This window comes from Melitaea cinxia, chromosome 25 (genome assembly GCF_905220565.1).
Source record: "Melitaea cinxia chromosome 25, ilMelCinx1.1, whole genome shotgun sequence".
In the NCBI taxonomy this organism is placed as follows: domain Eukaryota; kingdom Metazoa; phylum Arthropoda; class Insecta; order Lepidoptera; family Nymphalidae; genus Melitaea; species Melitaea cinxia.
In genome coordinates, this window is record NC_059418.1 from 5,796,809 (window position 1) to 5,940,987 (window position 144,179).

The window sequence follows — 144,179 nt, forward strand, 5'->3', positions numbered from 1 at the left end:
CAATCAATTAATCGCATTCATAGTATGTTTACTTTTAAAGAAAGCCTTATATATTAATTAATTCATTTTTTTTTGTTACAGTGATTCGTCCGGAAAAGCAGAAGAAGAAGAAAATGACGACATAGCGATATATGTTAATCATGATTATTTACCAAAAATTGATAAAATAGATGACATTCATGAAAGTAAAATTTTTAAAAAAGAGTATTTAATAAATGGATATTCTTTTAGTGAAGAATCTTTTGTAGATAGAAATATTTTTAAAGAATTTCAAATTACAGAAGATGATAATAAGTTTTCTATAGAAAGTGTAGATGGAAACGGTATCGATGAATCTAAGGATGACTCTATTAATCAAACTAAATATTATAGCTTCGTGGAACGCGTTGAAGGTAAATACTAGCCGACCCCACGAACTTAGAACGGCCATTTTTTTTTCCATTAATATTGACATTTTTTAAATAAGAACTTATTGTTTGATAACGAATGCCAAAAAATAATTACCAATATTAATACAACAACAGTCAACAGGTTAGTGGTGAAACAGGCCTTTACAGTAATTTTAACGTACATATTGACAGTCATCTATAAAATTGAAGTTTGTCTATGGATAAAAAAAGTTTGCTGTCTACCCTCCCTTTTCTTTGTAGGTTTTGTGTTCTGAACTGATGTAAAATAAAACAAAATGCAGTATTTTTTGTTCGCTGGAAAGACATAGTTAATTTTTATTTTAATGTGATATTAATAAAAAATGTGGTGTTTACCTGTTTTGTTATAGTTTAATATAGTTTTGTGATGTTTAAAACATGGTAAACCCAATCGGGCCTGTGTGTAAAAAATGTAAATATCTCTTGTTTCATTACCAACCTAGCTTTTTACGTTTTTTGTTACATGACTCAATTGTATATTACAATATTTACGGCATTATTTAGATGACTCACACAAGTTACAGGATCCACATCTTAAACGTTTTTTTTATCATAATTTTGGAGTCGTTTATGAGAGATTTTGTTTTCTCTAAAAAAAAAATGATTCCAAGATTTTTGATTTTTTATTATATCTTTTACACATCAATAAGGAAAAAAGCTTAACTTCCTGACATTATATTCTTTTATCCCCAGACGCGTTTCCGCAAAAAACTTTGGACGTTACCATTCAAGAAACGCCATATGGTTTAATAATTAACTCAACTGTATTAGTACCTGTAAACAATTGGCATTCCATTGTAACAGAAGAAAATCGCACGGAATGTATCGTCTGCGATTTGTCAGTGAGTATGCCTACAGATCACATCAAATTCGAAGCACACAACCGCAATTTGGACAATTGCAAGCCCTTGAAGAAATACGACTCTGCCCTCACGAGAAGGGTAAGTGCTAATTATATTTTTAAGTCTTAAAACAAAGGACGGTCCTCAATCTGATAGTACACTTTTTATGTTTGATACCTAATAAACTTTTTACTGGGTGCATTGATTTTGACGTTTTGCAAATATATTCTTTGTGTTATACTTTAAAATATGTATTTAGTTTTACGTTTTACGAAGTCAGATTTAGATTATAATCAATGTCCTGCTGTGCCCTAACTCATAAATAAAGATGATTAAATATATTAAAAGTACTAAAAAGTAAACTAAATAGCTATAAAAACTATTATTACCACAATACAGTGTATATAGTTATTTCAAATTAAATGTAATTTCAGCTTCCATCCAAAGATTGCCCGGTAGAAGTTGCTTTATGCGATAAGGCCGTCTTTTGTACTTTTCTCGTTTTCTAATTAATTTTATGTTATTTTTTTCGTTTAAATTTAAATAAATATATTTTTATTACTTTTCAGATTCGAAATAGCTATCACTGCATCATATGTAACGTTATTTTTAAGTTTCAAAACATTGATACACATTTTGATAGCAAGTATCATGAAGAAAATATGTTATATGCAATTAATAGAGCAGTAGACGTGCTCGAATGTAATTTAAAAAACGACAAATATATCGATTTTAATAATAGTGATGAGAATTCAAAAGTTATCGATACTCGAGATGAATATGTATCGATTAACTATGAAAGCAACATACACCCTGAGGACAACTCATACGCATTACCTGTTCGAGATAATTTTAATGGTGAGTCCGAATAAGTAATTTCATACTGAACCCCTGTAAGATGAAATGGTGTGTCCAGGATTGGAAAGACATAAAACATACACAAACTCCCAGAAAGATACACACTCGTGTGACTCACACAAGTATCTCTAAATTGGGGCATGTGTGCGAGTTAGGGGGCTGTGATCAGTTCATCGAATTCATTTTAATTTTAATATTTTTCTTAATGATTTCCTTCAATATTTGTAATTTTTGTTTCTTTACAAAAGGTTCCTTTTGTTATGTATTTTTTTTATAATTAAGAAAACTAATAAGAATTAAGAAATTAAAAATTGTTTAAAAACACAAACCTATAAAGTTTTCAATAATAAACAATTCATAATTAAGTAAAAAACACATGTTAAATAAAAATTCACCGAGAAAATGCAAACAGGGCTCAAAATACTTATGTAAAATAAGCTGTCCTCGCGACTACGTCCGCGAAGTATAGTGACTTAACATATTCAACGCGATTCTTTAAATTGGCATAACTTTTTTATTTATGAACCGATTGACATGAAACAAACAATAAATGTCAAGCTAAGCTTGCCGCAATATATTAATGAAAACCACATCTAAATCTGATAAGCGCTTGCTTAGCCTAGCGTGCACAAACAGACAAACAGACAACAATTCTGACAATCATTGTTTTGGGTCCTATTTGCGTTGATAAAGGTTCCAATAATATTCTTTCTCATATATCTTAAATGTACAGACAGCGACCCGTTACATTTTTATTATATGTATTGATTAGTAATAATTACGCACACGAAAATTTTCATTCAATTACTAAACCAAAAGAAAAAAACTAGCTGAACCATCAGACTTATCATCACTAACGAATCAAGGCAAGTCTATATACCGCGGGACCAAACTCTCATCAAAGGATTTGGTCAAATATCGTAACCAATTCAGAATGGAAGTTATAAAAAATAAGCGGATTTTAAATTTGAAAAAACGGAGGTATTCGATTCGATTGTTTTTTTTTTGTGTTTCATATCATCTGGATTTACGTTTATGATATATTTTTTTATCGAAAACTGGCGCTTGTCGTGTGGTCACATTAAAATTTGATTGAGATCTCACGAATGGTTTTTGTAAAATTGGCTACGTTTTTGACTTACCAATATATTACCAACACAAACTATAAACAGTGAATATATATATATATTAATAATAATTTATTGCTATACTATAATTTTTATTTCAGATACAAAACCTGAAATAACAGAAGATTCACGGCACATGATATTAGTTCCGAATGAAAGTAAATTTTACTGTATGGCTTGCACTAGCTCAGATGATTTGACGTACAAGACGTTACATTATTCCGATAGGTACCATTTGAAAAAGTTAAACGAATGTAAAGTTATCGAAAGATACGGAGAGTTCTTTGTGAGAGAGGTAAATATTATTTCTTTATTATATTTTTGTGTATTATTGGAGTTTACTCTCTATCTTAATGGAGTTATGAAAGAAATGTGGGGAGTGAAATAGTGTGAAGTGGAAACGTTTAACTGCTCTGAGTGACTTTTTACCGGGCAAGGTCTCTTACGAGAAAGATATAAATATATTTTTAATCATTTCAGCCTATTACAGTCCACTGATGGACATAGGCCTCCACAAGATCGAGCCAAAAATGGCGTGACCTAATTTGTGTTGCCCATAGTCACCACGCTGGGCAGGCGGGTTGGTGACCGCAGGGCTGGCTTTGTCGCACCGAAGACGCTGCTGCCCGTCTTCGGCCTGTGTATTTCAAAGCCAGCAGTTGGATTGTTATTTCTGGTTGGGTGGCAAATATATTTTTGGAAATTTTTGGAAAATATATTTTTAAAGATCGCGGTAATCGCTCTTAAGGACTAAATTTCAGTTGCGTGTCAGAGCTGATACACACACTTTTGTATATTAGTATTGGTACTATGTGAGCTTTTTTTTCCATCGAGGGAATTTCTATTTCCATGCTCACATTTGTGTGTGCATAATTCAAACGTAAAAAAATTAGTATGTGTGCAATTCACTCATTCATTTTCAGAAGTGAAACTTCTGAAAAGTCGTAGGAAGGTGGGCCGTTGCGATTTATTCTATTGATGATCGCGGTCTAGTGAAAAAGGTCGTAAGCGCCATGCAAACGCGTTTTGAGCAATAATGTATTCTATCTCATTCTCTCCTATATTATGTTTACTAATTTCTTTCTTTATTGTGACGCATTTACGTTTCATCGAGATTCAAATCCCAATAATTCTAAGAAGTTTCATTTTAAAAATGTTTTTTTTTTTTCAATATGTTTTCAATACTCGTACATACACGGTTGTCTATTGCAAAGGTAAAAGTAAAGTAAGTAACTTAACGCCTGTGTTTGAGGTGACAGCTGTCATTGCAAACTGCGCCAACGGGCTTGTCTATGAAAAGTTTATGGCTTTATGTTATTGATAAATAATACAGCGAGTACACAGAAAAACGTTTAATTTTAGACTGACTTATTGACACATATCGACTCTTAGCTAACAACACCGCTTAAGTCATTTTTAACAACTTTACAGGAGACGAAAAAACTGTCTATTTTATAAAATTAGTGAAATTTTTGTGTTATAAATAAGTAAAAATTTAATATAAATAGTTTTAGGTAATTATTATAAATAAGTAATATCACAAAAATTACACCAATTTTATGAAATAGACAGTTGTTTCTTCTCCTGTAAAGTTTTTAAAAATGACTTAAGCGGTGTTGTTAGCTAAGACACGATATACAACTTACGTATATACAGGAGATAGTTGCCACAGACTCTATAAAAACCATAGTTACATATATAACACCTCCAACCATAATAAACAATTATCCTAACCCAACAAATATAACAGCAAAAATATTTGAAACAAACTTATGACTAAATGGTTTTATTTATGACTCTTTGTTACAGGTAGGTGACAGATACTACCACTGCGGTGTCTGCAACAGTCTACAATACCCGTATAATATCGAAACTCACATGGAACTAGTTCATCATGTAGTTTTATCGGAAACAGACCACGATGAACTGCAAGGATACATAAATAACAAAAATCGATCAAACAGTAGTGATCAAGATAGATATACGTATAACGCAAATATGAATCATGAATCGAATGAAAGTCGAAGTTCTTCGTCGAATTATTATCCTGAATCGAATGAAAGTCCAAGTTGTTCGTCAGCTCATTTACATGAATCAAATGATGATCGACGTTCACCGTCGCTTCTTTGCAAGGAATATGTATATTTAAATCAATTTAATCAAATATTACGTGTTTCGTACATGTCATATCACTTTGTGACCAGACGCGAAGATGATTACTTATGTTGGTTATGTAACTTTTCGTCGAATGAATTTAAAATGATACTGCATACGAGTGAACGAAGCCATTTGGGAAAGTTGATTTATATGCATTTTGCACCAGATTTTGGTGTTAACTTAATAAGAGTGGTGAGTATAACTTCTATGTGAGTTAAATGAGTTTGGAAAATAACTAAATACAATCTAGAGTAGACGAAAAAATATAACAAACGCACTAGTCGTTACTACAATTTTCGAGGGTTTCCCTTGATTTCTCTGGCATTCCATCATCAGATCCTTCCATCAGGACACTTGAGATATCTCTTTTCCAACAAAAAAAGAATTATCAAAATCGGTTCATAAACGACGAAGTTATCCCCGAACGTACAAAATATACGGTCGAATTAAGTAACGTCCTTTTTTGAAGTCGGTTAGTAAAAGAAATCATGATATCTGCATAAGACGAGACATTTTTTGATTACAAGCGAACAATCGTCGCCTTTTAAAGGTTTTAGGGAAAGTATGTTGTATGCATAAACTAGCTGTGCCCGCGATTTCGTCCGCGTGGTATTTAACAAAAATTGTTATTGTTCAATTCGCAGTTATCAAATAAATAAATTTCTAAAATAAAAGTAGCTTAAGTTACTTGTTACATCAGCTATCTGCCAGTGAAAGTCCCATCAAAATCGGTCCAGTCGTTTCAGAGATTAGCAGGAACAAACTGGCAGACAGACAGACAGACGAAAATTGTAAAAAATGTTATTTTGGTATATGTACCGTATACATATGAATTTAGTAAAAATCGGTTATTTTAATATGACAAAAGACACTCCAGTTTTATTTATTTGTATAGATATAATAATAAATGTGTGTAACATACACATATGATCGTCTGCTCCTAACATAGACAAATAAAGCTAATCTCCTAATATAGATAAATAATTATTCGAAGACATAATCAGGGCAGGATATATAGAATACATGATTACATCAAAGTACTTATTCAAAAAATATTTTCTTACAGATAAATTCAGTAGCACATTGCGGGATATGTAATACATGTTTGTATGTATCGGTACTACACGAACATATACAACACGATCTGCACATTCGATTACTAACAGCAGCTATTATAAAATCGCCAAACTATATGGACAACGTGCCAAATCAATCACATTTGAATCAATTTACATTCGGATTACCATCAAACGCAACTCGAACGAATGCTAATATAAATGAACAAAGCGTAAATCAAAGCTACCTAGATGTGAATGCAATAAGTAATGATCTAACAGACACTGATTTAAAAGAATCAGATAAAATTTTTACAAATAATGGCGCGAATGAATCAAGCGCAAATTTAACGAACGTATACGTGAAAGAAACAAGTGAAAATCTAGAACCTGGGTTGAATGAATCAGGCGAAAATCTATCAAACAATGACCCCAATGAATGGAGTTCATATCTAATGAACAATTACGACGAAGAATCAAGCCTATATCTAACAGACTCTGAGTTGAATGAGTCAGGCGAAAATCTAACAGACCCTGAGTTGAATGAGTCAAGCGAAAATCTAACAGACAATGACTCAAATGAATTGAACCTAAATCGAACAAACAATTACGAGAAAGAATCAAGCGAAAATCTAATAAACTCCGAGTTGAATGAATCGGGCGAAAATCTAACAAACAATGACGCCAACGATACGAGCTCAAATCTAACCTATAATTACGATAAAGAATCAAGCGAAATTCTAATAGACCCTGAGTTGAATGAATTAGGCAAAAATCTAACAGGTCCTGAGTTTAATGAATCGGGCAGAAATCTAACAGACCCTGAGTTGAATGAATCAGGCGAAAACCTAACAAACAATGACGCTAACGATACGAGCTCAAATCTAACCTATAATTACGAGAAAGAATCAAGCAAAAATCTAATAGACCCCGAGTTGAATGAATCAGGCGAAAATCTAACAGGTCCTGAGTTGAATGAATCAGGCAGAAATCTAACAGACTCTGAGTTGAATGAGTCAGGCGAAAATCTAACAAACAATGACTCAAATGAATCGAACCTAAAGGGAACAAACAATTACGAGAAGGAATCAAGCGAAAATCTAATAGACTTCCAGTTGAATGAATCAGGCGAAAATCTAACAGATGTTCAGTTGAATGAATCAGGCAAAAATCTAACAGACCCTGAGTTGAATGAGTCAGGCGAAAATCTAACAGATCCTGAGTTGAATGAGTCAGGTGAAAATCTAACAGACCCTGAGTTGAATGAGTCTGGCGAAAACCTAACAATGAATGACGCGAATGAATCGAGCGCAAATCAAACGAACAATTACGTGAAAGAATCGAGCGAAAATCTAACAGACCCTGAGTTGAATAAATCAGGTGAAAATCTGATGAACAATAACGCCAATGAATCGAGCCCAAAGGTAACGAACCCAGACATGAAAGAATCGAGCAAAAATTTAATAGAAACTGATTTGAACGATGATCATGAATCATATGAAAATCCAACAAATATAGATATAAAGGAATCGGGTGAAAATCAAACGATACTCGAACCGTATAATTCCGATTGTATTTATTTAAAAGTTAAAGATACATATGTAAAAGTGAGTTATAAATCATACAATGGTCTTGTTTTTGTAGGAGATGGTACTCACTATTGTTTTTTGTGTTCGTTGCGTTTGTATAATTCATATCAAGAACATATAGAAGACGAAAATCATTTGATTCATTTAAAAAAGAGTCATTTTATCGATAAAAATATCAAGCATCTGCTACGACAGGTAAGCGGTATTTTTTATTTATTATTATTATATAGTTGCACTTAAAGTTATTTTTAGTGAAAATTTCTTGTGCGTTTTTATAATCTACAATATCCCTTTATATAACTAACCATGACTATAAATAGAATTTTTGTTGTTACAAAATATATTAATGTCACATAATAGGGGTCTACTCAGAGTTCCTTGGAGAGCACACTAAGCTTAGCTGAGTCGGTCCTGATTGTCTCATAGACACTTGACAGCGATTGTTACTTGTCGTGAGGAATATATCCGCTAACGCGCTGTAGAGCAGCTGGTGAATTAAGCCCTTCTCGTACCTGGAGAAAGACGCCTATGTTTAGCATCGAAATGTTACTGGCAGAATGAATTAATCAATAAAATATCCCTATTTTCATCTATTAGTTATATCTACCTATAGTTTAGAAAAAAATAACTGTTTTTAGAAATAAAATAATTAAATAAATACAATAAATTGACATTTTTTCAGAGTTCGACAGCATACCATTGCGTCAATTGCAACATATTATTTTTAAAAAGCGAATTAGAAACGCACATGAAATGGTCAGGATGCATTCTGAAATCTGACAAGAAAACTAGGAAATCAGACTTCAAATCGGGTATAAAACACGTTAACATAAAAACTGCACAGGAGTCAAGTATGCTCGATATTCCATCGGAGATGACTGTAGTAATTAAAATCGATGTTAAAAATTCTCGGGGTGATTTTGAAATTATGAAAAGTGATAAAATCGTTGTTTTTGATGACAAATTCGTCGAAATTCCATGGGATTCGTGGCATGGACTTACGAAAAACAAGAAAGGATACTACTGCGCCCTGTGTCAGGTTAATTTGAAAGAGAGCGTTGTTAACATGCACATCGCTGAAGGAAAGCACGCAACTATTCTACAAAATTCGATAGAAAAGAAATTTTTGCCTTCAATCATTAGGACGGTATGTATTTTTTCGTTTTTATTTTAATTTTTATTTGTATCCAAAAAAGGTGCCGAAAGACGCCGCGTTGGCGCAACGGTCACAGCTATGGATTGTACCTGTTGCGCTGGCGGTTGCGGGTTCGATCCCGCACACGACAAACATTTGTATTGGCCATATAGGTATCTACGATTTAATTATTGTGTTACCCACACATTAGGGATTCTAAACATTTTTGAATATCATATCAAAAATCGACCGCTCCAGCTTGGTTCGAACCTGCCTCGCCACGCCACGGTTCGCTTAAACCGAATATAAAAATCATCATATCAAAAATTTCGCTCTAGCGGGTACATCGTTCCATAGCTTAATTGGCTAGAGCGCCGGCACGGTCAGTCGGAGACGCGGGTCAGCTCCGACGCGCGACTGGAGTTTACTCCTTCAGATCCACTGTCTAAATAGGCACAAAAAGGCTTACTAGTCTAAGAAATAGATTAATACCATATCAAATGTATATAAACAAATCAATTAACGCCATCTTATCATGTGATCCACCACGCTGCTCCAATGCGGGTTGGCGGATATATTCCCTAGTAACGATCGCCATCAGGCGTAGATGATAACACGGTGGGGAGACCCACAAGGACTGCACAAACACATAGACCACGGCAAACACCTATATGGCCACTTGGAATATCATATCAAAAAATGACCGCTCCAGCGGGGTTTTACCTATTTATTAGTCTTGAATGTGTTAAATTTATTCTTGTTGTTAATTTTCAGATCAACGAGAGTGATATGCACTGCCTCACTTGTAACGTGGCGGTTTTGAACAGGAACAATGCATTTTCTGAACATCTTCAGGGGAAAAAACATGATAGAAACCTATCTGCAATCAACAAAGTCGACGTAAATAATGTTTCGCCTAGAAACATTTTATATCTATAGATATAATTTAAAATCTAAGAGATGAAAGTATGTAATACACATAATAATTTTTTTTGTAAATTTAGGTTATCATATCTGAGTTGGATTCATCCATCTGGCTATCAGTTACATGTACGTGGTTATACATTTGGGTACAAGCGAGGTGCTTTAAATCAAACCCACATATACTGTGTAATATTTCTAATCTGTGTACAAAAATTAATTTAAATAGAAGCAGTCGTTAAAGTTCAGTTGTAAAACTACCTTGTTTCTGAATTACTCTATTTGGCTGATTTTTGTACGTAATTATGTCATCTGTCTCACTGGCATCCATCGTGTATATACTATACTTATATAAAACCTTTTTAGAGGTAATCTTACCGGTTATTTTTTTTTTTAATTTTACTCTTGCAATTAACTGTTCCTCCTCAGTTTTGATCCTAAAGTGTCTGCCACTATAACAACGTTTTTAGCAAGCGCAAGTTAACAGTGATCCCAAACCCTTTCCAATTCTGAAACTTAATATCGTCTAATAAACCGGTGACCAATTTTCAGGGAAATTTCGTCATTTGTACCATTTTATCACTTAGATGTAATTACTGGAAATCGACTTGGTATCTCTGTAAAACTTTTAATTTCTCTAAGTTCCATTAAATAACAAGACAAGTGGCAGTACTCTTTTACTAATCTTTAGGGTATCATACCATGATGAGCTAAAAATGAAAATAGCTTTTAGACGCGATTCAGTACCTAAATCCTCGTATTATTTCCTTTATAAATCCAGTTTTGACGAGTTATCATGTTCAAGAGTAAAGCCTGTGGTGGTATTTTCTTATAAGTGCCAACTGTCCAATGTCAGACATTTATAGGATTGTCCATTAATCACGTGATTATTTTTGGCAATTTTTTTAACCCCCTCTCCCTCTGGTCACATGTGATGGGGTTTTAGACTACCCCTTCCATTCCCAAAAATTTGTGCGTATTTTTAGTACACAGTACTTCCATTCAAATTTTCAAAATATTGTGCATAATATTGGTTTGATTAAATTTTGCAAACGGTCTAAATTAACGACTTGCCAAAAGTATCTAATAGTATTGTTTTTAATATAGAAACTAAGTTTTATTTTGTCATTTCATGGTCTCACTAGTTACTTAGTGTATTTTAACGATAAACAAACGACCTTAAATACGAATTTACGCAAACTTGCGCGGTTTGCTTTAGTACCAAGAGTGGTATAAAAATGGCGGCCATATTGCCAAAGTACAAATTATGAAGAAGTTAGTTTATAAATAAATGTACTAATAATGTGTTTGTAATTAATCTTAGTTTGTAATAATGTTCCTATAGTTTTTAAGTTCTTTTTATAGATTTTGCCATTTTTTTTGTTCGCGAGGAAATCTTTTCCGCGGGAACAGCACATTTTTTTAAATTTAATATTATTATTATTATTTTAAACTGTATCTTAATTATGTATTAAATTTCAAACTGATCTGTTCTGACGGGATGGAGTAACATTCGTCCAAATGTTCATTTATTTTTAGTAAGGTTTTTTAATTCTTAAGACAAAAAATAGGATTATAAGTTTGTCAATGATTTTGATGTATTTTTATGTGTAAGTTCTTAGCTATTTGTGGTAAAAATCGATCCAGCTAGTATAAGCTCTTTCCCCAAAATGATAGCCATTTTCGGCATAAAATGGAATTACTGCGTTTTTTTTTTTTTTTTTTTTTTTTTTTTTTATATGTCACTAGGTCGGCAAACAAGCGTACCTGATGGTAAGCGATTACCGTAGCGCAAGCGCGTTGCCGACCCAATCCCCAACCCCCCAGGAGCTCTGGTCACCTTACTCACCAACAGGAACACAATACTGCTTGAAAACAGTATTATTTTGCTGTGATCTTCTGTAAGGAGCAGGAAATTCCTGCTGTGCCCTACCTCAGTTAAAATTACCTAATAATTTAATTTTATAAGTACCTCTCATTTATTGTAGAATTTATAAGAGGATCGATTTTTTTATGTATTTTGAAATATTTAATGTAGCTAGTAAATGAATGGTATACATTTTTTACATTTTTTCTATAATTTGGATTTATTTTTAAATAAATTTTTATGACATTGAAATGTGTTTTATTTTAATTTGTTATAACATTATTAGAATCGTCCCGTGGTTTCACCTGTGTAATATTCGGTCTCGTGGGAATGTCGGTATAAAAATTCATGATCATCATCACAGCAGCCTTTCGCAGTCCACTACTGGACATAGGCCTCCACAAGTTCCCGCCGAAAATGGCGTGAACTCATGTGCTTTGCCCATAGTCACCACGCTGGGCAGGCGGGTTGGTGACCGCAGGGCTGGCTTTGTCGCACCGAAGACGCTGCTGCCCGTCTTCGGCCTGTGTATTTCAAAGCAAGGTATAAAAAATTATCAATTTATTATTTTGAATCACACTCAGCTATCCACGTACTAAGTTTCATTACATTTTTCACTGGAAGAATAACAAAACTATCCAACCATCGTCACAAACTTTCACATCCCTGCTGAAAGTTCCAAATAAAAACGATATATTTCTATATAGAGATAGATCTAATAGGATCCAGATAGCCCAGATAAAAATTGTATGAAAATTTTGGGATCCCTGTTTCAAACTTAACAACAAGCTGTATTTCATGCAACATGTTTCTAATTTTGTTCTAAAACACAGTTTATAGATTATTTTCAAAAGAGTAACTGCGGAGTTTCTTGCCGATTCTTCTCTGCAGAATCTACATTCCGAATCGGTGGTAGCTTCACTTTTACAAAAATAATAATTAATTTCTAGTTTTAATTAGGAAAATGACGATTCGCAAGTGCCTATTTGAATAAATCTATTTTTGATTTTGATTTTGAAACACGTTCACAATAACCCCGTACAATCATCGCTTTTTATTTGGAACTTTCAGCAGGGATTTGTAAGGCGCCGAGGACATAAAATAAATGAATTTATTTTGAACCCTTTAAAAAAATTTAATATTCCTATAAAATCTTTTTAAATTTGAAAATTTAATTTTATAGTAGTAAAAAATATATGTCTGTTTCACATTAAATAGTAGGTTTGTCTACTTGAGCCGACTGGTATTGTAAGAGACGATGGCAAGAGACCGGACGGTATGAGTTTGATTCCATGGAAGATGGGTCGGGTGCTGGTATGGGATGCAACCTGTTCAGACACGCTAGCCCCTTCCCATCTACATGGAACAAACAACAGAGCTGGTGCGGCTTGTGAAGCGGCTGAAAAAACAAAAGTAGACAAATACAGGTGTCTAGGCTCCGAATATGATTTTGTCCCATTCGGTGTCGAGACCCTTGGTCCGTGGGGTCCTAGTGCTAAAACACTATTTAAGGAAATAGCAAAAAGGTTAGTCGACGTCACAGGAGACCGAAGAGCTGGCAGCTACTTCGGACAAAGAATTAGTCTAGCTATTCAAAGGGGGAACGCTGCCAGTATCTTCGGAACCTTGCCTAAAGGGACTCCTTTTAATAATATTTTTTAGTTATTATATTATGTGTATATATATACTTAAGGTTTTCTTTTTTTTTTAGTTTAATGTAATTTATCTGTTAAATATAGCTTAACTATTTATTTTTATAATTTATAATATTATATTTATAAAGGATTGTCATTGTCAACGGATTACGTCAAGAGGCTTAATAGGTTTCAAAGTACCTACGTGATGACATTCAATAGTAAAAAAAAAATCAAGTACTACTAAGTTATTAAAAAAAGTTATGAAGCGCGAATGTCACCTTTTCTAAGACAACCTATTTCCCCATTGTCACATTACATAACGATAAGCCCTTTCCCTTCTTATGTGTGAAGTTTTGCCACCGAGTCCTAGTTGTATTGATGTAATATTTATAAATAGTCCCGTAAAAATACATATTTTAATGCCAAAAATTTCGACAGAGCTGAATTTTGGTGCAGACTGGATAAAACAGTAGAAAAAGAACTAAAAGTCGCCATAGATTCCATATGTGCTAAAAGACATATTCGAGGTCAACGGTCGAAAATTTCATGTTTTTTTTTTTCGAAAGTGGTATTCTTTAAATTAAAAATATAACCTAGGTAAATACTGTAGAAAAAATAATAATAATTGGGCGACAAATTTTTGGTGGCCCCAAGTGGTAGAAACCCACGCTACGCCACTGGTGTGAACTGTGAACGTATTTCCACAAGACGACTCCTTTTATACATTATTTAAATGTTAAGAAAACAAAATGTCGTCAAAACAATTTATTTTATGCCACCTCCTCAATCTCTTCTTTAAGCATGCGGTAGACGGTTGCTGCTTTGTTGACGACATTGTCTGCGTACGTCTTGAGCTTCTTAGATGATAGAACATCTTTAAACGCGCGTAATATCGATTTTGTATCAATTTCGTACATCATCGAAGACTTTCCATCGCCATTTTTAAATTTAACTACTTCTGGTTCTGAAAATAAAGTTTTTGTTACCACATGGGTGACAAACAAGCGTCCCTATGCAAAATATCTTACACACTTCATTAAAACATGGACAAATGAACACCAAATTCTCGTAGATCTCATAGCCTCTCGTAGCTCCGTACGAGAATATGATCTGCATTAGTTCATGTTTTTATGAGGTTTATGACACGCAATTTCCGTAGATATACGCTTCACCTAATGGTAAAATATCGTCGAAGGCTATGGACGCCTATAACACTAGGATTATTGCAAGCGCATTGCTGACCCTCCCCAGGAGCTTTGGCTACCTTGCTTACCATAGGAACACTATTACGATACATTACTTGAGAGAAGTATTATTAAGCTGTAATCTTATGTTTTTTTAGCTTTGAGGTACTTCTCCCGTTAGACTGATTTAAATTTTGAGCATGATATTTCCTGCTGGGCTCTACCGCAATTAGAGATGTTAAAATATTTTTTTTATATCACTAGACAAGTGTACGGCTCACCCGATGGTAAGCGATTACCGTAGCTTATAGACGCTTGCAACACCGGAAGTATCGCAAGCGCGTTGCCGACCCAATCCCCCCAGGAGCTCTGGTCACCTTACTCACCAACAGGAACACAATACTGCTTGAAAACAGTATTAATTTGCTGTGATCTTCTGTTAGGTCGAGCTACTACCCCAGTCAAGCTGCTCCATATTTTGAGCAGGAAATTCCTGCTGTGCCCTACCTCAGGTAAAATAGTAATAGACGCATCACTCTTAGTCCCTAGTCAGACGAAAATCACGTGTTGGAGGTCTAGAAACGCACAAATAGGTACACACAATGATTGAAACAACGAAGTGGATTAATGGACGTGATAACTGAGTGTAGTTTTATATCTTTTTAATCTGTGTCACTATTTTGGTCATCTTCGCTCTATACTTAATGACATAACATACATACCTATCTACGAAAACTTAATTCATTAAATAAATAAATTTATTAACTTATATTATACTTTCGCAATTTCGCTCTGTAATTCGCCAGTTCACGCGAATCGGGCTTTTTGAATATATCCATAATTTTACGTATCACTTTCGACAGGGCGTTGTCCTCCATTTTGAAATTGCCACCATCTTGTCGACGATCGCCATTTGCTTTTTCATCAGTTTTAATTGCAAAAACTATACTTTCCAATTCCTTATCATTGGGTTGATTTTTAATAGTGTATTGCTTGAAATTTTTGAATTGTTTTTGTGCTTTTTCAGCTATTTCGTCGAATTTGTCAGCTGGTAAAACTTTATGTATAAGCGTGTCGCTATCATCTTTATTTTCTCCTTTTCGTACTTGTACTAGTACATAGCTTATAACTTCGTTCCAGAGTGTACCTATCAAGATCGAATTAATCGTATATCTACTTAATCTAGGCGATTTTTAGTCATGAATATTATATGTCAAAATAAGTATAACTTCATGTAAGTGAATCAAAATATAGACGTAGACATAATCATACTCGGTCTGTTTTTATTGGCTAACTAGCGACGCACCCCGGCTTCGCACGGGTGCAATGCTGGTACTTAATATACTACAGAATGTCTTTATTTATAGTGTGAAGCTAGCTTATAGTATAGCTATTAACATAATAACAACAACATTCAAATATGCGTCGTTAGATTACACGTTGTTACAGAATGCGTTAAAAGAAAGTTTCACTGCCCTTAGGTGATAGCGTGATAATATGTAGCCTATATGTTGACCCGACTTCTTCATAATATTCGTGCCAAATTTGAACTAAATCCAGGCAGTACTTTTTGAGTTTATCCCGGATATACAGACAAACAGACAAAAATTCTAAAAACTATATTTTTGGCTTCGGTATCGATTGTAGATCACACCCCAAGCATTATTTGTATGCAAGGTACAGTTTTGACTTTCCTACCATTTTATTATATGTATAGATATCGGTAACGTAATTTTATGATTGATAAAAGTATACCTATTTTAAATAAGTATTCTGGATATCTATAATCTGAAGACTGAAGGTAGGAAATGTTATTATTTCGCTTCGCTTCAGCCTGTAATATCTCACTACTAGGCATAGGCCTCTTTGCCCATGTAGGAGAAGGATCAGAGCTTAATCCACCACGCTGCTCCAATGCGGGTTGGCGGATATATTCTCTACTATGAGTAACGATCTCTATCAGGTGTACATGATGTAACCGGGACCAACGAGGACTGCACAAACACCCAGACCACGGCAAACATCTGTATGACCAATACAAATGTTTCTCATGTGCGGGGATCGAACCCACAACTACCAGCGCAACAGCCACAAACCAATGCGCCAACGCGTTGGGTAATTATTGTCTTCATATTAGTGTTTCAATTCAACCGTTACTAACGATACACAAAAAAAACTGTCGATAAATAGTTTCCGAATAAAAAAAAAAAAAAAAAAAAACTCATCATATGTTTAAGAAAAATATATTTAAGTTTGTATTGGTCTCATAAAGTTACAGTTAGTTTTTCATAAATATCTTTCATGTACAGACATTTAATTATTAATACAGATAATTAATAATAAATTTTACATACCAATAAAAATGAAATACAGAAGTTTCTTGATAAAAATCATTTTAGTTAATGAAAGTATAATCGATTATTTACAGATGTAATTATTACTAAATTTGACGGTTATTAATTTTATTAATTGATAAGGAACATTAAAAATAATCATTTATTATCGTTTTAGCAATAATGATAACCAATACAGTGTAGTGGTAAGAGTGGACGTCATAACACTGGCGGTTGTGGGATCGGTTCCCGCTCTTTTTAGATCTAAGTATGATTAAAAACTAGCAATAACCGTGCAAATAATTCTTAAATAAGTAAAAAATTACCGACCGTCAATCATGTTGACGTTATTTCAAAATTAAATCCGTCATATATATAATTTAAATAATTAATTAATTTATAAAAACAAAATTAATAATATTTTTTTAGTTGTGGATGCCGGGAGAGAAAGATCTATAAAATTATATATAATTTATGTGGAGTAATTGTTTTTTCAAAAAGGGAGGCAAACATTACCATAGCGTATTAATATATATGATATTGTATCTATCATAATCGATACTTATTCACGATATTGAAATTAGACTCCAAACCGTGGAGGTGCACCGTGTTTGATCATTTTGATGATGATTCAACCTATCTCTAATTTGGAAAAGAACTATGCCCTATAATGTCACGTTTACAGGCTGATTGAATCCAGTAAGTCAATACAAAATAGTAGCTCATATTTTTATTACGAAAATATTATAATTCCATAGAAATTATATCGGGAGTATATTGGGAGTTGGCGACTGGCGATATATCGAGGTACTAAAATCTATGTACGACGCGGCGACGATGACCGTTCATGTCAATGTCAATGACCAAAGAACAAGACCTATTTCCCTTCGGCGCGGGGTAAGACAGGGGGATGTAATATCACCAAAACTGTTTACCACTGCGCTAGAGGATGTTTTTAAGACCTTGGATTGGGGGGAACGGGGCATCAACGTCAACGGTGAATTCATCTCTCACCTTCGTTTCGCCGACGATATTGTCGTCTTTGCGGAGACGCTGGATGAGTTAGGCCAAATGCTGGCCGGCCTAAACGAGTCCTCCCGACGTGTCGGTCTCTGTATGAACTTGGATAAGACGAAAGTTATGTTTAACAACCAAGTCATACCGATATATCGGTCGATGGTACCCTTCTCGAAGTTGTTCAGGATTATATTTACCTAGGCCATACTATCCAACTAGGCCGCAACAACTTCGAGAAGGAGGCCGATAGGAGGATTCGGTTGGGCTGGGCGGCGTTTGGCAGACTCCGTCGAGTCTTCACTTCGAAGATTCCGCAATGCTTGAAGACAAAAGTTTTCGAGCAATGCGTCCTGCCTGTGTTAACATACGGAGCCGAGACGTGGACACTAACCAAGGGACTGGTCCACAAGTTTAAAGTCGCTCAACGTGCAATGGAACGGGCTATGCTTGGGGTCTCTCTCAAAGACAGGATTAGAAATGAGACTATCCGCGAGAGAACGAAGGTAACCGACATAGCCCACAGAATTAGCAAGTTGAAGTGGCAGTGGGCTGGTCATCTGTGTCGCAGGACCGATGGCCGTTGGAGTAGACGGGTCCTAGAGTGGAGACCGCGTCTTGGCAAACGCAGTGTGGGACGTCCTCCGGCCCGTTGGACCGACGATCTACGTAAGATTGCCGGTGTAGGCTGGATGAGGATTGCGGAAGACCGGGATGTGTGGCGCGAACTTGGGGAGGCCTATGTCCAGCAGTGGACTGCGATAGGCTGAAGTGATGATATTGGGAGTGCTTTCCAAAAATAGGTATGTTTTGAATTGCACATATACACACTTTTTTTATGAAATCGGTTGCTGACATTTTACAATATATTTTTATACAACACTAGCTGATTCGGCAAAAGTTGTCTTGCTGCTAAACGCTATTTAAAAATAGGGATTGGTGGTAGAAGGATGAAAATTTAGGGCTGTATGTATTTTTCAACGTCAATTTATAATAAATTAAAATTAAATAATTTATGTAAAAAAAAAGTTGCGGTGGACTACCCTTAACATTTAGGGGGATGTAAAATAAATGTTGTTCGATTCTCAGACCTACCCAATATGCACACAAAATTTCATGAGAAACGGTCAAGCCGTTTCGGAGGGGTTTAACTACAAACACCGCGACACGAGAATTTTATATATTAGATAATGTTTATCTTGTTCACTTAATTAGGACTGAATAGGCGCAACATAAAATAAAATAATAATGTCGTCAGATCTAGGGAAGCGTGACTATTCTTGATAGTCTAATTTTTACTTTCTTATATTAATAGAAAGACGTATTTAATGACTTGCCATGACAATTTTCATAGAATTTCCTAAAAATTGACGCATAGGTGATTGATGAGGGGGTAAGGTTTTTAAAAAAAAGATCATTAGGCTTAAGTTCATTTATTTATATTATGTATGGCGTAAGTATTACAATTCTTCGTCAGTGATGTTTATGTGTGTGTTGACGTGTATGTGTGTCTGTGTTTAATCTTTATGTGTGTTGTGTGTGTCGTTTACACATTTTTATCACTTCGTCGGTATCCGTGATGCATCGCCAGGACGCTCGCCAATGAAGTTACTTTGTTGGGTTCGTCAAAGCTAATTATCAGTCGGTTGAACAGACTGGAGAATGCCACGTTGGGATAATTATGGTTAATGGTACTAACGTTGACACAAACGAAGCTTATCATTTCGCTGGTGTCCTGGAAAAAATCACAGCCATAGTTGTAAAACGGTTAAGTGCAAATGGTCACGCTTTGCAAGCACGTTCCAGGCCCTATTGTAATTGTTAACATGTCAGATTCTCAGGAGCTCTGGCTTCTTTACTCATCACAGGAATACAATGGCTGTTGTACATTTTAAGCGAGATATTTTCTGCTGAACCCCACCTCAATAAAGTTACTCATAATTTTTACCGAAATGTGTAGTTTTATTAACAATGCTACTTTCAAAAATACGAAGTTGAAGAAAAGTTTTAGTGACTCAAGCACTTGTAAACTCAGTGGTGACAATCCGTACTATGACCCTGATTTCTAAGAACGTGTTGTTTACTCTGAGGTAATCTTGCTATCTTAGCCACATCTTAACTTAAGCAGGCTCATCATAGAAAATAAATATTTTAATATTATCAAAGTACAATTAGCAGCATAACAGCTAATGGCGACCTCTATCAACGGCCAAGTTCTAAAAGACATTATGAACGGTTGCTATAGGCATAAGTATAGCGTATAATCGTCACAGACATTGTACGCTAGGTGGAGATCGCTTTTCGCAACGTCCATGGTTCGAAAAGAGAAAAAAGTTTTGTTCAATATAAAAATATAAAACATTTCAAGATTTAGTCGTCAAAAACGTTCAATAAAGTTGAAGGTCAGCGCTCAATATCCGTGACGATAGCATAACAACATAGTCACTTACGAAATATATGACGAAAGTCTCCAAGTTCGCCGGGATGACGTGTGTCTTATTGTGGAATACAGTTGCATATTTCCAGCTTGGATCACCTGAAATTTTTTGAAATTGTATATTACTAGCTGACCCCGCATAATTCCCCCCCTCCCTTCCATATAACAGACCTACCCGATATGCACGCAAAATTACATAAAAATCGCTCCTGCCGTTCTGAAGCAGTATGATAACTAACATTGTGACACGAGAATTTTATATCTATACAAATAAATGAAATTGGAGTGTCTGTTCGTAATATTAATCGAATCGAGAATCGGCCAAAATCTATTTTTCATACTCCTAAGTTCTAAGGGGGGGATTTAGGGAGTTACTAACATATATGGCAAAGCAACGTTTGCGGGTTCAGCTAGTATTTTTTTTAAATTATGCATAAAATACAATTAATCAATAAAAAAGAAATTACACACACTACCATGTATTTGCCACACAAACGCATAAATCTTGTGTTTATTATTATAGAAGTAAAGTCTTTGACAACAGAAGCTTAATAATATTCAAACTTATAATTAAAATTAATTATGGTCGAATTTCGACCACTAGGCGACCACTAGTATAAGTAAATAGTGCCACAAACTACACTCAAATAAAATAAAAAGATATACAGACGAAAAACTATAAAAATTATCGTTTTCTATTATCTATCGTTAATGAAGTCCCCAAAAAAGTTTTACTAACGGCAATTTTCAGCATTCTATGTATCTCCGAATTTGCTTACTACTGATAGGATATTGACGGAGGTAAGTTCCATACAAATAGTGTCAAAAATCGATCGAGATAGATGATAATTAAAAACTGCCATATATCTTCCCTGTACAGACAGCGGTCAAATACATTTTTATTAGAGTTGATATTTGAAAGTACAGATACAACAGAAATCCGTCAGTAAAAACTGCAGTAAGTCAATTTAGTTAAAATATATATTTACCGAATTGATAGTCACAAGAATAATCATATTGGCAAAAAATATTTCCAATCGTATACAGAACAACAATTAAAACGTATTTCACTTCCATGTCGTGTCGATTCTTTCAATATTATCACAAGATTGTTTTCGTTACAATTCTAATATTAAAGATTAAGCTACTTACATATAATTTATTTTAAGAAGTTCGTTTGTTTATTTCTGTACTTTCATTGCAAGATTTAGGAAAAAGCAAGGAAAGTTTACCTAGAAGTAGTTACTATAATATTATATTTTATATATTTTTATTGAAGCACACAGGATCTATCCCGTACAAAATGTGGAGCTGCCCGTCTGGGGAAGTTCCTCGACCTTACAGAAGATCACAGCACATAAATAAATCTGCTTTCAAGCAGTGTTGTGTTCCTGTATGAGTAAGGTAGAGAGCTGCTGGACAGGGTCGGGGGTAAGGCCGGCAACGCGCTTGCGATGCTCTTGATGTTGCAGGCGTCTGTAATCTTCGCTAAACGCTTACCAACACGTGGGTCGTACGCTTCTTTGCCAACCTCATCATCATTACAGCCTATACAGTCCACTGCTGGACATAGGCCTCCACAAGTTGACGCCAAAAATAACGTGAACTCATGTGTTTTGCCCATAGTCAGCACGCTGGGTAGGCGGGTTGGTGACCGTAGTACTGACTTTGTCGCGCCGAAGACGCTACTACCCGTCTTCGGCCTGTGTATTTCAAACCCAGCAGTTGGATGGTTATCCCGCCATCGGTCATCGCCATCGGTTGCCAACCTAGTCGTATAAAAAAAAACTAATATATAAAGTGCAGCGCGGGGAAAACCCGGATACTTGGTTTGGTTTGGAAAATTAACTGATATTAAATAATTGCAGTAATTGATTCGCCACAATTAAAAGTAAATTATTAAAACGTGTATAAAATGTGTACTAAAACGATTATTAAGAATATTACGGGAACGATTACACCCACCAGTAATAAATACAACGTAGGTCGACAAAAAAAACGCCGACGTTGGCGCAACGGTTACAGCCATGGAGTGTGCCTGTTGCGCTGGCGGTTGCGGGTTCGATCCCCGCACATGACTAACATTTGTATTGGCCATACAGGTGTTTGCTGTGGTCTGGGTGCTTGTGCAGTCCTTGTGGGTCTCCCCACCGTGCCTCGGAGAGCACGTTAAGCCGTCGTTCCCGGTTGTTATCATGTACACCCGATAGCGATCGTTACTCATAGTAGGGAATATATCCACCAACCCGCATTGGAGCAGCGTGGTGGATTAAGCTCTGATCCTTCTCCTATATGGGGAAAGAGGCCTATGCCCAGTAGTGGGATATTATAGGCTGAAACGCAAAAAAAAAGTCTTGTCAGATTTCGATCAAATTTAAATGAGACCACATGACACGCACTAGTCTTCAATTAAAAAAAGGAATGTCGAAATCGGTCCATCCAGTAAAACGTTCTAAGGTAACACATTTTTAGTCCAATTGAGAACCTCCTAATATTTATAAGTCGGTTAAAACATAGCCTATGACGGTAATTAGGTAGTATTCTTCTGGTGAAAGGATAATGAAACTCATATCTCATAGTGTTTGAGTTTTTTTCACTCCAAACAAACGAAGAATCAAATCTTTCTTTATTTTGAAGAATACTTTTCAAAAATATTCTTACGGAACAAAAGTAAATATTTGGAACGATATGCTATTTTAAAGTAACTAGCTGTACCCTGCGCGCGTTGCTACGCTTTTTGGAACGAAGTTCCTTACGGCAGGCTTGAAATTTGGCTGGGCGAGCGTACTGAAAAAAATGTGGTACTAAAACCGTAAGAAAAATATATAACGGAAGTGACGTAATATCAGTCACACGACTGTATAATATGACGTTTGTAAAACTAAAATATTATTATTAAACTTTTTTTTAAATCATTAACGTAATTTTATACTGTCGACAAAAATAAATAAAGCCATATGTTTTTTTATTTCACTTAATAGTTTGAATTATTATTATTACTATTATTTTGTTTGATTTATTTTATTTTACGGTATTTGTTATTTTCTAAAATATTAAATTTCCTAAATAATTTTATGTACTTAATTAAAAACCAATCAAAAAAATTAAAAAAAAATCAATAACTAGAAAATATATATAAAATTCAACATTTTTTTTTTCAAATTGTGTTGCTTCTATACTATTCGAAGGAACTTCGTTCCTACCTGGTGTCCCATGACCTTTGTGGGCTCATGCCCAACACTTTGGAGAAGATCATGACACGATGATCAAGTGCATAGTTTACGATTCTATAAAGGACATACAGACAAACATTCATTTTTATGTATATCTAGATACAATTACAGAATTAATCACAAATAATAGAATTGTTATATTTATCTCAGTGAATAGCAAAATCACAACAACATACAGATAATAAAACTAGTATAGCTTAAATTTATTGTTTCTTTACTATAATAAATTGATTTACTCACGCTTGGGAAATATAGTAAATCATATATATTAATAATACGCTAAGGTTATGTTTGCTTCGCTTTTTAGATAATTGTGTTTGCTCGCAAACGAAAAAAAAACCGACTTCAATTACATCGACAAGTAATACAACGTAGATCGACGAAAAAATAGCCATGCAACTACGCATTATCATAGATTACTCAAAAAGTAGTTATCAGATCTCGATAAAATTTATATGTGACCACATGATAAACACCAGCTTTCGATTAAATCAAAAATTATCAAAATCGGTACACCCAGTAAAAAGTTATTGCGGATTTTCGAGAGTTTCCCTCGATTTCTCTAGGATCCCATCATCAGATCCTGGTTTCCTTATCATGGCACTAAACTAAAGATATCTCCTTTCCAACAAAAAAAGAATTATCAAAATCGGTACATCCAGTAGAAAGTTATGCGGTATAATACAACGTAGGTCGACGAAAAAAGCGTCAAGTAAAAACGCATTATTAGATATAGCTCGAAAAGTAGTTGTTAGATCTCAAATAGATTTAAATGGGACCAATTGGCACACACTACCTTTCGATTAAAAGAAAATTTGTCGAAATCGCTCCACCCAGTCAAAAGTTCTGATGTAATATACATTAAAAAAAAATACAGTCGAATTGAGAACCTCCTCCTTTTTTGGAAGTCGGTTAAAAAAATCTCACAATTACTCCGCATAAATTATATATCATTTTATAGATAATGGCTTACTCTACCGGCACGTCCGGGCTCCTAGCGAGATCGCACCTCGGCTTAGAACGTCGTCGGGATGGAGGAGGCGCTATGCGGAGCGCTGCGGCGAGTTGTGGACGGTCGATGCGCCTAAGCGTATCCGAGCCGTCCTAACGCGGGGGACCTCGTCTTCGCCGGCGAAGGCGGTGCGTGAGTGTTCGGTGTGTGGGTGTGTTATCTACGAGAGGGGCGTTGGCTGCGGTTATTCTATCATCGGGGTCTGTCAAGACGTGTTTAGGACGTCTAAGTCTCGTCTGTACGCTTCCTCTACCTAAGTAGGAGCAGGCCTCTGCTACAAGAGGGTTGGGGTGTCGGAGTGCTCTCTCAAAAAACTTTGAAGAAAGCTTTTTGAGATGCTTGTCAACATGATTTACGGTCTGTAAATTTTATAATCAAAATCTTGGCCTACGTGCATATTTAAACCCGAATCATATAACAGGACATTTTGTCCGTCACTAGTGCGATTCTTCGTGTTGTGTCTTTATTGTTTCGTTGGTCAAAGAAAAAAACATGTTTTGTGTAAACATTTCTTATTTCTTTGTTATTTAGTCATCAAGAAACCCAAGTTTTTTCGCCATGTTCGTTCGCCTGCCTGCCTGTTCTCGGCTTCACACAACGACTTTTTGTTAATAGTTTTATAGTGTGACTAGCTGTGCCCGCGGCTTCGCCCGCGATGAAATTAGTGTTTCACAAAGTTTTTCCGGCAAACTTCCAGTGAAACTCTCATCAAAATCGGCTTAGCCGTTCCATAAACTTTCCTCTTGCCAATGGTGGAGCCCTCTCTCGTATGGTGAAACCGCATGAAAATCCGTTCAGTAGATTTTGAAGTAATCGATCACATACACTTTTGGGGACTTTATTTTATAATACACTAACTATTGCCCGCGACTAAGTCCACGTGGTTATGAAGATATGCATTACTATTAAGATGTTTAACGCAAATTATTTTTTTATTTCAGTCACTTGAAATGCTTATAAACTGAGTAACTTTTTAAAAGGCACAATTTAGTATAATTTAATACTTATTTTTATAAAACCTTTCTAGACACCACATTTTTAGTTTTATTTTCAGGCTGTATATGTTTCATACAAACTATTAACCCCAATTAAACCCCCTTAGCGGTGGAATATCGTAAAATCCGTTCTTAGCGAACGTCTGCTAACTATAATCTACCTCCCTGCCAAATTTTATCTTTGTCCAACCTGGATGGATAGACCATCCAGCGGTTTTTGAGTTCTCGTGATGAGTAAGTTAGTGACCTATCTCTTTTAAACATATAGATTACGATGCATTATTTGGACATCTTTTCACCATCTATAGAGCTTACATTTTAAATTTCAAGTCTCTTACTTCAAAAACATAGGACTTTCATACAAACTTCTAACCCCCGTTGTACCTCCTTAGGGGTCGAATTTCGTAAAATCTGTTCTTAGCGGATGTCTACGCTTTATAAGGGGCCTATCTGCCAAATTTTAAGCATGTAGGTGTTATAGTTTTGGAGATTTCGTGATGAGTGAGTCAACCTACCATCCCCCATTTTAACCCCAAAAGGGACTTGATTTCTAAAGATACATTATTTGGACACCTTCTCATCATCTATAGAGCATACATTTTAAATTTCAAGTCTCTTACTTCAAAAACATAGGACTTTCATACAAACTTCCAAACTCCGTTTTATCCCCTTAGGGGTCGAGTTTCGTATAATCAGTTCTTAGCAGATGTTTACGTCCTATAAGGAGCCTACCTGCAAAATTTCAAGTTTGTAGCTGTTATAGTTTCGGAGATTTTGTGATGAATGAGTCAACCTACCATCCCCCATTTTAACCCCAAAAGAGAGTTGATTTCTAAAGGTACATTATTTGGACACTTTTTTCTTATCTATAGAGCATACATTTTAAATTTCAAGTTTCTTACTTCAAAAACATAGGACTTTCATACAAACTTCCAACGCCCGTTTTACCCCTTTAAGAATCGAGTTTCATAAAATTCGTTCTTAACAGATGTCTACGCCCTATAAGGAACCTACCTGTTAAATTTCAAGTTTGTAGCTGTTATGGTTCCAGAGATTTCGTGATGAGTGAATCAATTTACCATCCCCCGTTTTAACCCCAAAAAGGAGTTGATTTCTAAAGATACATTATTTGGACACCTTCTCACCATCTAAAGAGCGAACATTTTAAATTTCAAGTCTCTTACTCCAAAAACATAGGACTTTCATACAAACTTCCAAACCCCGTTTTATCCCCTTAGGGATCGAGTTTCGTAAAATCAGTTCTTAGCGAGTGTTTACGCCCTATAAGGAACCTATCTGCTAAATTTCAAGTTTGTAGCTGTTATAGTTCCGGAGATTTCGTGATGAGTGAATCAATCTACCATCCCCCGTTTTAACAACAAAAGGGAGTTGCTTTCTAAAGACACATTATTTGGACACCTTCTTACTATCTAAAGAGCGAACATTTTAAATTTCAAGTCTCTTACTTCAAAAACATAGGCTTTTCATACAAACTTCCAACCCCCGTTTTACCCCCTTAAGGGTCGAATTTCGTAAAATCCGTTTTTAACGAATGTCTACACCCTATAAGGAGCCTACCTGCCAAATTTCAAGTTTGTAGGTGTTATAATTTCGGAGATTTCGTGATGAGTAAGTAAACCTACCATCCCCCGTTTTAACCCCAAAAGGGAGTTGATTTCTAAAGATACATTATTTGGACACCTTTTCATCATTTATAAGGCATACATTTTAAATTGCAAGTCTCTTACTTCAAAAACATGGGACTTTCACACAAACTTCCAACCCCCATTTTACCCCCTTAAGGGTCGAATTTCGTAAAATCCATTCATAGCGGATGTCTAAACCCTATAAGGAGCCTTTCTGTGAAATTTCAAGTTTGTAGGTGTTATAGTTTCGGAGATTTTGTGATGAGTGAGTCAACCTACCATCCCCCGTTTTAACCCCAAAAGGTAGTTTATTTCTAAAAATACATTATTTGGACACCTTTTCATCATCTATAGAGCATACATTTTAAATTCCAAGTCTCTTACTTCAAAAACATAGGACTTTCATACAAATTTGCACCCCCCGTTTTACCCCCTTAGGGGTCGAGTTTCGTAAAATCCGTTCTTAGCGGATGTCTACGTCCTATAAGGAGCCTACCTGCCAAATTTCAAGTTTGTAGGTGTTATAGTTTCGGAGATTCCGTGATGAGTGAGTGACCTTTCACTTTTATATATATTATAGATTATAGATTATAGACTATAAAATTATACGTTTCAATAGCGTTTTACGTTGTACTTACGTTTTAATTATACCAAACAAAGTGCCAAACGGCTGCCTGCCTTTAGAGACGACTTTTTTTCATCCATTTCTTCGTTTGACGATACTTTCTCTTGTTGACTATGTCACAAACCATATTTCGTCGCAAATATTCAAGTGTTGAATAATAAGCTTACTTAGAAACGAAGGAACATTCCAGCACGTTGGATATTATGGCTGAATCGTGAAGCTTATAAATGTAAACTATTGTATATTGAAGTCCTAGATAACCATTTTATATTGAAGGAAAACTATCAAGAAAAGAAGAAAAGCTTGTATATGTTAGGTTTAAGTGTTTGTCGACCTTGCAGAGCACCTATACAGCCCTCGGTCCCGATCGCTATGATGACCTGATAGCAATCGTTGCAAGTTGTAAGGAAATTATCCGCTAACCCGCAGTGGAGGTACGTGGTGAATTAAACTCGAATATTTCTCGAAAAAAAAAGCTATGAGCCCAGCAGATTTTTACAAATTAAATCAATTTACATCACATAATATCTTAAGATTTTAAACAAAAAATTAAAATATATAAACCAGAAAATTTAAATAATTCTAGACGTAGATAAGTTGTTGTTGAAAAAATCTACAGATAGTTTGCTTAAGCAGTTCACGATAAGCCATGACGTCAAAGTCGTCAAAGTCTTGTAGAAGCCATGTCTTGATGAGCCTGCTTAGGTTAAGATGTGGCTAAGATAGCTTATAGATTAGCTCAGAGTAAAGAACACGTTCTTAGTAATCAGGCTCATAGTACGGGTTGTCACCACTGAGTTTACAAGTGCTTATGTCCCTAAAACTATTCTTCAACTTCGTATTTCTCTTTATGAAAGTAGCATTGTTAAGAAAACTACACATTTCGGTAAAAATTATGAGTAACTCCATTGAGGTAGGGTTCAGCAGCCAACTGATAGAGTATCTTACACAATATTGTAAACAAATAACACTAATTTCGTGCACTGTTGTATTCCTGTGATGAGTAAAGAGGCCTGAGCTCCTGAGAATCTGACAACAATACTGAGTTAACAATTACAATAGGGCCTGGAACGTGCTTGCAAAGTTTGACCATTTGCACTTGAATATTTTATAACTATGATCGCAATGTATTCCAGGAAACCACAAAAGTGATAAGCTTCGTCTGTGTTAACCTAACTGCCGGTAGAAATAATTATCCGGACATTTTATTTACGAGTCTCTCCAACCGACTGATATTCAACTTCAACGAACCCAACAAAATACCTTCATTGGCGAGTGTCCTGGCGATGCATCACGGATACCGACGAAGTGGTGACACACATAAACATTAAACACAACACACATACACGTCACTTACACACACACATTACTTACAACAAAAAATATAAAACCTACGTTGATTTAAGGACGTTACATAAAATAAATACATTAAACTAAGTGGTCTTTTATTTAAAAACCTTTATCCCTCACCAAGCGTATTACGCTTACAAATTCTAGGAAATCTAGTCAATATCGAATATTGAAAGTATTGAAATCAAATAAACCTTTAATCTTACTTTTTCTTTTTTTGAAGTCAAACTTCTTTACGCACGCTTGACTTGGGGAGTAAGGTGGTGAATGCGTGACGAGAACGTTACGAAAAGTGTGAGTAAGCGTGGCGAACGGAGTAAGAGAAGTGCGAGCACACATTTCTCTCTTTCTCTCACATAAGCCACAACATAGCCAGTTACATTTCGTTTATCTAAGACACTGGAGAAGGAAAACATCATTTGAAACCCGGAATGGGATCTCCGTCAAGCGTTCGTGGCATAGCTCTAAAATGCGAAAGACTCTTGCAGCCGAACTGGCTCCACACGTATCGACTCGTCGTTCCTGTGGGCCTAGCCAGTGAGCTCGAGAGGGTGGCGCAGAGCTTAGGCAACTCTGCGTTTCCCTGAAGAGTGACCTAGGCGACACAGTCTGTCTGACACTGTCTAAATCGTCTGCAATAGACGGACTAAGGCCAATGATGATGATGATCTAAGACACAGTGCAGTGCCTATTATGCAGAAATTTTACTTCAATCATGTGGTCTAAATCACACTCGTTTTTAATTTTTTTACTAATTTTTTCTTCGCATTTTGATCTCTTTCTTAGCGTCAAACTATTTTAGTACTATTCATTTGTACCTTTCTAGTTTTGGATACTTCGCCCTACTTGGTCAATATTTTCATTTATTAACCTAAAATACCGACGGTTTGCGGGTTCGATTCCCGTTCGGATTGGATATTTGTATTTAAATAAATATTTCTTTTCGGTTTAGATGTCTGTGCTTGTGGTTTTCCCCTACCTCGGAAGCACGTTAAGCCGTTGGTTCCGGTTTGTACCATATATAATATCGACACCAGCAATTTATACTAAGCTAACTCATAAAGTGAACTTTTGGCTTATAAAAGGGAAAAACGTGATACCTTTTATATTAATTAAGAAACTTATTTGAAATTTGGTATCTTTAATGGTTAATTTATTCATTGCAATTTCACAATTTTTATTATTACAAAAAAAAAAAACACATTTATTCAAGTTGCATTAAGAAAACCAACTTATCGGAAATTCGAGTTGGCGTAGTATAAATTGTTGGTGTCGATATTATAATCAGTATAATAGGAAGGAAGGGAGTTTAGGAGGGAAGGGAAGATATCTGCAAACCCGCAGTGGACCAGCGTGGTGGACTAAGTTCCAAACCTTCTCATATATGGAGAAAGAGGCCTACAGAAAGAGGCAGGTTAATGATATAATGAAGATTATTATTGAATAACAAAAAGGGAGAAAGAATTTTAAGTTTCTTACACATAATATTATAAGAAAATAATTATTAATTTTCCTAATCTATACTGACATCGGTCACCAACCCGCCTACCCAGCGTGGTGACTATAGACAACACACACGAGTTCACGCCATTTTTGGCGCGAACTTGTGGAGGCCTATGTCCAGCAGTGAACTACATTAGGCTGAAGTGATGATGATGATACTAAGATTATAGGGCTGAAAAGTTTGTTCGTTTACTTGTTTAAACGCGCTAATCTCGAGAAATTACTAGTTTAAATTGAAAAATTCTTTTTTGTCTTGGATAGCCGTTTTGCTGTGCTTTGCGTGTGTTAGGCTACATAGGCTATATATTTCCTCAACTTAACGCAGGTAAAACAGCGGGGACAATACTTAAAATATAAAACTGAAATTTGTTTAAAATATTTTTATTCATCAGTACAATTTTCGTTATCAATATCCACATTTTTTTTTCAAAAAATAAAATTTCTAAACGAAATAAAAAAAAAAAATCAAAATTGAACTAAAAATAAATTAACATTAAATCAACGAAGCACCATCACTTAAAACTATTTAAAAAAAATATATAACCAGCATTATTAAAAAAATACAGAATGACTACAAACGAGGCATTACATCAAACCACACACACTACATACCATTCACAAGATATACAGTTATCGCCACGGATATGGACCGCTGACCCAACTCTACTTCAACATAGAGAGATTAGTGAGAACTTGTAGCGACATCTATCGCGCAACATACAAACTACAGAAAAACTGACGTATCCTACATCGCGCTATCAAAGTTATCAAAGTGATTGAGTATATATACAAGATCCCGAAAACAACCGTGGGTCAGTAGCCCGCCAGACACAACATCCGTCTGGTTTGGAGGATCCTCCCTTTGCATTGGTTGATGAGAAATTCAATCACCATGTTCCTCATACTCCCAAAAACTAAATACTTTCACATTGTATTTATTTATACTGTCGTACTAAACAAAACTATTTGCGACCTCACTCCCAACCAGCGCTCAATATCCGCGCCGACGCCCATACAATAATCAGTCGAGTAGAGGCATTAGTTTGGTCACCAGATAGGTCTACAGCTGAACCTAAACTCCCGCTACTATGTGACTGATGTTTTGTACATATCTCGTAAATGGTATGTAATGTACGTGGTTTAATTTATTGCGTCTCGCTTGTATCAATTTGTTTATAGCATGATTTACACTCCCAATGAAAATAAATTACAAAATTAATTTATTAATAAAAAAAAATACGGTAAATTCGATTATATTTAATAAATTCTGATTATTCAACCATTATTCAAAAGTAGTACAACATTATTAAATTTTCATTGAGTGAATTTCACTTTTTTAATCCGTAAATAAAAACATTTCATTATTTATTTGTTTGACAATAAGGGCCAGTTTAACAATTTGTGGATAAATTTGATTATGGATTAGACTTTAATAGTAGGATGTGGAACAGGGCACTGGGACCTGTTTAACCTTAATTAATTAACTAAAAATGGGTTCGAATGGGTTTGTATGGAGCCTGGCATATCTAGCCGCCGCCATCTTGGTTTTTTTTTCAAAATTTCCGAGCCCGGTAAAATTGGTATATTTGGATATAGGACACTTATACAAACACAAAAAAATGTTATATAACATGTTATCTTAAAGTGTCACGTTTCCGAGATATTTAGAAGTAAAGATCGCCATATGAGTCCAAAGGCGATCATTGAAAATCGAGTTACAGATATACCAGATCATAGATAGATATGTCAAAAAGGTTCGTACCCCTTTAAAGTTCATTTTCATTAATAGAAATATCACATAAATACAGTGAAATTCGACGTTTAAAAAGAATAATACATCAAAATTTTTATCTGTTGAATATCGTCATACGTCAAATAGCGTTACACAAAACTGGTGAAGTATAATTTCTAATACTGATCATATATTTACATAATAAAAAAATTAAGTCAATATAAGTACAAATATAAAACAATTAAATAAAATATAGTTTTTTTTTTAAGAAAATAAATTAAAAGTATGGCATTTAGGTTTCAACTTACAATAGTAAATCTAGGTTACACAAATCAGTTACTACTCATTTCAATAATTTGAATCCATGTATCGATTATCATAGAAATCTGATAGTGTTAGTATTTATTATCATCACAGAAACCTGATAGCGATCGTTACTCAAAGTAGGGAATATATCCGCCGAACCGCAGTGGAACAGCATCAACGATTTAGCACCATTCTTTATCCTACACGGAGAAAGTGGCCTATGGCCCTATGCCCAGAAGTGAGATGTCAAAGGCTAAATCCATCAATGATACAGATTAGGTACGTATTCCTACAGTTAGAAGAAAAAAGGAATATACATTTGTTATTTTTATCAGTATTTCGTTAAATTATCATTTAGTAAAAATATAATATTATTGAAATGAGCTATAACAAAGACATAAGCAAAAGAATTCTGTTTTCAAGGTCCATGAAACCATTGACAGAATTTACGTTTTTGGAATTTACTCCTTATTAAACTATAAAAAGACTATGATATGAAACAAAGATAATTTAGTGACGCTGTATTTCATGTAAGGCATAACTAATTATATATATATATATAAAAAACTAATTGCGTTTTTTGCCGGTTTTCCTCTATAGAATCTATATTTCGAATCGGTGGTAGCATCACTTTTGCCGATAATTAAAATTGTAATTTGTAAAATGACGATTCGAAGGTGCTTTTGAAGCTTGAATAAAGTTATTCTTCATTTTAATATTACGGATAGTGAAATTATGAGAAACAGTATCGAATCCTGCTCTGAGAGAGATGTCTTACCACGCGATTTCTCTTGCGAGAAAGAGATGAATATAATTTTAAATATCACGTGAATCGTTGTTAAGGAGTAAACTTCGGTAGCATTTTTTATAAAAAAAAGTACTTGCGTACAAAGTACACGTGTCAGAAGTGAAACTTCTTTGGCAAAGTAATTTTTAAATCTCGTTTCTATTTATACATATCTAAAGCTTTAGATTTCCGTTGCAGCGCCATCTAGTTTGCAATGTAATACTATCGATATTAATGTAACAACCTTTGTAGTTATAGTACACGCTAGGTGGCTCTGTTGTTCGACAAAAACGTTGCACATCTTCGTGACGCTAATATTATTAAAAATTTGACCCTCATGCGCCTAAAGACGTTTCACTTCAAAAACATCTAGTAAAACTAAAACGTTTATAGATTTTATAACATAGATTTTTAATCACAAAATTTATATATATATTACCAATTACACTTAAACAACGCATTGCGTCACTAAAACAAAATCACTACACTCAAAATATCAGGCGAACGAGTCAAAACAAGTCCACTTTCACACAATTCTTTATTTTTCAACAATTTAAAGTAAATTATTTTGTAAACGACTATTTTTTTTTTTAGTACGGACAAATTTAAAAATATGTATGTTTATGTAATTTACCAAACTTAAAATATGTTTATGTAATTTACATTATATATGAAGTCGTTTGAAAATAAACAATTTGATTCTAATCCTCAGTAGAAGTGTAGTAAATTTTGTTTAAAACTAAACTGACTTATCTCATGGATTGTTTTTGTCAAAAACATGGTTTTTTTAACATATTTGAATGTCAAAAATTCATTTTTACATATTAATGGAATATTCCAAAACATTGACGTCCAACATAAAAGTTGGCGAATCTTAAAAATACTTTAAGTGTATTTTAGATACAATACATTCTGCCCTCTGGCACAACTGAAAGCCATCGAGCTCAAGAATTATTATTATTACACTACATTCTGTATGTTATGACACATACGGTCTTATACACAGGTCAGACAACTAGTGGTCGGGGTACGTCGGTTTAATGGTTTAGAGCCGCCAGAGGCATGACGATCGCTGGGTGTTCTGTGCAACGAACGAAGAGTTATGACATTATCGTACTAATTTCTGACGATCGAAATTGGACTTAGTTTCCTGACCTGTATATACGACCGCGATGACACATGTTCCTGACAGTGACAAATGTCAATGTGTGTAGCGAAAGTATGTCATGACATTATTATATACATAAATGTCAGACGCTGAACAAAGCTTTAGCGCGATAATTAATTTAATTAACTTATAACATAAAGCTAATATTTATTTAAAACAACTTCTAGCAATTTACGTTTAAAAATAATCACCGTTTATTGTAAGTGTCCAAAACATAAACGATATACCAAAATAAATATAATAATTATACTATCAGTATATTTTTTTTATAAATTTCAAATGTTCAGTCTGTTTCATTTAAATAAAAACTAATCATCAATTTTGTCAAATGTTGAAAGTACACAAGATGGCCGCTAGTAACATAATGAAGGTAGCTTTTACCGTTGCAGACTTACAGGCTAATACGTCGTTTGGGTATAAATTCGGTGGGGGGGCCTCTTCACCCCCTTTGCAATATTCTTTGCGGGACTGCAAATAAAAAACAATAGCATTAATAATTGTGTTTGCTTACAAACGAAAAAAAAACGACTTCAATTACATCGATCAGTAGGTCGTCGAAAAAAAAAAATAGTCAGGTAAAGACGCATTATTAGAGATAAGTCAAAAAGTACTTGTCAGATCTCAATCAAATTTAAACTATTATCTTATTCGACATATATAAAAAAATATCTGTTAGATACCGTCATCTGTCAAATAGCGTTATCCACAAACGGTGAAACCGGGCCTTAACGTATTAAATCATTACAAAATTAATTCAATTCCTTACCGAAAACTCTTGAGCGCACACTTCTTTACAGGGGGGACAAACCACGCCCCCTTTGTGCAGCCACTCCTTCTGAATAATCTTAATTTGTAAAACTTGACCAGCGAAGTAGCACGTGTAGGAGTAATTACCAACCTGTAAATATTTTATTTAATAATAATATTAACCTCTAACCGCTGCTACTGTATCGTGTCCAGTACCCAAAGGTTATCTGGAAGAAATCGCTATTTAGCGATAAGATCGCCTTTGTACATCTTGTATTGTATCTTTTTTTATATGTGTCGGTATTTCGATGTACATTAAGAATAAATAAATAATACTCTTTATTGTCCACCATTAAAAGACTCAACAACAAAAAAACAATCATAACATAAAATGAAAGATGTACAAAGGCGGTCTTATCGCTGAAAGAGCAATCTCTTCCAGACAACCTTTGGGTATAGGACACGAAATAGAAACTGCAGTTAGGAAGTAACCAAATAATTGGTGTGCGGTTGTTTTATTTATATGTATATGTATTTATTTATTGAAGTATAACTTCTTTACGCACGCTTGACTTGGGGAGTAAGGTGGTGAATGTGTGACGAGAGCGTTACAAAAAGTGTGATCGGGTGAGGCGAAAAAAATATCATTCTTCTGTACATGTGTTTCACCTAACTAAACACCATAATACTAATAGGATCATGGACGGTTTGGTAACAATCATTCCGGTAGGTGGCACTGTTGTCGGTAAGTCAGCGATCTAAATTTTTAGCAACTATTTTGGGTAGGACAATGTTTGCCGCATCCGTTTATTTATTTATTTATTGACACTTTATTGCACAATATATTACAGAATTGCACAAAAGGCGGGCTTAATGCTAAAGGCATTCACTGCCAGCCAACCTTAGGACGAACAAGAGCGAATGTTTGTAGGTGAGCAGAATTGGGTATATTTTGGTATGGGTATATTGGGTATGTTATAAAATGTATACCAGCATTTACTGTACTAATTCAAATTGCGAGCGATTAGTTTTATTGTTTGAATTAATTATAATTTGATTAGCATTTAATGGAAAATTTTAATATTTAAATATCACATAAGGAGTAAACTCCAGTTGTGTGACGAAGTACACTCACATTTTTTGTTAAATCACTTTTAATAACATATAATTAAACATTTATATTCTACTTACAACAATATGTAGTCGGCCATTTTCACATTTATATTTATAGCACCCGGATCCCCAGTGTTGCCATTCTCTTATCTGGAATTAAAAAAAAATGTTCTTTTCTAGACGATAGTCCTAATATCTGTGGCATGAGTAATTCTAATATTGATTATTGAGCATTGAGCGTTTTGTAATGTTGAGCGAATAATAATTGAGAAAAATATAAATTCCTTGGTTGTTTCAGCCTCTGACGTCCCACAGTTGGGCAAAGACCTCTTTAATTAATTAATTCTTGAGCTTAATGAAAGATCTCTTTTTTATTTAGTAGAAGGAAGACTCAATCCAACTTTTACATGAAATAATACGAATGTTAAATAAAATGACAAATACGACCATACTGATTTTTCTAAAAATAATTGGCGAACAATACATATATACAATTATAATTATTTAATACTCATTTAACCTGTCTACAAGACTTTTGCTCCCACACACGATCGCTGTGATCGAAACATTTAGAATGTTCTCCGTAATTCTCCAGCGCGAAATTGACGTCTTGCTCTGGAAAAAAAAAATTGAGTTAAAACGTATTTTTTTTTTTGTATTTTTAAATATTTTGAAGTGACACTTCTTTAGACGCACGAGGGTAAAATGTTTACGGATGAAACGTGCAACGTTCTGATAAACGGCAACGTTTTTGTCGAACAACAGTTAATGTTCTTTTTGGTAGATAGAGCCACCTAGCGTGTACTATAGAAACTACAAAGGTTGTTACATTAATATCGATAGTATTACATTGCAAACTAACTAGATGGCGCTGGAAAGGAATTCTAAAGCTTTAGATTTGTATAAATATAAACGACACTTAAAAATTAGTTTGCCAAAGAAGTTTCACTTCTGACTTGTGTACTTTGTACGCACGCACTTTTTTTTTTTTAATTATTTCCAGATCAATATTTACAATATATACAGAGCGAATACAAGCAAGATTCGGAGGTAATATTACTGCCATACCATGTTTACCTACATACAAAATATCAGTCCAAAACAAGCATTAGTTTAGTCACAAGATAGATTTACCAACTGAACTTAACGTACTGCCTTTATTTGAATGTTTTGTTAATAATCTTATAAATGTTCTGTAGTGTGTTTTAATTTCATGTCTCTTTCGCTCATAATTTACTGATGTAGAGCACAGCAGGAAATTTCCTGCTCAAAATATGGAGCAGCTCGACTGGGGTAGTACCTCGACCTTACAGAAGATCACAGCTAATTAATACTGTTTTCAAGCAGTGTTGTGTTCCTGTTGGTGAATAAAGTGCCCAGAGATTCTGGGGGAAATTGGGGATAGGTTCAGCATTGCGATTTCGATGCTGCTGGTATTGCAGGCGTTTATAAGCTACGGTAATCGCTTACCATCAAGTGGGCCTTACGCTTGTTTGCCGACCTAGTACCATTAAAAAAACATATAAAAATCACATATATATCGTAATTAATTATTTATGACTTACTAGGGGTATTCTCCTCATAGGAACATCGACTGCCTCTGATGAGAACAGTCTTGTGTTTCCAAGTGAACTCTTGTAAGTATGGACAGTAATCGGCGAGGGAGACTGAACCGCCGTAGTGGGCCACGTCTTCTGCTGGTATGTTCGGCAGTCTGTCGAAATGCTGAAAATAATATTTTAATAATAATTTCTAGGAATTTTTACAAAATTAACATTATTGAGAGAATCAGCATAGGAAATTGGTTGAAACTTCTTTACGAACACAGGCCGAAGACGGGCAGCAGCGTCTTCGGTGCGACAAAGCCAGCCCCGCGGTCACCAACCCGACACAACACACACGAGTTCACGCCATTTTTGGCGCGAACTTATGGAGGCCTATGTCCAGCAGTGGACTGCGATAGGCTGAGATGATGACGCGCGCTTGACTTGGGGAGTAAGCTGGTAAATGCGCGACGAGAGCGTTACGAAAAGTGTCATTGGACGAGGCGAATGGAAGTTGAGAGGAAGATATAAATTAGTTAAGATAGAAAAAGAAAGAGAGTTACGTTTCTCGTTTTTTTTTTTCAATTTTGATGTATGAAATAATTTTGTTGACCATGACACTAGGTCCTATCTTTACCTGATACTGCCTCGGCAATATGGTGTCGTGTCGTACTAGATTGCACAGGACAACGGCCGTGCGTCGCGGTGAGCACTCCGTACGCAATGGATCACCCTTGACGCGGTCGCAAAACGGTGCCAAACTTTTACGTCTGAAATATATAAATATACGTATAAGGAAGTGGTAGTTATGACTTTTAACATGATGTATTATATTAATATTAAATATAATATTGTTATTGTTTATTGTCCACCAAAAAAAAGACCAATAATAGAAACAAGATAAGAAGTCTGATAGACAGATACACAAAGGCGTTATCTTTGGAAGAGCGAAATCTGGCAGACGACCTTTAGGTATAGATCCAGGCATTAAGAATACGCAAATAATTATCCTGCATGGTTTTAACTGACTTCAAATAAAGGAAGAATAAAGGAGAAGATTCTCATTTCGACTGTAATTTTTTTATGTATCAGAACTTTTGACTGGATGGACCAATTTCGATGATTATTTTTTTGATCGAAAAGCGGTGCGTGTTATGTGGTCACATTTAAATTTAATTGAGCTCTAACACGAACTTTATATTTCGTCGACCTACGTGGTATTATACGCATAACTTCACTGGGTGAACCAATTTCAATAATTCTTTTTTTAATCGAAAGCCGATACTTGTCATATGGTGCCATTTAAATTTTATACAGATATGTCGAGTAACTAATGATTTATCTGTAATAATGCGTATTTACTTGACTATTTTTTAGTGTACCAACGTTTATTTACTGGTCAATTTTTTTATATATTTTGTCTAAGGGTAATCGTATTTGAAATTATAATTATAACTATCACTCTTTTAACATTTTTAATTTAAATATTTAAATTTAGTTAACATTCTTATTGATTGATAAAATTGTTTTATTTATTATATTTTTAATGTAATCTGTAAATTAAATAATTTCACACTCTCTTATCTCATTGACTCAAGTAAGTTTGCTTGGTTTTAAGGCGCATCTAACGCCACGTGTTATTGGTCATTGGAAACTGTTCTGGTGATGATTTTTTAAATGTGTGCTATTTATAAAAATTATTATATACTGTTTGTTTCCATTAAAAATAAATAAATAAAATAAATAAATGTAATTGAAGTCGGTTTTATTTCATTTGCATGCAAACGCAATTAGTTATAATACATATAAATAATAATAGTGGAATAAAACAAACTGTACAATACTGTGTTTTGTGATCAATTTACAAATTTACAATAAGGACTACGAGAAGACATTGTTACAATATTAGTAAAAGTTAAGTTAAAAAAAAACTTACTCGTCCTCCACGGTTCCGTTTTGATTGCTTGTAATTTAAAGTAACATTTAAACAAAAATACAAAAAAAAAAACATCAAACAATATATAATTTATTACAATCAATGTTCTTACTTTTACTGTATCGGGATTTATTTTAACTTTCTAATAACTTATAGGTATTTACAAAATAAAAAATTAGGGATATTGCGTAGAAAATTGTAAATTATCAAAAAAACGTTACGATTATTATGACTTCAAGCGTCTGACAGTTGAGTCAGCTAATATATTTGGATTTAACTCCTTAAGAATCGATTTTCATATAAAGCCCGGTATGAAAAAGATATGACGAGTAAAATCTACTGAACGAATAACTTCGTTACGTTTCTCGTAACGCCATCTATCGGAACCAATAGGGTCTCGAAGAAATGAAAACATTTATTTCGTCATAAGGTGATATACACACTTAACGAAAGTCAAAATAATGTCATTTACTAAAATAAAAAAACAAATAAATTAAAAAAGAAACAGGACTCGACAATAATAAAATAATGTTAAGGCAGCAAAAAAATCAGACAATAAAATAAAAATTTATATCTTAACATTGGGTACATTACAAACTTAGGTAATATACCCAGTATTATGTGCAACATTAACTTGGTCGAAATAGGCAAAATATTAAGTTGATTTAAATTTCTAATGTCTCGGTAGACATTACCTTCCTATTATGTCCTCGGCTTTACTAAATAGTACAATAAATAAGATAAACTAATGTCCCTAGTGTAGGCCGAGAGAAAAAAAAAAGCCGGAGGAAAAAATCTCTCGGTACTCTTTTAAAAATTTAAAGTCATATACAAGATATATGGCGTAACGACGTTTTCTAATAACTCCATCTTAGATAGATAGATGGCGTTATTTGATTCGTTTATTTATCATTTGATGTAGTATTAATCTTTTTCTTAGACTAGTAAGCCTTTTTTAGACCTATTTAGACAGTCGATCTGAAGGAGTAAACCCCGGTCGTGCGTCGGAGCTGACACACACACACACACACTTGTTTCGCATTCACGTTCGCATTGAGCCTGTAACATCCCACTGCTGGATATAGGTCTCTTTCTCTATGTAGGAGAAGGATAGGAGCTTAATCCACCACGCTGCTCTACTGTGGGTTGGCGGATTTGTTCTCTACTATGAGTAACGATAGCTATCAGGTATCTTAATGATAACAACGAGGATTGACGGCTTAACGTGCTCTCCGAAGCACAGTGAGGAGACCCACAAAACGGACAACCAAACCGAAAAGAAATATTTGTACAAGTACAAATATCCATCCCGAGCGGGAATCGAACCCACAAACCGTCGGTATTTTAGACGACTACTCGCACTATTACACCAGAGCGGTTGTTTTCTAATTATCTTTTGTAAAATAACAATTTGTTAGTGCTTTTGAAGTCAACACGACTCGCTGTTTATACAATTACGACTTCTTTCTCCTGTTTCTGACATAGTTATCTGACATATAACGGTATCCAATAGATAAAGTTACCTACATATATAGTTATTCTTACTTACTCCATAGTATTATTGTCATTAGGGCTGCGTGTAAAGTATAGACAAAAAAAAATGTTAGTTGAATTATTGTAATGTGTATTTAGTTAAATTAGTACCTGGAAATTAAAGCATTTGTACACTATCAAATTGTTTGTCAAATATTTGAAAAACATGTTCCAAAAGTCTATACAAGTAGGTAAAGATAACAAATTTAATACCATGTTTGACAAGTTTAAATGTTTGCAGTCATATTTGTCAAAGATACAATATCGATGTAAAAATATGTGACGAGAAAATTTGACAATTGTTTGTCAAACAATTTTCGAAAGTGCACAGCTAAATACTGTTAGAAAAGGGTTAAAGCATTTGATTATAGGCTCTCAAACTTTTCAGACTATTTTCAACAAAAAGAATAGTCTGTAAGACTAAATTTTATTTATATAATATATACATATCAATTTTTTATATTATAATGTAATTTTTTTTAATTAAAATTATGTAAGTCTATAAAAGTCCCAATAATATTTTTTCTCATATGTCTTCCGTGTACAGACAGCGGTCCTTTATATTTTTATTATATGTATAAAGTACACAAAAAGTACTTGTGACCAAAATTTAGTCAAAATTTATCTTACTTTTAAAATGGCTTCAAAAAGAGTAGGAGCTTCTCAATCCGATGGTATTTTTATGCGTGTTACCACAAAACTTTTTAGTGAGTGTAGCGATTTTGATGATAATTTTTCTATACAAAAACTGGTAATTGCCGTGTTTTCGCACTTAATCGAGTAGTGTTTGAGTAGTCCCTAATAATTAATGTGTATACAATTGACTTCTCATTCTATTATTTGTCATTGTATATCGCAGTTGGTTTTTTTATTTGAAAACAAATACAATTATATGAAAAACTATTAACTGTATTATATCTAGTCCAATATCGAGTGCTAGAATAACCCATTATTATGGATATCCTCAGTCTAAAATCCCCTGCGGGTCTTAATTAAAAAGTTTGAGAACCTATAACATTGAGCATGCCAGAATATTACATCGTCCCTGGAAATAGGGAATACCTGAACCTTTGTGCATTAAGCCACTGCTTGCAGGACGTCATCGCGAAGTTACAGCCCAGGCCCTTGCCCCAGTCCAGGGGTGCGGCGTGGGAGTAGTCAGCTCGGTACCAGCCTGTATCCTCCATCATTGCGAAGGTTATCCGACTGAAGACTGAGTTCTGTGTGTGTGTTCCTGTCATCGCTTCGTTCTGTGATAATCGTGATAAGGATTTTTTATTATCTATTTAAATAAAAAAATAAAAAATAAAACGTGCGTGCGTACAAAGTACACATGTCAGAAGTAAAACTTCTCGGGCAAACTAATTTTTAAGTCTCGTTTATATTTGTACAAATCTAAAGCTGTAGATTTCCGTTCCAGCGCCATTTAGTTAGTTTGCAATGTAATACTATCGATATTGATGTAACAACCTTTGTAGTTTCTATAGTACACGCTAGGTGGCTCTGTTGTTCGACAAAAACGTTGCACGTTTCATCCGTAAACATTTTACCCTCGTGCGCCTAAAGAAGTTTTACTTCAATTAAACACCGACACGTATTTACGTATTACTTCTATATGACTACAATGAATTGAACTTTTTTTTTTGTTTCGTTATTGTCAGGACATGGTTTCTATAAAAGTAACTAGCTGACCCCGCAAACGTTGTTTTGTCATATATGTAACCACCTTAATACTCCCCCCCGCCGTAATTTAGGGGGATGAAAAATAGATGTTGTTCGATTCTCAGACCTACCCAATATGCACACAAAATTTCATGAGAATCGGTCAAGCCGTTTCGGAGGAGTTTAACTACAAACACCGCGACACGAGAATTTTATATATTAGATTATATTTTGTAAAATGACAATTCAAAAGTGATTTTGTAGTCAACTTGAATATAGAATTTATTCCTTCTGATTTTAAAATAGTTTTCTTCACAATATTACGACCTCTTTCTCCTATTTCTGACATAGTTAACTGACATATTATAGCGATATCTATTAGGTAAAGGTGATATTTTTTGTCTTTCTTCGAAACCAGTTACTTTAAGAATACGAGATCTGGAATTTTCCATTAACTTTATAATATATAATGTACTTTACCTCAAACACCCTCTTCTCCCAATGCGTAAGAGCTGTCCCGTCTCCTCCTTGATCTTCCAACTCAGCTCCTTCTAGCAGAGAACAGTTAAAGTGATCCCGTACCTATAAGAAATACATCATATATTTATTTTTTTAAATATTTCTAACATATACACAGGGTCCTCTGTTCCTATGGTAAGCATCTTTAATGCTTGTGTTAAGGCCAATAGCCAGTACAATTTTAATTTTGTTTTAGAAGTAAAACTTCTCCACGCACGCTCGACTTGGGGATTAAGCTGGTGAATGCGTGATGAGAGCGTTACGAAAAACGTGATCGGGCAAGACGAACGGAAGTTAATAAATAATAAATAATATAATAAGTTAGAGAAAGATAGAAAGAGAGTTACGTTTCGTATATTACTGAAGGGGCAACTATAGAAGTTTTACTTCAGTCGTGTGGTCTAAAGCACAAGTTTTTTATTTATTAATCAGTACTTAACCGTGTTTAATAATAAAGATGGGTACCTATAATATCAAAAGCAGTCCAAAAATACAGGTTTATGCAACTTTAAAAAAAGCGCTTTCACACATAAAGTCAAGCCTTGTTTTCCCCTATTAGAGATGGAATTTCTATAATACTGAAATATATGTTAATGCATTTGGTCATCAAAAGCCTAAGGATAAAGTTTCATACTTTTAACTCTCAAAATGGCGCACTTTATTTTAACCAGAATGCTAATCATAAACTTATATAATACATATCAACATCTGTTATACACCCCTTTAGGGATAGAATTTCCAACAAGGCTAAAATGCATTTTTACTCATTTTGAATCAGTAAGTTTCTTATCTCTAACATTAAAACAATCGATCGGACTTCTATGAAATCTTCAACCCCTAATTCTCCCCCTTTAAGGGCAGAACTCCCGAAAACACTGATACATGTGTTCATTTATTTTTAATGACAGATCCCGCAAAGTTTTATTAACACTAAAAGTGACGAATTTCTTTACAAATTTTCACCCCCCGTTTCACCCCAGCAAAGATTGACTTTCCACGAACGCATGTAACACGTATTTAATCGGTAGACCAAAAATAAATTGTATATATTAATAAATTTAATTATTTCTCAATACAATGATGGATTTTCTGTAGAAAAAGTCAACACCTATTTTTACCCTTTTAGAGGTAGAATCTCCACAGATACTGAATCAAATATTTAATCATTTTTAATGACAGTTTTTTTGAAATCACATAAACAGACATCAATGTTATTTATGAGTGTGTTGTGTGAGTAGGTCGGCAAACAAGTACGGCTCACTTGATGGTAAGCGATTACCGTAGCCTATAGGCGCTTGAAATACCGGAAGAAACGTAAGCACGTTGCTGACCCTATCCCCAATCTCCCCAGGAGCTCAGGTCACCTTACTCACCACAGGAACATAACACTGCTTGAAAGCAGTATTATTTAGCTGTGATCTTCTGTAAGCTCGAGGAACTACCCCAGTCGGGCTGCTCTTGATTTTGAGCAGGATATTTTCTGCTGTGTCCTACCTCAGTCAATATTAATACATATATACATACAAATATTTAAATGACATAACTTTCCTTTAGTAGTTGAATATATTGTATTAAGTAGACTATTTTCAATCCAAAATCGTGTAGTCCCTGTGGCGCAGTGGATAGCGCGTTGGACTTCTAATCCAAAGGTCGTGGGTTCGATCCCCACCAGGGATGTCTCGTATATTTTTGTTACATTAAAAGTAAAAGACTGGGTTTATTAAAATTAAATTACATAGTTGAATCGCTGGCTCCTTTCTCCGAGGACTTTTTTTGAACTAATAAGAAAATTGACTTTTAAAAAATAAAAAAAATCCAGAAGTTAAAAATTTTTGATGTGATACTATATCTATAGGCGAGGGTAAACCTAATTGTTTGCGTGGCGATACAGGCCGTAGCGTCGCATCGCAACGCTATATGATGGAATATGTGCTGTACTATACTACATAATAATTGAGTTTTAACGATTTTAAAGAAATTTTTTAATATTTTTTTTTTTTTTTGTATAATATAAAGAAATTAAATTTTTAATTAATGTTTCACATCTGACAGCCGTCGCGTGACGGTTCGATAAAAAAAAAAAATGTGTTTTTTTTTTATATCACTAGGTCGGCAAACAAGCGTACGTCTCTGGTAAGCGATTACCGCAGCTTATAGACGCCTGCAACACCAGAGGCATCGCAAGCGCGTTGCCGACCCAATCCCCAATCCCCCCAGGAGCTTGCGTTCACTCACCTCCTTAACGACTCTCGGAGTGACAATCATGTGAAAGTTCCTCGATATGTAGCCCTCTCTTATCATCCAGTTGTTTCTTGTTACGGTTTTAACAACACGATCCGACCATTTGTGTATTTGAAGCCTGGAAATAAATCATCGCATTATTTTCGACTTTTTGGTATAGCCCTTGTGTATTTCTTGTCTATACAAATAAATAAAATTGAAGTGTCTGTTTGTAATATTAAAAAACCGTTTTTTACTAAATGCATATGTATACACGGTACATATACCAAAATAACATTTTTTTTATAATTTTCGTCTGTCTGTCTGTTTGTTCCGGCTAATCTCTGAAACGGCTGGATCGATTTTGACGGCACTTTCATTGGCCGATAGCTGATGTAATATGGAGTAACTTAGGCTACTTTTTTTAGAAATTTATTGATGTTATAACTCTGCAAACTGAACAATAACTTTTTTGTTAAATTCCACGCGAATGAAGTCGCGGGCACAGCTAGTAAATAATATAGACCACTACGTCCTTGTCACAGATGATCACATTCATGACCACCCAGTGTGACGTCACATATTTTGCAACTTTACACGTATAAATTGTTAGATTGTGTGTATGCCCCATAATATAATCTATAATCTGTGCTATTCATTATCTATGATAGTACTCTTCCGTCTTCCCTCTCTGTGACATGACTGTAATAAAGTGAACATATAATATTTAGTTTATAATATAATAAAATATACGCAGTGAACGTGTTCTTATTTCATAGCTCAGTGTCAGTAATTTTTGATAACAACACTTATTATAAAAATCTCAATATAAATTATTATTTTTTAATTTAATTTTTTTTTTTTTTTTTTTTTTTTTTTTGTTAAATTAAACCAACATTTTCAACATTCGTTTCATTTCCATTTAATGATTTTTCAATAAAAATTATTTCAATACTAACAATTACATATAAGTACATATTATATATTGAAATGTGACGTCACAAAATGTTGAACCCCTCGCCACTCCTTGTCACGCGTTTCGTGACCCCCCCCCCCCTACGTGTGACATAATTTATGGGGGGACCCAGTGTTATTTGCTATATCGCGCTACTGTACGACGTTTCCGTACTGTACCTACTTACTCTTCGTCTAATGGTGGGTTTCCTGTGTCCGGACGCCGGTCTGTCAGCGGTTCACCGTTTTCATCTCTGTAAAATAAAAAATATTTGTTAGCAAATATTGAAATTTCTGAATAATGAACTTTATTTTGTGTCTTCACTTGTCTCAATTGCAAGTTTTATTAAAATCGACCCAATAATTATAGCGTAACAAAAAAAAAACGACGTGAGGGGTCTATGGACCCACGGTCAGAACGAGGTTCCTTTCGCTTTTTGTTAGACGTTTGCTGTACAGCTAAAAAGTTTGTTTGTTTAATTGCGCTAATCTCAGGAACTACTGATTCAAATTCAAAAACTATTTTTGTATTGGATAGCCCATTTACCGAGAAGGCTAAAGGCTTTTTTCCTCAAATCAACGCGCGTCAAGTCGCGGGGCACAACTAGTATTACCTATAAAATCCGAAGAGTGAAACGCTGAAACCCAGAGCGTGGAGCATTTCATGTTTCACAGTCGACAGGACGGAGGGTAAGTCACGGTATTTTGTTGACAACTCGCCCGGACAGAAGTTTGCGTGGCCAGCTACCGGTCTGAAATAATGATATGATTAAATTTTGTTGTTTATGTGTATTAAATATTCTTTATTCCCCAAGTAAATACATTACATTGCAGCCTATACAGTCCACTGCTGGACATAGGCCTCCACAAGATAGAGCCAAAAATGGCGTGACCTAATTTGTGTTGCCCATAGTCACCACGCTTGGCAGGCGGGTTGTTGACCGCAGGGCTGGCTTTGTCGCACCGAAGACGCTGCTGCCCGTCTTCGGCCTGTGTATTTCAAAGCCAGCAGTTGGATGGTTATCCCGCCATCAGTAGCCCCAAGTAAATAAATGAACAAAAATATTGTAACATACCTATCTAATGCTGATTCTTGTTGACAATGGGATGCGTAGGCCACAGTCAGACCACGTCTGCACCTCTCAGTCTCGACCGCACTGACGTACAGGACGAAATCGGTATTCTCCACGCCGGTTCGATCTTCATCTAGTTCTTCGCCATCTGGAGGAGTTTCGGGTTCTGGAAAATAATTTTTATTGGAGAAGAAGATGAAAAGGTTGGTTAGGTACTAAGTCTTGTATCGAAACAGGTCTTATGACCTATTCTATCTCTTGCTGTTAAAGCCTATTCGTAACTTATTTACAGGATAAACTTTATCCATAACTGGCTAATAAGGTCCCAAAGATTTAGTAATTTACCTGGAGCATCAGAACCGTAGTTCAGAGCGTTGCCAGATATTTCAGTGGCACTCAGCTCATCTTCTAGATGAATCTTCTCGCGGGGTAACGCTCTGCAGTTATGTCCTGTACTGTTACAGACGTAGCACGGCTGGAAAGAGATATTGGAATACTTATTAACTATTTGACCCGTCAGACATTCCGACAAGTACGGTCTAAGTTTGTAACTTTACACGCCCTAACCCGTTTCTTTACGCTATGTGGGCTTTGAGTGAAAAATTTATCTACCGTACAATAATTTACCGTACAGTACTTTTTATATAGTTCTTGTAGTAACGAAACGGCCAAATCACGCACTTTGATTAACAACTATGTGTAAAGATTTGACTGTAAGTAATTACAACAAAAACGTAAAAAAAAAACCTCTGGATGTAAGTCGGACCAACCTAGTAGTACCTAGTACTTATAACCCAATTTATTCACAAAATACAATCGTCCGAAAAGATCGAAAAATACTTATTTTTTTATCCTCTTAATTTTTTCTTATAAGGATTTTTTGTAAATTATCACTCTACTACTTACTACAAGAGGACTCACAGACGCACACGTATTACTCACAGATTAGTATTAGTAGTAGGGTTACGATGTCCCAAGGATTTGGGTATGAACCCTTCATGAAGTAAAACTTCTTAAGCTGGTGAATCGGTGACGGGAGTGTTACGAAAAATGTGATCGAGTGGGGCAAACAGGGCAAGAGAGAACGGTTCGAGTGCACATTTTCTTTGTCTCTTTCCCTCATAGCCAGTTACGTTTCGTATATCTATGACACAGTGCAGGCTTATTGCTAAAGAAGTTTGACTTCGGTCGTGTGGTCTAAAGCACACTCGTTTTTTGTACAAAAAGATTAAATTTCTATAAGTAATTAGAAGCTTAAATAATGAGCGATTGTCACGAAAATTCGTGTTCAGATATTACCTAGGTCATACGTTCAATAGATTTTACTCTTTATATTTTTTTTATACCGCGGGCCTTGTATTCATATAATCGATAAATAATTGATTCTTAAAGAGTAAATTCCAAAGAGTTGTTAAACTCCAATCTATCTATGTAAGTATGTATGTATGTCTATTTATTGAGTTGTTTCACATTATTTTTTATAAAGTTCTTCTTCTTCTTAAAATGGCTTTCAATGGTGCCAAAAGAGCACAGATGATTTAGCCAATGTCACGTAGAATGGAGAATACACGAACGAGATTTATCGGTGCGTTCGAGATTACAAAAAAAAAATGTATACAATTAAACTGTTAAAAAAAACTGTTACAAAAAAAAAACAAAAACTGTTAAAAAAAAGTTAAACTGCTTAAAAAGTTAATCTTATAAAATTTTATAAAGTTAAACTGTACACCTACACCGTCAATATATCATCTCCTTTGCCCTAAGGTTGCCTGGAAGAGATTGCTTTTAAGCAATAAGGCCGCCTTTTGTACATTTTTCTACTAATTATTGTTAATGTTGCTTGTTTATTTTATTTCTTGTTTGGTGTACGATGAAATGTAAAATAAATAAATAAATAAGTTGCGCAAGGGAATATTTTTAGCTGGTATCATCAAGTTCAATATTTCCTTGACAACTATACAAATAACGAACTTTAGCTTTATTATATTAATTACAGCCGAACAGAATTTCTGGATTGTTCTGAAACAATATTATTAATTGTACTGTTCCAGTGCTAAGACCTGATCTTTTATCAAAAGAAACTAAAATTTAACACGCTGATTCGCTACAGATTAACAACTTCTTTTATTTATATATATAACTAATATACATCTACGGGCTTTTGAACCCCATGTCCTTTTTTATTTCTAAAACCTTCTATTTTTTTTTAAATTAAGGTAGTCGCTATTCACCAACATCATTGTTTAAGTTAGACTAACTCAATGTCTCCAACAGAGACGTGAGTCCACCGTCCGGTTCTTATTCTAACGTAAAATTCTTCTACTTTTTTTAGTAACTATTCTATTATTTATTCTAGATGTATAAATTTATCTATGATTTCTTTGTTATTATTTTTTTATTTTTGTTTTTGTTTATATATTTTTTATCTTTTTTGATTAACAACTTTAAAAAGATAAGCATATTTCGGAATTCTCTAGCCATAATGATTTTATCCACGAAATATTTTAACCGATACCAAAAAAGAGGAGGTTCTTAAATCGATTATATTTTTTATGTTTGTTACCTCATAACTTTTTAATATTACCGTCCCGTTTAAATTTGATCGAGATATGACGAATACTTATTGATTTATCTCTAATAATACGTTTCTAATTGTCTATATTTTCGTCCTAGGCTTATAATGTTCTTATTTTAGTTTATTACTTGTCGATGTAAAAAAGTCGTTTTCTTTATTTGACAACAAGCACAAGAATTTGGCAGTTGCGTAGCAGGGGGGAGGGGGGGGTGACAAGGGGGCCATCATGCCCTGGGCACTACTCACAAAGGGGCGCCAAATGGTCCGCAAAACAAAAACTTGCTGGACACTATATAGTTTTCGAATCTAGCAAAAAATAATTGTGTTTGCTCGCAAACGAAAAAAAAAACCAACTTCAATTACATCGACGAGTATACAACGTAGATCGACGAAAAAATAGTCAAGTAACTACGCGTTATCAAAGATTACTCAAAAAGTAGTTATCAGCTTTCGATTAAATTAAAAATTATCAAAATCGGTACACCCAGTAAAAAGTTATTGCGAATTTTCGAGAGTTTCCTTCGATTTCTCTAGGATCCCATCATCAGATCCTGGTTTCCTTATCATGGTACCAAACTAGGGATATCCCCTTTCCAACAAAAAAAGAATTATCAAAATCGGTACATCCAGTAGAAAATTATGCGGTGTAATACAACGTAGGTCGACGAAAAAGCGTCAAGTAAAAACGCATTATTAGATATAACTCGAAAAGTAGTTGTTAGATCTCAAATCTACTGTGCTCCGGGCGCGAGTGAGGCTCACTACGCCACTGGTATTTGAAAGAAGAAAGAAAGAAGAAAAAACGGTTTTTCCGTTTAAGCTCGGGACGGGTTATTGTGTGTATACACCTGATAGCGATAGTTAGTCGTACCAACTTGAATAGGAGCAGCGAGGTGGATTAATCTTGATCCTTCTCTTACATTGAAAAAGAGACCTACAGCAGGGAATGTTACAGGCTGAATAGTACTCACGTTTAAATGATGTTCCGGTACCCTGACTTCTCCGCACATCGTTTCAGCGCTGCAGGCATCGATGCAGTGAGATCTTCCCCCCCTTATGAATACTTGGCGCGTTGGGCACTTTCTGTAATAGATACATACAAGATTGTTACCGACTTTTAATATTAAATTATTATAAAATTATTTAAGTGATATATAGTTTTGATTTAGATTTCCATTTTAAGTATGAGAGTTTAATATTTTGAAAGAAAGTAATTAATTTCGGGCAATAATATAAGTCATAGACATCAAAATTACATAAACACCAAATACACAAAAATTAAAAGTTCTTGAGTTGATTTTTGTATGAATTTATGTTATAATATAGATATTTGATCAATCTTTTATCATTTAATAAAAACACCGGAAAAAGTTTGTTAACTATATTTGGATTCTTAGTTTTAATATTTGCTCTAGAGCGCCATCTTTCGGAGTTTGTGGACAAGTATCTGTACAGCGCCCTCTCTGTTTCCCGCTCCGTTTAAGGCGAACTTTATGGCAAGGTCCCCTAAAAAATATTCGCAGTACTCATCATCAGTACAATTGACGGCTTAGGATCATGTTTTCATGATGGTAAGCGGGTACCGTAGCTTATAGACGACTACAATATCAGAAACATCGCCACTACATTGTCTATTTTTTTTTACTTGGGGAAAATCCATCATGGATAAACTTTAAACAAGATTATATATTATACATAAAATTCTCACATCACAATGTTAGTTAACATACTTCTCCGAAACGGGTGGACAGATTTTTTTGAAATTTTGTTTGCGTATCGAGTAGGTCTGAGAATCGGCCAACATCTATTTTTAATACCCCTAAATTATAGGGGGAGGGGGACTAAGGGAGTTAATAACATATATGGCAAAAAAACGTTTGCGGGGTCAACTAGAAAAATTACATTGACAAACTTTAGAAAATGCCTGAAAATATTGCCGTTTTAGAACCATTACATCATCATCATCATCATTACAGCCTATACAGTCCACTGCTGGACATAGGCCTCCACAAGTTTACGCCAAAAATAACGTGAACTCATGTGTGTTGCCCATAGTCACCACGCAGGGCAGGCGGGTTGGTGACCGCAGTACTGGCTCTGTCGCACCGAAGACGCTGCTGCCCGTCTTCGGCCTGTGTATTTCAAAGCCAGCTGTTGGATGGTTATCCCGCCACCGGTCGGCTTTTTAAGTTCCAAGGTGGTAGTGGAACTGTGTTATCCCTTAGTCGCCTCTTACGACACCCACGGGAAGAGAGGGGGTGGCTATATTCTTTAGTACCGTAGCCACACAGTACAGTAGTTTAGAACCATTACGCTTTAACGTAACTTCGCTACGTGTCTGAAACTGTGAACTTTTATTATTGTAAATAGATTTCGAATTAAATTCCTAACGAAATTGAAATAATTAAAAGGAAAGAAAGTTAATTCTTCCCATATAAAATTAAATAAATGAATTAATTTTTGAAAAATATAATTGGTTGTCTGTAAAGTTGGTTTACGGATGATAGTTTAAACGTGACAACGTCATAACAAAACATCTCCTCGGACGCGTAGGCCAATCGAGTGGAAGAGAGATAGATGCGGCGCAAGCGTACAATGTGCGTAACGCTACAACGAGTCATCCTTTTTCGTGCGTTCAGCCGGTGTTCATCGATTTATTACACGTTGTCACGTAAAAAAATAATCATTAATCGATCCGCACAATAAAAAATTATTAGGTAAGACACACAACTATATACAGTCAATTTGAGAAGCACCTCCTTTGACGTCGCTTAAAAGGAGAATGAGAAAGAGTTTTGACAGAACTAAAGTTGCATTAGTATAAATTATAAATCCTACCATTGTATCATCCTACAAATTAGAATAATACTATCTCTCGTACTCGTATACATATCTAATCGTACTGATACGCTATCAGAATTCCGTCAGTTTTATACGCTAGAGAAAACCAATAACATATTCTGAAATATAAAAATATGTAGAGAAACTAATTATAAATTCTACGTGCCGAATGTGATATTTTGTGATATTTATTTTGTTTGTATATTGTGCTTTGTTATAGCTCTGGTAAGTTTATTATATTGTCTGTATATTGAATGAATCCTTCTTTTTATAAATTCGGCTTTTGTTTTTATGTCTGAGTTTTGGTATCTAATTTCTTTATAATTATTCAAGACTAACTTTAAGCCCTTTCTTCTGATTACACGATAGCTATTCTTTTACCGGTTAAAATGGTAGTTTCGTGAAACAATTTTTAAAAACGGTGTTAGTTCTTACTTTAGTCACAACTAAACAAAAAAAAATCAAAATTTTCACTCTCAAAAATAGAAGAAAGAAAGAAAGAAGAAAGAAAGACATTTATTTGAGACAAAAATAGGAATAGAAAAGAATGGAATAGGAATAGAAATTATCCGCGAGAGAACGAAAGTAACCGACATAGCCCATATAATTAGCAAGTAGAAGTGGCAGTGGAGTGGTCCACTTGTGTCGCAGGACTGATGGCCGTTGGAGTAGACGTGTCAGTGTGGGAAAACGCAGTGTGGGAAGTTTTCCAGCTGGAAAACTTCCCACACTGCGTAGTGTGGGAAGTTTTCCAGCCCACTGGATCGACGATCTATGTATGATTGCCGATGTAGACTGAATAAGGATTGCGGAAAACCGGGATATCTGGTGTGAACTTTGGTAGACCTATGCCTAACACAGCAATAGTCTGAACTAACTTGAATAAATTTTTGGTTCTGTAATTTAACTTTCTAAAGTGGGCGGGATTGTTATCATTTATCAGACGTATTATAGGTGTACTTTATCAAAAAGTTTATTTTCTAGTATGACATCATTATTCATTATCATCATTATCTAGAAATTTAAATGTATTCTGTTTATTTATACGGCTACACGGTTTGAAAGGACCGGTCAAGATCGTCTTCGAACACAAAAAAACATTCTGGTCGTTTTGTGTTTTTTCATAAAAAAAAAATATTAGAAAGAAAAAGAAAGAAATAAATACGTTTATTTGGGACATTACAGACAAATCGCAGATAGTTTTCACACAAAAAGAATAAAAATAATATTAAAGCTAATAGGGTTAAAATAATAAAATAAATTTAGACTTAAATATCATAATTAACAAAAATGAACATGGCAACTTGGTTTGTAGAACGAAACATAGATGGCGTTGATTGTACAATAGATCGCGCTATCGATGTGCCGTCTAAATTTATTTCGTCAAATATTGTGTTTATATACGGGACTGATTTTATTAGTGTTATATTGGTTATCATTCATTAAAGTTTAATTCCTCACATCAAAAAACTGGCAGTTTTATTAAGACGCCAGAGAGAGCTGAACGTTTCCAGGGTGAACTGGCGTGGTCGCTACAAGTACTACAGTCTTGTATATATGTAGTTTTTTTTATACAGTGATAGGCTTGCGTTTGACCAGCATTTAACTCGATGATAAGTAAAAATGCGGTCTAGGACGGAGCACGCTTACCTAGAAGTAACCTAAATAGGTTCTTAGTCACGACTAAAGATCTCCAGGTTATAGTTTTCCGGAAACACAGACGCTGTTAGAAAGTTCCATTTCTTGGCTGTACGTATCAAGAATGGAATAAAATAGTAATAACAAAATAACTTAAAATTTCTCCTAAATACACTTATACAAATGCTCGAGATATATACATGGAAAGAACGGACGGACAAACAGGGAACTAAAAAACAACTACAACATTAAAAGATAATACTAGTTCAAATAACTAAAAAGATAAACATCGGCGACGGATAAAGATAAGCTTGTGTTAGTCGAATAAAGAGTATCTATGTGACGTAAAAAATGCAGATATAATTAGTAAATAATATTACGGAATGAGTTTTGGGCTGTACCGTGTCTCGAGTTAAAATATAGCCTCACTCAGTAATAGGCGTAAATTCGTTTTTGTATACAAACAGTGTTAGTTACCATAATCCTCCGAAACGGTGAAATTTTGTGTGCATATCAATCAGGTAAGTTATAAAGAGGGGAATGGGGAATCCCCATTGAGGGGGTTTATAACATATATGGCAAAACAACGTTTGCGGGATCAGCTTGTATATGGATAGTAAAACGCGTAGTAAAACTAAAATCAACAAAAATACTAGAAAGGTTTTCGCAAAAGTTGCAGGAAATAGCGTAGTGTACCGTTCTCCTGGTGAAAGATTTTTAGTTAAAAATTACAATTTTACTAACTTTTACGTAGTAAAAGGCAATTATTTCCTTAAATTTCTTTAATTTATCCTATATCGACGTAATCCTGGTTAAGGGGTCATGTATTAATCACGTGATATTTTTTTTTATTTTTTTTGACCCCCTTTGTTAATATACAATGACAATGAGATCTGAGACTACCCCCATACCCAAAAATCGCGTGTATTTCTCTGTGAAAAGTGGGTACATTTAAATTTTCATTATATTATTTTTTAAATTTGTTTTCTTTAGTAAATAGAGTGATTCCAGAGGATGGTTTATATGTAGAAAACCGCATCAAAATCCGTTGCGTAATTTTAAAGATCTAAGCATAGCGACAGCGGGAAGCGACTTTGTTTTGTACTATGTAATGATTTATTTATACATATACATTCTAGGTGATGACTTCCCCGTCAAGTATGAACCAAGGACAACCATACCGGATGTATGAGCCATACGCAGCTATTGCGGCCCGAGCATTACCTATAGATCCACAGATTGCGCCGGGTTGGCCAGACTTAAGGAAACAAGCGGAGCCGGGCCGACAACCTACAGTAGAGAGGCCAGTTGTCTATGCAGATATACCTTCTGCTGGAGCAAGTGTGAGTACACATCATCTACCATAATTGTGATTATTCTAAAAAAAAAAAAACGTGTTTTTTATAGAACTAGGTCGACAAAAAAGCATACAGTACCTTTAGAAATCTGCAAAACCAAAAGGATCGCAAGCGTTTTGTTGACCCTTGGTGCTCTGGTCACCTTGCACACACAGGAAGAAAACACTGCTTGAAAGCAGTATTATTTGCTGTGATCATTTATAAGGCGGTACTACCCCGGCTGGATTGATCTAGATTTTGAGCAGGATATCGTGCTGTGCCCTACCGCAGTAAAAAGTTACATTGATTTTAAATCACATTGATTGATTCTAAATATATTCTGATTTTGATTTTGCTGATACAGCATATCCCTAACTTACGTAAAATAGATTCAAAAGTGATTCTTCTGATGATTTACAGGACAGCACATTAAAAATCTCCAGCGACACGAAAAATTTCGAACCAGACAACACTCCTGTTGTTTACACAGATCTACCAGAACAAAGTACATCAACAGCGATCCAAAACAGAGAAAACGAAATAAGGGGGACTGGTAGTAATGACACAAATGTTAGCCGAGTGAGTATAAATTTGAAGGTATCATCAATAGTAGCGTACTGCATTATCGGTATTCGCATGTGTAATAAAATCCCACAACTATACAAATACCACAACCATAGGATTATAAAATGCCTCTTGAAAAGTCGCGAATCTTTCGAGCGATTGTCTAGGAGCTATTGATTTTATTAATCTTCGTTACTTTAGCCTATCGCAGTCGCCTGCTGGATCTCATGTGTTTTTGCCATAGTCACCACGCTGGGCAGGCGGGTTGGTGACCGCAGGGCTGACTTTGTCGCACCAAAGTCGATCAAAAATGGGGGTACACAATTCGTAAGCGGAAATCCACTCAAACTGTATCTTAGCACAACGTGTCAACAGAGCGGTTCCACCGTTATGGACACGGTGGGCATGCCCACAACCTTCAATCGAAACATATTTAGCTTAACTGGATTATTTTATGGAATTATGGAAAGGACGGCCAAAAAACGCTAGCAAAAACGTATTCCTTTTTCCGTTTTCATGTTATGCGGCCGCATAACATGAAATGATAATGTGGCAATGTAGCTGCTGGGGATTCACCGGAACCAGCAAAATTTTGAAAGTTTTCTATGAGAAAAAAGTTTAGGTACCTCTGGTGTACAATAGAGAGTATTTATTATTATAATTATTTTAACCTACCTATATTTAGTCTTTTACTAATATAAATCGTCCATAATAAACATGAAAAAACGATCAATTTTATAAATAATGTTTTAATAACGTTATGTCATTATAACATTTTGGTATGATAATGGTCGCACCCTTGAACAAAACCGAGTTTATTTCGCCCATATGTAATAGACATAATTATTTGTTTCCAGGAGACAGCACCAGGTATCCATCAAATGTACCTGGATCAACCTTACCCAAAACCTATAGTAACAGACCCACACACTAACTCACAAAAACAGATTTTATCTGAGCGAAAACTTTCATTACCCGATACTGTGTATATCGACATACCTAATAATGGTTCTGCAGGTGTAGTAGACATATCCAGTCATGAAAGTACAGATGTAAGTACCTTTTCATTTTCGTTGCTCCTTTTTTTACTTGATACTACTACTAGGGCGGTAAACAAGCGTAGGGCCCACCTAATGGTAAGCGGTTATCGCAGACTATAGACGCCTACAAGACAAGGAGCATAACGAGTCCTTGTTGACCCTAGCCCCAACCTTTCACCACAGGGATACAATGCTGTGAGAGCAGTAATATCTAACTGTAATCTTCTGTTAGATCGAGGTACTACCCCAGTTGGACTGCTCCAGATTTTGAACCGGATATAGTTTGCTGTCCCCTTCTTCAACAAAAATAATCTATGTTCTATTTAAGTTTTTATCAGGAATTGTTATTAGGGATTAATTAATAAAAATTAGTAATTTAATATATCTTATTCTGGATCTTTGATTGATGGATTTTTAGTGGAGTAAATTTTAACGGTCACAATTACGTCACGGTCGCAGTTGGATCACGGGTGAATCGTCGAAATATCGGGAATTTACTAACTAATTAGTTAGTTTTCAAGTTTATATATTTCTAATAACATTATCATCCTAATCGTAAGTCTTACCTTGGATTGAGGAAAAAATAATTTAAGCTAGTTTTTGTCTGAAGTCTAATCATTTTAGGGAAAATTATTTACAATTTTTCGTACAGATCTATATATACATATAAAAATGAATGTTTGTCTGTATATCCTTCATCATGATATGTCACGATCTTCAGCCAAGTGTTGTGCATGAGCCCACAAAGGTTTCTGAGTTGGCATGACCAAACAAAAGTGTAGCATCGCGAGCAGGGTACAGCTAGTATTAAACAAAATAATTTATAATAATTTATTTATAATAAAAACCACACATTAATATTATATAAAATATTTCCACAGACAAGCACCACATCAAGACCGGAGCGATTAAAGTTAAGAAAACCACCTTTGCCACCAAACCTCACAACCAACAAGAACGACAAAAACGAAGAAGAGGAACCTCCTGTTGTTTATATAGACTTACCAGAACAACAAAATTCATTGACAACAGTCCAAAGAGGAACTGAAAGCCTTTGGGATGCCACCAACAGCAGTAACAGTGGAAATGTTACGAATGATCCTAACGAGTCTGATTTTGTTCAAGTTAGTTTTTACTTAATTTATAATTGGCTACCGTATTATATTATTACCGTTGCGCTGGCGGTTGCGGGTTCGATCCCCGCATATGACAAACATTTGTATTGGCCATACAGGTGTTTGCCATGGTTTGGGTGTTTGTGCAGTCCTTGTGGGTCTCCCCACCGTGGTTCGGAGAGCACCTTAAGCCATCGGTCCTGGTTGTTATCATGTACACCTGATAGCAATCGTTACTCATAGTAGGGAATATATTCGCCAACCCGCATTGGAACAGCGTGGTGGATTAAGCTCTGATCCTTCCCCTACATAGGGAAAGAGGCCTATGTCCAGTAGTGGGATATAACAGGTTGAAGCGAAAGCGTATTAGCACCTCAGTAGGTTTTTCTCCTGTACCGAGGGTTGTTTCCGGACACAAAACACAAGGACACTACACAAGCACAAACGCCCAGACCACAAGACCACGAGTTATTTTGTAACCGTCTATTTTTTGTTTATTTGTGACTATATTATTTTTGATTTCAGGAAACAATTTTCTATGACCAATTTAAGAACAGACGAATAGAAGTCGATCAGATTAGTAACGCTTCAAATCCTGAATCAACAAATATCCATTCTGGTAAGTGTAATAATAATTGTGTTTGCTAACAAACTAACAAAAACCGACTTCTATTACATCGACAAGTAGAAGAAATAGATCGAATGATACTTGGGATATCTCCTTAACAACAAAAAAAGAATTATCAAAATTGGTTACGCACTTGGCCGGTTTTTATTTATAATAGATTATTATTGTAAAATACCAAATCGTTGTTTAAACAAAATTTGAATGCAAACTCCATTTAAAATATTCAAGCAAAATTTACGCAAATGAAGTAAAACAACAATTTAATTTGAATATCTTTCAATCTCAGACAACGTAAATTTACAATGTATTCAATTTGATTATACAACGTTCAGGAAAGTTCCTCCCACAAAACCTTATTTCAAATGAAAAGGGTATGATTAAAATTTACATAATAATGTAACAAAGGAAGAAAATTATTTATATACTATCAATACATATAATAAAATAGTAAGGTCACTGTCTGTTCATGGAAGATATATTGATCAAATATTATTGGGACCTTTATCAACGCAAATAGCGACAATGATTGTTTTGTGCAAGCTAATCTCCAGAAACGGCCTATCCAATTTAGATTTGGTTGTCACTAATATATAGTTGTATGCTTCACTTTAGTGTTTGTTTCATGTCAATCGGTTCATAAATAAAAAGATCAACTTAGAGAATTACGTTGAACATGTAAATACCCAAATGATGGTGTCCAAAATAAACCAAAAGATATATCCAAAAACTACTGTCCAAAGTCACTATTCCACGCGGACAAAGTCGCGAAGACAGCTAGTACGAGATAAATTTAAAGCTCAGTCAGCTAAGCTTTACCTGAACCAGCTGAACCTTATTCGGTGCAGGATTACATAGATGATAAAGACGTGTGGACTTAGTGATGTTGTACCTCATGCAAGATGTTACCAAATTTGTATAAAAACATACTTTAAACATTTTTTAAGGGTAACTGCGGATTTTCTTGCCTGTTCTTTTCTGCAGAATCTGCATTTCGAACTGGTGGTAGCTTTACTTTTAAAAATAATTAAAATTTTAATTTGTAAAATTGCGGAACGACTGTACTTTTGAAGTCTATTTAAATAATTTAGAATTCGATTTCAAATTGTATTCCAGTAAATACTGTACCGATACGAAAAGAAATTTATTTATTATTTAAATCGTTAATTTTTGTTTTGATAACAGAATTTAATATTTTAATTTATTATATTTTGATTTTAATTTATTACTCACATTTTAACTTTTAAATATCACGGTAATTGTGTAGTAAACTCCCGCCGCATGTCGGAGGTGACACACATTTTTTGAAGTTATACTTCTTTTTGCGCGTTAGGAACAAGTGATGAAAGTAAATTTTTAAGACGCGCGCGCACACCGCCACAGTAAACCGTCATCCTGAAGTTAGCTAGTAAACGAAGAAGTTATTTATTTATTTATTTATTCTTAATGTACACCAAAATACAGACACATATAAAGAAAGATACAATACAAGATGTACAAAGGCGATCTTATCGCTAAATAGCGATTTCTTCCAGATAACCTTTGGGTACTGGACACGATACAGTAGCAGCGGTTAGAAGTGTGCACAAATTAAGGAGGAAAAATCAATAATAAATAGATAAAAACTACGATATGATAGACTTACATAATTATTAAAGAAAAAAAAAAACATATAAATAAGTAAATATTTTAATGTATACGATATAATATACATATACACACACATAAACATACATACACACATACATACATACACATATAAAAATATATACATATATACACACACACACATAAATATATACATATATGTACACAAAGTAAACTACAAATCGCGACAGTTATGACTTAATGAGCGACATATAATGCTTTTTAAGGCGTTGCTTGAAACAAGCTTGAGTTGGAGCTTGTTTTATTGAAAGCGGAAGAGAGTTCCACAGACGGGCAGCATTAACAGTAAATGAATTGGAGTAGAAGGAAGTAGAATGGGGAGGAATTTTCAGAAGCAAATTGGATTCAGATCTAAGGGAGCGCTCATGGGAATCGCAAAGAAACGTAAACCGCTCTTTAAGGTAATGAGGGGCATTAGGATTAAAAAGAACACAGTAGAGTAGAGTAAGTACATGGGTATTCCTGCGAAGGCGAATTGGGAGCCATTTGAGTTTACTGCGAAAATCGGAGATGTAGTCATATTTGCGAAGACCAAATATGAACCTTATACAGAGATTTTGAAGGCGCTCAAGCTTATTTAGTTGCTCCTCTTTGAGATCCAGAAAACACGTATCTGCATAGTCAAGGATTGGTAAAAGTAGTGATTGTGCCAGCGCAATTTTGGTAGGCAAGGGAAGAAAGTACTGGAGTCGACGGAGTGAACCGACGGCTGCAAACAATTTCCGGCTTAGCTCAGTTAATTGAGGTGACCAAGAGAGATGACGATCGAAAGTTATTCCTAGATTTTTCACTTTATCACTGACATTCAAAACAACTTTGTTGAAGAGTACAGGAGGTAAAAGTAACCAATCAATGCTACTGACTAGTTTTGGACTACCCACGATAATCACTTGAGACTTAACAGGATTAACTTTTAACCCGTATGCGTTACTCCATTTAAAAATAAGGTCCAAGTCATTATTTAGTTGGTGGATACTCGTGGGTAGATCAGCCAGCTTAGAGTGAGTGTATATTTGAAGATCGTCTGCATACAGGTGATAGAGAGAAGATAAGTTGGTAGTTACTGAATTTATAAATAAAGAAAAAAGAAGAGGAGACAACACGCCACCTTGCGGTACGCCAGCAAATACGTTAGCCCAGTCAGAGAAAGTATCTTGAACTTGCAAACGCTGCCGACGCCCATACAAGTAACTTTGAAACCAGTCAATTACTGGTGGAGATATGTTAAAAGAACCTAACACAGACAACAGTATATCGAAGTCCACAGTATTAAAGGCATTACTAAAATCAAGTAAAGCCAGAACCGTAAGTTTTCGATCGTCCATTGCGTGTCTGATGTCGTCAGAGATTTTGACAAGTGCTGTTACCGTGCTATGACCCCTCCGGAAGCCGGATTGAAATGGATTTAGAAGATTGTTTAAGGAAAGAAATGATGTTAACTGTTGGTGAACAAGACGCTCTAGAACCTTGGACAAGAAAGGTAGGATAGATATTGGGCGGAAATCGGAGAAGCCAGATGGATTGGATTTCTTAGGTAAAGGAATAATATGGGCGTTTTTCCAACAGGAGGGAAAAGTACTAGATGCGAAGGAATAGTTGAAGATATGAGTTAAGGCAGGAACGATGTCAATGATAGGAATGATCATTTTTCGGCTAATGGAGTCACAGCCCACAGCATTGGAGCTGACAGCAAGTACATGCTCTTTAACACCACACTCAGATAATTGACTAAAGTTAAAAGATGAAAAATCAAAAGGAGTACGTAAGGCTGAAAGTTTGGTAATAGTATTAGATTTAGTGGTACTATCGATAGTACATGAGTTAGTAAAGTAACTGTTAAGGCCATTAATGTCAATAGAATTTGTAGGCATGGATTGCTTGAATTTGCCAACTCCGAGTGACTTGAGGAATTTCCATACCTTGGCACAGTCTGCTTCCTCGAGGACAGATTTATGGATATGGCGTCGTTGTGCGTCTCTACAGGCCATGTTGCAGCGATTTCGAACCTTCCTATACCTCTCCAAATTTTGTGAGTTCGGATCGGACTTGTACCTCGCTTTAGCCCTGTTTCTCTACTCCTGCAAAGCTTTGATCTCGTCGGTCAACCAAGGAGCAGGAAGATGCTTGATACGAACAGGGCGTATAGGGGCGTGAATATCAAATAATTTGATGAGAAGGGAATTGAAATTAGATATTTTTTCATCAACCCCAGACGCGTTAAATACCGTCGACCAATCAATCCCGGCAGCATCCTCACGAAGTCTGTCCAAATCCATGCCACCAAAATTACGCTGCAGAAGGATCCTTGACTTTGCTCTAGGGGGTCTTAATTTATATGATAGATATATGAGATCATGGTAGGAGAATGCGTTGGCTGAGCATTGACCATGCTTTTCAACATGGTCAGGTGAAGAAACAAGGATAAGGTCTACGAGGGATGAAGCACAATTAGGAAGGTAGTGGGTAGCTTGCAAGGGTAGGATATGCAGATTGACGGAATTAACAAGGGAGTAAAGACGTGAAGATCTCCCGTCGCGTTTAAGGAGGCAGGTATTAAGATCCCCCATCACCACGGTATGGCTATAAAGAGGCGTATACATTTCCAAAAGGTTTTCAAATGAAGCAAAATAATCGACAGTGAAATCGAAAGTTAGCAACGTGAAGTTAGCTAGCAAATTTAAAAATTGCCATCAACGCCATCTGCTGTGACAATGTTGTACTTTTAGCAAAAATAAATCGCACTCCAACATTTTGACATTGTTTCGTTGTTTTTTTTATTGGGTTTTTAATTAATATAAATAAAAATGATTTACCGAAATGTATGTACACGCTTGACAAAAAACTTCAGTATATTGGATATATTTTTTGTGGACTATTTATTAAATTAAAAAGATGGCGGTAACAAGTTTGCCTGGTCATCATTACATAGTATAAAACAAAGTTGCTTTACGCTGTCTGTATGCTTAGATCTTTAAAACTACGCAACGGATTTTGATGCGGTTTTCTTTAGTAAATAGAGTGATTCCAAAGGAAGGTATATATAGTAGAGGAGCACTGATATTTTTTTCGATCGAGTGAAGCCTGGGCGGGTCATTAGTATACTATAAAAGAAATTCAAATCACAATACTTTTCGACAAAGATAGATTTCACTTCAATGTTTGAACAGAATACGAGTATAATCAATAATTTCAATCAACTTTCTAAAAATTATTCTAGTTAGTTCATGAAGAACACAAAAGCTTCTGTCAAGGGACGAGAAGGCTCGTTAAAAGCCATATCAAAAGACCGTTCCTATGGCAACGGTTGATCTGTTTCAATCTTTAAATATTGTTGATAATGTTTCATTGCCTTTTGCTATTTATGGTATAACTAGCTGTGCCCGCGACTTCGCGTGGAATTTAACAAAAAGTTAGTTTAGTTACTCCTTATTACATCAGCTATCTGCCAGTGAAAGTTCCGTCAAAATTGGTCCAGCCGTTTCAGAGATCAGCCGGAACAAACAGACAGACAGACAAAAATTGTAAAAAATGTTATTTTCATATATGTACCGTGTATACACATCCATATACATTTAGTAAAAAGCGGTTATCTTAATATTACAAATAGACACTCGAATTATTTATTTGTATAGATGTGAGTAGTTACCGGATTTTACTGTGCGTACCTCAAGTTATCTAACACATAAGTTAGTGATAGGTACTAATGTTTTTGGTCGCATTATCAGCAGGATGTAAAATAGCCTATTAGCACCTTTGCCAACAAACAAATTACAACTTTGAACTCGTAGGTTGCAAATAGAAATATGTAACAAATAAAGTGAAATGAAAAAAATGTATCCTAAATAAATTGTAAATAAAATGTATTGTAAATCTTTGTACACATATTCTTGGACGTATTAGAAGTAACATAGGATACTTTTTATATATAAAAAAAATCGATGCGAGCGAAGCCACGGGTAAAAGCTAGTATATCATAAACTTCTATTTCTTGAATATCGTTACATCTTATACATAAATAGCTAAAGTTAACGCGTAAAATATTACGCGAAAAATCTAGTAGGTAAATGAATTTATTACATACTAGCGATCCGCCCCGGCTTCGCATGGTTGCAAAAACGATCAGTGTTCCTCTACTATATTATGCATGTATTACACATATAAACCTTCCTCTGGAATCACTTTATTTACTAAAGAAGACCGCGTCAAAATTCGTTACGTAGTTTTAAAGATCTAAGCATACAGACGGCGGGAAGCGACTTCGTTTTATGCTATGTTTTTTTTGCAGAATTAACACCGAACCCAGTCCCCTATGCAACACGTTTGGGTTCTTTATACCCCAATCGTCTTCCAGCGGAGACTCAGCCACCTGTGATACCAATCACAGAATTTCCGAAACCCCCACCAGCTTACTCAGAAATTGATAGCACACCGGCACCATCCTTCCCAAGGACAGAAGTCATCGTACCAAGTAAGTCTTAAGTACAAAACATATGTAACTTTTTTTATACGCGACTAGCTCGGCAAACTTGATGGCAAGCAATTACCGTAGCTCATAGACGCCTGCAACACCAGAAGCATCGCAAGCGCTTTGCCGATCTTACTACTTATTCCCCCCGACCCTGTCTAGCAGCTCCTTATTCACCACAGGAACACAACACTGCTTGCAAACATTATTATTTAGCTGTGAGTGAAATCTGAGTAGTTTTTAATGATATCTAGTGATACGAATTGAATTGACTTCGACTTCGTAGATCATCAGATGTTGTTTTATTATTAGTTTTATGTAAATTGAAATCGGTTTTTGACGTGATAACGTTCTTATAAATCGATGGGCACACTCGAAAAAGTGTCACGTCCCGCCTGAGCCTGAGCGGGCAAGCGAGAGCGCGGAACAAGCGATAGAGTCACGATCGGCTCAAGCGTTGGCTTGTGACACATTTATTTCTCTTCTCGCGTAATATCAGAGCTAGAAATAATTCATTCATAATAATTCACATATATCAATAAAAATATTTCATTTTTCGTCGTTTCTTTATGACTTTATTACGTTAAACTATTGTCCGTCAGCCGACTTTACAGACAACCATTTTTTTTTAATACTTTGAGAGGAATAGGACACAGCTTGAAATTTTCAAATTGTTACAGATAACCGGGATCCAATAGGCATCGCAAGTTCTGAAAGGAAGCTGGTCTCATGTCCCCATTGCAGTCGCAGAGTTCATACTTTCACGGTCCGAGAGAACGCTTTGTTAACACATATCATGGCAATCATATTATTATTTTTGTAAGTATTATAAACATAATTTATAAATATTAATTATTTATTAATGTACAGCTAGCTTTAGTTAGTTTTCTTTATTAATTTTAATATATCCACGAGCTCGTAGAGTCGTAGTTGCCGTGCTTTTTTTAGAAACATCTAGAATTTTATTGCTTATATTCAAACAGTTTTTTTATTACACTGCCTAGAAAAGCTAGGACATTGTGTGAGTTACTGATTATAATCAAATTGGTGATTCCTAAGTACGTTTCTTTAAATGGGGGGTTCTGTAGGTGTAACTGATCGCATTCCACGATCGAAACGAATTTAACCAATGCTAAACCATCTGCGTATACGACTTTTCTCTGCCGCGGATTACAAGATTGAAGTTATTCTGTACTATTTCCTTATGTATTACTTAAATGCTGCTATCTAAAAAATTTTTTTAAATAATTTTATTTATCGGGTAACAAACAACGTGCAGTATTGTGCCAAATTATACATTAAAACATGGAGTAAAATTACAAAAAAAGGATATATTAAATAATTATTTAATAATAATTGGTAGAATATAAATCCCTGTTAGAGACATTTATTTAAACTAGTGGGACCCCTGTGGTCGAAATTCGACCATAATTAAAAATTTAAATTAAAAAATCATACAATAATGAAAATAAAAAACCTTTTTTAAAATTTTTCAATTTGTCTACAGATTTTAACAATTAACAAAAGAGTGTTATATGCGTGTGTCAAATATATGGTAGTGTGTGTAATTTTTTTTTAAGATTTAATATATTTTTATGCATAATTAAAAAAACTTGCTTTCTGCACTCCTTCTCTATATAAACTATAGGTGTACGAAATTTCATATTCTTCCAGCCGCGCAATATTTGTAAAAAGCTGTACAAAGTTTTTGCTTCACGTATTAATATACAGATTAACAAATATCTATATTAAATAATATATGTTTTTTACAGATTTTTACCCCTCATCATCTTGGTCTACAGCACGGATTACTTTAAGTACATCAATCATTACTGCCCCAATTGCAATAAGTTGATTGGGTATGAGATACCTATGTTCTGTCAAGGAATGACGTATACAAAACCTGTCTAATAACTAAATACCCCAAATACCTATGTTGGTAAGCGCAAAACTCGAAAACGGCTGGTTAAATTTTTGCAGCAATTTTTTTTTACATATAGGCTAAAACTTTGTTTTTTGTTTACTATAATATTACTAAAAACCTAAATAATATATTATGGGATAATAATTAACTTTTTGTTTTTACAAAATATGTTATAAAAAAAATCTATATAAAATTACGTATAGCTAAATATTTACACACTTAAAATGTTGAAAATCCGTTTCATTATTTTAGTAAATTTATAAAATTAAACATTGATATCACTTTTTGGTTTTATTTCAAAATATTCTGTAGTTATTTTCCTTATTAACCAAAAAAAGAGTGTGTGTTATCTTCGACGCACGACTGGAGTACTCCTTCAGATCGACTGTCTAAATAAGGCTTACTAGTCTAATAAAGAAAAAGATTAATACAATATCAAATGGTAAGTAAACGACTAAACGAATCATATAACGCCATCTATCGGCGTATCGTAGAGGGCGTTAACAATAATTGTGTTTGCTCGCAAACGAAAAAAAACCGACTTCAATTACATCGACGAGTAATACAACGTAGATCGACGAAAAAATAGTCAAGTAACTACGTGTTATAAAAGATTACTCAAAAAGTAGTTATCAGATCTCAATAAAATTTATATGTGACCACATGATAAACATCAGCTTTCGATTAAATCAAAAATTATCAAAATCCGTACATCCAGTAGAAAGTTATGCGGTATAATACAACGTAGGTCGACGAAAAAAGCGTCAAGTAAAAACGCATTATTAGATATAACTCAAAAAGTAGTTGTTAGATCTCAAATAAATTTTAATGGGACCAATTGATACACAACACTTTTCGATTAAAAAAAGTTGTCGAAATCGGTCCACACGGTCAAAAGTTCTGATGTAACAAACATAAATAAAAAAAATTCTTTTTTTGTTGGAAAGAGGATATCCCTAGCTTGGTACCATGATAAGGAAACCAGGATCTGATGATGGGATCCTAGAGAAATCGAGGGAAACTCTCGAAAATCCGCAATAACTTTTTACTGGGTATACCGATTTTGATAATTTTTATTTGATTTTGATAACAAAAAAAGAATTATCAAAGTCGGTACATCTAGTAGAAAGTTATACGGTATAATACAACGTAGGTCGACGAAAAAAGCGTCAAGTAAAAACGCATTATTAGATATAACTCGAAAAGTAGTTGTTAGATCTCAAATAAATTTAAATCCCACCAAAAACATTTTCATGTAAAATGTTGCCAAGACGAGATGGCATATGGCTCGCACTGTCAAAAAGTTATCAGATCGCATGTAGAGCCAAGCTTCTAACTCTACACGCCCTAACTCTACAAACCCTAACTTTACAAACTCTACACCTTAGTCAAAATATGTGGCTTGGCCGTTTCGCTACCGTCACGTGGGCCTAAGGTGAAAAATTTATTCACTGTTTATTACTTTTCTGTTATACAATAGTTCTATTAAAGAAAAAATAAAAAGAAGAAGAATAAATTGATATACATATAATACAAATAAAAATAAAAAGAGAAAATATGTTGTAAATGTTATATAATATATATAAATGAGACAGGAAAGTCGTCATCTACAAGGCTGTGTGAACTTGGCACCCGACTTTGGAAAAAATGTTTTTTTTTGGATTCATTTAATAGATATTGGTTAGTAGTTGATAGTAGTGACAACAACTTTTTTTGTAGTTGTACAAAAAAAAAATTTTTTTGGCACCAAAAAATATTGCATCCCCCCACATTTAAAATAAATTTTTTTTTCTTCGATTCTTATAGAGGAACGTTAATAGATGATTGTAGTGCATTTTGTTTTGTTTTTAGTAAGCTAGAAAAAAAATAATTAAAAATATAAAAAATAATAAATTGCGAGCAATTATCGTTATGAATTTTACCTCTATAAAATCAATTTGAAAGCCTCAATAATTACAATTACAGGTTAATTGAACGATAATTTCCGTAGCGATTTATAGTCATCATTTTTTTAGTTTGTGATAGAATTAATATGACATACTCGTAATATATAACAGTATCAGATGCAGTGAAAGTAAGAAAACCAGTGATTCAGTGCGAGCCAGCTAACGATGGATGGTCTTCACAATTACTGCATACGTCTAAAATGATTGAGGGACCTCTATAGAGGTTTGAGTGAAAAGATTTTCGTTTGTAGTTGAGTAAAAATTACAGAAAATTGAAGTGAGAGCCGCGGAAGTACGAAAACTTTGACTTCGACTGATTCGATGCGAGCCAGTTACCGATGGATGATCTTCACAATTACTACAAACGTCATAAATCCTTGAGGGACCTCCAAAGAGGTTTGTAGTGAAAAGACTTTTGTTTGTAGTTGAATAAAACTTACTGAAAATTGAAGAGACAGCCCCGGAAGTACGAAAATATCGATTTCTACATGTTCCTTGTGAGCCATTACATATGGTTGGTCTTTACGATTACTACAAACGTCATAAATCATTGAGGGACCTCCAAAGAGGTTTGTAGTGAAAAGACTGTTGTTTGTAGTTGAATAAAACTTACTGAAAATTGAAGAGACAGCCGCGGAAGTACGAAAATATCGATTTCTACATGTTCCGTGTGAGCCACTACATATAGATTGTCTTTACGGTTACTACAAACGTCATAAATGATTAAGTTGCCTCCAAAGAGGTATGTAGTGAAAAGACTTTCGTTTGTAGTTGAATAGAACTTACAGAAAATTGAAGTTAAAACCGCGGAAGTACGAAAATTTCGACTTCGACTGATTCGATGCGAGCCAGTTACCGAAGGAGGATCTTCACAATTACTACAAACGTCATAAATCATTGAGGGACCTCCAAAGAGGTTTTTAATTAAAAGACTTTCGTTTGTAGTTGAATAGAACTTACAGAAAATTGAAGTGAGATCCGCGGGAGTACGAAAACTTCGACTTCGACTGATTCGATGCGAGCCAGTTACCGATGGATGATCTTCACAATTACTACAAACGTCATAAATCATTGAGGGACCTCCAAAGAGGTTTGTAGTGAAAAGACTTTTGTTTGTAGTTGAATAAAACTTACTGAAAATTGAAGAGACAGCCGCGGAAGTACGAAAATATCGATTTCTACATGTTCCGTGTGAGCCACTACATATAGATTGACTTTACGGTTACTACAAACGTCATAAATGATTAAGGAGCCTCCAAAGAGGTATGTAGTGAAAAGACTTTCGTTTGTAGTTGAATAGAACTTACAGAAAATTGAAGTTAAAACCGCGGAAGTACGAAAATTTCGACTTCGACTGATTCGATGCGAGCCAGTTACCGAAGGAGGATCTTCACAATTACTACAAACGTCATAAATCATTGAGGGACCTCCAAAGAGGTTTTTAATTAAAGACTTTCGTTTGTAGTTGAATAAAACTTACAGAAAATTGAAGTTAAAACCGCGGAAGTACGAAACTTTCGACTTCGACTGATTCGATGCGAGCCAGTTACCGATGGATGATCTTCACAATTACTACAAACGTCATAAATCATTGAGGGACCTCCGAAGAAGTTTTTAATTAAAAGACTTTCGTTTGTAGTTGAATAGAACTTACAGAAAATTGAAGTGAGATCCGCGGGAGTACGAAAACTTCGACTTCGACGGATCCGATGCGAGACAGTTACCGATGGATGATCTTCACAATTACTACAAACGTCATAAATTATTGAGGGACCTCCAAAGAGGTTTTTAATTAAAAGACTTTCGTTTGTAGTTGAATAGAACTTACAGAAAATTGAAGTTAAAACCGCGGAAGTACGAAAACTTCGACTTCGACTGATTCGATGCGAGCCAGTTACCGATGGATGACCTTCACAATTACTACAAACGTCATAAATCATTGAGGGACCTCCAAAGAGGTTTGTAGTGAAAAGACTTTTGTTTGTAGTTGAATAAAACTTACTGAAAATTGAAGAGACAGCCGCGGAAGTACGAAAATATCGATTTCTACATGTTCCGTGTGAGCCACTACATATAGATTGTCTTTACGGTTACTACAAACGTCATAAATGATTAAGGAGCCTCCAAAGAGGTATGTAGTGAAAAGACTTTCGTTTGTAGTTGAATAGAACTTACAGAAAATTGAAGTTAAAACCGCGGAAGTACGAAAATTTCGACTTCGACTGATTCGATGCGAGCTAGTTACCGAAGGAGGATCTTCACAATTACTACAAACGTCATAAATCATTGAGGGACCTCCAAAGAGGTTTTTAATTAAAAGACTTTCGTTTGTAGTTGAATAGAACTTACAGAAAATTGAAGTTAAAACCGCGGAAGTACGAAACTTTCGACTTCGACTGATTCGATGCGAGCCAGTTACCGATGGATGATCTTCACAATTACTACAAACGTCATAAATCATTGAGGGACCTCCGAAGAGGTTTTTAATTAAAAGACTTTCGTTTGTAGTTGAATAGAACTTACAGAAAATTGAAGTGAGATCCGCGGGAGTACGAAAACTTCGACTTCGACTGATTCGGTGCGAGCCAGTTACCGATCGATGATCTTCACAATTACTACAAACGTCATAAATCATTGAGGGACCTCCAAAGAGGTTTGTAGTGAAAAGACTTTTGTTTGTAGTTGAATAAAACTTACTGAAAATTGAAGAGACAGCCGCGGAAGTACGAAAATATCGATTTCTACATGTTCCGTGTGAGCCACTACATATAGATTGTCTTTACGGTTACTACAAACGTCATAAATGATTAAGGAGCCTCCAAAGAGGTATGTAGTGAAAAGACTTTCTTTTGTAGTTGAATAGAACTTACAGAAAATTGAAGTTAAAACCGCGGAAGTACGAAACTTTCGACTTCGACTGATTCGATGCGAGCCAGTTACCGATGGATGATCTTCACAATTACTACAAACGTTATAAATCATTGAGGGACCTCCGAAGAAGTTTTTAATTAAAAGACTTTCGTTTGTAGTTGAATAGAACTTACAGAAAATTGAAGTGAGATCCGCGGGAGTACGAAAACTTCGACTTCGACGGATCCGATGCGAGACAGTTACCGATGGATGATCTTCACAATTACTACAAACGTCATAAATTATTGAGGGACCTCCAAAGAGGTTTTTAATTAAAAGACTTTCGTTTGTAGTTGAATAGAACTTACAGAAAATTGAAGTTAAAACCGCGGAAGTACGAAAACTTCGACTTCGACTGATTCGGTGCGAGCCAGTTACCGATCGATGATCTTCACAATTACTACAAACGTCATAAATCATTGAGGGACCTCCAAAGAGGTTTGTAGTGAAAAGACTTTTGTTTGTAGTTGAATAAAACTTACTGAAAATTGAAGAGACAGCCGCGGAAGTACGAAAATATCGATTTCTACATGTTCCGTGTGAGCCACTACATATAGATTGTCTTTACGGTTACTACAAACGTCATAAATGATTAAGGAGCCTCCAAAGAGGTATGTAGTGAAAAGACTTTCTTTTGTAGTTGAATAGAACTTACAGAAAATTGAAGTTAAAACCGCGGAAGTACGAAACTTTCGACTTCGACTGATTCGATGCGAGCCAGTTACCGATGGATGATCTTCACAATTACTACAAACGTCATAAATCATTGAGGGACCTCCGAAGAAGTTTTTAATTAAAAGACTTTCGTTTGTAGTTGAATAGAACTTACAGAAAATTGAAGTGAGATCCGCGGGAGTACGAAAACTTCGACTTCGACGGATCCGATGCGAGACAGTTACCGATGGATGATCTTCACAATTACTACAAACGTCATAAATCATTGAGGGACCTCCAAAGAGGTTTGTAGTGAAAAGACTTTTGTTTGTAGTTGAATAAACTTACTGAAAATTGAAGAGACAGCCGCGGAAGTACGAAAATATCGATTTCTACATGTTCCGTGTGAGCCACTACATATAGATTGACTTTACGGTTACTACAAACGTCATAAATGATTAAGGAGCCTCCAAAGAGGTATGTAGTGAAAAGACTTTCGTTTGTAGTTGAATAGAACTTACAGAAAATTGAAGTTAAAACCGCGGAAGTACGAAAATTTCGACTTCGACTGATTCGATGCGAGCCAGTTACCGAAGGAGGATCTTCACAATTACTACAAACGTCATAAATCATTGAGGGACCTCCAAAGAGGTTTTTAATTAAAAGACTTTCGTTTGTAGTTGAATAAAACTTACAGAAAATTGAAGTTAAAAACGCGGAAGTACGAAACTTTCGACTTCGACTGATTCGATGCGAGCCAGTTACCGATGGATGATCTTCACAATTACTACAAACGTCATAAATCATTGAGGGACCTCCGAAGAAGTTTTTAATTAAAAGACTTTCGTTTGTAGTTGAATAGAACTTACAGAAAATTGAAGTGAGATCCGCGGGAGTACGAAAACTTCGACTTCGACTGATTCGGTGCGAGCCAGTTACCGATCGATGATCTTCACAATTACTACAAACGTCATAAATCATTGAGGGACCTCCAAAGAGGTTTTTAATTAAAAGACTTTCGTTTGTAGTTGAATAGAACTTACAGAAAATTGAAGTTAAAACCGCGGAAGTACGAAAATTTCGACTTCGACTGATTCGGTGAGAGCCAGATACCGGTGGATGATCTTCACAATTACTACAAACGTCATAAATCCTTGAGGGACCTCCAAAGAGGTTTGTAGTGAAAAGACTTTTGTTTGTAGTTGAATAAAACTTACTGAAAATTGAAGAGACAGCCGCGGAAGTACGAAAATATCGATTTCTACATGTTCCGTGTGAGCCATTACATATGGTTGGTCTTTACGATTACTACAAACGTCATAAATCATTGAGGGACCTCCAAAGAGGTTTGTAGTGAAAAAACTTTCGTTTGTAGTTAGATAGAACTTACAGAAAATTTAAGTGAGACCCGCAGGAGTACGAAAATTTCGACTTCGACTGATTCGATGCGAGCCAGTTACCGATGGATGATCTTCACAATTACTACAAAGGTTTGTAGTGAAGAAATTTTCGTTTGTACTACAATAAAAGTTATAGAAAATCAACGTGAGAGTTGCAAAAGTACGAAAAAATAGATTTCAACATAAATTTCGTAGAGAGCATCCGCCCTTCCGACAAGAACCTCGTATTCATGATCCTTTAACGGTTCTTTTGACAGCGGACTATTCACTTCTTTATACTACTTCTATTATATTCACTTTTTGATATATTTGTATCTTTGCGTAAAGTAGGTAACAAGCAATTTGTTTCACCGATAGACTAATGTAGCGTCAACAGTGTTGTCAATAGTGACTTCAACATTACTCTCATTTCCGGTAGATTCCAGGCATACGCATAACGTGATTTTTTTTCAATATTGTTCCTGTTTTGCGACAAATAAATAAAAATAATCTTTCGACATCTTAGCGTTTATTGCAATGTCCCAGACACCGCTACTCTACAGTACTAGTCTGTCTTTGTCATCGATAAACTGCAAATGTTTTAAAGACTCAAGAATAATATGTGGCGTATTTGCCGCATTGCAAGACGTATTTATTTTGATTAATATGAAAAATGAATAATTTCAAAATTTGTAGTCACAATTATATATACCAAAAAAACAAAGTTGTAAAGTGACCATTATCATTACAACCGTATTATTTAGGTCGTCGTGTCCGTACGAAAAATTTTCATAATAAAAATATTCAATATGTATTTAAAATAAACTAAACTTAATATAATGTTTAAGAAAACATTACTAACGGGAGTGTGTATGAGTGTGTGTGTGGGTGTGTTTTCTTGTGTGTGTAAATATAAGTCTTTCTTTTTGTTTACGGGCACACAATTACTAAGAACTTACAATGAAAAGACTTCGAATTATATATTGGAAATAATAACGAGAGTCTTATTGTTAGTAACAGTACAGTTTACTTAGGATTCCGATTTTCTGTAATTTTTTTCTACTGCAAACAAAAATATCTCATCTACAAACATCTCGAGAGATCCCTCAATCATTTTAGACGTTTATAGTAATTGTGAAGACCATTCATCGGTAACTGGCCCGCGCCGAATCTCTGTTTTTCTTACTTTCACTGAATCTGATACTATTATATATTACGAGTATGTCACATTAATTCTATCACAAACTAAAAAATGATGACTACAAATCGCTACGGAAATTATCATTCAATTTACATGTAAATGTAAATATTTAGGCTTTCAAATTGATTTTATAAAGGTAATCTATAGAGGTCCCTCAATCAATTTAGACGTTTGTAGTAATCGTAAATACCATCCATCGGTAATTGGCTCGCACCGAATCAGACGAAGACGAAATTTTCGTACTTCCGCGGCTCTCATTTCAAATTTCTTTAACTTTTATCCTCCTACAAAGGAAAATTTCTTCACTACAAACCTCTTTGGAGGCTCCTTAATCATTTAAGACGTTTGTAGTAACCGTAAAGACAATCCATATGTAGTGGCTCACACGGAACATGTAGAAATCGATATTTTCGTACCTCTGCGGCTGTCTCTTCAATTTTCAGTAAGTTTTATTCAACTACAAACAAAAGTCTTTTCACTACAAACCTCTTTGGAGGTCCCTCAATGATTTATGATGTTTGTAGTAATTGTGAAGATCATCCATCGGTAACTGGCTCGCATCGAATCAGTCGAAGTCGAAGTTTTCGTACTCCCGCGGATCTCACTTCAATTTTCTGTAAGTTCTATTCAACTACAAACGAAAGTCTTTTAATTAAAAACCTCTTTGGAGGTCCCTCAATGATTTATGACGTTTGTAGTAATTGTGAAGATCCTCCTTCGGTAACTGGCTCGCATCGAATCAGTCGAAGTCGAAATTTTCGTACTTCCGCGGTTTTAACTTCAATTTTCTGTAAGTTCTATTCAACTACAAACGAAAGTCTTTTAATTAAAAACCTCTTTGGAGGTCCCTCAATGATTTATGACGTTTGTAGTAATTGTGAAGATCATCGATCGGTAACTGGCTCGCACCGAATCAGTCGAAGTCGAAGTTTTCGTACTCCCGCGGATCTCACTTCAATTTTCTGTAAGTTCTATTCAACTACAAACGAAAGTCTTTTAATTAAAAACTTCTTCGGAGGTCCCTCAATGATTTATGACGTTTGTAGTAATTGTGAAGATCATCCATCGGTAACTGGCTCGCATCGAATCAGTCGAAGTCGAAAGTTTCGTACTTCCGCGGTTTTAACTTCAATTTTCTGTAAGTTTTATTCAACTACAAACGAAAGTCTTTTAATTAAAAACCTCTTTGGAGGTCCCTCAATGATTTATGACGTTTGTAGTAATTGTGAAGATCCTCCTTCGGTAACTGGCTCGCATCGAATCAGTCGAAGTCGAAATTTTCGTACTTCCGCGGTTTTAACTTCAATTTTCTGTAAGTTCTATTCAACTACAAACGAAAGTCTTTTAATTAAAAACTTCTTCGGAGGTCCCTCAATGATTTATGACGTTTGTAGTAATTGTGAAGATCATCCATCGGTAACTGGCTCGCATCGAATCAGTCGAAGTCGAAAGTTTCGTACTTCCGCGGTTTTAACTTCAATTTTCTGTAAGTTCTATTCAACTACAAACGAAAGTCTTTTCACTACATACCTCTTTGGAGGCTCCTTAATCATTTATGACGTTTGTAGTAACCGTAAAGACAATCTGTATGTAGTGGCTCACACGGAACATGTAGAAATCGATATTTTCGTACTTCCGCGGCTGTCTCTTCAATTTTCAGTAAGTTTTATTCAACTACAAACAAAAGTCTTTTCACTACAAACCTCTTTGGAGGTCCCTCAATGATTTATGACGTTTGTAGTAATTGTGAAGATCATCGATCGGTAACTGGCTCGCACCGAATCAGTCGAAGTCGAAGTTTTCGTACTCCCGCGGATCTCACTTCAATTTTCTGTAAGTTCTATTCAACTACAAACGAAAGTCTTTTAATTAAAAACCTCTTCGGAGGTCCCTCAATGATTTATGACGTTTGTAGTAATTGTGAAGATCATCCATCGGTAACTGGCTCGCATCGAATCAGTCGAAGTCGAAATTTTCGTACTTCCGCGGTTTTAACTTCAATTTTCTGTAAGTTCTATTCAACTACAAACGAAAGTCTTTTAATTAAAAACCTCTTTGGAGGTCCCTCAATGATTTATGACGTTTGTAGTAATTGTGAAGATCCTCCTTCGGTAACTGGCTCGCATCGAATCAGTCGAAGTCGAAATTTTCGTACTTCCGCGGTTTTAACTTCAATTTTCTGTAAGTTCTATTCAACTACAAACGAAAGTCTTTTCACTACATACCTCTTTGGAGGCTCCTTAATCATTTATGACGTTTGTAGTAACCGTAAAGTCAATCTATATGTAGTGGCTCACACGGAACATGTAGAAATCGATATTTTCGTACTTCCGCGGCTGTCTCTTCAATTTTCAGTAAGTTTTATTCAACTACAAACAAAAGTCTTTTCACTACAAACCTCTTTGGAGGTCCCTCAATGATTTATGACGTTTGTAGTAATTGTGAAGGTCATCCATCGGTAACTGGCTCGCATCGAATCAGTCGAAGTCGAAGTTTTCGTACTTCCGCGGTTTTAACTTCAATTTTCTGTAAGTTCTATTCAACTACAAACGAAAGTCTTTTAATTAAAAACCTCTTTGGAGGTCCCTCAATAATTTATGACGTTTGTAGTAATTGTGAAGATCATCCATCGGTAACTGTCTCGCATCGGATCCGTCGAAGTCGAAGTTTTCGTACTCCCGCGGATCTCACTTCAATTTTCTGTAAGTTCTATTCAACTACAAACGAAAGTCTTTTAATTAAAAACTTCTTCGGAGGTCCCTCAATGATTTATGACGTTTGTAGTAATTGTGAAGATCATCCATCGGTAACTGGCTCGCATCGAATCAGTCGAAGTCGAAAGTTTCGTACTTCCGCGGTTTTAACTTCAATTTTCTGTAAGTTCTATTCAACTACAAACGAAAGTCTTTTCACTACATACCTCTTTGGAGGCTCCTTAATCATTTATGACGTTTGTAGTAACCGTAAAGACAATCTGTATGTAGTGGCTCACACGGAACATGTAGAAATCGATATTTTCGTACTTCCGCGGCTGTCTCTTCAATTTTCAGTAAGTTTTATTCAACTACAAACAAAAGTCTTTTCACTACAAACCTCTTTGGAGGTCCCTCAATGATTTATGACGTTTGTAGTAATTGTGAAGATCATCGATCGGTAACTGGCTCGCACCGAATCAGTCGAAGTCGAAGTTTTCGTACTCCCGCGGATCTCACTTCAATTTTCTGTAAGTTCTATTCAACTACAAACGAAAGTCTTTTAATTAAAAACCTCTTCGGAGGTCCCTCAATGATTTATGACGTTTGTAGTAATTGTGAAGATCATCCATCGGTAACTGGCTCGCATCGAATCAGTCGAAGTCGAAATTTTCGTACTTCCGCGGTTTTAACTTCAATTTTCTGTAAGTTCTATTCAACTACAAACGAAAGTCTTTTAATTAAAAACCTCTTTGGAGGTCCCTCAATGATTTATGACGTTTGTAGTAATTGTGAAGATCCTCCTTCGGTAACTGGCTCGCATCGAATCAGTCGAAGTCGAAATTTTCGTACTTCCGCGGTTTTAACTTCAATTTTCTGTAAGTTCTATTCAACTACAAACGAAAGTCTTTTCACTACATACCTCTTTGGAGGCTCCTTAATCATTTATGACGTTTGTAGTAACCGTAAAGACAATCTATATGTAGTGGCTCACACGGAACATGTAGAAATCGATATTTTCGTACTTCCGCGGCTGTCTCTTCAATTTTCAGTAAGTTTTATTCAACTACAAACAAAAGTCTTTTCACTACAAACCTCTTTGGAGGTCCCTCAATGATTTATGACGTTTGTAGTAATTGTGAAGATCATCCATCGGTAACTGGCTCGCATCGAATCAGTCGAAGTCGAAATTTTCGTACTTCCGCGGTTTTAACTTCAATTTTCTGTAAGTTCTATTCAACTACAAACGAAAGTCTTTTAATTAAAAACCTCTTTGGAGGTCCCTCAATGATTTATGACGTTTGTAGTAATTGTGAAGATCCTCCTTCGGTAACTGGCTCGCATCGAATCAGTCGAAGTCGAAATTTTCGTACTTCCGCGGTTTTAACTTCAATTTTCTGTAAGTTCTATTCAACTACAAACGAAAGTCTTTTCACTACATACCTCTTTGGAGGCTCCTTAATCATTTATGACGTTTGTAGTAACCGTAAAGACAATCTATATGTAGTGGCTCACACGGAACATGTAGAAATCGATATTTTCGTACTTCCGCGGCTGTCTCTTCAATTTTCAGTAAGTTTTATTCAACTACAAACAAAAGTCTTTTCACTACAAACCTCTTTGGAGGTCCCTCAATGATTTATGACGTTTGTAGTAATTGTGAAGATCATCCATCGGTAACTGGCTCGCATCGAATCAGTCGAAGTCGAAGTTTTCGTACTCCCGCGGATCTCACTTCAATTTTCTGTAAGTTCTATTCAACTACAAACGAAAGTCTTTTAATTAAAAACCTCTTTGGAGGTCCCTCAATGATTTATGACGTTTGTAGTAATTGTGAAGATCCTCCTTCGGTAACTGGCTCGCATCGAATCAGTCGAAGTCGAAGTTTTCGTACTTCCGCGGTTTTAACTTCAATTTTCTGTAAGTTCTATTCAACTACAAACGAAAGTCTTTTCACTACATACCTCTTTGGAGGCTCCTTAATCATTTATGACGTTTGTAGTAACCGTAAAGACAATCTATATGTAGTGGCTCACACGGAACATGTAGAAATCGATATTTTCGTACTTCCGCGGCTGTCTCTTCAATTTTCAGTAAGTTTTATTCAACTACAAACAAAAGTCTTTTCACTACAAACCTCTTTGGAGGTCCCTCAATGATTTATGACGTTTGTAGTAATTGTGAAGGTCATCCATCGGTAACTGGCTCGCATCGAATCAGTCGAAGTCGAAGTTTTCGTACTTCCGCGGTTTTAACTTCAATTTTCTGTAAGTTCTATTCAACTACAAACGAAAGTCTTTTAATTAAAAACCTCTTTGGAGGTCCCTCAATAATTTATGACGTTTGTAGTAATTGTGAAGATCATCCATCGGTAACTGTCTCGCATCGGATCCGTCGAAGTCGAAGTTTTCGTACTCCCGCGGATCTCACTTCAATTTTCTGTAAGTTCTATTCAACTACAAACGAAAGTCTTTTAATTAAAAACTTCTTCGGAGGTCCCTCAATGATTTATGACGTTTGTAGTAATTGTGAAGATCATCCATCGGTAACTGGCTCGCATCGAATCAGTCGAAGTCGAAAGTTTCGTACTTCCGCGGTTTTAACTTCAATTTTCTGTAAGTTCTATTCAACTACAAACGAAAGTCTTTTCACTACATACCTCTTTGGAGGCTCCTTAATCATTTATGACGTTTGTAGTAACCGTAAAGACAATCTATATGTAGTGGCTCACACGGAACATGTAGAAATCGATATTTTCGTACTTCCGCGGCTGTCTCTTCAATTTTCAGTAAGTTTTATTCAACTACAAACAAAAGTCTTTTCACTACAAACCTCTTTGGAGGTCCCTCAATGATTTATGACGTTTGTAGTAATTGTGAAGATCATCGATCGGTAACTGGCTCGCACCGAATTAGTCGAAGTCGAAGTTTTCGTACTCCCGCGGATCTCACTTCAATTTTCTGTAAGTTCTATTCAACTACAAACGAAAGTCTTTTAACTAAAAACCTCTTCGGAGGTCCCTCAATGATTTATGACGTTTGTAGTAATTGTGAAGATCATCCATCGGTAACTGGCTCGCATCGAATCAGTCGAAGTCGAAAGTTTCGTACTTCCGCGGTTTTAACTTCAATTTTCTGTAAGTTCTATTCAACTACAAACGAAAGTCTTTTAATTAAAAACCTCTTTGGAGGTCCCTCAATGATTTATGACGTTTGTAGTAATTGTGAAGATCCTCCTTCGGTAACTGGCTCGCATCGAATCAGTCGAAGTCGAAATTTTCGTACTTCCGCGGTTTTAACTTCAATTTTCTGTAAGTTCTATTCAACTACAAACGAAAGTCTTTTCACTACATACCTCTTTGGAGGCTCCTTAATCATTTATGACGTTTGTAGTAACCGTAAAGACAATCTATATGTAGTGGCTCACACGGAACATGTAGAAATCGATATTTTCGTACTTCCGCGGCTGTCTCTTCAATTTTCAGTAAGTTTTATTCAACTACAAACAACAGTCTTTTCACTACAAACCTCTTTGGAGGTCCCTCAATGATTTATGACGTTTGTAGTAATCGTAAAGACCAACCATATGTAATGGCTCACAAGGAACATGTAGAAATCGATATTTTCGTACTTCCGGGGCTGTCTCTTCAATTTTCAGTAAGTTTTATTCAACTATAAACAAAAGTCTTTTCACTACAAACCTCTTTGGAGGTCCCTCAAGGATTTATGACGTTTGTAGTAATTGTGAAGATCATCCATCGGTAACTGGCTCGCATCGGATCCGTCGAAGTCGAAGTTTTCGTACTCCCGCGGATCTCACTTCAATTTTCTGTAAGTTCTATTCAACTACAAACGAAAGTCTTTTAATTAAAAACTTCTTCGGAGGTCCCTCAATGATTTATGACGTTTGTAGTAATTGTGAAGATCATCCATCGGTAACTGGCTCGCATCGAATCAGTCGAAGTCGAAAGTTTCGTACTTCCGCGGTTTTAACTTCAATTTTCTGTAAGTTCTATTCAACTACAAACGAAAGTCTTTTCACTACATACCTCTTTGGAGGCTCCTTAATCATTTATGACGTTTGTAGTAACCGTAAAGACAATCTATATGTAGTGGCTCACACGGAACATGTAGAAATCGATATTTTCGTACTTCCGCGGCTGTCTCTTCAATTTTCAGTAAGTTTTATTCAACTATAAACAAAAGTCTTTTCACTACAACCATATGTAATGGCTCACAAGGAACATGTAGAAATCGATATTTTCGTACTTCCGGGGCTGTCTCTTCAATTTTCAGTAAGTTTTATTCAACTATAAACAAAAGTCTTTTCACTACAAACCTCTTTGGAGGTCCCTCAAGGATTTATGACGTTTGTAGTAATTGTGAAGATCATCCATCGGTAACTGGCTCGCATCGAATCAGTCGAAGTCAAAGTTTTCGTACTTCCGCGGCTCTCACTTCAATTTTCTGTAATTTTTACTCAACTACAAACGAAAATCTTTTCACTCAAACCTCTATAGAGGTCCCTCAATCATTTTAGACGTATGCAGTAATTGTGAAGACCATCCATCGGTAGCTGGCTCGCACTGAATCACTGGTTTTCTTACTTTCACTGCATCTGATACTGTTATATATTACGAGTATGTCATATTAATTCTATCACAAACTAAAAAAATGATGACTATAAATCGCTACGGAAATTATCGTTCAATTAACCTGTAATTGTAATTATTGAGGCTTTCAAATTGATTTTATAGAGGTAAAATTCATAACGATAATTGCTCGCAATTTATTATTTTTTATATTTTTAATTATTTTTTTTCTAGCTTACTAAAAACAAAACAAAATGCACTACAATCATCTATTAACGTTCCTCTATAAGAATCGAAGAAAAAAAAAATTTATTTTAAATGTGGGGGGATGCAATATTTTTTGGTGCCAAAAAATTTTTTTTTGTACAACTACAAAAAAAGTTGTTGTCACTACTATCAACTACTAACCAATATCTATTAAATGAATCCAAAAAAAAACATTCTTTCCAAAGTCGGGTGCCAAGTTCACACAGCCCATCTACAACATCGGCAGCCGGTAGTAACGAAACGGCCAAGCCACATATTTTGACTAAGGTGTAGAGTTTGTAAAGTTAGGGTTTGTAGAGTTAGGGCGTGTAGAGTTAGAAGCTTGGCTCTACATGCGATCTGATAACTTTTTGACAGTGCGAGCCATATGATCTCGTCTTGGCAACATTTTACATGAAAATGTTTTTGGTGGGATTTGACTTCTTTTTGTAAGTTGCTTATGACAATATTATAGCTACATTTTACCTCCGACACATTTTATACCATAAATATCATCCAACCTTCACCATATTCGGTTTAAGCACGCTGTTTTTGATTTTATGTTGAACTGATATGCAAACGGTGACCTCCGCCAAAACTTAAATACCAAAATAAAAAATGGAAATTTTCGACATAAACTAATAACCGATTTTTATTTTTTATGTATTTTATTATTATTATTAATAACAAGGAGTCCCTATATCAATTTTCAGACCTCTAGCATCAAAATTTGCGGAAATCTCATACAAACTTCCATCCCCTAGTTTAAGGGGTTGGGGGGTAAAAGTTCCAAGTTTTAGAATTTTTTTGTTGTTTGTGTACTAATACTAGCTTGTGCAAATTGCAGCTTTCTGGGACTTCAGGAAGTACTCTATGAATTTTGAAGATCATCAGTGAGTGACGAAATCGGGGTTTTTTAGATATCAATAAAATCTAAAGTACAAGAGCTATGCAATTGAAACTTTATATGTTTAATAAGTCCGCTATTGATATCATATCCCGAGAATTTTGTTTATCTGGTATAATCTAAACCCAAGTTATGAGGGTTCAAAAAAACGACGAAGCGCTTCGAGAAAAGATAGGTAGTGCTTTTCGTTTTTTTTTTTTTTTGGCTCGTCTTGGCGGGGGCACTACCGTGCCCCCAGATGGGACCAATTGGCACAAACGTCAAAAACGTCAAACGAATGATCTCCTTAAGTTTTTAACCGACTTCCAAAAAAGGAGGAGGTTCTCAATTCGACTGTATTTTTTTTTTATTTATGTTTGTCACATCAGAACTTTTGACCGTGTGGACCGATTTCGACAATTTTTTTTAATCGAAAGGTGTTGTGTATCAATTGGTCCCATTAAAATTTATTTGAGATCTAACAACTACTTTTCGAGTTATATCTAATAATGCGTATTTACTTGACTATTTTTTCGTCGATCTACGTTGTGTCATACCGCATAATTTTCACAGGTGCACCGATTTGGATGATTTTTATTTTAATCGAAAGCTGGCGCTTGTCTTATAGTCCCGTTTAAATTTGATTGAGATCGGACGACTACTTTTTGAGTAATCTTTGATATTAACACGTATTTACTTGACTATTTTTTCGTCTACTTACGTTGTATTGCTTGTCAATGTAATTGAAGTCGGTTTTTTTTTCTCGAGTAATTTTTTTAATGCGTTCGATATTTAAAATATATGACCAACTATGCGAGATGTTCGTTTGGCACAGATAAGATAGAATACTTAAATAATTAGAAGTCGAACATCCTGTATACACAAGATAGTCTAAATGTTTACTATATTACACTCTCCAAACGTATGAATAATGTTTTTCAAATATGCAATGTAAACGCGTTGGAAATTAATGTACGTAAATAAATACTGAACACCTGCTCGTTTTGTCGGAGCAAATACCATTCACGTCGTAATTGCTTTTATGCTACGTTGAGATTATTGTTTTATCTAATACCTTTAAACGAAATTCTAAATACTAATTAGGTGTGTGTAAATATATATGCGTGCTGCGTGGCTACGGCACTAAAGAATTTAGCCACCCCCTCTCTTCCCGTGGGTGTCGTAAGAGGCGACTAAGGGATAACAAGGTTCCACAACCACCTTGGAACTTAAAAAGCCGACCGATGGCGGGATAACCATCCAACTGCTGGCTTTGAAATACACAGGCCGAAGATGGGCAGCAGCGTCTTCGGTGCGACAAAGCCAGTACTGCGGTCACCAACCCGCCTGCCCAGCGTGGTGACTATGGGCAAAACACATGAGTTCACGTTATTTTTGGCGTAAACTTGTGGAGGCCTATGTCCAGCAGTGGACTGTTCAGGCTGTAATGATGAAATATATATTTGTTATTGTCCGATCATAACATAGTTGTATAAAGTAATATCCCTTACTTACTTTAATGTTTGTGTTGTTCTAGGTGAAGAGATGTTTTATTTCATACTAACTACTACTATTTCCTATATACTTTTTAAATAAATTAACGAAGGTGGTAGTCTCTAACGCACCGATCAATCTCCTTCGTGTATTCTTAATTCTACGTGACGTTGGCAAAATCATCTGTGTGTCAATGTCACGTAGAAATCATATACTCAAAACGTCTCCGAAACACGCTGCATCTTATGGTATATTATTACGATCGGTTCAGTAGTGTTCGCAGTATAGCCGAACAAAAAAAAAAAACCGGCTCCCTATTTATTAGTATAAGATAGAAGACAGAATCTAAAACTTGGAAACGGCTCCAATCCTTTTCACGAAATTTAGTATGCAGGGGGTTTCGGGGGCGATAAATCGATCTATATCAGATCTGTTTTCAGGCAATGAAAAACTGCTACGATATAATTGGAATACGAAGGTAAACTCGCCACCATCTACAAGGTTATAATAACTCAGGCGGGAAATTGGGCGATCCCGAAAGCAGAAGACCCTGGTTGCAGTCCAGATGTCTCCAGTCCCATGTTTTTTTTTTCATTAACCAGTTCATATTTTTTTATTAGTGTGTTGGTAAGATCGAAAAATATTATTCATATTTCACCAGTGCTAATCTCAATCATCCAGGTACTAGATATTTAAACTTGACTGACACTAGGATTTTTATACATACAACTTACCGTAGCCTATAGACGCCTGCAATACCAGAAGCATCGCAAGCGCGTTGCTGAGCCTGCCACCGATCCCAAATCCCCAGGAGCTTTGCTCACCTTACTCACAACAGGAACACGACACTGCTTGAAAGCAGTATTATTTAGCAGTGATCTTCATGACTTTACAATCGGAAGTCTGAATGTGCTCGAGATTTTGAGAACGATCTAAAAATCTAAAAGCCCATAGAAACAAAAATGAATCGCTATGCTAAGCGCAAAACTCGAGAACAACTTAGTAAATTTTAGCCGAATCTACCTACCGAAAGATTTCTAATACTTCGTAGAAATTCTTTAGGATACGAAAATTAAAAAAAAAATGTGCAGACAACTTCAAAATCTTAAAGATTATTTAAACATGAGTATGACAGTACGTAATATAAGACGTCTGCCGGTTCACCTAGTAGACAGCAAAATTTCTATGTTGCGCTGTTTATCGAGCTGAGGACACTGAACTTATTGTATGCCTGTAGGATCAATCTCCGACAATATGGCGCCTAAGATGATAAACACGGTCACAATAGGATTGCGTTTCTGACTCATGTGAAAGACTCATTAGAGAACAATTGACAATACAAACAAGCTAATACCTATGATTTTCTTTGTATTGTTAATTATTTATATCTGCTAGTGGTCGCCCAGTGGTCGAAATTCGACCGTGTCCGTTTCCGTGACCGTGACCGTGTGTGTGTGCACGTGCGTGTGCGTGTGCGTGGGCGTTTGCGTGTGCGTGTGCGTGTGCCTGTGTGTGTGTGTGTGTGTGTGTGTGTGTGTGTCAAATACATTCTTTCTCTATATTTATTTGCGAAATCTCATACTCCTCAGTCCGTGCAATTTCCATAAGATACAAAGTTTTTGCGGCTAAGATTTAGATTAGGTAAAATCGAATTTCGGGACCGTGGGGGGATGGGGGGTGGGTGGGTGGGGAACACTACCCCTGGTACCACTATCCCACCTCGGAACCCCATGGTTATGGAGATATCGATGGTTAAAGTTTTGAGGTTAGAAGAAGAATTTAAAGCTATTATTATACCTTTGAGCTCCGCGTCTGACTTCACCTTAGCTCCAACGCTGCGGGCAGTGCAATTCATGCGCCGTTTTGCAACTTTATAAGTTATTTTCGAACAGAAGTACGTAAAAATAATCTCGATTTCAAGATCAACAAACGATACAACTTGCGGTAACTATGCTTCGATCCGTAGCTTTAAGATGTTATATTCACATTTCGCACTTGATATTAGCATTTTAAACGTTAAGTTATTGTTTTTACACGATTTTATTAACAACTGAGAAATAGACGTTTTAATAAAAAATGACAGGCCACTTATTGTTTCGTTCTAAAACAATATAAGCACAAATTCATTGTTTTTGTTCTCAACAAACAATTGTGTAAAATATTCTATAGAACTAAAATAAATTTATAAATACCTATGTAGTTAATTTTCAAAATTTATGGTCTATAATTTTAAATTATATTATCAAAATTAATTTATATTTAGTAACATTGCGTGCTAGAATATAGGTTTAGAAATTCGAAAAATACCCAAAACCGAATCGGAGCATCCCACTGTTCACGTGGTCTTGGTCTGTCCTACCCCTAGAGTGTTTTTTTTGTGTCGCGGAGGCGCGGAGGGAGGGCAGCCCTCGCCCGCCGTGCGAAAGCGCGCGAACGAATGCGTAGAGGAGCGGCTGAGGCTGGTCGCCGAAGGCGACCAGCCTCCGCTGCGGAACGGAGCATGAGTGAGCGTGCTTTCACACGCAAGGGCGGAAGGGCTGCACTTCCCGCAGCGCCGGAGCCAAGCGTTCCTCTAACTTTAAAGGTGGTAGATTATTTTTTTTTGTAACAAAACTGTCTATAAACGATATAATTTTTAAATTAGATAGGTTAGGGTTATTTTTTTTTTTTTTTAGTAACAAAATTGTCGATAAACGGTGTAACTTTTAAATTAGATAGGTTAGGGTTATTTTTTTTTTTTTTTTGTAACAAAACTATGTTTATAAACGATATAATTTTTAAATTAGATAGGTTAGGGTTATTTTTTTTTTTTTAGTAACAAAATTGTCGATAAACGGTGTAACTTTTAAATTAGATAGGTTAGGGTTATTTTTTTTTTTTTTGTAACAAAACTATGTTTATAAACGATATAATTTTTAAATTAGATAGGTTAGGGTTATTTTTTTTTTTTTTTAGTAACAAAATTGTCGATAAACGGTGTAACTTTTAAATTAGATAGGTTAGGGTTATTTTTTTTTTTTTTTTTGTAACAAAACTATGTTTATAAACGATATAATTTTTAAATTAGATAGGTTAGGGTTATTTTTTTTTTTTTTTTTTTTGTAACAAAACTATGTTTATAAACGATATAATTTTTAAATTAGATAGGTTAGGGTTTTTTTTTGTAACAAAACTATGTCTACAAACGGTGTAATTTTTAAATTAGATAGGTATGGGTTTCTTTCGGTCTTTTTCTGAAGTCAGATTATTGTAAAAAAAAAATTATTCATGTCATGTTTTTTACTTCATTATATTTTATTTATTTAATTAAAAAATATAATATGAAACAAGGCTGTATGGTGTAAGACTTTTGCCTTTACAGTTATTTAAACAAAAACAATGTATATTGTTTTAGAACGAAACGATAAGTGGCCTGTCATTTTTTATTAAAACATCTATTTCTCAGTTGTTAAAAAAAATCGTGTAAAAACAATAACTTCACGTTTAAAATGTTAATATCAAGTGCGAAATGTGAATATAACATCTTAAAGCTACGGATCGAAGCATAGTTACCGTAAGTTGTATCGTTTGTTGATCAATCAACCTCAAAACTTTAACCATGGATATCTCTATAACTATGGGGTTTTGAAGTGTGAAAACCGTGTGAAAACGTTAAATTAACGTGTGGAATGTTATAATTAAGTGCGAAATGTGAAAATAAGATGTGAAAACTATAGAATGGAGCATGAGTATCGAAGTTGTATTGTTTGTTGATTTTGGAGTCGAAATCGTTTTTATTTTTAAAATAGCTTATAAAATGTGAAAATAATGTGTGAAATGTGAAAATAATGTGTGAAATGTGAAAAAACGCGTGTGAAATGTGAAAATAACGTGTGAAAGGTACGAAATTCTTCTTCTAACCTCAAAACTTTAACCATCGATATCTCCATAACTATGGGGTTCCGAGGTGTGATAGTGGTACCAGGGGTAGTGTTCCCCACCCTCCCCCCCCCCTTCCCCCCACGGTCCCGAAATTCGATTTTACCTAATCTAAAGCTTTACCGTTTTTGCTACACGTATACGTACAATTTATAAGATACTAATATTATAAAAAGTAATAATTGTTTTATTTGTTTGTAATCGATAAAGTCAAAAACTGATAGGTCGATTTTAAAAGCCTTTTCTTCAGTAGAATGATGCATTATCACTGAGTGACATAGGTTATATATTGACGGTAGAAAACGGAAGATAAAATAATTATGACAGATTTAAGGGAAAATTATACTCCGCTTACAAAATATATTTATAAAAATAGACATTTGATAACAGCCAAAAAACCCTAAGTAGAAAGCATGGTCACTGCAAATAGCGCTAAGTGGCTAGTAATTAAGTCTCAGATTTAGTCACTACGTGTTGGCGGGTAAAAAATAAATAAAGAACAACCTCCTTGGAGGCGTGCAAATGTTTATTGTATTAATTAATGTATAATATTATAAATAACAAAAACAGGTTATGTCGTTAAGTGGTTCTCCCGACATTTTGCTACTATCCGTACATTCAACAAGTTGTCGTCCAACATAACATTTATTTAATCGATTCTTTTACTATAACAGTATTAAAATACTTCAAATGATATTTACTTTATAGTTTGATGTGTGTATATTTTATAGAATATTAATGCATTGTTATAAAAATATCGAGGTTTAAGATGGAGCGCTTCCCGTATTTTTCATTTTGTGAGAATAAAGCACAGCCTCCTTGGAGGCGTGCAATTTGATCCTGTAGAAAATGTGTGTGCTAGTTTTTATTTCTAGCTTACCTATTAAGTCTAATTGGTCCACCGGTTTTCCTTACTTTAAGCGCCTCCTCCCAGAATCTCACCGCTTCAGGTAAGATTGTATTCTGTAAAAACATAAAGAGAAAAATATTATAAACGCGAAACTGGATATTCGTCAATCTTTCTCACAAAAAGTAATCAACTGATTTGAATGAAAGTTGGTACTTAGATATGGGTGCCTTTAAATTTAAGAGGAACGACCAAGGGTGATTTTTTAGCGGGAAACGTGCAAACTTGTGTCTTATTGGAGTTAAACTAAACTAGATTTAGTCACCCCCCTTGTGAGAGTTTGGCTAAAAGTGACTCAATTTCAGACACAAGTTTGTTCCGACACTCATCGAGTTGTTCCCGAGGAATATAGGATGGCCTATGTATAAGGCATCCCCGGTGCTGTCGTCTGCATAACAATGAATGCCACTAGTTTGCAACAGGTCATTTATATGCAGAAAGAACGAGGTAGGTGGTAGTACACAACCTTGGGGAATGCCAGTATTAACAGATTTGTGGTCAGAGCATGCACAGTCAACAACGACCTTGATGTTCCTGTCTGCCAAAAAACTGGAGATACATTTACATAATTTCTCGGAAAGCCCATAGGATGGTGGCTTTGTTAGAAGTGCCCTATGCCACACCCGATCAAAGGTCAAACTAACCGCCCGCGCTTCTCCATTGCTCTCAACTGCCTCCGCCCATTGCTGAGTTAAGCATATTAGAAGACAAACGAGCCGAGCGACCCCTTTGAAAGCTATATTGGCGATCGCTAATCTCCAGCAGATTGCTCCTCAAAATACCGCCGGAGCTGGCAGTTGATTATGGATTCATTAAACAGTTTTCCAAGCAATGTTGTGTTCCTGTGTGAGTATGGTGACCAGAGCTCCTGAGGGATTGGGGGTAGGTCAGTAACGAGCTGGCGATGCTTCTGGTGTAGCAGGCGTTTATAGGCTACGGTAATGATGGATATAATTGATTTACTTACGTTTATCATGTCCAATTTTTCTTCTTCTAACCTGTAAACAAACAAACATAAAAAAATTGTAATAATATTTAATTATAATTGTTTTCAGTTTAAAAGTCATAAATTTTTAAATAAGTTTTACTAAATTAATACAAACATTAATATATTAACTAACTTAAACAAAATCACTGTGTTAGCTCACAAATATAAGATCGCAAATAAATAAAACGAAAAAAAAAAAACTTCAATTACATCTACAAGAAAGATAGAAAGAAACGTAGAAAAACTACCCACCATAATCAGTTAACGCAGTAAAAAAATGAATGTAACAGAAAACAGCCGAATTGAAAACTTCCTTTTTTTAAAGTCTTTTAAAAAAAAAGAGTGTGTGTCAGCTCCGACGCACGACTGGAGTTTACTCCTTTAGATTGACTGTCTAAATATTCACAAAAAAGACTTACTAGTTTAATAAAGAAAAAGATTAATACCATATCAAATGGTAAATAATCGAATCAAATTCAAGCAATTTCCCGATAGATGGCGTTAACAAAAACGTAACGAGATCATTCGTTCAGTAGATTTTACTCCTCACATTTTTTTCATACCGGATGCCTTATATGAAAATCGATTAAGAAGTAAACTCCAAAAGATGATTTAAAAAAACTTACCTATACACTGAGTGGTCGTAGAAAATGCTTATCCTTAAGGGTTGGTCGATGCTTCGCTTCTTAACTATATGGGGTGGCTCTATGTGCACCCCTCGGATGACCTGTAAAGAAAATAAAAGATTAAGCAGTGTTTACAGAGATTGGGTTAATAGGTCGGAAAAATGCGTTGTTCATTAAGGACTACGAAAGGAAGATATCCTATGTTTAAACTCGAAAATACATAATTCTATCAAAATTTAGAAAAAAAGTATGTGTATACTTATGTACGCACGTAAGAAGTTATACTTCATTGGTTAGTTAACTTCACGTTGCTAACTTCTTCTTAGTTGACTAGCTAACTTCAGAGTGTCGGTTTTTTCGTGACGGTGTGCGCGCGCATCGTAAAAATTTAATCTCACCATTTTTCCCTATCATGCCAAAAAAAGTTTAACTTCAGACAATTATAGTGTTAAGAATTACAAATTCTTAGCTGACCCGATAACTTAATCCTGTTTTGCGGTCTGTCAATGCACATACGGTTTAAGGACGCTATCACATTTTTCTACAAATATCAGTGTTTTTCACGTACCATTTTAATTAATTAGGAGTCACCCTGAGAGGATATCTTGGTTTCAAATGAAAGATAATATATTCATCTCCGAGTGAGACCATAAAAATTCTATAGCCCCATACAAACTTTTCACACAAATACAGTTTAACCATCACAGAAATCGCAAAAAATTAAAAAAAGACGGGTCTGAATTGGAACCATTATAGCCTAAATACACTGCACTAAGAAAAATAAATACACTAAGAAATTGTTGCTTATTTAGTCCTCTATGCGTAGCGCTAGATATTTTATATAAAAATAAATAATATTTCCATTTATGAGAAAAATAAGAAACGCTCTCAAATTTCTTCATACATTTTTTACAAGTGAACCATCGTCGTTCGTCATTCCGCGCCGAAACGCGCTCATGGAAGCACGGCTGTATCGCTTCAACGCAAGTAATAATTACGTAAAAAATGAGTTTTTTGTGTGTACTGTGCTTGGACGAAATTGATACTTCACAATCGATTGTCTTTGCTATGCATCTGGTTTATATATAATAATCAATAATAATAAGTAATCTTTGCATTTGTCTTCTTTTCAACCGACTTCAAAAAAAGGAGGAGGTTACTCAATTCGACCGTATATATATATATATATATATATATATATATATATATATATATATATATATATTTTAATGTATGTTCGGAGATAACTTTTTCGTTTATGAACCGATTTTGATAATTCTTTTTTTGTTGGAAAGGAGATATCCCTAGTTTGGTACTATGATAAGGAAACTAGGATCTGATGATGGGATCCCAGAGAAATCGAGGGAAACTTTCAAAAATCGTACGGGTGACTAGTAAATTTAATCATGTTTTCATTAAGTACTATAAAGCACTACTATTTAATAAAGGTCTGGAGTCGATCTGATTGATGATGGAGAAGAAAGATAGTCGAGGGAACTCTTCAACAATTTATAGCAATTACCTGCTTTTTGATCTTAATTCGTTTCTATTGATGAGAACTTTGCACCTGTATTAGTTATAAGTGCCATTACAGTCTGATGATGGAGACAAAAGATAGTCGAGGGAACTCTTTAACGATTTATAGCAATTACCTGCTGTTTGAACTTAATTCGTTTCTATCGATGAGAACTTTGCACCTATATGAGTTACAAGTGCCATTACAGTCTGATGATGGAGACGAAAGATATTCGAGGAATTACCTGCTGTGTGGTCATCTGTGTCACAGGACCAGGTTTGATGATGGAGCCCATAAACACTCGAGGGAATTTCTCAACAATTTACAGCAGTTACCTTTTGCTGTTTGACGACCGCTTTGATATAATGGTGCATGTGCCGCGTCGGCGGCGCCTAAACACTGACGGTCGCGGGTTCAATTCCCGCTTGGAGTGGATATTTATGTTTATACAAATATTTATTTTCAGTCTAGTTGTTAATCCTTGTGGTTTTCCCAACCTAGCCTCGGAGAACACGCTAGGCTGTCAGTCCCGGTTGTTATTACGTGCACCTGATAGCGAACTTTACTCATAGTATGTCGACGCGTTAGCGCAGCGGTCACAGCACTGGCTGTTGCGCTGGCGTTAGTGGGTTCAATCTCCGCGCAGGACAGACATTTGTATTGGCCATATAAGATGTTTGTCATGATCTGGGTGTTTGTGCTTGTGTATTGTGTATGTTTCCGGACCCCCGACACAAGAGAAAAAGCATCCTTGTTAGATCTACCCATCATTAAAAATTGTAAAATAAAATAATTTTTAACAAAAAAAAAACGACTTCTAACAGGAAACTAAAAAGTGAAAAATAAACTTACTTAGTACAAAGTAATTCGTATTTTGATTTAGTTAATCAGAAATGATTAAATAAATATTTTATAATATTGAAGAAGTTTCCTGTTTGAAGTCGGTTTTTTTTTTTTTGTTAAAAATTATTTTATTTTAAATTTACATTCATCATCATCATCATTGTTCCGTTTGCAGAGTTATAAAATAAATAAATTTCTAAAATAGAAGCAGCCTATGTTACTCCTTATTGCATAAGATATATCCCAGTGAAAGTACCGTCAAAATCGGTCCACCCGTTTCAGAGATTAGCCGGAACATACCGACAGACAGACAGACAAAAATTGGAAAAATGTTATTTTGGTATATGGACCGTGTATACATCCGTATGCATTTAGTAAAAAGCAGTATTTTAATATAACTAAAGGACACTCCAATTGTATTTATTTGTATAGATTGTTGACGTAAAATATGTTATGTTTATATTATTATAATGTTAAAACTATAATAATATAACTTAAAATTGTATGTGATTTTGAATTATAAAAATAAGCGTATTATTATCTATTGTTAGAAACTTTCTCACGACCCGGCTCCTCTACTCAGTGACGTCGTGCGACGGAGCGCGGAGGGCGGGACAATAACGCCGCGTGCGCCACGTCACATCTTGCGGTAGCATCGCTCTCTTTGCTTCGAGCTCGCGGCAGCGACGGACGTACTCTCTAGTGCTAATAAGACGCGTACTTGTACTTGTGTTGTTAAACATTTAGTTGATGTAAATGAATAAATCTTGTAAGGTTACTCCGTGTCTTATTCGTTTCTTTAAAATAAAATTCTCTTTCACTTCTGATTTCTAAGATCAGAAGTGGGATAGATACACGCGCGTTTCGACCGTTCGCCATTGTTATAAATCAACAATAGTGATTGTGTAATATTTCTTTTCTTCTTTCATAAGAAAAAAATAACCTCATGTAACTTGTTATATGTGTGTCGAGTGTAGTATTTTGTTTAAAATCAACAATAGTAATTGCGTAATATTTTTTGTTTTATTAGAAAAAAAAGCTTTGTGTTGTTCGTTACGTTATTTGTGTCAAGTGTGGTATTCAACTATTTAGTTAGAAATGTCTGATCGTGAGTCTGGGTCTACGGGTTGACACACTCCGTCTGAAGAACGATATAAAAAGCAGAATTCTTGTAGACGTCGTGGTAATTCACGCAGTAGCAATAACGACCGTTTGGATAGACAAACTCGTTTCTGTCACAATCGTAGTAAATCTCCCTGTGAAAGTACGAGGGATAGGCGCCGCGATAGTTCGTATGGCCGTCGCGATAGTGTACGACGTGATGATCCTTTTAATCGAATACTCGAGTGGTTAAATGCACTAGAGAGTAGGCTGCCTACTACGGCGCCATTGACGTCAAGTCCGATACCGCATCCCAGCGCCGGGGCGTGTATCTCAACTTTCGCCCCAGGAAACAACGAGGTCTCTGTTGACGATGCGGAGTCGCACGCGACAGGTCAAGCGTCCGAGGCGCTTCGCTACGACAGCGCAGGGACAGCGAACAGGATTGTTGACGCGTTTTTCATTCAAGTAAGATCTAAGCATTACTATATATCGAACTTTGACCCCAGTGTTCATGATTCTGACCTGTGGTGCGCAGAACTAGATCGCGCTCGGAAATTGAATAACTGGGACTATCGAGAATGTCTGGGACACATAGGCGGTTGCTTACGTGGTGATGCTAAATGCTAATGCATGGCTGGATGGCTGGACTGCATGTATACGAATTTTAAAACTGAATTTCGATTGTTGTGGCCATGTGAGGTGAATTAAAAACTGCTTCAGTGATCGGAGGCATTTCAGATCTTCAGATTAAAGCCGTGTCAACGAACGCTTGGTTACAGTTAAATAATATGATCGAATTTCTGTCGGTATATGTAAAACCTAAGAGCGCGCCTTCAGCGAATAATCCTGTTCGTTCGTCAAGCGATAGTAGTACGTTAAATCCACGTAAACGTGGTGCTATTAGGTACGATTGATTGTCATGCTACAGACGTAGAAAAATAGGTGTAACGCCGTAACGATTTCCGAATCGGTGGTAGCTTTACTTTTAAAAATAATAATCACTTTAAAATTTTAATTGGAAAAATGACGATTCGATAGTGCTTTAGAAGGTTATTTGAATAAAGTTTTTTTGATAGACAGTGGTTTGGTAACTAATCCGAGTTTCAATATCAATCATTAGGAGTGCTTTTTTTTTAATTAACTGAGATAGTATTGAACGTGACATAAGTCAAGGTCAGGTATGACCGAGCGAACAAAAGACGATGCTTTTGTTGAGATTTCTCTTGAGTTAATACTTTCGTAATAAAAGCATTGCACTCATTTTGAAAAGAAAAATTAACTCAGACGTGTTATGTCTTAATCTAACAAAACTGTAACTGATGTTTTTATTTAAAAATGTGAGTTCTCTGTTTGGTTACTCCCATACGAATTGTAGTACACATCGACACTTGTTTTAGAGTCCAGAATTTTGAAAATAAGTTTTATGTTGTGCATCACATTGCAATACGTAATATCTGATATTGGACGAAAAAAAGTTGAGCGTTACTGCTGGATAATATAAAACAGTGCTACATACTGTTACCACCGACATGAGATGTGGTTTGAAGCTTAGCCTAAACATGACTACGTACGATTAGATGTTTGTTGCCTATTTTTAAATGTTACAGCTGTGACCACTAGCGACCAACTTCACGTGTAACATAGCGTGGCCAGAGGTGCCAAGAGTGTGTGCTGCCTGCCTGAGCTACGTTGAGTACTGCTGCGCGTGACATACTCAGCTAAGCTTCGCACCGTACAGCCTGCTGATGAGCGGTGAATTGCTTGGCCTGTGCTGCAGTGCTGGGCCTGTGCTGCAGTGCTGGGCAGAGAAGAGTGAGCTGCGTGTGACGCTTCGCAGAGGGATTAATATTGTAGCCCCGACATTGTGGCTGTAGTTTGCCCCGACATTGTGGCAATTGTTTGCCCCGACATTGTGGCGTTTGTTAGCCCCGACATTGTGGCTATAGTTTGCCCTGACATTGTGGCAATTGTACGCCCCGACATTGTGGTGTTTGTTAGCCCCGACATTGTGGCTGTAGTTTGCCCCGACATTGTGGCAATTGTTCACCCCGACATTGTGGTGTTTGTTAGCGAGAATACGAGTTGTAGCTACCTATTTTAATCTGATCGCTTGAAATGCACACTTGTGATCATTTTACAATGGGTGGTTGTCAACGACAACAAAGTATGAAACAACAACCAAAAGATTTCTTTTGCTTTAGATGACGGTGATTTGACTCGGGTAAAAGTAAGATCAAGCCCGAGGAACTCCTAACGAAGAGGAGCAGAGCCAAGCCGAGGGGAATCAAGCTGACGAGGACGTTCAGCTGTCAGGAGAGGCCGTGTTAGAAACTTTCTCACGACCCGGCTCCTCTACTCAGTGACGTCGTGCGACGGAGCGCGGAGGGCGGGACAATAACGCCGCGTGCGCCACGTCACATCTTGCGGTAGCATCGCTCTCTTTGCTTCGAGCTCGCGGCAGCGACGGACGTACTCTCTAGTGCTAATAAGACGCGTACTTGTACTTGTGTTGTTAAACATTTAGTTGATGTAAATGAATAAATCTTGTAAGGTTACTCCGTGTCTTATTCGTTTCTTTAAAATAAAATTCTCTTTCACTTCTGATTTCTAAGACTATTATATTTTATTGTATAGTACGACGAACGAGTAGTAGATACCCTGACGCCTTAAGACATCGTCATAAACAGAGTAGGGGAGAGGTTCCGTGAATAGTAGGTACTTAGTAACAGTTACCAAGTTCGACTTTAAACTTACAACTAAATTTACAAATCAATACCAGTAAAATTAAAAATTAATACTTTCAAGTACCAAGATTAGTTACGTCGGTACAAAATCGAGCAGATAGCGGTATCAATGTGTGCGTACGCGTAATGTTATTGTGTTGCGATTTAAATACCTAAACTTGAGCGAGTGAAAAATGTGATAGCGTCCTTAAGCGATCGTATTCATTCCGTCAGAACCTTCTTCAAAGCAAAATTAAAAAGTGTGTGTGTGCAATTTAGAAGTGTAACTTCTGAAAAGTAATCTACGAAAAATTTTCATCGAGAATATAAAATACTTCTATCTAATTCTTTCCGACACATTTACGCATTTGTTTCTTTGTCGTGACATATTGTTCGTTTCATCGATTTTCAAATCACAATGATTCGGAAGTTAAGCGCTTACGATTAGCAACACATATTACCATTAATTATCATTTATATAGATTATTCTTAATTACATTTAAAACATCACAAAATTAAATCTAAAATTATCAAAACGACTGACCAATTATCCTAAAAGTTACACGAGATTTATGAACGTACGACTCTTATTATTTTCATTATAATAATAAATATGTCATTCCTATATCAGATCCAGTAAGTACTAAAATACTAGGTCACTTCTTATTGACCTATAAACCCTACAATCCCAAAATCGTGTGGTTCGACAGCGAAATATAGTTAAGGAAAATCAATAAGTTATATTTGGTTTTACCGCCCAAAAATTTACACTTTTATACTTATGTCAAAGAGAAGAAAACTTTTTTTTTCGTTTGTGAAAAGTGTCATCGGGCGAGGCGAACGGAAGTTAAGAAGGAGATATAAGTTAGTAAATATAGAAATAGAGAGTTTCACTTCGTAAGTTTTACTTCAGTCGTGTTGCCTAAACTCACTCATTTTTTTGTTTTCGTTATTGCCAGGATCTGAATCTTGGAAACGGCTCCAACGATTTTCATGAAATTTAGTTTGCAGGGGATTTCGGGGGCGATAAATCGCTATAGCTAGGATTCATTTTTAGAAAATGTCGTTTATCCCTGTTTTTAGGCAATGAAAAAATGTCTACAACATCGTTAGAATACGAAGATAAATTTCGCAATTGTCAATAAAGTTGTTATAGCTCAGGTGGGAAATCGGCTTGTCGAGATCGACCAAGACGACCACGGTTCAAATAACCATGTCTCCAAATCACTTATTTTTTTTTTCTAATTGCACTCATGATTTTAATATATTTAAATAACCAGTTCATATTTTCTATTATTATGTTGGTAAAATCGGAAAATATCATTTATATTTTATTAATTTTATTAATTTAAAATATAAAGGAGTTTAGCGTGAGCGTGCGTGCGAAGCGGACGTGTTTTAAAACATTTAAAGCGATAATAGTTTGGTCAATCTAATTTCGACCGAATTACAATTATTTTAGTGACTATAGTCGATTGATTAGTGCTGTGTCAATTACGTCCATAACGTTTTATACGTAATCGAATACAAAAACAACATGGATATAGTACACTCACCTACTGGAAACGGCCAAAATATCGAGCGTAGTGGATCGCAACCAAACTTGTCTACTATGGATATGCAAGGAAGAACTTCCAAGGATTTACCTAAAACTACTCTACGCAACAAACGAAAATATTGTCCTGACAATGATGTGAATAATCAACTTGGGGATATTCAAAAACAAATTAATGAAATGATGGCCCTCTTAACAACATCTATAAGCACACAAAAAGAATGTTCAACAAAAATAACAAATGATATAGCTTCTATCAAAAATGAAATGTTCGAAATCAAATCCAGCATTGGGAAGACGCAACAGCAACTGTCAACCATAAACACAGATCACGAAAAGATGAAAGCTGATATTCAAAATATTACTTCTGCTACAGGAAAAATGGAGGCAAGAATTGCGTCTTTAGAATCTAATGTTCTAAAATTAGAAACATCCCACATTGATTCGCATAAAATAGATGAAACAATGCACGAGAACATGGTGACAGAAATTAGGGAACAAATTCTTCGAAAAAATAATATCATATTATCTGGGATCCCAGAACCACAGTCTAACGATTATAAGGAACGGCGTAGGCAAGATAAGGAAGAGGTTTTTAAGGTTATTACGTCTTTATCAAAGGATTGCCCCGAACCTACTAAAGTTACCAGAATTGGCAAATACAAAGCCAATCATAATCGTGCTATTAAGGTTCACTTTGCGTTAGAACAAACCGCCAAGATGATTCTTCAAAACAGAAAAAAAATTAAAGAAAGCACAATAAAAATTTTCCCAGATCAAACGCCATTTCAACAAACACGTTTTAGAAAATTAAAAGATGAACTAAACCGTCGGATAACAAATGGAGAAGAAAATATACAAATCAAGCACATAAAAGGCATACCTAAAATTGTTACCTCTGCTCCAAAAAACCTCACGATTTAAGAAACCACTCTAAAAAAATCCAAGACACAGCACACCAAGCTTCAAACTCCAAAAATATACAAATTAATTGCATTACAAGCAAGCATACAATAGTAAAGACATTACCTGATAAAAGCCTAACCATAAACAATACCGAAGACGAAGACAAAATTACTTACCAAGTGACAAACAATTACGACAATCTTATAATCAACACACAATCCTTGAAGTTCCTATACGCAAATATTCGCAGTGTTGTGACGCCCGGAAAATTTGACGAATTAAAATGTATTGTTCAATCGTTCAAAAGCATAATACATGTGATAGTTTTGACAGAAACGTGGATTAAATCTGATGCCGAAGCCAATAGATTGCAATTTAACGGCTACACGCACTACTATCAGTATAGACAGGATGCTATTGGTGGTGGAGTGTCAATTTTCGTTCATGATTGTTTGAAACATTATAAGGTAGAGGAACTGGAAAAGGATGGAAATCATTACCTGTGGATCCATTTACAAAAACTATCAATCGATATTGGTGCAATATATAAACCTGGCAGAACTAACGTTAAAAACTTTTTAGAAACTTTTGCATTACAACTGAATCAAAGAAGAAGGGCCGTGTTATTTGGTGATTTTAACCTGGATCTACTAAACCCTGATAGCACTGTTGAAGCGTACACAGATACACTACTGGAAAATGGGTATGCAGTAATCAATAAAATTTGCCCTGAGTACTGCACACGTGAAACCTCAAAAAGCAAAACTCTTCTTGATCATATATCTACAGACCTCAAAGAAAATAGTTTTCATTTGGCAATTATTGAATCATCATTGTCGGACCACAAGCAAATGTATTTTGAAATAAAGAAGCAACAAATAAAACCTAAGCGAAGAATTGAATATGAATCACTCGATTATAATAAACTGTACGAAACAATTAAAATATTAAGCTTAGAAAACATCAAAAACAATGACTATAAAAAACTTGAAGACAAACTAATAAAAACTATTGAGGATTGTAAAATAAAAAAAGTCAAAATTATAAACCCACCAAGGCAAGAATGGATTAATAAAGGGATAATCAAAGAAATTAACTATAAAAACAAACTCTGGCATCAACATAAACACAATCCTAAGGATAAAATCACTGAAAATAATTTTATAAAACAAAGAAATCTAGTTGCTAATGAAATTAAAAAAATGAAAAAAGAGTATTTTTACAAGAAATTTACAGACTATAAAAATAAACCATCCAAGATGTGGAAACTTATAAATGATCTATCTAATAACAAAGTTAAGCAATCTTTGGCAGCACCAAAATTACTCATAGGAAATACTTTAATAACTGAAACTAAAGAGATATGTGAACATTTTAACTTATTCTTTTCGACCATCGGAGAGGAACTAGCACAGAAAATAGCTCTTCAGGACCATGATGATAAGATTGTCACTATTACTGAAGTCGATGCGGGTGACGATATACTAACAAATATGAAACCGGCCACGGTAGGTGAAATAATTAAAATCATTAATAACTTGGATTCTAATACTACTTCAGGCATTGATAACATCAGTACTAAATCGATAAAATGTTTAAAAAACCTAATTGCCCCAGAGCTGACTCGATGCTTAAATAACTGTCTAGAACAAGGCACATTTCCTGCTAATCTTAAAATCGCCAAAGTTACACCAATTTATAAATCTGGAAATAAAACTGACCCCAGCAATTACCGACCTATATCAATACTTCCCGTAGTGTCCAAAATTTTTGAGAAGGTAATTTATAATCGTCTTGAAACATATCTAAACTCTATTGATTTTCTTTATCATAAACAATATGGATTCAGGCCCAAATCTAACACACTGTCAGCAACTGTAGATCTAGTTACAAAATTAAAAAATAATATAGATGAAAAAAAAATCGCTATTGGTATTTTTATTGATTTAAAGAAAGCGTTTGATACAGTTTCCCACAAAATTCTCTTAAATAAGATGGGCGATATCGGCATAAAAGGTAAATCTTTTGAACTGCTTAAATCATATCTCTCCAATCGCTACCAGGTAGTCCAAATTTCAAAATATAAAAGTAGCCCAAAAATAATAACGTGCGGTGTGCCACAAGGGTCAGTTTTGGGCCCGTTGCTCTTTCTAATTTATATTAACTCCCTAAGTAGATTGAGACTCAAAGGTGATCTATCACTATATGCGGATGATACAAGCCTGTTTTATTTCAGTGGCGAAATTGAACCAATCATTCAAGACGCGCAAAGTGATCTTAATATATTAAAAACGTGGTTTCAGTCTAACCTACTAACAATAAACCTATCGAAAACAAACTATGTCATTTTTACAGCAAAAAATAAAATAATACCTAATTTCGCACCTTTGAAAATTGATGATTTTGAAATAAAAAGAGTTACTAGTGAAAAGTATCTAGGGCTAATTTTGGATAATCAACTGACTTGGAAATTACAATTGGAAAAAGTAAAATCAAAGTTAACATCACTTACTGGAGCACTACGCGGAATTGTTCACTGTCTACCACAAAAAGTACGCCACTTTATTTATAACTCTTTGGCAAAGCCGCACATAGACTATTTGATAGAGATCTGGGGATCAGCTGCTAAAACTAATATTAACACTCTTCAAGTCGCTCAAAACAAACTGGTTAAATTACTATTTCATTACGATTTCCTAACACCTTCAACTACAATATATAAAGATACGAAAATACTTAACATTGAACAATCATACAAATACTATTCTTGCATACTTATAAGAAAAATTATAAATAAAGATGTACGTAGCACTTTAACTTTTACTAAAAAGAAAAATATACAAACAAAAATGTTGAGAAGTTCTAATGACCTAGTTCTACGCCCACCGAGAACAAATTACGGGAAAAGGAACATTACATATGAAAGTGTACAAATATATAATAAAATGCCCACAGTTATTAAAGAAGCTAAAAGCATCCTGAAGTTTAAAAAATTGCTAAAAAATTATTTACAAAATCTAAAAATATAATAAAAACAATTATCACAACTACAAACAAAAATTATCATCTAAAATAATGAGTGGAAGTAATAACGTAAATGAACTAAATAAATAAATAAATAATAATAATTAAGAAATAGGTTGCAAAACAATAAAAAAAAAACTACAAATTTATACATAAAAAAAAATATACCTACAAAATATCAAAATAAAATTCTTAGTCTGCAAAAAAAAAATATTAAAAAAAAAAAAAAAAAAAAAAAACAACGTCAATTTAATATTATTTACATATGTATATGTTTAAAAGACCCTCACTTTAAATCAAAGTAATAACGTTAAAATAACTAGGAAATAGGTTACAAAATCTCAATAAAAAATAAAGTAATTAATAAATAAAAACCTTAATTATATAATTTTAAAATCACACACATACGAAAATATAATTGTAAATATATATTTCGCCTGGCCGCATCTAGTTTAACATTTGAAGATCTATGTATTTGTTTGTGTTTCGTCGCTTGCTGCTTTTCTTGCTTTTTTTTTTAATGCATAGTGACCGGTCTTACCATTGATGTAATGCGTTTCTACCCACTTTTTGGTTTTTGTGACGATATTGTATAATGAATTTTGTTTATTACCGACACGCTCGGCTAGAATTATTGTAAACTTGTAGATATTTAAAAATGTATTCTTTCTAATGTATTTCTCATATAAGTGAATTGTTAATTCTTATGAGAATAAATATCTTTGACCTGATTAATGTGTAATTCGTATTTCAATAGGATTTCCAAAAAACACGATTTACTAAAAAGAAGAAACCAACTAATTAAGAAACAGATTTAGAAAACTAATTAACCACGAAACAATGTAGAAAAACTTCAGGTAAGCTAAACACTTCTAGAACATTATCATTACATTACGTAAAGAACGGAAAGACGATTTGACATCGTTAAGATTAATTTTCATCTCTGATTTCTTGATAATGCACTCGCTGATCTCACATCTATATAAAGATAGCTGTCTATTAAAAGCGAATACCGAGCTATACTATAAATATTAAATCTATACAAATAAATAAAATTGGAGTGTCTGTTTGTAATATTAAAATAACTGCGGTACATATACCAAAATAACTTTTTTTACAATTTTTATCTGTGTCTGTTTTTTCCGCTTAAAATCTCTAAAACGGCTATACCGATTTTAACCGAATTTTCATTGGCCGATAGCTGATATAGTAAGGAGTAACTTAGGCTACTTTTATTTTAGAAATTTATTTTATAACTCAGCGAACTGAAAAATAACTTTTTTGTTAAAATCACGCGGAAGAAGTCGCGGGCACCGATAGTTTATATACAAACTAGCTGTGCCCGCGGCTTCGCCCGCGTTGAAATTAGTGTATCACAAAGTTTTCCCGGCAAACTTCCAGTGAAACTCTCATCAAAATCGGCTTAGCCGTTCCGTAAACCTTCCTCTTGCCAATGGTGGAGCCCTTACTTGAATGGTGAAACCGCGTGATAATCCGTTAGTAGATTTTGAGCGAATCGATCACATACACTTTTGGGGACTTGTTTTATAATACACTAACTGTTGCCCGCGACTGTTATAAAGATATGCATTACTATTAAAATGTTTAACGCAAATTATTTTTTTATTTCAGTCACTTGAAACGCTTATCACTCTGAGTAACTTTTTAAAAGGCACAATTTAGTATAATTTAATGTTTATTTTTATAAAACCTCTATACACCACATTTTTAGTTTTATTTTCAGGCTGTTTAAGTTTCATACAAACTATCAACCCCAATTAAACCTCCTTAGCGGTGGAATATCGTAAAATCCGTTCTTAGCGGACGTCTGCTGACTATACCTCCCTGCCAAAAATTTTATCTTTGTCCAACCTGGATGGACAGACCATCCAGCGGTTTTTCAGTTCTCGTGATGAGTTAGTGACCTTTCTCTTTTATATATATATATAGATTACGATGCATTTTTTGGACACCTCCTCACCATCTAAAGAGCATATATTGTACATTTCAAGTCTCTTACTTCAAAAACATCAGACTTTCATACAAACTTCCAACCCCCGTTTTATCCCCTTAGGGGTCGAGTTTCGTGAAATTAGTTCTTAGCAGATGTCTACGCCTTATAAGAAACATACCTGCCAAATTTCAAGTTTTTAGGTGTTATGTTTCGGAGATTTCGTGATGAGTGAGTCAATCTACCATCCCCCGTTATAACCCCAAAAGGGAGTTGCTTTCTAAAGATACATTATTTGATCACCTTTTTACCATCTATAGAGCATAAATTTTAAATTTCAAGTCTCTTACTTCAAAAACATAGGACTTTCATTCAAACTTCCAACCCCCGTTTTACCCCCTTAGGGGTCGAGTTTCGTAAAATCCGTTCTTAACAGATGTCTACACTCTATAAGGAAATTATCTATCAAATTTCAAGTTTTTAGCTGTTATATTACCGGAGATTTCGTGATGAGCGAGTCAACCTATCATCCCCCGTTTTAACCCCATAAGGGAGTTGATTTCTAAAGATACATTATTTGGACACCTGCTCGCCATCTATAGAGCATATATTTTAAATTTCAAGTCTCTCACTCCAAAAACATATGACTTTCATACAAACTTCCAAACCCCGTTTTATCCCCTTAGGGGTCGAGTTTCGTAAAATTAGTTCTTAGCAGATGTCTACGCCTTATAAGAAATATACCTGCCAAATTTCAAGTTTTTAGGTGTTATGTTTCGGAGATTTCGTGATGAGTGAGTCAACCTACCATCTCCCGTTTTAATCCCAAAAGGGAGTTGATTTCTAAAGATACATTATTTGGACACCTTCTCAATATCTATAGAGCATACATTTTAAATTTCAAGTCTCTTCCTTTAAAAACATAGGACTTTCATACAAACTTCCAACCCCCGTTTTATCCCCTTAGGGATTGAGTTTCATAAAATCCGTTCTTAGCGGATGTTAACGCCTTATAAGAAACATACCTGCCAAATTTCAAGTTTGAAGCTGTTATAGTTTCGGAGATTTCGTGATGAGTGAGTCAACCTACCACCCCCCCCCGTTTTACCCCCAAAAGCAAGTTGATTTCTAAAGATACATTATTTGGACACCTACTCGCCATCTATAGAGCATACATTTTAAATTTCAAGCCTCTTACTTCAAAAACATGGGACTTCCACACAAAGTTCCAACCCCCGTTTTACCCCCTTAGGGGTCGAATTTCGTAAAAATCCGTTCTTAGCGAATGTCTACGCTCTATAAGGAGCCTTCCTGCCAAATTTCAAGTTTGTAGGTGTTATAGTTTCGGAGATTTCGTGATGAGTGAGTCAACCTAGCATCCCCCGTTTTAACCCCAAAAGGGAGTTGATTTCTAAAGATACATTATTTGGACACCCTCTCACTATCTATTGAGCATACATTTTAAATTTCAAGTCTCTTACTTCAAAAACATAGGACTTTCATACAAACTTGCAACCCCCGTTTTACCCCCTTAGGGGTCGAGTTTCGTAAAATCCGTTCTTAGCGGATGCCTACGTCTTATAAGGAGCCTACTTGCCAAATTTCAAGTTTGTAGGTGTTATAGTTTCGGAGATTTCGTGATGAGTGAGTGACCTTTCGCTTTTATATATATTATAGATATAGATAAACTAATAATAGTTTACATAAGAGAGTAATTTTATTTTTGTATCAATAAGTTTAACCTCTATTTGATATGGTTAGTTATCTAATGAGAAATTTCATGAGAATCGGGCCATTTGGGAGGAGTTTAACTACAAACACCGCGACACGAGAATTTTATATATTAGACTAGAAAACGAGCTGTGCTCCGCGATTCCACTGGCGTTAATTCTAGAACAATAAGGTGCTAGAATGTCATTTAGCCTATACCTTTGCTCGGGGAATGAATTATACAGAAATATATTTTCATTTCGAAGCAGTATTCCCTGAGATTAGCGCATTCAAACAATCAAATCAACGAAAAAATAATCTTTTCAGCTTTATCGTATATACTAGCTGTGCCCCGCGATTTCATCCGCGTCAATTTGAGGAAACCTTCCTCGGTAATGGGCTATCCAACACAAAAATAACTTATCCATTCGAACCAGTAGTTCCTGAGATAACCGCGGTTAAACAAAGAAACAAACTATTTGCTTTGTAATATATATGTAGTTAGTTCACTGAGTATCTTATATTATCTTGTTATATAAACCCCCTAACGTCCCTCGCTCCCAGGAACGGAACAGTTAATCAAAATATAAACTAACTTGAACCTCTAGAGACAAATTTGATATACATTTTCATTTGACTATCCGGTAATGGACGACCGTTCTGGTGTAGAGGTGACGAAAGTTTATTTAAAAGTTATGTTTGCAGGCAAAGGAAAAAAAAACCGACTTCAATTATATCGACAAGTAATACAACGTAGGTAGACGAAAAACTACTGTACTACTACTAGTACTGTGTGGCTACGGTACTAAAGAATATAGCCACCCCCTCTCTTCCCGTGGGTGTCGTAAGAGGCGACGAAGGGATAACACAGTTCCACTACCACCTTGGAACTTAAAAAGCCGACCGGTGGCGGGATAACCATCCAACTGCTGGCTTTGAAATACACAGGCCGAAGACAAGCAGCAGCGTCTTCGGTGCGACAAAGCAGGCCCTGCGGTCACCAACCCGCCTGCCCAGCGTGGTGACTATGGGCAACACACATGAGTTTACGTTACTTTTGGCGTAAACTTGTGGAGGCCTAAATCCAGCAGTGGACTGTATAGGCTGTAATGATGAGACGAAAAAATAGTCAAGCAAATACGCATTATCAAAGATTACTCCAAAAGTTGTAATCAGATCTCGATGAAATTTAAATGTGACCACATGACAAACATCGGCTTTCGATTAAATTAAAAATCATCAAAATCGGTACACACAGTTAAAAAGTTTCGATTTTCGAGTTTCCCTTGATTTCTCTGGGATTCCATCATCAGATCTTGGTTTCCATATCATGGTACCACACCAGCAGGCCTAGCATGCGCGCCACGACAAAATTTTGTCTACCCCTTTTCTCGTATTATCTCTCTATGTCTACAGTAGCTAACATGCGTGCACGCGATACTCTTCTCGTTACGTCAAGAAGAGATAATCATTAAATTTTAGTGATCTGTGATATTTATCTCTACGGAAGCTAACATGACATCGTAATTTTGTCGAATTTTGTCGTTTTAGGAAGAGAAACTTCTCGTCTTCAATATTATCGACGAGAAAGACGATAAATAAAAAATAAATAAAACCGGGTGCCTATTTTTTGTATACCATGGCGTTTCCCTATTATAATTATATAATTTCGGTATACGAAGAGCGGGAAATGCGCAAAAAACGTATTTGCGCCCTGTTGCTTCTTATTCTAAATAATAATAATAATAATACTTTATTTCAGACCAAAGTATAAGTCCATATTGGGTTAGTACAACAAGACAAGACAACATTCAGAATAAAAAACAAAACAAAATTATATTAAAAAAATCAATAACTAAAAATAAAATTAAATAGAATAAAAGTAAAATCAATAATCAACAAAAAAAAAATTCAAAAATTCAAAAAATTTTAAAAATTAAAAAAAAAAAAAAAACAATGCTTGATAGAATTACAATTATCTAATGTGCGACAAGATATAAAGCACAACACGAGCATATTGTTTTACATATATAATTAAATTCATTTACTTACGCCGTTTTATTTTCCATATTAGATTTTTTAAATTAGATATACACTTTTTATCTTAGCCAAAAGGCCGAGAACATTGTTAAATAAAACATGTGTCACTCGTTTGAAATTATACAAGCGTTGGCTCATCCCGGTTTGGCACGATTGGTCAATAACCTTGTAAATTCAACTTTACGACCTAAGAAATAAGAATGATATTCAGTTGTGATTATGGTTGATAATGTTTCTCTACTCGACAAGGCGAAGTCTTCGGAAGAGAATTTTGTCTCTCGTAGTGCGCATGTTAGGGTAATCGAGAAAATACTCGATGTAGACATTATCTCTCTCTCTCGTCAAGAGATATCTCGTTGTATGCATGCTAGGCCGGCAGGGATATCTCCTTTCCAACAAAAAAAGAATTATCAAAATCGGTTCATAAACGACGAAGGTTTCCCGTTATATATATATATATATATATATATATATATATATATATATATATATATATATATATATATAGTCGAATTGAGTAACCTTCTCCTTTTTTGAAGTCAGTTAAAAAAGTGTGTGTGTGTGCGTGTGTGTGTACTTATGTACGCACGTTGGAAGTTATACTTCATTGGCTAGCTAACTTCTGTAAAATGTAGATTTAGCTTAATAAAATTCATTGGACGATCAGCCTTATATTAAATTACTTATTAATCTCGCTTATAACGTTCAATTCTTGTTTATATAATTTAATCATTGCAAACTTATAAACACTAGCTTCACCTGGCGGTTTCACTCGGATAACTTTCAAGAAAACGCGTTGACACAACGGTCACAGCACTGGCTTATGGCTGTTGACGTCTTCGATCTCCGCACTTGAAAACATTTGTTAGCTATACAGACGTAACGTGGTTACGGCATTAAAGAACATAGCCACCCCCTTTCTTCCCGTGGGTGTCGTAAGAGGCAACTAAGGGATACCAGTTCCACTACCACCTTGCAACTTAAAAAGCCGACCGATGGTGGAATAACCATTCAATTGTTGGCTTTGAAATACACAGGCCGAAGACGGGCAGCAGCGTCTTCGGTGCGATAAAGCCAGCCCTGCGGTCACCAACCCGCCTACCCAGCGTGGTAACTATGGGCAAAACACATGAGTTCGCGCCATTTTTGGCGTGAACTTGTGGAGGCCTATGTCCAGTAGTGGACTGCGAAAGGCTGATGTGATGATGTGATACAGACGTTTCTCGTGGTCTGGGCGTTTGTGCTTGTGTAGTATGCGTTTACAGACCCCAGACACAGGATTAAATCCTACTGAGGGCCGTTGAGTGTGAAGCGATTAATGAAAATATCTGTATAAAAATATCCTATTACTCATTCTGGATACTCCTATCTACGTATAGTTATCGGCACGGGGATTGAGCGCTGACCTTTAAATTTACTTCAATATCTTATGAATATTTACTAATATTATAAAACTGAAGAGTTTGTTTGTTTGTTTGTTTGAACGCACTAATCTCAGAAAGTACTGGTCCGATTTGAAAAATTCTTTTAGTGTTAGATAGCCCATTTATCGAGGAAGGTTATAAGACTATATATTAAGGCTAACATCAATAGGAGAGAAGCACTAAAGAAGAATGTTTCAAAATCGGGTTTGGTTTTTCAAGTAACTATTCAACGCGGACGAAGTCGCGTGCAGTAGCTAGTTGAGAATAAATAGATTGTAGACTAAATTAACATTGTTTGTCTTTACTGAATGTCAAACATAATAACTAATTGTATAAGTTCAAAGTAATAATTTAAATTAATTATGATCGAATTTCGACCACTTGTTCAATTAAAAACGCATTAGTAACTACTGTTCTACACACAAGTGACAGCGTGATAAAAAAGTTTGTGTGTGTGCAATTCACACACGACAGAAGTGAAACTTCTGAAAAATCGTAGGAAGGTAGGCCGTTGTGATTTGTTCTATCGATATCGCGGTCTAGTGAAAAAGGTCGTAAGCGCCATGCAAAACGCGTTTTGAGCAATAATGTATTCTGATTCATTATCTCTTATATATTTATGTTATGGCTCTTTATTGTGACGCCCTTACATATCCTTTACGATTAAAATTGTAAAATATACTATTAAACGTATTTTACCTCTTTTTTTGTACTACTAGGTCGGCAAACAAGCGTACAGTTCACCTGATGGTAAGCGATTACCGTAGCCTATAGATGCCTGTAACACTACAGGCATCGCAACCTACCCCCAATCTCCCCCAGAAACTCCGGTCACCTTACTCTTCACAGGGACACAACACCGGCTACATTGTACCCTAAACGGTGAATCATTACCTGAATCCAATGTTGTTTATCGTGCCTACACCAAAAAATTAAACGAGAAAATTATCGCATAAGCAATTTCCTCCAAGCAACCTTACTTTTACCCAGATTTTGACCTAGGAGACTCAAACACGGCAATGTACTTCCATGAACAGATATATCACGCACAGACGACGTGATGACGACGCGTTAGCGCAGCGGTCACAGTACTGACTGTTGCGATGGCGGTCGCGGATTCGATCCCCGCTTACTACAGATATTTATATTAGCCATATAGATGTTTTTGTCGTGGTCTGCGCGTTGAGTGTGAAGCGTTTATAAAAAAAAAACACTTTCCAATGTACCTGTACGTCAGAAAATAATATAGCAAAAAACTTCTATAAAATAGGCATAATATCTAATATATATTATTATTCTTTGACATGATTACAAATACTGTAAAAATTACACCAAATGCTCGAAATGGTCCCCATTTGCAGCTATACAAAATTCTCATGTCGCGGTGTTTGTAGTTAAACCCCTCCGAAACGGCTTGACCGATTCTCATCAAATTTTGTGTGCATATAGAGTAGGTCTGAGAATCGAACAACATCTATTTTTCATCCCCCTAAATGTTAAGGGTAGTCCACCCCTATTTTTTTTAATTTTTAGATAAATTATTAATTTTTTATTTTATTATGATTTGGCGTTGAAAAATACGTACAACCCTAAATTTTCACCCTCCTACCACCAACCCCTATTTTTAAATAGCGTTTAGCGGCAAGACAACGTTTGCCGAGTCAGCTAGTATATAATATATATAAAACTAAATAACATGAAGCATAAAATTTTTATGATTGAATATTTCATTTAAAATGTATTTCGCTATTCACATTACGATACAAATATTATTGTTATATACATGTAAGTAAATCCAATATAATTTGATTGAAATAAACGCAAGGAAAATTTCGTTTCTGGAAAATATTATTTAAAAAAAATACCTACGTATACCTAATATATATATATATATATATAATATACCTAAATATCTTGCGTAAAATCTGGAGCGGCCTGACTGGGGAAGCACCTAGACCTTACAGAAGATCACAGCCAAGTAACACTACTCTCAAGCAGCGTCGTGATCCTATGGTGAGTAAGGTGGCTACGGGGAAGATCAGAGGTAGGATCAGCAACGCCAAGCGCCCATATGTTACAGTAATCGCTTATGATCAGGTGAAACGAGTATTTGCCATAACATCGGAATTTATTTGAGATCTAACAACTAACTACTTTTCGAGTTATATCTATCTATCTATCTGCGTTGTATTATACCGCATAACCTTCTACTGGATGTACCGATTTTGAGAATTCTTTTTTTGTTGGAATGGAGATATCCCTAGTTAAGTATCATGATAAGGAAACCAGGATCTGATGATGGGATCCCAGAGAAATCGAGGGAAACTCTTGAAAATCCGCAATAACTTTTTATCACGCATCGTGGTACGTCCTCCGGCAAGCTGGATCAACGATCTATGTAAGAACAACGTTAAAGGTCGAATGAAGGTTGTGACCAATCGGGATTTTCGGAGCAAATGTGAGGAAGTCTATGTCCAGCAGTGAACTATGATACGCTGAAGCGAGCGAGCTTATCGTGAAAAAAATGTAATTACTAGATATATATATATATATATAGGTTGCGGGTTCGATCCCCGCACATGACATACATTTGTATTGGCCATACAGCTGTTTTCCATGGTCTGGGTGTTTGTGCAGTCCTTGTGGGTCTCCCCACCGTGCCTCGGAGAGCACGTTAAGCCGTCGGTCCCGGTTGTTAATCATGTACACCTGATAGCGATCGTTACTCATAGTAGGGAATATATCCGCCAACCCGCATTGGAGCAGCGTGGTTGATTAAGTTCTGATCCTTCTCCTACATGGGGAAAGAGGTCTATGCCCAACAGTGGGATATTACAGGCTGAAGCGAGCGAAGCGACTAGATATATAGTAATATCTTATATCGTATATCTTCTACACTAATAAATGGAGAGCCGCTTTTTTTTCGTTCGGTTATACTGCAAAAGCTACTGAACCGATCGGAATAATACTTATACCATAAGATGCAACGTGTTTCGGAGAAAATTTTAATATAATTATATGTTGGTGATTACTTATCGTATAAAATGTATGGACGGACAGAGGTCACTAGTAATTTAATATTTCGAATTACAGATTTGCAAGCTTCCGAGAATTATGGTCTTAAAATAGACTATACCGAGAGAACAGATAAACAAACAGACGTCAGAAAGTTAAATATTACATTCCTCGACGCTCGGTACAAATATAGGAGCAACGTAAGTATAGGTAAGTAAAAGTAAATTCACAATGATAGATTTATAATACTGTTTTCAAGCAGTATTGTGTTCCTGTTGGTGAGTAAGGTAACCAGAGCTCCTGGGGGGGACTGGGGATCGGGTCGGCAACGCGCTTGCGATGCTCCTGGTGTTGCAGGCGTCTATAAGCTACGGTAATCGCTTACCATCAGGTGAGCCGTACGCTTGTTTGCCGAACTAGTGATATAAAAAAAAAAAAAAAAAAACAATGATAGACACTCAGTTCTAGGTAATTGACAACGCGTTAGTGCAACGATCATAGCACTGACTTATTTATGGCTGTTGCGCTGGCGGTTGCGGGTTCAATGCCAGCACATGGCAAACATTTGTATTGACCATACAGATGTTTACCGTGGTCTGGCCGTATGAGATTATTAATGGTGTTTCTGGAACCCCAACATAGGAGATAATCCTAGTGGGAGCCATTGAGTGTGAGGCGTTTTATTAATTATTATTTACGAAGTTACTGTATATGAGAAAAAAAAATTATTAAGCCTGTTTATTAAGCAAAGTAACAGGCTTTGTAACATTTCCTAACGACTTAAAGCACTTCGTAGAAAAAAAACCAAGGTTCATAAGCAGACATCTTTATTTTTTTTATTAAAGAACACAAAAAGTACTAAAATATTTCTACTTACAGACGATGAATATTTAAATAACGACAGGAATTCATTAAACGCAGCAGACAAAACATTTGCAGATAAAAATATACAACTGAGTGGCAAAAACAATGCAAATCGTCGAAACTTATACAAAAATATTAAATCTTTGAATGATAAAGGAGACTATGATGAAATTAAAAATAGTTTAAATGAGTTTGTTTTGTACAGAAAGAATAAACATTTCTCAACACCAAAATACAATTATCCTTTAGCAGAGAATGAATATAAAAGAAATCGTAAAAACTTTTTAGAAGATCCACAATTCGATACTGCTAATTACTATATAAGGCAGCAAACTGATTATCACAATCAAGAAGATACCGATAAAGAAGGAGACATCAAAGAAGCAGACATCATCAATGAAATAACAAAACAAAACAAGTTAATAGAGAGAATAGCAGATACACTACGACAAAAATCAAAATCCGAATTCGAGATACTTCTAGAATCTGTTGAAGCGAAGAAAAAGAGAACAACAACGACAACAACAGAGAAGCTACCAGCTGTGACGTTGTTGGTTGACGAAACAGAAATAAGAAACGCTTTGAAGAATGATCCGTTTGTGAAAAGAATATTGAAACTTGCTCATAATAAACGTGTCGAATACGAGAAAATTATGGGTTGAAAAATTGTATTTTAAAGTTATTTATCACCAATTCACACAAACATTTTTTACCATATCCAAAAAGTTCTTGATCTTCTGTAAAATTGGGCCTACTTCTCCAGTCGGGCTGAACTATATTTTGAGTATGATATTTCCTGCTGCGTCTTAAACTCAATGAGCTATATTTTAATACAAAGAGAGGTTTTCATATTTCTTGACCATTTTTTGGTTCTAATGGCGGACGAAGTAATCAAGTGGTTTTTTTTTCTGGTTATAAACATAGACGAAAAGTATTCGCAACAAAATTTTGGAAGTCTGTGATATTAAAATCAACGTATGAGTACTTCAAGTATTAGAATGTTTATTTTATGTAATAAATAAAAGAAAAAGGTATTTGAAGGCCGTTATATTAGCATACATGTTCTTAAATTATAAACAGGATACGAAAGACACTAAATTACTCTACATTCTACATACCTTTTAAAAGATAAATAAAAATAATTAAATTTTATTTTTATACTTACAACTAGGTCGGCAAACAAGCGTACGGCTCACCTTATGGTAAGAGATTACCGTAGCTTATAGACGCCTTTTACACAGAGGCATCGCAAGCGCGTTGCCGATTCTATCCCTAATCACTCTAGTAGCTCGGGTCACCTTATTCACTGCAGGAAATAACACTGGAGGAATATGCTTGAAAGCGGTGTTATTTAGCTGTGAGATTCGTGCCAAATGTAGGTAATTCCCCAGTTAAGCTGCTCCAAACTTTGAGTATCATATTTCCTGCTGTGTCCTACCTCAGTTAAATAATATAATTTTATTTAGAATCGCATTTTTTAATTAATTTCTTATATAAGTTTTTATATTTTTACGGTCACTCTTGATTCCACGGTTGAGTCATCCGTGACCGTTTGCAACGTCGCTGAAATATTAGGCTGTGTGAACTTGGCACCCGACTTTGGAAAAAATGTTTTTTTTTGGATTCATTTAATAGATATTGGTTAGTAGTTGATAGTAGTGACAACAACTTTTTTTGTAGTTGTACAAAAAAAATTTTTTTGGCACCAAAAAATATTGCATCCCCCCACATTTAAAATAAAAAAATTTTTTCTTCGATTCTTATAGAGGAACGTTGATAGATGATTGTAGTGCATTTTGTTTTGTTTTTAGTAAGCTAGAAAAAAAATAATTAAAAATATAAAAAATAATAAATTGCGAGCAATTATCGTCATGAATTTTACCTCTATAAAATAGATTTGAAAGCCTCAATAATTACAATTACAGGTTAATTGAACGATAATTTCCGTAGCGATTTATAGTCATCACTTTTTTAGTTTGTGATAAATTAATATGACATACTCGTAATATATAACAGTATCAAATGCAGTGAAAGTAAGAAAACCAGTGATTCAGTGCGAGCCAGTTACCGATGGATGGTCTTCACAATTACTGCATACGTCTAAAATGATTGAGGGACCTCTATAGAGGTTTGAGTGAAAAGATTTTCGTTTGTAGTTGAGTAAAAATTATAGAAAATTGAAGAGACAGCCGCGGAAGTACGAAAATATCGATTTCTACATGTTCCGTGTGAGCCATTACATATGGTTGGTCTTTACGATTACTACAAACGTCACAAATCATTGAGGGACCTCCAAAGAGGTATGTAGTGAAAAAACTTTCGTTTGTAGTTAAATAGAACTTACAGAAAATTGAAGTGAGATCCGCGGGAGTACGAAAATTTCGACTTCGACTGATTCGGTGCGATCCAGTTACCGGTGGATGATCTTCACAATTACTACAAATGTCATAAATCATTGAGGGACCTCCAAAGAGGTTTTTAATTAAAAGACTTTCGTTTGTAGTTGAATAGAACTTACAGAAAATTGAAGTTAAAACCGCGGAAGTACGAAAATTTCGACTTCGACTGATTCGATGCGAGCCAGTTACCGATGGATGATCTTCACAATTACTACAAACGTCATAAATCATTGAGGGACCTCCAAGGAGGTTTTTAATTAAAAGACTTTCGTTTGTAGTTGAATAGAACTTACAGAAAATTGAAGTGAGATCCGCGCGAGTACGAAAACTTCGACTTCGACTGATTCGGTGCGAGCCAGTTACCGATGGATGGTATTTACGATTACTAAAAACGTCATAAATCGTTGAGGGACCTCCAAAGAGGTTTGTAGTGAAAATACTTTTGTTTGTAGTTAAATAAAAATTACAGAAAATTGAAGAGACAGCCGCGGAAGTACGAAAATATCGATTTCTACATGTTCCGTGTGAGCCATTACATATGGATGGTCTTTACGGTTACTACAAACGTCTTGAATGATTAAGGAGCCTCCAAAGAGGTATGTAGTGAAAAGACTTTCGTTTGTAGTTGAATAGAACTTACAGAAAATTGAAGTTAAAACCGCGGAAGTACGAAAATTTCGACTTCGACTGATTCGATGCGAGCCAGTTACCGATGGATGATCTTCACAATTACTACAAACGTCATAAATCATTGAGGGACCTCCAAGGAGGTTTGTAGTGAAAAGACTTTTGTTTGTAGTTGAATAAAACTTACTGAAAATTGAAGAGACAGCCGCGGAAGTACGAAAATATCGATTTCTACATGTTCCGTGTGAGCCATTACATATGGTTGGTCTTTACGATTACTACAAACGTCACAAATCATTGAGGGACCTCCAAAGAGGTTTGTAGTGAAAAAACTTTCGTTTGTAGTTAAATAGAACTTACAGAAAATTGAAGTGAGACCCGCGGGAGTACGAAAATATCGATTTCTACATGTTCTGTGTGAGCCATTACATATGGATGGTCTTTACGGTTACTAGAAACATCTTGAATGATTAAGGAGCCTACAAAAAGGTATTTAGTGAAAAGACTTTCGTTTGTAGTTGAATAGAACTTACAGAAAATTGAAGTTAAAACCGCGGAAGTACGAAAATTTCGACTTCGACTGATTCGATGCGAGCCAGTTACCGATGGATGATCTTTACAATTATTAAAAACATCATAAATCATTGAGGGACCTCCAAAGAGGTTTTTAATTAAAAGACTTTCGTTTGTAGTTGAATAGAACTTACAGAAAATTGAAGTGAGATCCGCGGGAGTACGAAAACTTCGACTTCGACTGATTCGATGCGAGCCAGTTACCGATGGATGATCTTCACAATTACTACAAACGTCATAAATCCTTGAGGGACCTCCAAAGAGGTTTGTAGTGAAAAGACTTTTGTTTGTAGTTGAATAAAACTTACTGAAAATTGAAGAGACAGCCGCGGAAGTACGAAAATATCGATTTCTACATGTTCCGTGTGAGCCATTACATATGGTTGGTCTTTACGATTACTACAAACGTCACAAATCATTGAGGGACCTCCAAAGAGGTTTGTAGTGAAAAAACTTTCGTTTGTAGTTAAATAGAACTTACAGAAAATTGAAGTGAGACCCGCGGGAGTACGAAAATATCGATTTCTACATGTTCCGTGTGAGCCATTACATATGGATGGTCTTTACGGTTACTACAAACGTCTTGAATGATTAAGGAGCCTCCAAAGAGGTATGTAGTGAAAAGACTTTCGTTTGTAGTTGAATAGAACTTACAGAAAATTGAAGTTAAAACCGCGGAAGTAGGAAAATTTCGACTTCGACTGATTCGATGCGAGCCAGTTACCGATGGATGATCTTCACATTTACTACAAACGTCATAAATCATTGAGGGACCTCCAAAGAGGTTTTTAATTAAAAGACTTTCGTTTGTAGTTGAATAGAACTTACAGGAAATTGAAGTTAAAACCGCGGAAGTACGAAAATTTCGACTTCGACTGATTCGATGCGAGCCAGTTACCGATGGATGATCTTTACAATTATTACAAACGTCATAAATCATTGAGGGACCTCCAAAGAGGTTTTTAATTAAAAGACTTTCGTTTGTAGTTGAATAGAACTTACAGAAAATTGAAGTTAAAACTGCGGAAGTACGAAAATTTCGACTTCCACTGATTCAGTGCGAGCCAGTTATCGATGGATGGTCTTCACAATTACTACAAACGTCATAAATCATTGAAGGACCTCCAAAGAGGTTTGTAGTGAAGAACTTTTCTTTTGTAGTTGAATAAAACTTACAGAAAATTGAAGTGAGACCCGCGGGAGTACGAAAATATCGATTTCTACATGTTCCGTGTGAGCCATTACATATGGATGGTCTTTACGGTTACTACAAACGTCTTGAATGATTAAGGAGCCTCCAAAGAGGTATGTAGTGAAAAGACTTTCGTTTGTAGTTGAATAGAACTTACAGAAAATTGTAGTTAAAACCGCGGAAATACGAAAATTTCGACTTCGACTGATTCGATGCGAGCCAGTTACCGATGGATGATCTTCACAATTACTACAAACGTCATAAATCAATGAGGGACCTCCAAAGAGGTTTTTAATTAAAAGACTTTCGTTTGTAGTTGAATAGAACTTACAGAAAATTGAAGTTAAAACCGCGGAAGTACGAAAATTTCGACTTCGACTGATTCGATGCGAGCCAGTTACCGATGGATGATCTTTACAATTATTACAAACGTCATAAATCATTGAGGGACCTCCAAAGAGGTTTTTAATTAAAAGACTTTCGTTTGTAGTTGAATAGAACTTACAGAAAATTGAAGTGAGATCCGCGGGAGTACGAAAACTTCGACTTCGACTGATTCGATGCGAGCCAGTTACCGATGGATGATCTTCACAATTACTACAAACGTCATAAATCCTTGAGGGACCTCCAAAGAGGTTTGTAGTGAAAAGACTTTTGTTTGTAGTTGAATAAAACTTACTGAAAATTGAAGAGACAGCCGCGGAAGTACGAAAATATCGATTTCTACATGTTCCGTGTGAGCCATTACATATGGTTGGTCTTTACGATTACTACAAACGTCACAAATCATTGAGGGACCTCCAAAGAGGTTTGTAGTGAAAAAACTTTCGTTTGTAGTTAAATAGAACTTACAGAAAATTGAAGTGAGACCCGCGGGAGTACGAAAATATCGATTTTCTACGTTCCGTGTGAGCCATTACATATGGATGGTCTTTACGGTTATTACAAACGTCTTGAATGATTAAGGAGCCTCCAAAGAGGTATGTAGTGAAAAGACTTTCGTTTGTAGTTGAATAGAACTTACAGAAAATTGAAGTTAAAACCGCGGAAGTACGAAAATTTCGACTTCGACTGATTCGATGCGAGCCAGTTACCGATGGATGATCTTCACAATTACCACAAACGTCATAAATCATTGAGGGACCTCCAAAGAGGTTTTTAATTAAAAGACTTTCGTTTGTAGTTGAATAGAACTTACAGAAAATTGAAGTTAAAACCGCGGAAGTACGAAAATTTCGACTTCGACTGATTCGATGCGAGCCAGTTACCGATGGATGATCTTCACAATTACTACAAACGTCATAAATCATTGAGGGACCTCCAAAGAGGTTTTTAATTAAAAGACTTTCGTTTGTAGTTGAATAGAACTTACAGAAAATTGAAGTTAAAACCGCGGAAGTACGAAAATTTCGACTTCCACTGATTCAGTGAGAGCCAGTTATCGATGGATGGTCTTCACAATTACTACAAACGTCATAAATCATTGAGGGACCTCCAAAGAGGTTTTTAATTAAAAGACTTTCGTTTGTAGTTGAATAGAACTTACAGAAAATTGAAGTGAGATCCGCGGGAGTACGAAAACTTCGACTTCGACTGATTCGATGCGAGCCAGTTACCGATGGATGATCTTCACAATTACTACAAACGTCATAAATCCTTGAGGGACCTCCAAAGAGGTTTGTAGTGAAAAGACTTTTGTTTGTAGTTGAATAAAACTTACTGAAAATTGAAGAGACAGCCGCGGAAGTACGAAAATATCGATTTCTACATGTTCCGTGTGAGCCATTACATATGGTTGGTCTTTACGATTACTACAAACATCACAAATCATTGAGGGACCTCCAAAGAGGTTTGTAGTGAAAAAACTTTCGTTTGTAGTTAAATAGAACTTACAGAAAATTGAAGTGAGACCCGCGGGAGTACGAAAATATCGATTTCTACATGTTCTGTGTGAGCCATTACATATGGATGGTCTTTACGGTTACTAGAAACGTCTTGAATGATTAAGGAGCCTACAAAGAGGTATTTAGTGAAAAGACTTTCGTTTGTAGTTGAATAGAACTTACAGAAAATTGAAGTTAAAACCGCGGAAGTACGAAAATTTCGACTTCGACTGATTCGATGCGAGCCAGTTACCGATGGATGATCTTCACAATTACTATAAACGTCTAAAATGATTGAGGGATCTCTCGAGATGTTTGTAGAAGAGATATTTTTGTTTGCAGTAGAATAAAAATTACAGAAAATCCGAATCCTAAGTAAACTGTACTGTTACTAACAATAAGACTCTCGTTATTATTTCCAATATATAATTCGAAGTCTTTTCATTGTAAGTTCTTAGTAATTGTGTACCCGTAAACAAAAAGAAAGAATTATATTTACACACACAAGAAAACACACCCACACACACACTCATACACACATAGTTATTAGTAACACACATTAGTAATGTTTTCTTAAACATTATATTAAGTTTAGTTTATTTTAAATACATATTGAATATTTTTATTATGAAAATTTGTCGTACGGACACGACGACCTAAATAATACGGTTGTAATGATAATGGTCACTTTAGAACTTTGTTTTTTTGGTATATATAATTGTGACTACAAATTTTGAAATTATTCAGTTTTCATATTAATCAAAATAAATGCGTCTTGCAATGCGGCAAATATGCCACTTATTATTCTTGAGTCTTTAAAACATTTGCGGTTTATCGATGACAAAGACAGACTAGTACTGTAGAGTAGCGGTGTCTGGGACATTGCAACTATTGCAATAAACGCTAAGATGTCGAAAGATTATCTTTATTTATTTGTCGCAAAACAGGAACAATATTTAAAAAAATCACGTTATGCGTATGCCTGGAATCTACCGAAAATGAGAGTAATGTTGAAGTCACTATTGACAACACTGTTGACGCTACATTAGTCTATCGGTGAAACAAATTGCTTGTTACCTACTTTACGCAAAGATACAAATATATCAAAAAGTGAATATAATAGAAGTAGTATAAAGAAGTGAATAGTCCGCTCTCAAAAGACGCGTTGTACCGTTAAAGGAGCATGAATACGAGGTTCTTCTCGGATGGGCGGATACTGTCTACGAAATTTATGTTGAAATCTATTTTTTCGTACTTTCGCAACTCTCACGTTGATTTTCTATAACTTTTATTGTAGTACAAACGAAAATTTCTTCACTACAAACCTTGGTAGTAATTGTGAAGATCATCCATCGGTAACTGGATCGCACCGAATCAGTCGAAGTCGAAGTTTTCGTACTCCCGCGGATCTCACTTCAATTTTCTGTAAGTTTTATTCAACTACAAACGAAAGTCTTTTAATTAATAACCTCTTTGGAGGTCCCTCAATGATTTATGACGTTTGTAGTAATTGTGAAGATCATCCATCGGTAACTGGCTCGCATCGAATCAGTCGAAGTCGAAATTTTCGTACTTCCGCGGTTTTAACTTCAATTTTCTGTAAGTTCTATTCAACTACAAACGAAAGTCTTTTCACTTCATACCTCTTTGGAGGCTCCTTAATCATTCAAGAAGTTTGTAGTAACCGTAAAGACCATCCATATGTAATGGCTCACACGGAACATGTAGAAATCGATATTTTCGTACTTCCGCGGCTGTCTCTTCAATTTTCTGTAATTTTTATTTAACTACAAACAAAAGTATTTTCACTACAAACCTCTTTGGAGGTCCCTCAATGATTTATGACGTTTTTAGTAATCGTAAATACCATCCATCGGTAACTGGCTCGCACCGAATCAGTCGAAGTCGAAGTTTTCGTACTCGCGCGGATCTCACTTCAATTTTCTGTAAGTTCTATTCAACTACAAACGAAAGTATTTTAATTAAAAACCTCCTTGGAGGTCCCTCAATGATTTATGACGTTTGTAGTAATTGTGAAGATCATCCATCGGTAACTGGCTCGCATCGAATCAGTCGAAGTCGAAATTTTCGTACTTCCGCGGTTTTAACTTCAATTTTCTGTAAGTTCTATTCAACTACAAACAAAAGTCTTTTAACTAAAAACCTCTTTGGAGGTCCCTCAATGATTTATGACGTTTTTAGTAATTGTGAAGATCATCCATCGGTAACTGGCTCGCATCGAATCAGTCGAAGTCGAAATTTTCGTACTTCCGCGGTTTTAACTTCAATTTTCTGTAAGTTCTATTCAACTACAAACGAAAGTCTTTTCACTACATACCTCTTTGGAGGCTCCTTAATCATTCAAGACGTTTGTAGTAACCGTAAAGACCATCCATATGTAATGGCTCACACGGAACGTAGAAAATCGATATTTTCGTACTCCCGCGGGTCTCACTTCAATTTTCTGTAAGTTCTATTTAACTACAAACGAAAGTTTTTTCACTACAAACCTCTTTGGAGGTCCCTCAATGATTTGTGACGTTTGTAGTAATCGTAAAGACCATCCATATGTAATGGCTCACACGGAACATGTAGAAATCGATATTTTCGTACTTCCGCGGCTGTCTCTTCAATTTTCAGTAAGTTTTATTCAACTAAAAACAAAAGTCTTTTCACTACAAACCTCTTTGGAGGTCCCTCAAGGATTTATGACGTTTGTAGTAATTGTGAAGATCATCCATCGGTAACTGGCTCGCATCGAATCAGTCGAAGTCGAAATTTTCGTACTTCCGCGGTTTTAACTTCAATTTTCTGTAAGTTCTATTCAACTACAAACGAAAGTCTTTTCACTACAAACCTCTTTGGAGGCTCCTTAATCATTCAAGACGTTTGTAGTAACCGTAAAGACCATCCATATGTAATGGCTCACACGGAACATGTAGAAATCGATATTTTCGTACTCCCGCGGGTCTCACTTCAATTTTCTGTAAGTTTTATTCAACTACAAACGAAAATTTCTTCACTACAAACCTCTTTGGAGGTCCCTCAATGATTTATGAAGTTTGTAGTAATTGTGAAGACCATCCATCGATAACTGGCTCGCACTGAATCAGTGGAAGTCGAAATTTTCGTACTTCCGCGGTTTTAACTTCAATTTTCTGTAAGTTCTATTCAACTACAAACGAAAGTCTTTTAATTAAAAACCTCTTTGGAGGTCCCTCAATGATTTATGACGTTTGTAGTAATTGTGAAGATCATCCATCGGTAACTGGCTCGCATCGAATCAGTCGAAGTCGAAATTTTCGTACTTCCGCGGTTTTAACTTCAATTTTCTGTAAGTTCTATTCAACTACAAACGAAAGTCTTTTCACTACATACCTCTTTGGAGGCTCCTTAATCATTCAAGACGTTTGTAATAACCGTAAAGACCATCCATATGTAATGGCTCACACGGAACGTAGAAAATCGATATTTTCGTACTCCCGCGGGTCTCACTTCAATTTTCTGTAAGTTCTATTTAACTACAAACGAAAGTTTTTTCACTACAAACCTCTTTGGAGGTCCCTCAATGATTTGTGACGTTTGTAGTAATCGTAAAGACCAACCATATGTAATGGCTCACACGGAACATGTAGAAATCGATATTTTCGTACTTCCGCGGCTGTCTCTTCAATTTTCAGTAAGTTTTATTCAACTACAAACAAAAGTCTTTTCACTACAAACCTCTTTGGAGGTCCCTCAATGATTTATGACGTTTGTAGTAATTGTGAAGATCATCCATCGGTAACTGGCTCGCATCGAATCAGTCGAAGTCGAAATTTTCGTACTTCCGCGGTTTTAACTTCAATTTTCTGTAAGTTCTATTCAACTACAAACGAAAGTCTTTTCACTACATACCTCTTTGGAGGCTCCTTAATCATTCAAGACGTTTGTAATAACCGTAAAGACCATCCATATGTAATGGCTCACACGGAACGTAGAAAATCGATATTTTCGTACTCCCGCGGGTCTCACTTCAATTTTCTGTAAGTTCTATTTAACTACAAACGAAAGTTTTTTCACTACAAACCTCTTTGGAGGTCCCTCAATGATTTGTGACGTTTGTAGTAATCATAAAGACCAACCATATGTAATGGCTCACACGGAACATGTAGAAATCGATATTTTCGTACTTCCGCGGCTGTCTCTTCAATTTTCAGTAAGTTTTATTCAACTACAAACAAAAGTCTTTTCACTACAAACCTCCTTGGAGGTCCCTCAAGGATTTATGACGTTTGTAGTAATTGTGAAGATCATCCATCGGTAACTGGCTCGCATCGAATCAGTCGAAGTCGAAGTTTTCGTACTCCCGCGGATCTCACTTCAATTTTCTGTAAGTTCTATTCAACTACAAACGAAAGTCTTTTAATTAAAAACCTCTTTGGAGGTCCCTCAATGATTTATGACGTTTGTAATAATTGTAAAGATCATCCATCGGTAACTGGCTCGCATCGAATCAGTCGAAGTCGAAATTTTCGTACTTCCGCGGTTTTAACTTCAATTTTCTGTAAGTTCTATTCAACTACAAACGAAAGTCTTTTAATTAAAAACCTCCTTGGAGGTCCCTCAATGATTTATGACGTTTGTAGTAATTGTGAAGATCATCCATCGGTAACTGGCTCGCATCGAATCAGTCGAAGTCGAAATTTTCGTATTTCCGCGGTTTTAACTACAATTTTCTGTAAGTTCTATTCAACTACAAACGAAAGTCTTTTCACTACATACCTCTTTGGAGGCTCCTTAATCATTCAAGATGTTTGTAGTAACCGTAAAGACCATCCATATGTAATGGCTCACACGGAACGTAGAAAATCGATATTTTCGTACTCCCGCGGGTCTCACTTCAATTTTCTGTAAGTTCTATTTAACTACAAACGAAAGTTTTTTCACTACAAACCTCTTTGGAGGTCCCTCAATGATTTGTGACGTTTGTAGTAATCGTAAAGACCAACCATATGTAATGGCTCACACGGAACATGTAGAAATCGATATTTTCGTACTTCCGCGGCTGTCTCTTCAATTTTCAGTAAGTTTTATTCAACTACAAACAAAAGTCTTTTCACTACAAACCTCTTTGGAGGTCCCTCAATGATTTATGACGTTTGTAGTAATTGTGAAGATCATCCATCGGTAACTGGCTCGCATCGAATCAGTCGAAGTCGAAATTTTCGTACTTCCGCGGTTTTAACTTCAATTTTCTGTAAGTTCTATTCAACTACAAACGAAAGTCTTTTCACTACATACCTCTTTGGAGGCTCCTTAATCATTCAAGACGTTTGTAATAACCGTAAAGACCATCCATATGTAATGGCTCACACGGAACGTAGAAAATCGATATTTTCGTACTCCCGCGGGTCTCACTTCAATTTTCTGTAAGTTCTATTTAACTACAAACGAAAGTTTTTTCACTACAAACCTCTTTGGAGGTCCCTCAATGATTTGTGACGTTTGTAGTAATCATAAAGACCAACCATATGTAATGGCTCACACGGAACATGTAGAAATCGATATTTTCGTACTTCCGCGGCTGTCTCTTCAATTTTCAGTAAGTTTTATTCAACTACAAACAAAAGTCTTTTCACTACAAACCTCCTTGGAGGTCCCTCAAGGATTTATGACGTTTGTAGTAATTGTGAAGATCATCCATCGGTAACTGGCTCGCATCGAATCAGTCGAAGTCGAAGTTTTCGTACTCCCGCGGATCTCACTTCAATTTTCTGTAAGTTCTATTCAACTACAAACGAAAGTCTTTTAATTAAAAACCTCTTTGGAGGTCCCTCAATGATTTATGACGTTTGTAATAATTGTAAAGATCATCCATCGGTAACTGGCTCGCATCGAATCAGTCGAAGTCGAAATTTTCGTACTTCCGCGGTTTTAACTTCAATTTTCTGTAAGTTCTATTCAACTACAAACGAAAGTCTTTTAATTAAAAACCTCCTTGGAGGTCCCTCAATGATTTATGACGTTTGTAGTAATTGTGAAGATCATCCATCGGTAACTGGCTCGCATCGAATCAGTCGAAGTCGAAATTTTCGTATTTCCGCGGTTTTAACTACAATTTTCTGTAAGTTCTATTCAACTACAAACGAAAGTCTTTTCACTACATACCTCTTTGGAGGCTCCTTAATCATTCAAGATGTTTGTAGTAACCGTAAAGACCATCCATATGTAATGGCTCACACGGAACGTAGAAAATCGATATTTTCGTACTCCCGCGGGTCTCACTTCAATTTTCTGTAAGTTCTATTTAACTACAAACGAAAGTTTTTTCACTACAAACCTCTTTGGAGGTCCCTCAATGATTTGTGACGTTTGTAGTAATCGTAAAGACCAACCATATGTAATGGCTCACACGGAACATGTAGAAATCGATATTTTCGTACTTCCGCGGCTGTCTCTTCAATTTTCAGTAAGTTTCATTCAACTACAAACAAAAGTCTTTTCACTACAAACCTCTTTGGAGGTCCCTCAAGGATTTATGACGTTTGTAGTAATTGTGAAGATCATCCATCGGTAACTGGCTCGCATCGAATCAGTCGAAGTCGAAGTTTTCGTACTCCCGCGGATCTCACTTCAATTTTCTGTAAGTTCTATTCAACTACAAACGAAAGTCTTTTAATTAAAAACCTCTTTGGAGGTCCCTCAATGATTTATGACGTTTGTAGTAATTGTGAAGATCATCCATCGGTAACTGGCTCGCATCGAATCAGTCGAAGTCGAAATTTTCGTACTTCCGCGGTTTTAACTTCAATTTTCTGTAAGTTCTATTCAACTACAAACGAAAGTCTTTTCACTACATACCTCTTTGGAGGCTCCTTAATCATTCAAGACGTTTGTAGTAACCGTAAAGACCATCCATATGTAATGGCTCACACGGAACATGTAGAAATCGATATTTTCGTACTTCCGCGGCTGTCTCTTCAATTTTCTGTAATTTTTATTTAATTACAAACAAAAGTATTTTCACTACAAACCTCTTTGGAGGTCCCTCAACGATTTATGACGTTTTTAGTAATCGTAAATACCATCCATCGGTAACTGGCTCGCACCGAATCAGTCGAAGTCGAAGTTTTCGTACTCGCGCGGATCTCACTTCAATTTTCTGTAAGTTCTATTCTACTACAAACGAAAGTCTTTTAATTAAAAACCTCCTTGGAGGTCCCTCAATGATTTATGACGTTTGTAGTAATTGTGAAGATCATCCATCGGTAACTGGCTCGCATCGAATCAGTCGAAGTCGAAATTTTCGTACTTCCGCGGTTTTAACTTCAATTTTCTGTAAGTTCTATTCAACTACAAACGAAAGTCTTTTAATTAAAAACCTCTTTGGAGGTCCCTCAATGATTTATGACATTTGTAGTAATTGTGAAGATCATCCACCGGTAACTGGATCGCACCGAATCAGTCGAAGTCGAAATTTTCGTACTCCCGCGGATCTCACTTCAATTTTCTGTAAGTTCTATTTAACTACAAACGAAAGTTTTTTCACTACATACCTCTTTGGAGGTCCCTCAATGATTTGTGACGTTTGTAGTAATCGTAAAGACCAACCATATGTAATGGCTCACACGGAACATGTAGAAATCGATATTTTCGTACTTCCGCGGCTGTCTCTTCAATTTTCTGTAATTTTTACTCAACTACAAACGAAAATCTTTTCACTCAAACCTCTATAGAGGTCCCTCAATCATTTTAGACGTATGCAGTAATTGTGAAGACCATCCATCGGTAACTGGCTCGCACTGAATCACTGGTTTTCTTACTTTCACTGCATTTGATACTGTTATATATTACGAGTATGTCATATTAATTTATCACAAACTAAAAAAGTGATGACTATAAATCGCTACGGAAATTATCGTTCAATTAACCTGTAATTGTAATTATTGAGGCTTTCAAATCTATTTTATAGAGGTAAAATTCATGACGATAATTGCTCGCAATTTATTATTTTTTATATTTTTAATTATTTTTTATCTAGCTTACTAAAAACAAAACAAAATGCACTACAATCATCTATCAACGTTCCTCTATAAGAATCGAAGAAAAAATTTTTTTATTTTAAATGTGGGGGGATGCAATATTTTTTGGTGCCAAAAAAATTTTTTTTGTACAACTACAAAAAAAGTTGTTGTCACTACTATCAACTACTAACCAATATCTATTAAATGAATCCAAAAAAAAACATTTTTTCCAAAGTCGGGTGCCAAGTTCACACAGCCGAAATATTAGATGTTTCAGAATCTATACACATAAATAAAATTGGAGTGTCTGTTTGTTATATTAAAATAACAGCTTTTTAATAAATGCATATGGATGTATACATGGCACATATACCAAAATAACATTTTTTTTACAATTTTTGTCCATTTGTCTATCTGTTTGTTTGTTTGTTCCGACTAATCTCTGAAACGGCTGGACTGATTGTGACGGGACTTTCACTGGCAGATAGCTGATGTAATAAGAAATAATTTAGGCTACTTTTATTTTAGAAACTTATCTATTTTATAACTCTACGAACTGAACAATAACTTCAACTTAACTTCGTTTGTTAAATTCCATGCGGACAAAGTCGCGGTCACAGCCAATCTTAGATAAAAAATGTGACTTACCCGGCCGCCTTAGGTTAATACTGCTTATATTATATTTAACTAAAGAAATTAAAAACCACCCTCACAAAAACACACACACATACATATACATGCTGAGGCACTATTAAAAAAACAAAAAACCCGCCTGCGAAAAATTACCACTTAAAAGGACAAAATAAGCTTTAGAATTTATTGTGAAGTATATTCAGTGCACCGTGTATTATTTTCCATTCGATACTTTCATAAACTACAGATATTTTAATGTATTAATAATACAATTATACATTTCATGATTGTGTTTGCTAGCAAACGAAAAAAACCGACTTCATCGACAAATACAACGTAAGTAGGCGAAAAAAATTAACAAAAGCACTAGTCGTAACTACGGTTTTCGAGGGCTTCCCTCGATTTCTCTGGATTTCCATCATCAGATCCTGGTTTCCTTATCATGGTATCACACTTGGGATATTATCTTTTCAACAAAAAAAGAATTATCAAAATCGATCCATAAACGACGAAGTTGTGCCCGAACATACATAAAAAAATATATAAACCTATACGGTAGAATTGAGTAACCTCCTCCTTTCTTATAGTTGGTTAAAAAATCATAGCTCGTGTGGACAAAAAACCCAAGTAAACTACTATCAATTGAACTTAGTTGGGTTATTGGTTTGTCCCCGCCTGAAAAAATAAAACATTATACCACTCCTGCAGTAGGGTAATAAATTATTCATAATAATCAAGAGTCACAGATATCTTGAGTGAGATATCACTAACAGAAATGTAAAGGTCAGGTTAGGTTACGCAACTGCCTATTCAAATTATATGGAAACTATTTGAATTAAACTTTTTCGCTTACATCACTGAGATCCACGGTCTTAAAGTGATAACGTTTGTATGTATATCTTTTATATAAATAAAAATGAATCACATTTAGTGTTGCCAGCCGTTAAACTCGAGAATGGCTGAAGCAATTGTAACAGATTATTTTTCTAAGTTTTCGAATACGAATAGAAGGTTCTTGTGGAAATATGAAGATTTTTTAAAATATACAACAAAGCTGGCAAACAATCGTACGGCCCACCTGATGGTAAGCGACTACTATAGCTTATAGACGTCTGCAACACCAGAATCGTCGCAAGTGCGTTGTCGATTTTACCCCCAATCCCTCAGGAGCTCTGGTCACCTTACTCACCACAGGAACACAACACTGCTTGAAAGCAGTATTATTTAGCTGTGATCTTTTGTATGGAAGAATTGAAAAAAAAAATCTGTCAAAAAGTAACGAATTTCGTTAACGTTTGTTAGTCAATAACAAAGTCATAACATATAGTAAGTAGTGTAGTTTTTATAGTAGTCACTATGTGTTATATTTAAAGTTTTGTTGAAGTCGTTTTTTCCGTAATTCTATGGAATTTTTTACCTTTCTTCGGGTTAAAAAAAATCGTAATTAAATCAATATGGCGTCGCTAGTGTCGATGTGTTTTTTACCAATAAAAATACTTTCTGAGAGTCTCATATGCGTCCAATAAATATACACAACTAAATTACCATTGATAAAAAAATATTTAAGCTAACTTTACCTTAAAATTCATTACATTCGAACAACAATCCGAGAAAATTCAATAGACAGAACTACTTTCACATTTGTAACATTAATATAGATGGTTTTCTTTATCTTGCCGCGCGTTTCTTTTTGCGCTTTTAGAGTTAGCTTGTGTTTTTGTGCGTCCAGCTTATGCAGATATAATATTTGTGTATGTTTAGGGTATCATATCCAAAAGGTGTCATGAATCCTTGTACCTATCAACTCGAATACTAAGATCTCTCCATTTATTTGTGTTTTTCTTATTTATTCGCTAGTGGCCGCCCAGTGGTCGAAATTCGACCATAATTAATTAAATTTCTAAGTTTGAACATTATTAAGGTTCTGTTGTCAAAGACTATACTTCTATAATAGGGTCGATCAACTATTATTTGTATATTCTGTAAGGAGGACAAAACAGTAAGTAAAAAATAAGGCGAATTTCTTTTACATTTTCTTTCCACGTTATTAGAATATTTATTGATCATCTTCTGATGTTCATTGATGTGTTTAGGATTACTATGGCCATCTTTGTTTTTATTTTAGAACTTTCAAAGGCCGTAACTTAGTGAACAGAAGTTTTGAAAACGATTTGGGGATACAGTTTATTGCCCTACCCCCAATTCCCCTCAGGAGCTCTGGTCACCCTACTTACCAACATGAACACAATACTGCTTGAAAACAGTATTATTTAGCTGTGATCTTCTGTAAGGTCGAGGTACTACTCCAGTTCACTTCAGCCTATCGCAGTACACTGCTGAACATAGGCTCCCTAAGTTCGCACCAAACATCATGGCGCGAACTCGTGTGTTTTGCCCACAGTCACCACGCTGGGCAGGCGAGTTGGCTGGTTTTGTTGCACTGTACACGCTGCTGCCCTAATCGCCTCTTACGACACCCACGGGAAGAGAGGGGATGGCTATATTCTTTTCTACGTTTACGTTACGTTCATCATCATCATTACAGCCTATACTGTTGGACATAGGCCTCCACAAGTCCATGCCAAAAATAGTGCGAACTCATGTGTTTTGCGCATAGTCACCACGCTGGGCAGGCGGGTTGGTGACCGCAGTACTGGCTTTGTCGCACCGAAGACGCTGCTGCCCGTCTTCAGTCTGTATATTTCAAAGCCAGCAGTTGGATGGTTATCCCGCCACCGGTCGGCTTTTTAAGTTCCAAGGTGGTAACGGAACTGTGCTATCCCTTAGTCGCCTCTTACGTCACCCACGGGAAGAGAGGGGGTGGCTATATTCTTTAGTACCGTAGCCACACAGTACGTTACGTTATCTTGCGGTAATTCGCACAGTTATTAAGAAATTATTCAACAATTTTAATTGTAGGAAATGTTCTCATGTATTTACGTAATGAACTTCCCATTAATTATAATTAATTTCGCCATGATCCACAGTACACTTTAGACGCGTGCGATATATCTGCTCTGACATGCGATTCCTTTCGTGTAAATATTTCGATGTTATCTCGTGCTTTATTTTAACCCATGTGTAATGTTATTCCGTGGGAACCAAGACTTTTTTCAAGGTAAAGGGAGCTCTATGACATTCTCTAACTCCTCAACTAATGACGAATGTTATGCGATTAAAATGGAACTTTCCATTTTCGTTGAGTAAAACTGTATTTATTATTATCTAGAATTCTAAATTTAAATTTTTTTTTTTCTAGAATTCGAAATTTTTGACTTCAATTACACCGACAAGTAATACAATGTAGACGAAAAAATAGTCAAGTAAATACGCGTTATTAGGGACTACTCAAAAACTATTCATCAGATGGCGATCAAATTAAAATATTACCACAAGAGCACCACCTTTCGATTAAAAACAAGAATCATCAAAATCGGTACCCAGTCAAAAGTAATAAGCTAACTAGCACACAAAAAAAAATTCTCAAGTGCGATTTGGACACGCGCACCGAGGGTTCCGTACGAATAAAATTATTAAAAATATTTTTATTACACATTTTTCCTTTATCTGTGCTAAAAGGCGTTACTTCCTACCAGAATTCAAGATTCTGAATCCACGGGAAGTACACTGTAGGTTTTGATTCCCTTTCGAGTGTCAAAAATTTGCAGCGTAAACGGCTGTATCTTTTGATTGCGTTGGCTTAGAAGTTTGATTTTTTCACAGCTCCAAGGGACAGTAAAATTGAGTATTTTATATGAATTTCAGCACGATACCTCCACGCGTTCTTGAGAAAAAGAGTCTCGATAGACAGACGGACACCTAAGTGATAGTGATGAGTGAAAACACAGTCGAATTGAGAACTTCCTGTTTCGAAGTCGGGCCAAAATAGGTAAAGTCCATAGAACATTATATGAGGAAAACTAAGACTATTGCGATATTGATACCATGAGCCACGGACGTTTTAGATTATTATAAATTATTGACAATTGTCTTTAACGAGAACATCGTCGTTATTTATAGAATGTTGAAGGAAAATGTCGGATAAATCGCTAGTGACTATTAACATCGTCGGAACTGCAAAATTGCATTTTTTTGTTCATTTCATTAAACGTTCCCAAATAACCAAGTCTATCATCAGCTGAAGAGAATTTTTTTATTTTATGCATATATTATTTAGTTGTGGTACTTCTGACAAATCAGTACCTATTAGTCTTAATCTGTTAAAAATGTAACAAGTGACTTTTCTAATATTTACACATTAAATACCGCCTAGTAATAATATTAAACATAAATAGCCTGTACAGCATTACTTTAAAATTTCATGATCCTGCTTAAAATAAGTGAAAAGCTACACGCAATTTACACTTTGAATCGCTCTCCTGTAAAGTTGCTGTTTTTCACATCCGACGTTTTTAATAGTCATAGGCGAAATACTCGTTTAACAAATATCGCTTAGGGTTCGTTTATTGTGAATTAATTGGGTTGATTTTAGAAAGTTCCATACTATTAATGAACTAATTACCAGAGAAGAAGCTAACGCTAAGCAGGCGGGTTGGTAACCGCAGGGCTGGCTTTGTCGCACAGAAGACGCTGCTGCCCGTCTTCGGTCTGTGTATTTCAAAGCCAGCAGTTAGATGGTTATCCCGCCACCGGTCGGCTTTTCAAGTTCCAAGGTGGTAGCGGAACTGTGTTATCCCTTAGTCACCTATTACAACACCCACGGGAAGAGAGGAGGTGGCTATATTCTTTAGTACCGTAGCCACACAGTACATTGCTGACATATTCTTAGAAAAAATTTATTCTAGTTAACCCAACAAGAAAAGGTCAGAGACAGTAAATTAGAGCAGAAAGAGGTACATTGTGGAGGTAGGGCACAGCAAAAAATATTTTTCTCAGAGTCTGGAGCAGCCCGATTTTGAAAGTAGGTATATATTTAACCTCACATAGATAGCGGATAAATAATTGTATTTGCTCGTTAACGAAAAGAGACCGACTTCAATAACATCGACCAGTAAATACAACACAAGCAGACGAAATAAATAATAGTTTAAAAAAAACGAAAAATTTTTTTTTTTTTTTTTTACTTTTTTTTTTATAACTAAATAATAAATAAACCAAACTTTAAATGAACAATCTTATTAAATTAGCGTATTGTCATCGGTCCTCGATGAGTCTACTAAGTTTAAATGAAATCTGAACGTTTGAAGTGGGTCAAAATGAAGTCGAAAGGAGTCGGTTACAAACATACAGACAGACAGGTGTAGCTAATAAAAAGCGTGTAAAAATAGTCAAGTAAATACGCGCTATCAAATATAGGTCCAAAATCACTTGTCATATCTCAATTAAATTCAAATGGGACAACATGACAAGCGCCATCTTTGTATTAAAAAAGAATAATCAAAATCGGTCCACCCAGTAAAAATTTATGAAAAAACATTAAAAAAGAATACAGTCGAATTAAGAACCTCCTCCTTTTTTACCGACTTCAAAAAGGAGGAGGTTTCTCAATTGGACCGTAAATATTTTGTCGCGGGTAACTTCGTCGTTTGTGAACCGATTTTGATGGTACCATGATAAAACAACCAGGATCTGATGATAGCATTGCAGAGAAATCAAGGTTAACCTTCGAAAATCGTAGTGACAACTAGTGCGTTAGTTAATTTTGTTCGTCTACTTACGTTGTAGTATGTCGATATAACTGATGTCGGTTTTTTTCGTTTGCTAGCAAACACAATTATTTGTAGTCTGCTAATCACTACATAGTATAAAACAAAGCCGCTTTCTCTGTCCCTATATCCCTATGTCCCTATGTATGTTTAAATCTTTAAAACTACGCGACAATTTTGATGTGGTTTTTTTTATTAGATAGAGTGAATGAAGAGAAAGGTTTATATGTAATATAATGCATGCGTAATATAATAGAGGAACATTGATAGTTTTTGCAACCGGGCGAAGCTGGGGCGTGTCGCTAGTAATATTTAAAAAACATCAAAAAGGCTTTACTAATAATCATTTACGTGCAGAAATCGGTTACTTTATTATTATTATATATTAGATTATAAGCATAGTGACATATGACTTAAAATATTTGCATAAATTTCGTCTTCCATATTACGTAATAACGCATGCTTTCTATAATATTATATAGGTGAAAGTTTTTTCTCATAAAACACCGAAAACTCAATATTGATTCCACGCTTGTCCATTAATATTCATAATATTTGAAGAACAAGTTTCAATATTAAATTAGTTGACCTTGCGAACTTCGTACCGTCAAAATTTTTTCGTGAATATCGACTTTTTTGTATTTTTTTTGGAGTTAACTCCTTAAAAATCGATTCTCATATAAAGCCTCCGGTATGAAAAAAATATGTGGAGTAAAATCTACTGAACGAATGACCTCGTTACGTTTATCGTAACGCCATCTATGATCACTTCATATGTATTAAAATCTTTTTCTTTATTAGACTAGTAAGCCTTTTTGTGCCTATTTAGATAGTCGATCTGAAGGAGTAAGCTCCGGTCGTGCGTCGGAGCTGACTCCATTCTCGTTCTGAGTAATCAACGTAGATACTAGTCGATGTAATTGAAGTCGGGTTATTCGTTTGTGAGTAAACACAACTATCTATATACTCGTATACGTAAAGCAAAAACTTTGTATTCCTTTTTACGTCAACTTATAGTTTACTAGCTGACCCCGCAAACGTTGTTTTGCCATATATCTTATTACCCCCCCCCACCCCTTACAACTTAGGGGTATCAAAAATAGATGTTGTTCGATTCTGACCTACCCAATATGCACACAAAATTTCATGAGAATCGGTCATGCCGTTACGGAGGAGTTTAACTATAAACAGCGCGACACGAGAATTTTATATATTAAATATAGAGAAGTACAGAATGCTAATATTTTTTTTTTTAAATAATGCATAAAAAATACATTAAATCAATAAAAAAAGCATTAACGGTGCTTCTCTGCAGAATCTACATTCCGAATCGGCGGTAGCTTTACTTTTACGAAAATAATAATTTATTTTTAAAGTTTTAATTTGTAAAATGACGATTCGAAAGTGCTCTTGGAGCCTATTTGAATAAAGCTGTTTTTGATTTTGATTTTGATTACACACACTACCATGTATTTGACACACACGCATCGAAATTCGACCACTGGCCGACTGATAGTTCTTATAAACACTCAAAAATATACATCCATTAGGAAATAATGGTGTAAGCTGTGAAAAATAACTGCATTATGTAAATTTTAATCTGTTTGAAGACGATGAAATCGCCGCTTTGATAAATTGTTTATTTTTTCAGTTTTAGCGCTAGCGTAATATCTCACATTTAAGATTACAGCTCGTGTCTAAATTTAATTGAATTTACAGGAAGATATTTTATGAAAATAAACATTTAAACGTAAGCTGTGAACCAATCCTACTAATCCTAAAGTTCGTCAGGATGGATCTGCGTATGAACTTTTGTTACTCTTTCACTCAAAACTACAGGACCGATTTTAATGAAACTTGGTATGTAGGTAACTGGAAATCTATAATAACACATTGGTCACTTTTTATTCCGATATTCCAACGGGATCGGAAATCTCGTTCTCGCATGTGAAACCGCATGAAACACCTAGTCATTTATATAAATAAAAAGTTTGGAAAATCCAAAAGTGCACGCCTCATTTTTTTACAACTATTTTAGTTAATTGCTAATCATAAATAAACTACATTGAATTAGACCGTGACCGTGGAAGGACTTAGTTTTGAATGAATCATACTGAAGCGTATACATATTATACGTTTCCATACATACATTTGACAGCCGTTCCTGTTGGTGAGTAAGGTGACCAGAGCTCCTGGGGATTGGGGATTGGGTCGGCAACGCGCTTGCGATACTTCTGGTATTGCAGGCGTCTATAAGCTACGGTAATCTCTTACCATCAGGTGAGCCGTACGCTTGTTTGCCGACCTAGTGATATAAAAAAAAAGCCGGATGTCCAAGCAATCTTTTAAAAATGTCATAAGTGTTAAATCTAGTGTTTATTCATTACATTTATAAATATTGTTCTACAAGTGCAATAGAAAATAAATATACACAATTTTAATTCAAGAAATCGCTTGATTTTTGCTAGGCGAGTGTCGAGCACAACCTCATCCGCTTCGCTTATGAGGCGTGCAAAATTAACCTTAGAACCTCTGGCTATATATTTCACATAGGAACACAACACTGCTTGAAAGCAGTATTATTTAGCTGTGATCTTCTGTAAAGTCGAGGTACTTCTCCAATCGGAGTTCTCCAGATTTTGAGCATTGATATGTTGATAAACACGGGCTGTTTTCCGCAACTCGACGTCTTAACGCGCCTATTTTGCGTGATTGGCTGTGGACACTATTCGTGCCAGCCTAGCTCCTTGAGGAAGCCTAGCAGACCCTTCACGTTGCCAAGTTTGAGCAGGATATTTCGGGTGTAAATAATATGGTTATGTATCACAAAAATAACATTGCATCTTATTTATATATATAATTTTAGTTTTTGCTTAGCTAATCGTGATGGCGTGTCACGATTCAGAGGCTTGTCTATACTTACTACACGTATACATCTAATATATAAAATTCTCGTTTCGCGGTGTTTGTAGTTAAACTCCTCCGAAACGGCTTGACTGATTCTCATAAAATTTTGTGTGCATATTGGGTAGGTCTGAGAATCGAACATCTATTTTTCATACCCCTAAATGGTAAGGGTAGTCCACCCCAATTTTTTTTAATTTTTAGATTAATTATTCATTTTCTATTTTTTTATGATACAACATTAAAAAATACAAACAACCCTAAATTTTCAACCCTCTACAATCAACCCCTATTTTTAAATAGCGTTTAGCGGCAAGACAACATTTGTCGAGTCATCTTGTCTTTGCTCGCAAATGAAAAAAAAACCGACTTCAATTATATCGACCATACAACGTAGGTAGACGAAAAAGCGGTCAAGTATACACGTATTATTAGACACTAGATGACCCAGGGAACTTAGTATAGCCTAAATATATTTGTGAAAAATAAGAATAAAAAATCTTTCTGAACGCACCTATAAATATTTGACAAGCGAGACAATTTTTTTGAAACGACATGAAATGTTTCACAGCTATGAACATTTTTAACCGACTTCAAAAAAGGGAGGAGTTCGGGGATAGCTCCGTCGTTTATGAACCCAATTTTGATAATTCTTTTTTTTTTGTTGGAAAGGAGATATCCCTAGTTTGGTACCATGATAAGGAAACCAGGATCTGATGATGGGATCCTAGAGAAGTCGAGGGAAACCCTCGAAAATCAGCATAACTTTTTACTGGGTGTACCGATTTCAATGATTTCTAATTTAATCGAAAGCCGATATTTATCATGTAGTCAAATTTAAATTTCATCGAAATCTGATTACAACTTTTGGAGTAATCTTTGATAACGCGTATTTACTTAACTATTTTTTCCTCTACCTACGTTGTATTATTTGTCAATATAATTGAAGTCGGTTTTTCTTCGTTTACCTGTAAACACAATTATGTATTGGAAAATTAAATTGCCGTTTTTACTGTTTTCCGTTACTTGTTATTTATGTTTCTCACCGTATAATACTTCAGTACACAAATACTTCAAGATCAAAGTTAGCCAAATCGATCCTACGACTCTCAAGTTTTAGCGAGACAAACGAACTGCAATTGATATATATATATATATATATATATATATAAGATAAATAACTCTAAAAGTTCTGGTCAGATCTCGATTAAATTTAAATGAGTCCACATGAAAAGCACCACCTTTAGATTAAAAACAAAATCATCGACATTAGTTCACCCAGTAAAAAGTAAAAAAAGAAAAAATAATACATTGAGAACCTTCTACTTCAAATCGGTTAATAAATTAAGTGGACATTTAGCTTATGTTCTAAAACAACTAACAATCATTTTTGTATATTTTCATAGAGGTAGGGCATGCACGAAATATTTTACAAAAAACAGTGACATTAAATAAAATGTAAACAAAATTCATCCCTGATCATTTACCCTTAGCTTTTATAGTAGTCCTTGTGGGTCTCCCCACCGTACCTCGGAAAGCACGTAAAGCCGTCGGTCCCGGTTGTTATCATGTAAACCTGATAGCGATCGCTACTCATAGTAGAGAATATATCCGCCATTGATTTGATTCACTTCATTGGAGAAGCGTGGTGGGCTGCGACCCAGCAGTGGGATATTACAGACTTATGCGTTTATTAATTTTGTGTGTGTCACCATTAAAAATCTTTTTCTATATATTATATATCTAACCCATTCAAAGCTTATATTGATGTTTTAAAATAACGTAATTTGATTACAATTGAAGTCAAAATATTATTCTGAATACCGTGTATTAGAGTATTGATTGTGACCATGGCCCTATTGTTCGAAGTGCACACAGACCGACCTCTGACATTCAATAACATATTGTAAGTCGGAAGCTGCGCCGACAATATTGATAGACATTGCCAATATTATTAACAATTTTTACAAGAACGCTTCCGACAAAATTGGATGAATTTAAAATACAAATTTCATGTATTTATGTAACTATATAAATATATATATATATATATATATATATATATATATATATATATATATATATATGTGTATGTGTGTGTGTGTGTGTGTGTACTAATACTTTTACTTAACGATAAAACACTTGCGATGTGACGTGAATTTGTTTTTTTTTTTTTTTTAAGTTTGAACTAACTCGACGTTACGAAACTGAATGTTCATGTGTGCCGATACACACACTATGACAGAAATAGGAGTTAATGAGTCATTTGTGTATTCAAATCAAATCAGAAAGAAAAAGTCAAAAAATCTCGTCTAGAAAGGTGCAGCAAACGCGTGAGTGGCGGTGGCCCAATAAAAAAATAAAATTTAAATAATAAATAAACTTTTTCACACCGACGAAAGTCGTTTTCCGTGGCACAAGTAAAATATGGCTAATAACAAATGTATTATAAGATATTATTGTCTACTTCATTCAGCTCGAATGAATCAAAAGACGAAAGAGCAAAACAAAAAAAAGGGTGTACACACTTTTTTTTTTGCTCTTTCGTCGTTTAGCCTAAGACTGCACGGCAAAGGTTAAAACTTCATTGGCAATCACAGTCAAGCAATAACGCAATAAGTCCCAAGTTCACCTTCTTCTTGCTTGCTTCTTGAGCCTTTCACCGTTCAGCAGCGAAGAGCAGCTGTCTGTATCTTTCTCGCTCGGTTACACTCGGCGATCCCGAGTTCACCCGATCGATACTCAGAGCGTGACGGATCAGCCTAACTTACTAACTATGAAAAAATGTATGTGTGGTGCGCCAAAAGAATTGGTCACTTCAAAAGTGAAATATTTTATAAATTGATTTTAGAAAACAAGACGGATCAAAACTTTTGTACGCCACTGTATGTATAAAACGAATCGATGTATATACATATAGTTCGCGCATAAATTTCGAACGACTGTATCTAATTGGATATTTTTTTTTTTTTTGCGTTCGTTATTATCACAACAAAGTTTTTATAAATAAACAAAATAATTGACAGTTATAGAGACTGCCGGTAGAAGTTTAACTGAAGTAGGGCACAGCAGGAATTTCCTGCTCAAAATATGGAGCGGCCCGACTGGGGTAGTACCCTCGACCTTACAGAAGATCACAGCAAAATAATACTGTTTTCAAGCAGTATTGTATTCCTGTTGGTGAGTACGGTGACCAGAGCTCCTGGGGATTGGGTCGGCAACGCGCTTGTGATGCTTCTAGTGTTGCAGGCATCTATAAGCTACGGTAATCTCTAACCATCTGGTGAGCCGTACGCTTGTTTACGACCTAGTGATATAAAAAAAAAGAAGTGAAAACTTAGAACTTTTAGAGATTGCACTCATCCAAAAAGCGTCTAACATACACAGCTGCGCTGCGCGTGAGTCATGAGCATGTCGGTGACGCGAATCCCAAAGATCTTCCCCCACCAAAAAGTGCCCAACGCGGCTAAGGAAATTTCCACTACAAAAAATTTATGTTTGAAAATTCGGTGGATCATATAGTTTAACATACAAAAACAACATACTATATGATTAGTCAACCTTTAATTCTTTAATTAAAGATTAAATACATGTTTATCTATTACTATCTATACATCTATCAATTTTATTTAAAGATAATAAAGGAAGTGATCGTCTTGACGGCGTTTCCTTAGATATAACACAATATTTATAACTAGAGGTCGAAATACACGGAAACAATACAAGGGTACGATAGAATAGGTAAAGAATTATAAAATTATATTATCGATATCATATCGACAACTTTAAGAATAATTGTGTTTGATCGCAATCGAAAAAAAAAAATTCCAATCGAATTGAGAACCTCCTCCTTTTTTGGAAGTTGGTTAAAATTTAAAAACCTCTGAACCAAGCTGAATCGAATTTTTATAAGACCAAATGGCAACTATTCCGCATCGAACAAAATAAGCTATAATACACGTTTGCTCGCAAACGAATTAAAAAAAAACCGACTTCAATTATATCGACGAGTAATACAACATAAATAAACAATATACTTTATTGCACTAAAAAAATGTACAGAAAAATTATACATAAAGTTGATGGCAAAGGTGGACTTATCTCTAGAAGAGATCTCTTCCACTCAACCAATGGTCATGAGAGAGAGTGTCATATAGCGGGGAACACAGTGCAAGAATTAATAACGTAATAGCTAAAGAACTGTAATATATTACATACTTACAGGTATAAATACATACACTTACATAGATATCATACATATACATAAACAATTACTCAGCTTACTACTACGTACGTACGTTAGTAGTGATCAGGTCTCAATTAAATTTACATGGGACCACAATTACGGAGCACACATTTGGTCGAATTGGAAAATAATTTTAATGTTGGATAGTCCCTTTACCGAGGGAGGCTATACATATATAATACTAGCTGTGCCCGCGGCTTCGCCCGCGTTGAAATCGGTTTGTCACAAAGTTTTCCCGACAAACTTCCAGTGAAACTCTCATCAAAATCGGCTTTGCCGTTCCGTAAACCTTCCTCTTGAAGCCCTCTCTCCATTTGTGAAACCACATGAAAATCCGTTAAGTAGATTTTGAGGGAATCGCTCACATACGCTTTTGGGAACTTTGTTTTTTATAATACACTAACTGTTGCCCGCGACTACGTCCGCCTGGTTATGAAGATATGCATTACTATTAAGATGCTTAACGCAAATTATTTTTTTATTTCAGTCACTTGAAATGCTTATCACTCTGAGTAACTTTTTCAAAGGCACAATTTAGTACAATTTAATAGTTATTTTTATCAAACCTCTCTATACACCACATTTTTAGTTTTATTTTCAGGCTGCAGTATGAATAACCTATCAGGCGAACTTGTTGCTACTGTATATGTTTCATACAAACTATCAACCCCAATTAAACCCCCTTAGCGATGGAATATCGCAAGATCCGTTCTTAGCGGACGTCTACTAACTATAATCTACCTCCCTGCCAAATTTCATCTTTGTCCATCTTGGATGGATGGACCATCCAGCGGTTTTTGAGTTCTCGTGATGTCAATCAGTGACCTTTCTCTTTTATATATATATAGATTACGATGTATTATTTGGACACTTCCTCGCCATCGATAGAGCATACATTTTAA

The 144,179-nt window shown here is 35.4% G+C and overlaps 1 protein-coding gene, 1 long non-coding RNA gene and 1 other non-coding gene across 3 annotated transcripts; 1 reads left to right on the plus strand and 2 right to left on the minus strand.

Annotated features, from left to right (window-relative positions):
• Nucleotides 1-19,570: 19,570 nt before the first annotated feature.
• LOC123666282 lies at nt 19,571-21,441 on the minus strand. The gene is made up of 3 exons (XR_006745201.1): nt 21,324-21,441; nt 20,598-20,683; nt 19,571-19,882 (listed from the first exon to the last, which is right to left on the minus strand). It is a non-coding gene; the product is annotated as an uncharacterized LOC123666282 (long non-coding RNA).
• A 13,670-nt stretch (nt 21,442-35,111) lies between these two features.
• Nucleotides 35,112-95,575, minus strand: LOC123666058 (leishmanolysin-like peptidase). The gene is made up of 19 exons (XM_045600265.1): nt 95,474-95,575; nt 92,474-92,574; nt 91,827-91,857; nt 90,833-90,915; nt 51,789-51,900; nt 48,588-48,717; nt 48,246-48,381; nt 47,784-47,921; nt 47,358-47,423; nt 46,231-46,354; nt 43,957-44,058; nt 42,877-43,064; nt 41,831-41,854; nt 38,983-39,115; nt 38,367-38,526; nt 37,322-37,416; nt 36,880-36,951; nt 35,708-35,839; nt 35,112-35,409 (listed from the first exon to the last, which is right to left on the minus strand). Exons 1-19 carry the CDS (start codon nt 95,573-95,575, stop codon nt 35,266-35,268), a joined length of 2,073 nt encoding a protein of 690 aa, XP_045456221.1. The 3' UTR covers nt 35,112-35,265.
• Nucleotides 45,600-45,672, plus strand: Trnar-ucu. The gene has a single exon. It is a non-coding gene; the product is annotated as a tRNA-Arg (tRNA).
• Nucleotides 95,576-144,179: the final 48,604 nt, after the last annotated feature.

What these genes read in the sequence shown, in the direction of transcription:
- LOC123666058 (XM_045600265.1), bottom strand. Translation starts at nt 95,575, where the DNA reads ATGTTTAACAACACAAGTACAAGTACGCGTCTTATTAGCACTAGAGAG. An exon ending in TACCGGAACATCATTTAAAC is followed by an intron (nt 48,718 to 51,788) that starts GTGAGTACTATT and finishes ATCTCTTTCCAG; the next exon opens with CCGTGCTACGTCTGTAACAG. An exon ending in AACCCACCATTAGACGAAGA is followed by an intron (nt 46,355 to 47,357) that starts GTAAGTAGGTAC and finishes ATTTATTTCCAG; the next exon opens with GCTTCAAATACACAAATGGT.